This window comes from Centroberyx affinis, unplaced genomic scaffold, assembly GCF_046629955.1.
Source record: "Centroberyx affinis isolate AG114_WGS23_722 - 3 ecotype Tasmania unplaced genomic scaffold, CSIRO-AGI_Caff_v1 ptg004433l_1, whole genome shotgun sequence".
NCBI classification, from domain to species: domain Eukaryota; kingdom Metazoa; phylum Chordata; class Actinopteri; order Beryciformes; family Berycidae; genus Centroberyx; species Centroberyx affinis.
This window is the reverse complement of record NW_027282107.1, coordinates 187365-331543: the sequence shown is the minus strand read 5'-3', so window position 1 is coordinate 331543 and position 144179 is coordinate 187365. Positions and strand designations below refer to the sequence as shown.

The 144179-nt window shown below is 42.9% G+C and overlaps 8 protein-coding genes across 10 annotated transcripts in view; 4 read left to right on the top strand and 4 right to left on the bottom strand.

Moving 5' to 3' along the window:
- LOC139665046 (NLR family CARD domain-containing protein 3-like) overlaps positions 1–4906 on the bottom strand; it is a 7027-nt gene extending 2121 nt beyond the window's left edge. The window contains exons 1-5 of the mRNA XM_071543991.1: positions 4724–4906; positions 4495–4611; positions 1660–1738; positions 420–648; positions 1–180 (exon numbers count right to left, since the gene is read on the bottom strand). The exon at positions 1–180 is cut by the window's left edge and continues 1621 nt beyond it. Of these exons, the coding sequence (XP_071400092.1) occupies positions 1–180; positions 420–648; positions 1660–1738; positions 4495–4611; positions 4724–4812 (694 nt within the window). The 5' untranslated portion in view covers positions 4813–4906. The remainder of the gene's footprint in view (positions 181–419; positions 649–1659; positions 1739–4494; positions 4612–4723) is intronic.
- Positions 4907–32651: 27745 nt separating this feature from the next.
- Positions 32652–38921, top strand: LOC139665045 (EGF-like repeat and discoidin I-like domain-containing protein 3). The gene is made up of 11 exons (XM_071543990.1): positions 32652–32718; positions 33042–33116; positions 33212–33244; positions 34186–34314; positions 35232–35345; positions 35497–35678; positions 35770–35925; positions 36207–36351; positions 37319–37503; positions 37846–38001; positions 38354–38921. The coding sequence occupies exons 1-11, from the start codon at positions 32652–32654 to the stop codon at positions 38501–38503; spliced, it is 1392 nt and encodes a 463-aa protein (XP_071400091.1). The 3' UTR covers positions 38504–38921.
- Positions 38922–47344: 8423 nt separating this feature from the next.
- LOC139665053 (hyaluronan and proteoglycan link protein 1-like) lies at positions 47345–62864 on the top strand. Its single transcript, XM_071544006.1, has 6 exons — positions 47345–47520; positions 58701–58832; positions 60260–60423; positions 60519–60717; positions 61150–61452; positions 62295–62864. The coding sequence occupies exons 2-6, from the start codon at positions 58730–58732 to the stop codon at positions 62582–62584; spliced, it is 1059 nt and encodes a 352-aa protein (XP_071400107.1). The 5' UTR covers positions 47345–47520; positions 58701–58729; the 3' UTR covers positions 62585–62864.
- Positions 62865–65259: 2395 nt separating this feature from the next.
- vcanb (versican b) lies at positions 65260–87246 on the bottom strand. The gene is made up of 14 exons (XM_071543988.1): positions 86841–87246; positions 84154–84328; positions 83612–83739; positions 82526–82819; positions 78646–79623; positions 76425–76615; positions 74697–76305; positions 74297–74410; positions 74072–74185; positions 70847–71005; positions 69720–69802; positions 67748–67892; positions 67473–67655; positions 65260–67355 (listed from the first exon to the last, which is right to left on the bottom strand). The coding sequence occupies exons 1-14, from the start codon at positions 87244–87246 to the stop codon at positions 67099–67101; spliced, it is 4836 nt and encodes a 1611-aa protein (XP_071400089.1). The 3' UTR covers positions 65260–67098.
- Positions 87247–89296: 2050 nt separating this feature from the next.
- Positions 89297–108815, bottom strand: xrcc4 (X-ray repair complementing defective repair in Chinese hamster cells 4). Of its 2 annotated transcripts, none has more exons than XM_071544014.1 (8): positions 108693–108815; positions 104771–104930; positions 103909–104099; positions 99238–99404; positions 97913–98044; positions 97479–97639; positions 94317–94473; positions 89297–89781 (listed from the first exon to the last, which is right to left on the bottom strand). In XM_071544014.1, the coding sequence occupies exons 2-8, from the start codon at positions 104916–104918 to the stop codon at positions 89667–89669; spliced, it is 1071 nt and encodes a 356-aa protein (XP_071400115.1). In that variant the 5' UTR covers positions 104919–104930; positions 108693–108815; the 3' UTR covers positions 89297–89666. The 2 variants fall into 2 exon arrangements, with proteins under 2 accessions (XP_071400115.1, XP_071400116.1); XM_071544015.1 differs by lacking the exon at positions 89297–89781 and adding an exon at positions 91346–91537.
- A 17377-nt stretch (positions 108816–126192) lies between these two features.
- Positions 126193–129659, bottom strand: zcchc9 (zinc finger, CCHC domain containing 9). 2 transcript variants are annotated; one of them, XM_071544012.1, is made up of 6 exons: positions 129453–129555; positions 127671–128129; positions 127382–127532; positions 127192–127284; positions 127022–127090; positions 126193–126856 (listed from the first exon to the last, which is right to left on the bottom strand). In XM_071544012.1, exons 2-6 carry the CDS (start codon positions 128112–128114, stop codon positions 126744–126746), a joined length of 870 nt encoding a protein of 289 aa, XP_071400113.1. In that variant the 5' UTR covers positions 128115–128129; positions 129453–129555; the 3' UTR covers positions 126193–126743. The 2 variants fall into 2 exon arrangements, with proteins under 2 accessions (XP_071400113.1, XP_071400112.1); XM_071544011.1 differs by lacking the exon at positions 129453–129555 and adding an exon at positions 129630–129659 and having other exon boundaries at positions 126194–126856.
- Positions 129660–130529: 870 nt separating this feature from the next.
- Positions 130530–132750, top strand: LOC139665043 (hatching enzyme 1.2). The gene is made up of 8 exons (XM_071543987.1): positions 130530–130619; positions 130834–130866; positions 131329–131398; positions 131496–131610; positions 131703–131875; positions 131995–132076; positions 132200–132321; positions 132470–132750. The coding sequence occupies exons 1-8, from the start codon at positions 130530–130532 to the stop codon at positions 132748–132750; spliced, it is 966 nt and encodes a 321-aa protein (XP_071400088.1).
- Positions 132751–137293: 4543 nt separating this feature from the next.
- Positions 137294–138880, top strand: LOC139665058 (alpha-2B adrenergic receptor). Its single transcript, XM_071544010.1, has one exon. It carries the CDS (start codon positions 137294–137296, stop codon positions 138878–138880), a length of 1587 nt encoding a protein of 528 aa, XP_071400111.1.
- The last annotated feature ends 5299 nt before the right edge of the window (positions 138881–144179 follow it).

The following is a 144179-nucleotide window of genomic DNA, read 5'->3' as shown; positions in this document are numbered from 1 at the left end:
TCTGTCTGACCTCATGTTCATCATTGACCTCTCCACTCCCACCCTCTGTGATGTAAAGCTCTGTGTAGATCTGCTTCAGAAGTGTTGGGTTTCCTGCTTTAGCAATCCCTTCAAACACACACTGAAACTTCTCCTTCAGATCAGATTTGAGTTGATGTTGGCAGATGGGAGCAAAAGTTTCTGAATGAACAAACAACAAATGAAATCAATGAGTGGATTTCAGTGTGGATGTATACATTTTCCCATTCCATGATATCTATTCAGCTCATCAGTAGTGGACAAACATTTTGTGTGCAGAATTGTATAGATCTGATGCAGATGCGTACAGCATATTTACAGCAGAGTTTGGAAATGTACACATCTTTCATTTCCCACCATTTCCTCTTTCCATCATGTTAAACCTGTTAAAAGCCTCTTACTGATCTGCAGAAAGTCAGCCAGCTCCTCCTGCTTCATTCTCCTCAGGAAGAGTACAGTGATCTCCAGAAAAACCTCTCTGCTGCTCCTCTTCTGCTCTTCCTCCTCACTGTCCACCACCTCCTCATCCTCCCTCTGCCTCTCTAAGCATTCTGGGTAATCTGGACTCAGAATTCCCTGGATCCTTTTCAGCTCGTTCTTCACAAAAGTGACAATGTTCTCCTCAAGAAGCTGGAACAGAATACAAAATCGTGGAACATAACATCAAATCCAGCTTGCATGGTTTGAGAGATCCACTGTAGAGGTCTTCACGGGTCTACCCGGACCCTAGGACCCGAGACCCGACCCGGGACCCGTACGGGTTCGGGTCCACATTTTATTATGGTCAATCGGGTCCGGGTCGGGTCCCATTCTATTACCGCGGGTCCCGGGTCTGTTTATCATTGTGTAATACCCGAGTGGATCCAAGACCCGTGATCAGCGCTGATCACGTGACGAGACGAGAAACGCATGGAAGCGCTGTGTAACTTGTGTGATGATTAGGCTGACCTAGGATCAGATTACAAGAGCGAAACTAAGGTGAAAAAAACATTGAGCAGCGCCAGCGAGTTGGAGCAGAGGAAAGGCGCAAGATGGATACCTTCTTCACTGAGGTGAAAAATAAGCTAAAAACTAATGTTTTAATCATCCATTTAACATGCAATTTAATTTCCTTGTCACTTAGCCTATTGTAGCTACGTAGCCAAGTAGCTGCTAGATTCCATTATGGAGTCTCACTGTCATCTACTGGACAAACTGTAGAACGGCACAACTTGGCAAGTCGGAAACTTGGCTGTTATTTTGATCTCCTTTTATTAGGCTACCACATGTTGTATCCGACATTATAAACGTTTTTAGCAGTAGAACAGCATTTTTAGTAACAATTTTAATTACCGGGTTTGTCGGGTCCATAAAACGGACGGGTCTCGGGTCTCTCTCCTCTCGGACATGCACCAGGTCAGGTCTGTAATATCTCGGGCAAAAACGGGTCGGTATATATATATTTTTAAAAATGATCGGGTCCAATCGGATCTCAGAACGAATTTCCCGGGTCCATTAGGGGTCAGGTCCATCATTTTGGACCCGTGAAGACCTCTAATCCACTGGTCTAAAGAGTGCAGCATGGAGACTATAATGACAAGAATGGTTGATTTGCATTTTCTTTGTAGCTTAAGTAAAAGGTGTTGTTGTACATTTACACACCATAAATATGGAGTCCAGGTCTGTTTGATGCTCCTGAGCAGACTGACCACTGGGAACCTCTTTCCTTTGATGGTGAACTCTGTGGAGAAAACATTAAGTATTAGGTCTCCAGATATCAACACACACACACACACTGTTTAAAGTGTCGTGTTCTGTCATGATGAATCCTGGCAGAAACACAGTCATTCTTCAAGACATTTGTAAATTTCACAAGGCTTTCCTGAAAATATTCACATATTCTCAAGTAGTACAAGAAATGCGTTGTTCATTCACAACAACCAGGCACGAGTCGTGAGATTTCAAGTATCTCTTTGCAGGAGCAATGAAGGTGAGATCCTACAGCAGACAGGCCGCTGTTGTACGTAAACTCTGTGCTCCAGTGGCGTCACCAGCATCGGGCTTCCAGGGCTTTAGCCCCAAATCTTTTGACAGAGGAAAGCAAGGAGGTTCTAACTATATCCAGGGGTGTCATTGGGCCGTGCGTTCTGGGAGTGAATTTGACGACGGAATGCGCGTTCCGGTTCTAAAAAACAGTAAATGCAGAGCAATACTGGTGTTTTCACTGACGCTTAAACAACTGGTTTGGTTCGTTTTATCACCAAAGTTTGCAGTGTTTGGACCTTCGGGCCAATCACAGTGCATCAAAAACGGAAAACTCCACCCAACCGGGAAGCATGGTCACATTAAACAAACGCACAATCAAATGACAAGCACAGAGAGTTTAACCTGAGCAGCGGAGCTGACAGGTTGTGTTGTGAAAATGTTGAGAAACTAGACATCCTGTATTATTTTCAACCCAATGTGAGTGATAAAACAATGTGTTCAAGTGAATTTAACTTGTAAACAGACAGACATGTCATTCTCATTTTCACATGATCCATCTTTGTAACTGAAATTACTCATTTACAGTGTAGTTTGCTACCAGAGAATGAAGGGATATTTAGTTATCTATTTGCTAGCTATTGTTATTTGATTGACTGTAGCCTAACGTTAGATGCAGTGGTGTATCATATATTATCTTTGAGTTAATCTGAATATAGTAATTTAAAAAGTCTCCTATACACAGCCATCAGTAACTGAATATGTGCACTGCTCTATTTAACAGAGCCAAATGGAGGCAGAAGGATCAGTCTCAAATTAGAGGAGACAGACCAGCAGAGTTCAGGTGACTAGATGATAAAGCTAAAATAAGTGTATTCCTGGTTTTGCTAAAGCTGTTCATGCCATAAAAGTGATGCCCATCTCATAACTGGTACCCTTGTACACAATAATATTCAGTTCGTAAGCAAGTCTCAAAATTGTGCATTAATTTAGACCAGTGATAAGGAACTATGTCAGAGCAATGTGGTTATCTGAAATTAATCAACACCCCTCCAGCCAATCACAATCAATTCATCCAGCACATGTATAGATAATATTTTGAGAACTGATTTTTTTGTCATGTCATGTTTCCTCTAGCAGGAGGAAGTTGAGCCAGTTTTGAGGGAAGTGGCAGAAAATAGTAATACTCAGGTATGATCACCTTCACATGGGAAAATGCTAGTAAAATATAAAACAAGTCAGTTGTATTTTTTAAAGGTAGTGTTGTCCATTCTATCAATATCATAGGAAGGACAACAAGAGATTGAGGGAGTCAGGGTCAGGGAGACAGCAGAGAGCAGCTGACCAATCAAACCCCAGATCCAGTCAGGACTCTGCACCCATGACTTCACTACAGCCTTTTTCTGTTTATTTTGTTTTCAGCTGTTAGTGCTCAGTGTGATGGAAATCTTCCATAAAATTATAATAATTATGTAAAACAATTCCATTCCATTATAACAGAGGCATGTTATAAGATCTTTAATTTTATCAATTTTAGATCCAAGTTAACAACTGTACAGCGATGTGTAATTTGGCTTGTAACGCAGTAGAGCCCCAAATGCTACCCAGTTTGTTCTGTAGGGTAAAATACATCCAATGTTCCTCCCCGGTTCAGCCCCACATTACTTGGGCTCAGCCCCAAATGTATTCAAACCTTGGTGACGCCCCTGCTGTGCTCCACATCAAAACCATTTCCTTTTGCACCAACCCTTACTGTCTAAATAAATAAAGCTACATGTCTTTCATTAATGTATTTATTATTAGGCTACACCAAATTCAAATGTGCTTTAGTCTACATTAATACCCTATGCCTTATGCAGTCAGCTATTTTGCAATGTTCTAAGCAAATCCCAGGCAACTGGTCAACAACACAGTGTGGTTTATGAGCCTCTTCAAAATTCAGTAAATATTTTCCCTCAACAGGTGAAATTATAATGGTCAGCTGGGTCGATATCACACACCAGCCTACATCCACAAGGCAGCCGGTCAGTCACAGCTCTACTGAAATGGCAGCATTGCAAATAATATATAGAAGAAAATACATTCAGAATCTACAGGCGACAAGATGAAGTGAACTGTTGGAGGCTATAAACTATGTGTTTTAAAATTAAGGTTTCTTCAATCGACTTGTTCTGCTTTCAGCTCAGAAAATTGATGCTTCCTTGAATCGACCCGTGATGCCTTACGATTCTTGAAGGTGATCTTCAAGTACATCTTGAAAATTTGTTGTCATGAAATCCTTTGGGAAACACGTGAAGATTTCAAGAACTCTCTTGAAGTAGTGCAAAGTGTGTTGTGAGTTTTCAAGATACAGTGTTATCAGGAAAGCGAGCCCTGATTATTGAATGTGATGTTTTGAAAGAGGAAACTTAATCAACAGAGTATGAAGGGTCGGACCAATTCTATATCTCATGACTTCATACCTCTTCTCAGGAGAGCTGGATAATAACAAACTCATCTGTTTTAAATTCTTACCTTTGCTCGGCAGAGTGGTGTCCATCTTTGAAGTCAATAGGTGGATTCATAGACCAGTCACTCTTCATGGACACACAGCTGGGTTCAGGGGAGTCTGGTCTCTCCTGCTGGACTGGGCTTCAACACAACAGAGACAGAGCTTTTACTCTGAATAATGATGCTGTAATGATTTCACTGCTGAGCTCTGAGATGGAGAACAGTCATGGACAGTTAGAGATCCTCATCTTACCTCTTAGCTTTGGTCCGGCTGTCATGTTCCCCAGACACAGTGGTTTTAGAGGGAGGGAGCCCCTCCTCTCTCTCCTCAGACTGACTCATAGTAGAGCCAACACCTTTACACAAACACACCCAACATGCTGTTAGCTGGACTGATTCATTACAACAAGGTTTCCATCACAGGATATATCACTTCTGGTGTTGTGATCACTCCTGACTGTAAAATGACAAATATACACTGCACTGAACTTTCTGAACTAGCTTTAAAAGTCTTAAAATGTTTTGAATTTTACTCTTTAATTTTACAGACACCTGTAGTCATATGGTTTGCACTTTTGTTTTTGTTTTCCCACAGAAATGAAAAAAAAAAAGTTCTGTCATAATTGTCTTCATTCAGATTTTGCTCAAAATATTGGGACAATATCAAACCATGAACCCAATATCATGTATTGAACCATCAGCTGAATGTATGAACGAACAAAATACTAGAAGATCTTTCCAACAAATGAACTGAGCAGGTTTATACAGACAGAAGGATTTTTAAGCCTTGAGGACGACTGAGACTTTAAAGGTTCAAAAGGTTTCAGTGTGAAAGGGAGAGAACCTCAGTATGTATCTGAGCTTTCACACTAGTTCTGACACTTCCTGCATATTTCACCAATGTAATGAACTGAGATTACAATCTAACTAGAGTTTGTCAGGCTTCCACTAAAAGTCACAAATAAAACAATGTTCTTTATGGCCACAAGGAGAACAAATGCTGGATATTATGGCACTATCCAACATTAAATTAGAAAGTAAGCAGTCAAACATTAAGGAGAGTTTAAGGAGGTTTTGATGGGATCTCCTCCATTAACAACACTTTGTCATCCTTCAAAAAATAAGCCCTCAAAACCCACCTCTTCACTCTTGCTTTTGACCTCTAACCCTCTCCCCCTTTCCTCCCTCTCATTTCACAGCTCACATTTTTATATTTCCCTTCTTTTTTCTCATCTATTTTTACCTTTGCTATAGAAATGTAATGTATTATTATGAAAAACTCCCTTAACTCATTTTAAGGGTATTTTGCGCGGATTAAGGGGTGAATTAATGTAAATGTAAGGGTATTTTTAAGGAGATGAACGCAGTAGAGATGAACGCCATCTGCGAGCAGCAGGTTCATGATTTGACAGATTTTAGCAGCTTGTCTTCCAAAAGTCTATACAGTCATAACATACAATGCCAGCTAGTGTATTCATCACACAGTAATGTTACCTTGGAAGATGCTTGTCTGGTGAATTCACATCCAGATCAAGTCACACAGACTTTCTGTCTTCATCTATAAAATCGTGTTAGCCGCTAGTCAACCGCGGGAAGCTTCAGCAGACAGACAAACCTTTAACGGCTGATCTGGAGATTTCCTCTTTTTCTAGTCTAAATAAACTGACGGTAGGCGGTAACAGTCACATAAAAGATCTGCTGGATAGAGTCAGTAAAGTAAAATACACCAAACTGTCATGTAAACTGCTGCTTACAATACCTTTAGGTGCTGAAAACAATCTGCGACACACCGATAAATGAAAGGGAAACTAAATGAGAGAGAGAGAGAGAGAGAGAGAAGGCGTGCGGGACCGTTAGCTTGGTTTCAATCAGGAAGTATCAATCTCTATTAGTGGAAAAAGTAGCTCTGTTGTCACATTCATCACCATTTGATGATCTGAGTGATCACACTGTAGTCTGTGCTGTCAGTTTGACAATGTGACTGCTTTGTGTAAAGGCAGAGTTTTAAATAAGTGTTCAATTAAATCAAAATGCAGAAAACAATGTTCAAGATGTGGAAAGCCTTTGCTTGTTGCACAACACTGATAATATTTGGCTTGGCTGTTATCAGAGTCTCAGTCATCACCGATCATGTTTTTTTTTTCTCAGTTTATGCTTTTTAACCTTTTATATTGCTGTGTTCCATAAACCAATAGGCCTACGATTTTATAAGTTATTAATATGTGTGTCCAAGCATTAACATCAATAATAAAATTGTATTGGTTTATGGAACACAGCAATATAAAATATTAAAAAGCAGAAACAAAACACCACTGATGATGGATCATCTTTGTACAATGTAGAAAAAAATGTAATTACATGAAAAAATCAGCAGATGGTGATAAAAGCTCCTTTGAATAAAACAACGGGTCCTCTAGATCTACAGGTTCTGTAGCAAATTATTAGGCACATTTATTAGGCCTCTCTACCAACCAGTAATCCCTTAAAATAACCTTACATTTACATTTATTCACCCATGAATTTGTGCAAAATCCCCTTAATATTGATTAAGGGAGTTATTAATGGAGGAGACCTCATCAAAACCACCTTAAACACCCCTTGATGTTTGACTGCTTACTTTCTACTTTGAAGACCAAACAATGTTCATTTAGGCAAAACTTTAATTCTGACAAAGAATTACAGAAAACTAGATAAATGTTTAGCTTGGAACGATGAGATGAGAATAAAATACCAAATAAAACAAAGTTGCAAAAGAAAGATATTTTAACCTGTCAATCATCAACAACAGACTCTAAGATGAACAACCATAACTTGATTCTGTCTGGTTTCATTTCTCATTCATTTCATTTTCACAATAAAATGTTCATGTTCTTGTACGTGTGTGTTGTTAAAACCCTGTTCAGTTTCCCAACACACAGAATACACTCTGTTTACACTGACTGATGGATGTTTGTTTACAATAAAACGAGTAGGAAACACTGATGAAAATACAGACATTAAGATTCTCACGTTAAGATGCAGGTGTGTGTGTGTGTGTGTGTGTGATCCTGTCCAGAGTGAACTAGACACAATACAGCAGCAGTTATCATCTAATAGACCTGTCGTGTTTATTATTGGTTGATTTATTAATAGATTGACAATTCACAGTTTCATGATGACACATTTTGTCACCCATCTTTTTTCAGAATAGGATTTGAATAAATAGATGTCACATACATGAGCTTTCTATTTAAATAGGAATTGAATGTTTTCATGAATCAAACTAAATACACACTTACACTTCCTCAGACCTGGTTTCAACATCTGGACTCCACCATGGTCCACACTGTGGGGTTAAATAAAGTCAGATCAGCATAATCTCTTTGATAATGGAAACAAATAACCTTCATAACCTTCTGTACGAGTGGGAAGCAGTTTCCCCTTGATGAGGTTTGTCAGCAGCACCTCCACTGAGGTTGCCTCTGTAACATCAGTCAGGATCTCGTTGTTCTGGAAGTCTAGAGGAAGTCGACACTCATCCAGACCGTCAAAAATGAACACAACCTGGAACTTGTCAAAACTGCAGATTCCTGATTCTTTGGTGTCATTAAAGAAGTGATGAAGAAGTTTCACCAAGCTGTACTTTTTCCCTTTCAGCAGATTCAGCTCTCGGAAAGTCAACGGAAATATGAACTGTAGATCCTGGTTGGCTTTGTGTTCAGCCCAGTCCAGAGTGAATTTCTGTGTTAAGACTGTTTTCCCAATTCCAGCTGCTCCCTTTGTCATCACTGTTCTGATTGGTTTATCTCTTCCAGGTAAGGGTTTAAAGATGTCTTCACATTTGATTGGTGTTTCTGGTCTCGCTGGTTTCCTGGATGCTGCTTCAATCTGTCTGACCTCATGTTCATCACTGACCTCTCCACTCCCTCCCTCTGTGATGTAGAGCTCTGTGTAGATCTGCTTCAGCAGTGTTGGGTTTCCTGCTTTAGCAATCCCTTCAAACACACACTGAAACTTCTCCTTCAGATCAGATTTGAGTTGATGTTGGCAGATGGGAGCAAACATTTCTGAATGAACAAACAGCAAATGAAATCAATGAGTGGATTTCAGTGTGGATGTATACATTTTCCCACTCCATGATATCTATTCAGCTCATCAGTAGTGGACAAACATTTTCTGACTACGTGTGCAGCCCAGAAGAATTGTATAGATCTGATGCAGACAGCATATTTACAGCAGAGTTTGGAAATGTAATCATCTTTCATTTTCCATCATTTCCTCTTTCCATCATGTTAAACCTGTTAAAAGCCTCTTACTGATCTGCAGAAAGTCAACCAGATCCTCCTGCTTCATTCTCCTCAGGAAGTGCAGTGTGATCTCCAGAAAAGCCTCTCTGCTGCTCCTCCTCTGCTCTTCCTCCTCACCGTCCACCACCTCCTCATCCTCCATCTGCCTCTCTGAGCATTCTGGGTAATCTGGACTCAGAATCCCCTGGATCCGTTTCAGCTCGTTCTTCACAAAAGTGGCAATATTCTCCCCAAGAAGATGGATCAGAATATTATAGAAATTAAAGTTTCATATATTAAAATCGTGGAACACAACATCACATCCATCTTGCATGGTTTGAAAGCCCACTGGTCTAAAGAGTGCAGCATGGAGACTATAATGACCAGACTGGTTGTGTTGCATTTTCTTTGTAGCTGAAGTAAAATGTGTTGTTGTACATTCACACACACCATACTGGGACCACTGACCACTGGGAACCTCTTTCCTTTGATGGAGAACTCTGTGGAGAAAACATTAAAGGAGGGGTATCTCTTACTTTTTCAGTGATTTTATATAATTACCTGGTGTCTATAAAATACATCTGTGAAGTTTTTTTCAGTAAAAATCGTTTAGCTATATCTTTAGCTATTCACTTTGCAGTGCTTGTTTCCCACCTACAAGAGAATAGGTCGGTTTACATAAGCAGCTTCTTATGCTAATGAGCTACTGCTCTGATTGGCTGGCCATTCTGGAAGGCCCGCCCCCTCCTCCTTTGGAGAGAGCAAGCAAACAAGAAGACATTAGAATAATGGCTGCCACTCCAAGACCATACATGTTTGAGCCTGAATCCAGAGAATGAAGAGGAGGAACAAGTTCAAGATGTTTCAGAATAGTAAGTTGATGCCGTGTTGGTTAACTGTAAACTGTTGCGCCTTCATATGTTAGCTTAATGATGAGTCTAATGTTAATTAGCATACATAGGCCTAGTTATGTATACTAATTTTTTGCTAATATGAATTACCACATAGTTATGTTAGCTACATAGTTATGTATGCTAAGGAATAGGCAATCTAAACATAGCAGTTTATTTGAATAAATAATGCTGTATCTATATTTACTGACTACAGTGGCTGGCAGATCCATAAGCAGCTATTGCAACATACTGGACCCAGCTTTATAGTCTGTGCACTATTCTGACAGGTGTACTTGTGGCAACTGACAGAAGATGCCCACAGAAGCAGAGAACGTTTGCTGCAGAGAGATTCCAAAGGTTCAATTGCTGTGCAGGTTGACAAGTATCAGCTATAGATATGCAATGTTTAAACACTCTTTCAAGATAAAAATGTGTCCAGGTATCCACATTTAAAAACACAGTAGGTTATGGTCTTACCATAAAAAATAAACAGGAAGTACCTTGAATACAAAACCGTAAGTTTATTAATGCTTCATAAGCGCACAAGTGCTCACTTGTGCACTTTAGTTCATTTGTGTGCTTATATATAGCATTAATAAACTTTCACTCTTTGCATTCCAGGTACATCCTGCTTATTTTTGAGACAAAAATGTGATTGTTTTATCCTTTATGTAATCCTACCTTCTGCATCCAATAGGTCATGGTATGGTAGCCTTCATCCTGTCTGCCTTAATCCCTATTCTCTACAAAATGCCCTAAACATTTATAGAGCAGACTATGGTCCCATGCATCTCGGGAGAATGGAAAAGTCAATTTTTTTAACAGCCAACACAGTGACTTGTAATGTGTGAAATATGTGCAGTTGAATAAAGGAATCAGGCGGCCATAAATGCAGTGTTTTTTTATGATAAACAAAAACATACAGTATCAAAACTGGTAACTAAGGGCTTGAAACACTGCCAACCATACACATTCAATCATGAAATGTCTTATTTCTCTATGTACATGTTTCACTTGCTCCTGCAGCCAATTCTCATAGAGGGTAATGTTTGATTTCCTGTACATAAAACCATTTCTCTGCATGCCTCCCCCCATCTCATACTCCTCTGTACATATACCTCTCTAGCTAAACAGACAATTATGTACCTCTTGCAGTTTTACTGCAAACTAACCATTTCTTCAAAAATCTGGTGAAATTAATAGGAAAAAAAAAGTCTTGGACAATAGTACCATCAATCTAGGCTTGATTTTAGAATTGGAATAATGATGCTGTGGAAGGTGGATTATTTTATATTCATGTTATTTTTGGTGAAATAAATGCAGTAATGATTATGATAAATGATCAATGTTATCTACAAGTTGCTATGAAAATAGTGATAAGGTTCATTTTTAAATTGGGTAACTGGAATGATTGCATTTAGACTGCAATATGGAAGAGCCCAATGAAAAGAGATAGAGAACACAGTCAAGTAGAGTTGCTGCCAATATAAAGAAACAGCTACAGTGAAGTGCACAGCAGCTGAAATTTGGAGGTTTCCCGCAGGATTACTACCAATTATGGGCTGGCTCGTCCACTTCCTGCTGTACTGGCAGTGGGGGCACAGCTGGTCCACAGCCAGAAATGTCCCTCGCCTCCTTGTTCGCAAGTCACACACCCTTTGGCATACTGGACAGACCTCGGAACAGCTGAAGGAGACAGTCCTCGAACACAATATATTTTGGGACGTCATAAATCGACCTTGAATCTTGCCTTTACAAAGAAATACAAAGAACAGATTTTGTAGATGAGCGATTTTGTTGTTAGCCTCCAAGTACACAGAAGAATTAAGATTTAAGTAGCATGTGACAGCACCTCACTGTGAAAGCCAGTGTGTGTTTTTGGGTGTCGAGCTGACACTGATAATGGAGCAATACGAACTGAAAGCACTAAAGGAACAATTTCGGATGAGGTGTGGAGCATTTGAAAAGAGCTTAGGATGGGTTTGTTGACTGAGTAAAGATGGTGGCAGAGTCACCCGGATTGTATGTTGAGTCGTCAGGTTCAGTGGACCCAACATCATCCTCAAGATCTTCTAGGAGCAGAAAATAAGAGAGACAAGCAGAGTTGTAATGGTGGATGTAAACAAATTGATGAGACCAGTGGCATCCATATGGAAGGTTAACAATGGGAACTAATGACTACAGTTTAGAGATCAATAGGAAAGGTAGATGTTATTGAACTATTCCAACTTGCTGAAGAGTAGCAGACTAGTTACATTATGAGTCATTGGAGGTGTGGGTTTTTTGCAATTTGATGTCAGATTTTATGCATTAGAATCATTGACTAACATTTCAACCACAATTCTAGTCCCACCATGTAGAGAACACATCTCAGATCCAAGCAATAAGTTATAGGTACAAGGCAATTGTTGACCCTGCCTTGTTCATTTAATTACCTTCAAAATCAAAGTCCAGGCGCGGTCTTTTGGCAGGACGAATGGGCTTCAGAGGTGTGTGAACGGTGGTGATACAGACTCCAGGTGGCCAGGAGTGTTGATTAGAATGGGAAAGACCATTCTATCCATTAAAATTCTGTGGCACACGCCATCCGCGAAAGCAACCGGGCGAAAGTATGACCAATTGATATCGGGAAATTTAGCATAAATCAGTGACCTGGTCAAATTAAGTGATATGTCCAGCAACTCAATACCTAACTGGATAACCTAACAACTGTCAAAGACTGTAACTGATGGGCAACCTATCAAGCAAGTTGCATTTAATTCATAGAATTCTGTTATATCACCAAACGGCCATCTTGGTAGGAAAATAACAGGTGATTGCAATAAATTAACAGGTGATTATAATCAAATGACAGCCACAGCCGATGAGCTGTGTATATGGAAAAGCACCATATTGGCAGGAAACACATGTGACATGGGAATACTATGAATTGTCACCCCTAATTAGCAAGAGACAATTTAGCATCATGGTAAATACACCACACACATACGCAATGCACACACTTTTTCTGTACAAATTTGTGACATGTTAGAACACACACACACACACACACACACACACACACACACACACACTGTATATTCAGTGTATTGCATGTTTTGGCTAGGCTAATGGTAGCTAGTGCTGGCTAGGCAAGCTAATAACAGTACTACAGGTGAACTGTGGCTGTAAATAACAAAATAATCGACTAATAATAGATTTATTTCGCCACACAGGTTACTTAAAGAGTGAATACTTGCAGATGGAAACCCGGATGGTTGGTACTGATCCTGGTTTGACTAAAAGTCTCCCTGCAAGTGGTGGCTGACTTTTACGGAAGCCGAGAACAGCCGTGCTTGCAATTATTATTTTTAATGCCATTATCTTGAGATAAGTTAATTATTTTGTTATCTCGAGAAAAACAAGCTTTGTTATCTTGAGATAACGAGATAATCAACCCATTATCACAAGAAAACAAAATGTTGTTTCCTCTTATTACTTATAATGTTTATCAGGGATCAGGAGTGCTGTGCCAGCATGCATAGATGGTCTTGACAACTGTAGCAACTGATTTAAGATGAAAATCGTAACTGCAGCAAAGAAAAACTACACATTTATGCCTTGACTTACTCTTCAGTTATGAATCCTCCCCGACAGTCATGACAGTGATCTTGAAGGCTGAAATCAGGTGTGATCAAATGAACCAGACACTCATTTTCAAGTTCTCCATAATTATCCCGTGATCTCCAGAAAATGAAAGTCGTTTTCTTGTTATCTCGAGAAATCTGCTTTTTTTTGTTTTCTCGAGATAACAAGATAATTAACTCGTGATCTCGAGATAACGGCATTATAAAAACAATTGCAAGCCCGGCCATCCTCGGCTTCCGTAGACTTTCGAGGGAATGCAGTTACTAAAAATAAAGTTAAGCCACTGAGAACAAAGTCCCACATCTTTGGGAAGTCATCTTGCTCATAAGAGTGCAGTCACTCATAAGAGTGCAGAAATGAAATGGCGGATGTGGTCGGGGCTAAACTGGGCGAAGTTTGCAGGCGCTGGGGCGCGAATATGCTAATGAGTAGTTAGAGCTGATTGGTTGATTTTAGACAGTCCAGTGTCTACATAGAGACTGGAGCAAAATCTGTCTGGCTTGTAGAAGGGGGCGTGTGGGGAAACGGCATATGATTCCGTTTTTTTTACTGTGATTTCACACCTCCAAGTACCAAAATCACCAGAAATACTAGGAATTGCCACTTCCTAGGATACCCCCTGGTTATATTCAACCTGCATAAAAATGTAACATAAGACAGATATGCATGTGAGAAATAAAACGCTTGGAGAAAGGACAGTCACTTTGTACCGTCTCACTTCTTTTTCAACTGTATTACAGGATTATTATATTCAGTCAGGTAAAGAAATGGTGACTAGCTCGTGACTTTCTGCCCTGCTTGTTCTGACTGACACAAGCTAGTCCCTGTACCTTCTGTTCACTCTTGCATAGAAACGACGTCAGGCCAGGTCTACATGTTTAGAAGATACGTTAGCCACTAGTTAGCCATGCTAACTAACAAGCCAACTTGATTGTTTATTAACAATCTGTCATCAAGTAGCTACGCAACAATACATGAGTTCTCTACTCAATATGTAATTGTTACATTATCTGTGTAGAATTTTAAGCCCCTTAAATATCTCGCAAACGCTGGAGGTCATTCTGCAACAAACCTTGATTCTGAGAATATTGTCTACTTAAACTTCACGCTACGTCAGGAGCAGTAACTATTTTACAGGTAAGGAAAGTGGTTTACTTTAACAATATTTAATCCTGTTATTTATGTACCTTTGAAAGTGCCATTTGATTAGAGAGTGTATTTTCTTTACGTTACGATGGAAGCGAGGATTGTTTATCCTCTTTATTGTCAGTATCCAGTGAGGCCTCCAGACAGAAACAGACAGACGCCTAGGTCTCTTATGTATTGCAAATGTAATTACTGGTTGTTTTGAATTAAATACTTGAAATGCATAAATATGAGTTGATTATACAGGGCAGTGACAATGCCTTCCTCCACTGACCTGGACCTGGAATAATCAGTTTGGCCTGAACAGTTTTAAGCCATTGATGAGAGCATATTTTTGTCAGGTTCTGCCATTTGTCTCATTATGGTGTACATCTGTGTCATTTGTATTTGTGCACAAATGTCTGTCCTCTAACAACCCTTCTGGAGTGTTTTTGATTCATTTATATGTTCAAAACCAGCTTCTTGGGCATGTATGGGGATCCTTGGATATGGATGGCTTGTCCCCAAGCAAGTATATTGCCAGAAGAATTGTTCTTCCTCCACTTTGGTAATCAACAGCTGAAATCTCTAGAAGCCTGAATTTCCTACCCACATTTTTCTTCCGACTTCACCCAAATGCCACCAAGCCCAAGAAGAAGCTTAAGACTTTTCTCCACCCACCAGCCCTCATTCCCTTTTTAGCCACACCACTTCCAGTATTCACGGATCTCATTCAGAGAAGTTTTTTTCTTTCCTGGCTGTTTCTCTCCCCGATTTAAGAACGAATCTGTTTGTACGAGTGGTTCTTGCATGAGGCCCAGTGTTTCGCCCCTGCTGTGGTCTTTCTGTTTAATTCCTCGCCTTGAGGTAGGTAGGGAGCTAGTTGTTTTGTGTTCAATTCCTTTAACCTATTCTTATCTTTGTAGACTGGTAGCGTTCCTGATATCTGCTTTGGGTAGTAGCAGAAGGTAATCTGTTGGCTGAGTGAATGCTGGCTGGTGCGTCATTCAGCTGAGGTAACTGTCCTGGTTGTAATCAGCCCATGAAAGTCAGACTTGGTAAGTAGGGTGCTTTAAGTGCCTGAGGTAACATTTTGGTCTATTGTTGGCATGGAACCATGGTCTCTTTATAGGTCCCTGCCACCGCTGTTTTGCCTGAGGTGAATTGTTCTTAGCTTTAGAGTATGTTTACAGTGCTGCTTGCCTCTGTACAAATTGTAACTGTTGTCTGTAAACCAACTGGTATAATATTTCCCCCTGGGGCCTTGTGTTTTGGAGATTTAGTAGGATTCTACAGTGGAGCTGAGTGCCGCCCTGGTGGGGTTAGTCACCCTGGTGAGGTCCCTTCACTGCATGCTGAGTACGAGCACTGGGCACCTGGTAAGCTTGGTTTTGCTGTGGTTGCACGAGTGGTGAGTATTGCACTCCCTGGGCACCCACCCTCATAGTCTACCTCCCTTCAGCGGCCCTTGCCCCACTCTAGTGATTTTACTACCATGCTGTAGTTTTAATTGTAGTTCCTAGTAATTCTAGTTTTTACTACACTGGAAGCAGTTTTAAACTAAAAGAAGATACTGTATTTTGTTTTATTGTAATAAACTATTTATTTTTCTACTGCTTGCATAATAGTCTATGGCAGTCTTATTTCAGTATTTCTTAACACTTTTCTTCCCCAGCTCTTCCAGTCTCCTTTTGAATTTTAATAAATTAAATTTTCATTTGGGAACATGTCTGTCTTCCTTAGTGGATGAACCTATGCGTAACTACTTTGGGTCTATACTATTTAGTCTAGTGCTTAGTGTGTTATCTCCTTGGGTGAAATTCCCAAGGTGGCGTTGTCTGCTTCCTGCTTCCTTACCACCACGTCACATATGCAAAGCTTCCATTGAGCAAAAACCCAAACATAATCCAACCAGTTGTATGAATGGTGAACAGATGGAAGATCGTGTTGTGTTTTCTTTTGTAGGGTGAGGGCTTCCCATTTAGACACTGCGAGGCGGCTATGGGCCTCCTCTGGCAGGAGGGAGTCAAGCATGTTAGAGGAATGTCAACTGAAGATTTCCCAGAACTATCTCCTTCAGGCTTTGCTATGCTGTGTGTCTTAAATGGCCATTTACAGAAGGGTAGAAAAAAGCCTCCCTTAAAACCTGGGTCAGGAGCCTCACTCCTGCCTCTGAACCTGTTGGAAGAACACCAATTTACTGCATAATCTATAAAGTCAGACAGAACCTGTTAATTACCAGTGAACAGAATTCACAGAAGACTCAACTTGGTGCATCCTTGTATTCAAATTAACGTAAAGAAACATTTAGTTGTTTAACCTTTTTCAGGGTTCTTGCATAGGTCTGGAAAAGTATGAACAATTAGTTGGGAGGAACACTAAATTACAGGGATAGCTGGACATTTTCAGATTACTTTCCTCCAAAAAAATTTGTCATATGGAGAAGTTTCTCAAATTTCCTTCAGTTTTACTGTTTACTATTCTTTGAAAGTCGACTAATCTGCCAGAAGTTGGATCCAATCTCTAGGTAAATCCATGGGGAAATTTAGCTCTGTGACATTGTGGTCCATTCTGGCTTTAGACTTCTTTGTAAGTAGAGTTAAGTAATCAAGTTTTTGCAGGACATACTATGAATGTTGTTACATGCTGTGTACCTCATTCAGCCAAACAGGAGGAAGATCCCTTACTGGGAGAAGCAGCAGACCGACTGCCAGAGGCCTCACTGTGCCTTCGACCACCATAACTTGTTTCATTCATATAGCCCAACTGGAGAGGAAACAAGACTGAACAACATCAACAGAGGGTCTGGATTATCAGCATAATTGTAAACTTATTCTGAACACCGGCGGAGTATGCTTCACAAACGGAAGGCCCACCTCATCCAACTTGCCTTCGAGAAGGACCTTACCAGGAGATTCAGAAACGAATGGAAAGAGAAACTCATGAGGATATTCCACTCCCAAAAATGCCAACTTCAACTTTATTAAGAACTTGAGTAAAGTTGTTTTTTTATTACTCTACTTAAGTTGCACCCGCTGTGGTGTAAATGATGCATTTGATGTGACACTGGAATGTAATCTGGGTGTGGAAGTTAACTGTGTGGTTGATTTCATACTTAACTTGAGATTTGTGACTATTATAGTGGAAGTTGGCATGTAGCGCGATGTGTTCACAGAACAATGTAGCCCATGGCTGTAACATATCCTCAGTAAATATTATAGGGCAACATTGTTAGTCGTAGGTAGGCTAGAAATCACAGTGAAAACTGTTGTAGCAATAGTAGGTGTCCTATAGAAAATGTGATTTTTAAAAAAGCAGTGGAAATTTGATGTCATAATTGGGCCCCCCCCCACTTGTCTTTGGCTTAATGTCAGGTGTGTGTGTGTGTGTGTGTGTATTGCATGTGCACTTTTGAGAGAGACAAAGACAGACTGTATCTCTTTGTCTGCTGTTTGAATTAAACATCACACCTCTATAAGTAAAACTAGCAGTGTAGAAGTGAATATATTCTCCTTAACATATAATACTGACAACAGTACAACTCTGAATTTGTGAATGAGTGGGTTTATTTTTGAAGGGAGAACTCATTCATTCATTCATTTTCTTTTATATTTTTTCCTTTTCAGGATTAAAGGGCAATACTGACTCTTTAGGAGTTTGGCCCATTGGTCACCTGACCCAATATGTGACCAGAGGATTGGCTGTGAAATCAGCTCTGTGTCTTTAAAGGAATAGTTCACCCAAAAATTAAAATTCAGTCATTATCTAGTCACCCCCATACCAGTAGAAAATCTGGTGAAGTTTGTTAGTCCATACAACAGTCCCTGAGCTTCCCAGCTGAACTACGTAGCAGCCTTCTCCAAAACAACTGAAATTGCTAGGGACCTGTGTCTAGTGTTAAAAAAATAACGGAACATAACCATAAAATGGCTTAAAAATGGCTTAAAAACTTTGTCTTTAATCGTCAAGCACCTATATTCACGTTTGATGTCATAATAATAATAAAGAAATGCCATAATATGTGCCATTTTAACTATAAAAGCTGCATGTATTACACTGCAGAATACATACAGAGACTAAAGTGTACATCAAACATTAAGTGCTTGGTTTAAAGCAGTATTTCTACCCATTTAAAATCTTGCGCTTTTATTTTGAAGGCTAAGTGGCCAAACCAGTCTTGTTTTCAGTCTTCAAGAGACTTGGATTATGCTGGAAGTTGCTAGGGACATTTTATGGTTATTTTCAGTTATTTTTTGAAGACTGACAGCAAGTCCCTAGCAACTTCAGTTGTTTTGGAGAAGGCTGCTACGTAGTTCAGCTGGGAAGCTCAGGGACTGTTGTATGGACTAACAAACTTTACCCGATTTTCTACTGGCATGGGGGTGAGTAGATAATGACAGAATTTTCCTTTTTGGGTGAACTATTCCTTTAAGGGATGCTGGAGGCTACCCAGCATTTAGATCTATGGGCAATTTAGAGTCTCCAATCAACCTAACCAACATGTCTGGGACTGTGGGAGGAAACCGGAGTACCCGGAGGAAACCCACGCAAACACGGGGAGAACATGCAAACTCCACACAGAAAGGACCGGATGTGGGAATGGAACTTGTGTCCTTGCTGTGAGGCGACAGTGCTAACCACTGAGCCTCCATGCTGCCCATACAGAGAACTATGAAGGCTTTTCTTTGCAAAACTCCTGAGAACTTCCATGATGGATTTTGCACCCAAAATATTGGGCAAAATATTCACCCACCTGTGTTCTTAATCTTAAGTCACAGAAAAGCTCAAATTTTGTCCAATTTTGAATCAGACAAAATATGGCAGCCTTGCAAGTATAGGTCACATTTTGTACTCATGAATGCATTTTAAATTGTGAAATGAGCCAAGACACTATACCTATACCTGTGAAAATCAAATAAGTACTTATTTGACTAACCTGTGAAAAGCAAATGAGTGATATACTTACCAGATTTACCTGTGAAAAGAAAATGAGCAATGCACTTGACTGATTTGGCTGGCAGCCACAATTCATAAAGTAAAAGCAGTTAGACAAAATAATCCAAAACATAAAAGACATTGCTAAGGTAAGGCAGTAAGGTAATGTAGCAATGTCTTTTATGTTTTTGGCTGATTGTTTTTTCTAACTATAATTTTGCTTAGGTGCTCTCAAAAATAGAGCTACATGTTTAGCTTTGCAAAAGTCCTGCTATGCTTGCTAGTTTGACACTTGCTGAGCTTGGCTACGCTACAAGAGATGTTGCATTTTATGGTAATGTTAGCTAGCTGCCATGGACCACAACTTTATTTGGAAATGTGGAATGTGCTTAATGTACAAGTTAGGCTTGTTGCCCATTTTTCTCCTGTCTGTGTGACAACAGTGGTAAGTTCCCTCATTAGACTTAAGACATTGCTGCTTACATCTATATTTCAACCACTGATCTTTTCTGTCATTTTGTATGCCATAGATTAACATCTCCACCATTTGGTATGTAGTCCAAAAGGCATTTTTGCCTTCACTCGATAGTTTATAGACGCCCAGTGTGAATATTTTCAGTGTAAAATCTCTCAGGTTCTCAGGTGTGTAGCCAAAAAAAACCTTCATAGAACACTTCACTCCACATCTTTGTCCTTGGACACACAGCAGCAGCGAAGGGCCTTCATCACCCTTGAGAAGAAGCGTCGGATTCCCTTCATCATCCTCTTCTTCTTCGTCTTCTTCTCCTTGGGCTTGCTGACTTCTGAAAATCAAAAGAGCACAGTCAATGTCTCAACCTACCTTAATGCAATGAACTTCAGTGTGGATGGACAGGACAGTTCAGACACACGTTGAGGTGAATGTCTCCTACCAGATGTGGTGTGGCAGGACTCTGTGTTGTCCATGTGGTTCTCTGTCTGGTTCAGAGCAGCAGCTGCAGCAGCGCTGCTCAGGGGAACCGATGTGGTGTCCACAGCGGCAGAGTCCGCAGCTGCGATAGCTGGAGCTCCGACCTGAGAGGAAGTTGTTGTTATTAACAATAATCACATTCATGATTTGTTGAGTCCATTTTCCTACTGTATAATATTGCTAATATATAAAGTACCCTCAGCAAGCGGTCATTCCTACCTCTGTGGCGTTCAGTGATGGAGTCGCCTCAGTTATGGCAGCAGCCAAGTCAGTTTCACTGAGAGACTCCAATTTTAGAGACACGGCAGCAACCATGTCAGTTTCACTGAGAGACTTGGCAGCAGCCAAGTCAGTTTCAGTGAGAGACTCCAATTTTAGAGACACGGCAGCGGCCATGTCAGTTTCACTGAGAGACTTGGCAGCAGCCAAGTCAGTTTCAGTGGGAGACTCCAACTTGAGAGACATGGGAGTGGCCATGTCACTTTCACTGAGAGACTTGGCAGCAGCCAAGTCAGTTTCAGTGACAGACTCCAACTTCAGAACACTATCATCCACAGTCTCCGGACAGCTGTGGTTCTTGTTCAGAACAGGCTGGGGGCTAAACACACACACACGCACAGTCACTGTTGGTCAATACAAGTTTTGAAGAGCAGTACTTTACCAGGGTAGAGGGGAAATTATTTTATCTTGTTATGAGTAACTTGTTAGTGGACAAAACAGCTGCACTGTTAGCATACTATTCCTTCAAATGCTATGTGTCACAACCCCTTATACCAATCATGCAAATTTCCCACACAAGTACACATACTCCCTGATCTCCTCACATTATGGCCTAACTTGACTATTTCCCTCCTCTTCCACCCTTATCTGAGGGATGAGTGGAGTGAGCAGAGGAAATAATCTTACCTGATTAGGTGGTTGTCACTCTGTTGTTCAGTATCCTCATCCTCCTGCATGCTGTTCATGAATGACTGAACCAAGATGACCACACGTGGCTGTGGTGTTGTTGAAGTTTCCCCAGTGCTGATGAATGAAGACACATGCAGTTAACACATATTGCTCCCTCAAATTTGTTGTTCAGCAACAGATTCAGCAACATGAAAAGGCTTGAATCTGATAATAAAGCAACTGTGGCCTCTACCATACAAGCCTCTAGCACCAGCAGGCAAATAGAAAGATGGAGCAACACCTACCAATCATCAGCCTTGATCTTCTTCCCGGTGTCTTGGGATCTGGTCTGGGTCTGGCTCCTGGTGGGTTCCAGTGCTGCAGGCTGAGACTGTTCTTCATCCACAGTCTCACAGTCTCTCTGCATGGTGGTGGCAGGTGGCAGAGCTTCGCTGCTACAAAACAACAAACTCACACTGTTACACTCAGGAAACAGGACTTACCACTGAACAAAGTATGTCAATCAATGAACCAGTTGATCAATTTATAAATCACTTCAGACAGTCCCTGCTGTTGTCTGATAACCTATACGCAAAGCAGAAATATAAGGACTTTCATGCACAGCACACACATAAACACACACTTACTGAGAGCTGTGGCTGGAGCCATTGAGGTGGCTCATTGTAATAAATGGATGGGTGAGGACTTCACTGGTGGTAATCCTCTTGCTGGCATCCACTTCAAGCATTTCCTTCATCAAATCAAAGAACTCCCTGATATCATCGGCCTCAGCCCCGTTCTCTTCACCCATGCTCTCCTAAATTTGGAAACAATAAGCCAATTCCAACCGAAAATCAGACAAATCATCTTCCTGACTGATGAAAAGGCAGTCAGTGAAAGTCATTAATTCAGCCAATGCTACGTCTTCACTTTTCAGCAGTTACCACCAGCTTGACCACCTACCTCCTTCAGTGCATCCAGAGAGCAGAATTTGTAGAACCTGGTGTCTTTGGGCTGTCCGCCTGTTAGTAAGGCAAACTCCTGTGGAGTCTAAAAAGAACATCAAATCTATTTGAGGATACCTCTTAATCACTTTATGTATATTAACTGTTATACCTTCATACTGTGATGTATACTTAAAATAAATCATTTTCGCATTTTTCCCTTGAACAAAATGTTCAAAAAAATGATATTTGGCCAGCAAAGCCAAAGAAGGGGTGTTGTGGTACCCAGAGAGTCCAGCGTTTGGGCCAAAGTCTTCTGAAAAACGTCCTTGTTTTTAGCCCAGCGTCCAGAAGATGGTCTGCAGGCTGTCCCAGGAGCTGGACGATGAATCGCATCTGGAAGCAAAACATTGCATAATTTCTCTAGGCTATCAAGCCTGGCCTTTCAGAAAGATTATATGTGGAAGCAGCAGTACTAGACATATTAGGAACAGTGTCCAGCTATAGCAAGGTACTGACCACGTCATAGTTACACATCCCAGGGAAAGCTGAAAAGCCAGCATACAAGTCGAACATGATACAGCCCAGCGACCACATGTCGATGGCCTCAGAAAACGGCAGACCCAACAGGATTTCTGGAGACCTGAGTGTGGAAGAACAGCAACACACAACATGAGAAACACTGTCATCTTCTGAGGAAAAAGAATACAACATGGGACATGACAGAAGATCCTTCACAAACAAGACTGCACAGCATCACTACAAGGTTGTCACAGCTGCTGAGAATTATGGAGCCTTGAATTCATCATTTGTCCCAACAAGTATGGAGAGGAAACACACACTCTGCTACTTATTTACAGCAGAACTGAGAAACTGCAAGCACCCTCCAGTAGAGTAGTGATCCATGTTCCTATAGACCTCACCTATAGAAATTGGCCTGAAGTAAAGTGCCAGTCTTTGCTTCACTCGTCTCAATGGCCAAGCCGAAGTCGATCAGCTTCACCTTCAAGGGGTCTGTCCGTTGATCCACCAGCATGATGTTGTCCAGTTTCACATCTGTGTGGATCACTCCAACGCTCTTCAAGGCGTCGAACGCTGTGGCCAGCTGCAAATACAAAGTTGGTAATAAAATATTGAGCATGTGCCACAGCTGAAAATTTGAATTTGGCTTACTATCTGATTGTAGCTGTACCTGTTGGATGATGGGTCTGAGGTCATTCAGTTCCAGAGGGAGAAATCCTCTGAGCTTCATGTATTCATACAGGTTGATGTCCAACGCCTCGAACACCAGACTAGTGCTGCAACTCGTTTGGAAGGACTCATGAAATCTGACGATGTTACACTTGTCCGGGTCCAAACCTCTGAGCTTTTGCAGCATGTGCACCTGGGAACACATGACAAGTTTGCTTATGTTATCAAAAGTTAGTTCATGTGTTACGTAGCAAACCCTTTAAATGGCGAAGGCAAAATCTTACCAGCTAAGCAAATGCAACACAATCTTTCGCAAGTGTAAACATCAAAATCAATAAAGTAGCCCACCTCTGTTTTGCCGAGGATGCGGTGCTGTTTGTATTGTATGGTCTTTACAGCCACAGTCTCGCCGGTGTCCCGTTTCAAACATTGGTCCACTGTTCCGTAGGACCCCTTTCCCAGGTGGTTCAGTACCAAATAGTTCCTGTTCCAGTAGTCACTGGAGACTGGGCGGGGAGAAGGGGTCAGGGGGGGACCGGGAGATGCGCTGTCCTTCACCTCTGACATGGATTATTTATTTTTGCACAGAAAACTGAGAGGAAACTGAGGAGAAAAGAGAGAAAAGAGGTTGCTACTTTCAATCCCTGCTACTTTCAAACCCTTTAATTAGACTATCCATCCATTTATCATGTCATTTTACATTCAGATTGTATTTGCCTAGCACTCCTAAAACAGTCATTTAATATGACTGTAGGCATTGTCTTTAAATCCCAAATGAAACTAAACAAAATTAATGAAACACTGGTGTCAGTAGACTATGGAACACTCTAAATCAAGGTTGTATTTGTGTAAACATACGCACTAGATTACATTTTCACTATTAGGGTTAGGGTTATCTATCTATCCCTATACCTACCTACCTACCTAGTTACCTACGTAACAGTTAATACAACAGTTTTAAGAAGGCTAATACGTTTAACTGCATGTTGGGGGCTGATGTTAGCCAAGTAGAGCAACGTTTTGTTTTCTGTTCTGTGTTTTTTCTGGAGTAACGTATTTACCACAGCAGCCCTAATTGCATAGGAAGTAACAACGCTTGTGTTAAGGAGGACATTCGTTAAATTCTCAAATTAACTCTGGGCTTGGGCGTCCGAGTGTAGTTTTAAGTTTAGGAAGCACTCGTCTGAACAGCCTATTAGGCTACATTTTTATTGTTTAGTAATGTAGGCTACACCACTAAAGGCTATCTGTATTTTCTGTAGTTAATCCCCAAATTGACTTTGGTCACTCCTAAAACTCAATTCAATTCAGCATGCTTTATTGGCATGAAAGTTCACAGACAATATTGCCAAAGCGTTAAGATGAATATCAGCAGTGTTGGGGAAGCTACTTTGAAAGCATAGCTTTGCAAGCTACCAATTACTTCACACTGAAAGTAATTGAACTACAGCAAAGCTACCCTAGGGAGAAATCTAGTTTGGTTAACTAAAGCTACTTAGAAAAAGTAGTTCAAACTACTTTGTAAAAAAAAAAAAAGATCAAATTCACAATGTACATGTGATACAAAATTCTAACAAAATATAGCTAATACAAAAAGTCACATGCCAGCAAAAAATGCCACGCAATTGAGTTTATTGCAAAAAGTGCCCACTTGTTCACAGGTCATACATAAACCAAAAAATAAAATACCCCACTATTCATGGGAAAGTGCAAGGAATGTCAGCTTTGGTTTTGTATACAATGTCCATCAGTCAGACACCTGCCTTCCAGAAACTAGAGTCCAGGTGGGGGTATTACAGCAAGCAGGATTACTCAGTTAGCCAGGTAACCTCTAAAATAGCATGCAACGTTTGTAGTTTCAGTAGTTAACTACACAAAAAATGGCAAAAAAGTAATTTAACTACTGAATCACTATGCAAATATGAATGTAGTTGAACTACCAGCAAGCTACTGTAGTTAAACTACTAGTTTAATTACATGTAGTTCACTACTCCCCAACACTGAATATCAGTCTAGGCGTGTGTGTGTGTGTGTGTGTATGAGAGTCAGTGCTGGACAGAGGAGGATCAGGGTTGCTGCGTATTCAGTTCCTGTACCCAGAGCCTCCACTGCAGAGTGAGGATCAGTAAACTATGTGAAGGAATTAATGTTTGTTGGTAACAAGGGTTACACATCATCTCTGTCTCTCTCTATGTGAATACCTACCTACCCACCTATCTACCAAGTTCAGGTCGGTACAGTTTTAGTTTAACATTTCAAGATAGACAAGTAGCTGTATTCTCGCTCTGACCTCCGACTTGAGGAAAGTTTAGGAAAAAAATAACAGCAGGCAGCTCCTACTAACTGAGTCAATAATTCTTCCTTTCTTCAAGTCAGAGGTTGGACTTCAAATATACTTGTCTAGAAATTTGCTCAATTCAAATTAAAATCATACCTTACTGAAAATGTAAACATCATATATTTCATCCCTCTTTCCACCTGTGGTTCTGAGTTACAGCATCACTTAGATACTTTGCTACATTAAAGAAGAAAACCATTGACTTACCTTGATCAGTTGCAACAGTAAACTGAGAAAAATCCACATCTGACACTTGATGCATTAGTTCCACAACAGCTTTATGATGCAATAATCTAAAAATTCTGAGGTTTGATATGGCCGATAAAATTGGTTCCAACCAGTAGACTAAGACCAATAATCCGAAGTCCAATAATAATTTAGTATAATAATAATGTAGTAAATTATTTACTGTCAGATAAATTGAGCCGAAATAATTTTTCATTCTAATAGAATTGAGAAAGAATGCACAAAGTGGGTGAAGTGGGGCAGGGTGTGAATACTTTTTCTTGTCATTATACTTGATGGATGGGATGATGGCTGTGCTGCAAAACATCAAACTCCTTAAAGGTCCCATATTTTACACCAGTACTTCACAGTGTTTTGTTTGTCTTGAGGTCCTTTGAAAGCTGTTTGTGTGGTGTCATGTACCAAAAACCACTCTCAATCCAGTTTCACACGTTCATTTTCCTGCATCTCTCTGAGCCTTAGTCTCCGGTAAATAAACATTGACAACCGCTCAACGTCCTTTGATCCAACGTAGTTTGATCTGCAAATACTGGCTGATCAATGGGTCCTGTAAGGTATAAAATGCCATGTAATACAGTCAGCTACAGAACATACAGGGGGTGCACAGAATAATGTAAACACTTGGCTAAATTATATGGGTTGCCTTGTCCTTGTATTGCTGGGGTACTCTCATCCCCTAATAAGGCATGGGCAGTGCTGACCACTACATAATTATCTTTAATAACTTCTTTCCTGCTGTTCAAGACCCCCAATTCCCCATATTTACAATGCTACATAAACAGTATTGTCTAAAAGGCATTTTCAATGTATATTTGAGCATGAGTTGATTAACTCTCATGAGGTGGAACGGTGTTGCATGATCCCTCCTGCATAATTTCAGATTCTGTTAGTATTTATGCAACAGTACATATAAGCTGCTTTGATCATATATGGGGGTCCAACATCATTTTACTTAATTGGCTTTGCCACCTAACTTTCCTGATGTCAAAAAAGTGACAACACCAATATGAAGTTGTGTAATATGATGTTGGGCCAACGTGCGGCCAAACCAGCTTGTATGTACTGTTACATAGAAACTACCAGTATCTGAAATGATGTAGGAGGGATGAAACATTATTCCACCTCATGAACGTTAATCAACATATGAATGCTGGGTAATTGGCCTGGCTATATAGACATTCGTATCTAGCCTTGTGGGGGGACTAGGCAGTGCAGCCGTGTACACGTGCCTTATGTTGAGTTGCCTTTATTTGTGCCTCAGTTTTCTTTTGTTGCTGTAAGATTTTCTTTGCTATTTTTCATTTCTTTTTACCTATGTTACACGTGTAATTCGGACACTGTAAACAAAAAGCATCCCAAGCCTCCAAGACCTTATCCTGAGTCTGCCTCCCAACCACTTCCTGGACCCTTTGGCTGGGCTACTCTCTCACAGAGGCCGAAGGGATTACTTGTCGACGCAGGTTGAGAAAATGTTTGCTGGGCTGCAGCAGCAAACATTTCCTCAACCTGCGTCGAGGCCAACAAGTCTAATAGACAGTAGTAGTCGAGTCTTTACTTCGACCAATTGCCGACATGACAACATATAATCTTAGGTGAATGGTGATTTAGAGGAAAACTTGTTTTACAGTGGTGTAAACGAATAAACACTGAAAATTACAGCAATATAATGTTGTAACATGAGTGCGAACGGTAATATTAACGCATGAATTGCAATTGGTTATTATTCTAAAAGCAGTATCATGTGTTGTATGGCCAATATAGGGGCTAAAACAGGTTTATTTTTATCCCAGCATTTCCTCGAGTTGCCTTTATAGGAACTATTTTTCCTTGCGCATCAACACTACAAGAAATCCCTTCAGCCTCCAACGCATGCGCCATCGGTGAGGTCACTTTTGAGTTCGACAGGGGATGCGAGTTGGTCAGGTGAGTTAACAAGAGGCACTTCAATTTAAAATGCAAATTTATTTGCACAGAGGTGTTATGCTTTTACCCTTTGCTTTGAAACCTTTTGAGATTGAGGCTACATGCCGTATTTTTCTAGATAGCTGGTTTTCATATTTGGAAATAAGAATTGGGGGAAAAGACACAGCTATCATGTGGCAAAGCAGTGTTCTTGTGCACTAATCCTGTGAACTTTTGGTTATTTTTAGGACCCACTCTTCTCTATTTTTCCAGTCTTTATTCAGAGCAAGGGGGGTGGTAGCGTCTGATGTTGCTAGCTAGATAGCCCTTGAGGCTGGGGCGCTAGATGGCATTAATTTCCAACAGGATCTGGCTGCAGACAAAAAAAATTCCCCAACATCAGAAGAGGGGCTCTGTAAAGATTTTTTTTTTTTTTTTTTCCCAGCTGCTGTGAAGAAATAGAATGTGAAGGCCACAGAAAATGAAATGAAGCAGCCACGGGACTTGAAATATGCACCAGCAAGGACTGGGGGACTTTATGCAACTTTATTTTCAAATGTTTTTGTTCAGGTTAAAACATGTTGTAATTAGTCTACCATTAAATGGATAAAGCACTTTATACCCTGAATGCTGTCTTTTGTTGAAGAGTATTAGGTCATGTATGCTTTCTCTATACCCTAAATAGGTTAAATATTTAAAGTATTCCATAACTTAAAGAAATACCCCAATATTGGTATCCTTTGATATAAACCAAATAATCTCTAAATTTGGTGTGTAGTATTTGGGGATAACTACACACATTCTTTTTTTACAGTACAGGTGAAATTCAGTAGTAGACAAAACTGAAACACCCTGAGACTACAATATTCCCTTCTGTCAAAATGAGACAACTGTTTTAGGAGTTTGCTTAATCCAGGTCCATGAAACCGGATACTAACAGCAATACCAACAACTTCATAGGTGTCTGTGCATCTATGCTCACGTGTGTGTGTGTGTGTGTGTGTGTGTATCTATGCTCACGTGTGTGTGTGTGTGTGTGTGTGTGTGTGTGTGTATGTGTACCTCCAAGACAGACAGACTAGTGACCTACTCCTTTACCTTCACTTGACTGATTTATTGTGCACCTCCAGCACAAAATATACGGCCATTAACCTGAAGCTGCTGACGTTAACTAGTGATGTTGCAAGTTAAAAAAAATAGCACTGAAAGTTATGTTAACTGTTGTACTCACATTTATGAGCTGCTTATTCAACTATTCTTTATCCAAGTTTTGTCAATCATGTTATATTTTGGGCGTGTCACAGTGAGGTCAGACTTCCTGGGTAGGAAACACCTGAGCATCCTCCACCGAAGGAGACTTCAGGAGCGGCTTCTCTTGTCTCCTCCACTATTGGGACAGCTAGCAACATGGTGGAAAGGTGGAGGTAGAGGAGGAAAGGAGGAGGTAGAGGAGGAAAGGAGGCTTTGGGATGCACCATATAAGTAACTTACATCCCCTGCATAGCTTTTTGTCTTTTTAATTATATTTATACTTTTACAAGTATGGAATCCTGTTGTCTTTCTATATGTCACACATATGTACTTATATGTACGCTTTGTGTTTTACTTTGTAAGGACTCGACTCAGACGTGAGTCACAATTTGAATTGCTTGAGACTTGACTTGAGGCATGAAGAGAAGACTTGAGACTTGACTTGGGTTCTGCTGACTTGGGACTTGACTTTGACTTGTACTTTGATGATTTGAAAAGGTTTCTAAAGTCTTGACAAAAGATCTTGTTTTTGTGTTGACTTAGATTGAAAGTGATGAGATTTGTTCCACCAGACGACTGAATTTAAATTCTGTTTTCTGGGACCTGTTACATTCACCCCATAATTCAGCAAAACCCTTCTAATAGAGTGGACACTGTATTGTAAGTACGCATATTCTATGTGGAAAGGTTGATTTGTTGCACAAAACAATAAGTTTGAAAAGAATAATTCATCCTAAAGTTAAAATTCTGTCACTATCTACACACCCCTATGTTTGAAACTCCATTGAAGTTTGTACAACCACCAAATACACAATGAGCTAACAACCTCTGTTCTCAGCTTTCTATCAAACAATTGAAGTGAACGGGGTCTGGTTCAGGGATCCAAAAAGGGCATAAATTGTTCATCAAAGGCTGACCATCAATGAGGCAAGGAGGCAGCGGGGCCGGGATGGCAGGAGTCAAAGGTCGGTAGAGAAAGACTTGAGGAGAAACACATGGAAGACCGGGTGGACACACATAGGCAGGCAATTGCAACCAGTAGAAGGCTGGACTGACATGTTCCACCATGTCAAATGGACCCACGAAGCGCGGCGCCAGGTTCCTATTCTGCACCTGAAGCAGGAGATCCTTGGCTGCCAACCACACCTTGTCCCTGGGCTGGAGGGAAACTGCTGGTCTCCGCCACCGTTTGGCCTGTCAGGAGTGCCTGGACCTGCAGGTCTTCGCACACCTCTTGACGAAGTCGACTGTTGCTGGCACCCCCACTTCTGGTTCCTGGTCAGGGAATAATGGCAGCAGGAAACCCATCTGGCACTCGAAAGGTGTCATCCGGTGGATGAGGACTGCAGAGAATGGTGAGCGTATTCTGCCAACATCAGCTGAGACCTCCAGGTGGATGTGTTGGAGGCAGCTAGACAACGTAGTATGGTCTCCAACTCCTGGTTCATCTTCTCTTTCTGTCCATTAGATTGAGGGTGGAAGCCTGAGGAGAGACTGGCGGTGGCACCAAGAAGGGAGCAGAAGGCTTTCCAGAAACAACAGCTGAAATGATGAACAACATCCCATGGAATGCCATGCAGGCGGAACACATGTTCCAACATCAAGATGGTGGACCCATGGGCAGACGGAAGCTTCACCAGGGTGACAATGTCAGCAGCTTTGGAGAGCCTATCCATGATGACTAGGATGACAGAGGGAGACCAGTGATGAAGTCCACCAAAATGTAGAATGGGCGATGTGGAATAGGCAGTGGACAGAGCACACCAGGAGGGCCCCGGCGAGGCGACTTTTGCTAAACACAGGTGACACAGGCTGCCACAAAGGAGGATCCTTCGGTCTTTCCCCAGAGTCTGTCTTTCCCCAGGATGACCCACCGGGCAAGACGAATGCCCCCATTTCAAGACTCGGACAGCAGGAGAGACGTCTCCTGGTCCTGGGTCTGAATGCTTTGGGTCAGGACGGGGGCAGAACTGAAGAGCCGCTTGAACGGCGTGAAGGCCTGGTCTGCTTCAGGAGTCCAAGCAAAGCTTGAAGATGTCTTCTTTGTGAGCACATTTATGGGGGCAGCAGTGGTACTCAAGTTCTGAATGAACCTCTGGTAAAAGTTGGCAGGCCTCATAAAGAACTTCACATGCTTCACAGAGTCGGACTGGGGCCAGTCCAGGACAGCTCACACCTTTTCTGGGTCCATCTGGATGCCGGAAGCCAAAAGGACATATCCCAGGAAGGAGACAATGCTGGCATGAAACTCGCATTTCTCTGGCTTGATAAACAGATTATTCTGCAGTAGTCTCTTCAGAACCCGGCAGACATGCTGAACATGTTCCTGCTGGCCCTGAGAGTACACCAGGATACCATCCAGACAAAGACAAACCTGTTCAACATGTGTTGATGATGGCCTGGAAAACTGCTGGGGCATTTGCTAAGCCAAATGGCATCATCAGGTATTCATAATGGTCAGTGAGACTAATGAAAGCGGTTTTCCATTCATCCCCCCTCCCAAATGTGAATGAGGTTGTAGGTGTTGCAGGTTTATCTTGTGGAATATTGTGGAATATTGTGTGAACTTTCCTGGCTACTGACGGGCCTCCTCTTTTACTGGACACTTGGGGCAGTGAGCTAAGAAGTGGTCAGCAGCACCCCAGTAGAGACATCAGCCCTCTTTCATCCAGCGGATGTGCTCTTTTTTTGGTAACCTTGTCCCGCCAATCTGCATGGGATCTTCTCTTTCTGATGGTGGGGAAGCAACCGCTGGGGAAGGCAAATGATGATGTAATATTTGGGTATATGTATACATTGATTAATACTTTGTACTTCCTTTGTGTATTTTCTTTTTCCTTTTTTTTATTTATCTGTCTGTTTGGACTGTCTGTGCTCTAAAAATGAATAAATAAATGTTCACAAAAAATAATTTAAGTTCAGTCATGTTCTTTGGTTTGGTGAGGTGAAATGGATAACATGTCACATTGTATCATATGCTGTAGCTATAATTGATCATGTGAGTATTTTTCTAAAAATAAATGTTAGTCCAACAGAAATTCTGAAAAACAAAGTTGCACAGCATTTGTAAGAATCATAAGGGTTTGGGTCTATTTCTGCAAATCCTTTTTAGGCTACATTGACAAATGTTGAGGTATAAGCACAATATGAAACTGTTCATGCTGTTACTGCTTAAAATAATAATAATAATAATAATAATAATAATAATGGCAGCTCTTTAAGTTCATAACTTGGCATCATTCATTTAGTATTGTCTTTTGTATCGATTACAATCAAGTTCTCCTGGTATTCCTAGCTGCCTTGCCTACTTCTTTATTCCTTTATTCCCTATACAAGGTCAATGTCGGTTCCTCTGCCCCTCCTCTGCAGGAGCGACACGTGGCTGACAACACAGATCGAAATATATGTTATATTTACAGTTGTGGTAGACGGGCTTAAGTTGCCATCATCAGCATCAACAACACAAACGTCATCAACATCATCATCATCATCATCACCATCACCACCGAGGTTGTTGCGCAGTGACAGACAAGAGGAGTGGAGAGGAGTGTGGGAAAAGCTTGGGTGTCTTTTGTCATTTGTTTGTTTATGTTGCCAGAGGACACGAGGAGCAGAGGCAACTTCACGATGATGCTGCCGTTATTTTTTCTATTTGTCTGCATCGGTGCGGCCAGCGCTCATCGGGAGTTGAACGGTGAGTGCGTCATCTTTTAAACACTGTAGGTTTGATGTTCTTGGGAACGATCAGGTGCGGGAAGGGGCTACGATGAGGGAGTATTTCGTTAGGGAAAGATAACATCCCCGTTCGTAGCTATATTCCTCCTCGCTTGTGTGATGTTTGCGGACTTGTAATGCGCGAATCACAGTCAAGCATACACTGTACTGGAGTTCATTTGCTATGATGCTGTCTTTTTTTTCTGCTACATTATTCCCTACTGTAGATGATGTCATTCAATAAGGTTTCTTTTTTTTTTTTTTTTTTTTGCCTCTCCCTTAACTCTCCCTCTTCCCTCTCAGAAGATGCATGTGAACCTGTGTTGTGTGACAGTGGAGAAGATTGTTATACTACACAATCAGATAATTCGGTCCCAAGTGAGTTAATTTGCCCAACTTTTGAATTTTATTTGACCAATGCTTTGAAAATTGCTAGGAAGGCATGTTCAATTAATATCCCTCTCTCCCTTCAGCAGCATCATCAGATTGGAATGAGCCTCCATCAGGTGAGAAAACAAACTCAGAGTTGTTTGAAAATGCTTCATTGTAACCTCTCATGATAGGCACAAAAGCATAAGTCAAAAGTGCATGTGTGTGTGCCTGTGTATGTGTGTCAGGCCGTTTAAAGTAATCCATGTAGCATATTTTATGTTGAATTATTAATGAGAGAAAAGTCTTTGTTCTTAAGTGTGTCAGTTTGAAAAAAATGTCACAATGACCCACTTTGTAATTTCTGTGATGACCACTCAAGCATAAGAGTGTCATTGTTAGGCTTCTTCTGTATGTGCATGCAGATACACTATCTCCCCTCCAAATACTGCTGAGCCAACATTTATCCTTTCAGCATTGAAAAGATTATATGACATCAGTCCTGCTCTATATTGTGTTCTTGCATTATGCTCTGCTGTGTATTTTTTATTAAGTCACCACACATGCAGTTGCACACAAACACGCACACACACAGACACACACACACATAATCAGTGAGGGGTGCTAAGCTGATGGACAGACTCCCACAATGCTAGAGAGGATTGTATTAGCGGAGCGTAATAATTATACACTGGCCTATATTTCTCTGCAGAGGATGGACCACATACTGTACACTCATTATACTGCTCTGACAGTGAAAAATGTAGTTAACTGACTAGTTCATTGTTCTCTTTGTACAGCCATCAGTCAGTAAACACACACAATAACAACATGAAAAAAAGCATTTTTAATTATTTGAGTTGAGCAGGTAGATATTGCAAATCTTACTCTTATTGTGTTCTTTTAATTCACAAATAATGAACTAAACTGCCACATTACCATCTCATATGTGGATGAAATACTGTCAACAGACCCACTGCTTTTTTTGGGTCACTTTTATGTTTTTGAGGAGAGGAAATGAGCTTTCAGCGGGCATTGTGTTGTTGAATTGTGTTGCTGTTGCCCTGGTGCTCTGCAGGGCCTTGCCAGCCGAACCCATGCCACAACGGAGGAGTGTGCGAGACCACCGATGCCTACAGGGGAGAAGTCTTCCTGGGCTACCTGTGCCACTGCTCACCCGGATACACCGGAGTCCACTGTCAACACAGTCGGTGTCATTGTGTAGCAGCAGAAGCAATTTACGTTAATGCCCAGCTGCTCCTGTCACTGTTGTTCTTTCACCATCAGTTTCCCATATGCCTTTCTTTGTCTCCAGCATGATCCTACCCCCTCCCCTTTGTATTCACATATACAGTATAGTGCATACTAAATAGCCTTAATTTATTGCATAATCCAAAAAGGGAGACCACATTGTTTAGGATTGCTCATACATATGCATACCTCAGATAAGTGATGGTAATTTGTGTTGGGGTGTAGGTTTAATACTTACCTCTAACCTAGGACAGACTTGCCTAACAGCTTTAACAGCTCCTATGGCCTCATGTAAACGGGGGTCTGATGGGATCTATACACTCTTAATGAGGTCAGACAGTGCAGATTAGGCTACTCTCACAATATCACTGTTGATATAATACAATCCTGTGGGCCTGAAGAGTTAGGACAGCACAGAAAAGTGTGGACTGACAAGAAAAGGCCCACAGACTTGAGTTAGTTATTGATGCTTTAACTAGTACTAATTAGTTGCCGAATAGGGCCAAACCAATTTTCCCCCTCTTTAAAGATCTATTTAGAAAGATGCAATTCATCAAAGTACACAAGCTAAATAAAATCAGTGCAAAGATGTCTGCTGTGAAGCATTTCCACCATTTTTTTGATTGATGGCTGTCACTCCCCTTGCAATATTTGTACAGTATGTACTAGATTATATTCCCATTGTAGACAGTACCAGTTTGCCAGGATGTCTTTATGTGAAAGAGAATTTGCACTGTAGGTTGGAACACTCATTCAAAATTTAGCTGTTGTTATTTTACAGTACAGCACTGAGAGATCTTCAACCAAAGAGCATTTGGTGATAACCTGCAGTAGAGTGTTGTCTATGGATGATGTTCTTTCGCTCTGCTTCAGACGTGAATGAGTGTGAGAGTGGTCCTTGCCAGAATGGAGGAGTGTGTGCAGACCTGGAGGCCAACTACACATGTGTGTGTCCAGGAGAATACACAGGTCGCAACTGCCAGCACAGTGAGTGCTTTATCACTGTTTCATTCTCTTTATAGCAATGGATGATTGAAATATGCTTGCAGACATCTTCTGAAATGTGTCTAGGGCTAGGAACCTTCTTCTGTTACTTCTGTCATTTTTACTGTGTGTGTGTGTGTGTGTCCATCACTAGAGTGTTCTGGGCCTCTGGGCATGGAGGGAGGCATCATCTCCAATGGGCAGCTGTCCTCTTCCTCCACAGACAGCACCATGTTTGGTCTTCACCTTTGGTATCCGCATCTGGCTCGCCTGAACAAGAAGGGCATGGTAAATGCCTGGAGCCCGGCAGAGACCGACCGCTGGCCGTGGATACAGGTGCCTACCTACCCACACTCTGATGACGCATACTAATTTTAGCATTGGATAACACAGTGTTTTTATTGTTTCACCCCCTGTGTGTGTCCAGGTGAACCTGCACCAGCGTATGCGCGTAACCGGCGTGATTACCCAGGGTGCTCGGCGGATGGGCCGCTCAGAGTTCGTGAAGTCGTTTAAGGTAGCCCACGGGAACGATGGAAGGACCTGGAGAGTGGTGAAACTCGAAGGCAGCAGTCAGGACATGGTGAGGCTATTTTTACATTCACCTCTGGATACATTTTGCAGGTTATATTTTCTCCTACTTTGAAAAATATAAGGGTCATATGGCCCTGATATTTGCAGCCTTTTAAATGTCCTTTAAACATACCCTGATTTAGTTGAGTGATTTCAGCAGAATTAATTTGACCTCTTCATATAATTTCCAGCCTATTATTTTCAAGCATTGTTGTGTATTATAACATAATTGGATTGAAGGAAATGAGTGTGTTTTGGTTTTGGTGTGCGCGTTTCCCTGTTTCTGTGCAGATTTTCCATGGAAACACAGACAATAGTGCTCCCATGGCTAATGCTTTCTCTCCACCAATTGAAGCCCAGTATATCAGACTTTACCCACAAATCTGCAGGGGCCACTGCACGCTACGCATGGAGTTGCTGGGATGTGAGCTCACTGGTTAGTCACGTGCATAAACACACTATGGCTAACGTGTATTAACAGTTTGAATGACCCCAAATGCCTTTACAAATTTCTTTCTTCTTTCAAATTGGTGTAACACAAACAAAAGTCTGTTAGCCCATTCTGTAACCAATTAGCTATGGTGGTAAATGGGCAGCAAGGTGTTTATCTTCAATTCCACACTAAGCTCTAATGATGAAGGCACTGATGAGCATTGGTGTTGTAGATCAGTAGTGCCCAACCATATGTAATGGAGGAGTCTGCAAATTTTCCAGCCAAACACTACAGCAGGTAATTTCACTTGTTAGCACACCTTCAACCAGAGAAGGTTGAGCTAGTTAATGAAATCAGCTGGTGTTTGGTTGAAATGAAAACCTGCATATTCTTGGCCCTCCATGGACCATGATTGGAGACCACTGTGGTATCTAAATGTTTTCCTGATTTCCTTCATACTTGAAAACATGTGTCCCAATTTTTTTTGCCTTTTTCACAAACATGGCTGCCGTACCTCCGCAGGGTATAGCTTGGTTCTCACCATTGCCAGCGATGTTAAAAAGCCAACTTTCTGTCACCCATAACTCTGTCTGTGATCACTTATTTTGTGTTTCAACACAATGTATAACACAATACAGGTGTTGTCACTGACATATCTTTCTGTTTCTGTTGTCAGACGACTGCACCACTATAAAAAAAGGTGATTTGATCAAGGGTCTCAAAATGCTAACAGTACAGAAATGAAGGTTAGCCTTGGTTAGCTAGTTAGTATTTTGTGACCCTTGATCACACTTACTTGTGCAGTCGTCTGACAACAGAAACAGAAAGATATGTCAGTGACAACACCTGTATTGTGTTATACATTGTGTTGAAACACAAAATAAGTGAAACACTCATAATGGCTCCAACAGTGTCTTTATGTAGCTGCCCTCTACTCCTAAGCTTGTCTGTGGTTGCGTCCTCTCCTCAGGCTGCTCGGAGCCGTTGGGGCTGAAGTCAGGCCAGGTTCTGGACTCCCAGCTCTCTGCCTCCTCTGTGTATCGCACCCTGGGAATGGGTCTGCTGTCCTGGGGGCCTGAACAGGCCAGATTGGATCGTAAAGGCAAGGTCAATGCATGGACGGCTGCCTGGAATGACCAGAAACAGTGGATACAGGTAAAACGAGAGAAAGCAATAGCAGGTTAGCGATAGAGAGTATCTTTGTTCATTTTCTCATGCTTGACTATTCAGTGCATGATCTAATCTAATATTTGAACTTTAATAAGGCTGTGTCAAAAAACACTCTGGAGGCTGGTCTACAGCGATGGCTTCTACTCAACCGTTTGGGCACTACATAGTTCCACTGAGTTAAAATGATTTTAATGATGTATTTAAATATATATATGAAAATGTTAACAGCCAAATTACAACAGTTGACGCAGATCCCTGCAAACAAATATTCAGTTTTTATGAGCCATCACTAGTTGTTACATCTTCCTAACCCCCCTTTCCCTTTAGGTGGACCTGCTGAATCCCACCAAGATCACTGGAGTAATAACTCAAGGAGCCAGGGACTTTGGTCTGGTTCAGTTCGTAGGCTCCTATAAGCTGGCTTACAGTGATGATGGAATCAGCTGGACAGTCTACCAGGATGAGTCACAACACACTGACAAGGTAAACATAATGGACACTAAGCGGCTTCACTCAAAGAAAAGAAGGTACAGTTGTATCTTTTGACAGTGTTTTTTAAAACTGGAATGAATTGAGCTATAAAAACACTATGACAGGACCCCCAGAATTCATAACCAATTGGTCTGTCAAACATGGGTAGTGAGGAAACATGTCAGTGACATAATATATTCTATTGAATATGCATAATGGTTGAAATGTCAATGACGAAAAATAATTAAATCTGCTAGTTTTGTAATCACAGTTGTCATATTTGATTGATAGACCTCTGAAACTAGGCATAAGCCGCTATGAGTTATGACTGGTTGTGTGACCTCACCTGTCGTCTTGGCGATAGGTTTTCCAGGGGAACTCTGATAGAGACACACACAGGAAGAATTACATCGAGCCACCGATACAAGGCCGTTTCCTCCGCCTCCTCCCCTGGTCCTGGTACGGGCGCATCACACTCCGGATGGAGCTCCTGGGCTGCTCAGAGAAGGAATGAACCCTAGCATCTCTCTCTCTCTCTCTTTCTTATTCCTCTGCATTTATACCCCCCTATTCTGTGTTATCATTTCTTCTCTCTCTTTGCTAGAATGAAGTGGGGGACATTTTGAGCAATCACTGTTCAGACATGGCATCGAAAAACACCAAATAGGTTTCTATTTTGGTTGCTATTTGTTATTTATTGATCAGTTTGTTTTTTTGTGTGGTTTAATGCCTTTTTAATGTAGTAAAAGACTGCTCTGGGTGTAGTCTAAGCACAGTGCCACATGACTTCGCAGTCAACATTAAATGGCCTTTCACTAGCCATGACCATTGACTGTTTTCTGCTAACTACTACTGTAATAGTTGACCTATTGTATTGTATGTTGACGATAACCACTGGTACTGTATATGGTACTCACAGATATTGCACTGAATGGATTTTGATTGTAATACTTCATGCTGTATTTGATATGAGGCCAAACTGGTAGGTGCATTTCAATGGCTACGCTTTCATTTGTTTTATTGTTGTATTTAAATATGGACAGTGCAGATAAAAAGTTGGAATAAAGGTTTTTAGATGGAAAGGAAGAAGCCTTTGTTTATCTTTGATTCATGAAGGTGGAATGTGTGGAATGAGAGCAGCAACTGAACAGTCACCATAATCAAGAGAACAAACTGACCATATCCAAGGCCAAATTTGGGAAGACAAGGACAGATACAAATGTATGAAACATATTTTCTCAAAAATCTGTTAACCTTTGATGTTTTTGCTTGTATGAAAGCTTCTATTTTGGTTTCCATTCTCCAATCCAATCCTCCACCAAGCAAGGAGAGTGGTAAAGGCAAAAACATATTTTCTTATACAGTGTCAATGTGATGCTTTATCTAAGCATCACACATTACTGTTGCATAACTTGCATAACGTTAAGAAAAAAAAAAAGAAAAAAAAAAAAGTCAATTTCAATCAATGACAGACACAAGACAAATACTTTCTCATGGCATTGTATTTAGGATGATGCTTTGTAACTCATCTATTTAGTTCATATTGCTTTTGGCTTCAAGGTGTCACAGCACACAAGAAAATACCAAAATCAAGACCGTAGTGTCACTGACATCTGCTGGCTGCTGTGTAACATTTCCATAACCATGACAAAACTAAATAATTAACTGCAGCCTGAGGGATCTGAAAGGGGCAAAGCTCATTGTTACCCAGGCAGAGTCCCAGGTATGCAGAGAGATAAGGCCACCAGACACACTCTGACACCTCATGGATTATTAAGTTAGAACTGAGTCAAAGGCAGAACCTGTAGTTTTCAGTCAATTTATCCCTTACATTTCTTAGTGCAAGCCTGCAAGTTTTGTAAAATATATGTAACTGCAGTGGTACAGTATTCCACTAAAATTTATAGGATATGTATGAGGGAGCTGATAATTCACAATGAGTTTTTGGTTTGCCACTTGAACATTGTATAATAAGGTAGTGGCCATCGGGAGAAAAATAATTTATGTCATGGCCACGATTTACTATAACGTGCGCACAATATCTAATTCAAGCCCTATTTTTATTTTATTCATGGACACGAGATACATTTCATTGCCTTGATTTGGTTAACATGAGCCCTCGGGTTTGGTTTATTCGTGCGCACGAGATACAATTCGTTCCCTCGATTTGTGCTCTTTACCTAAAACGTGCGCACGAGTTGCCAAAACGCTGAAGAATCCTACTCCCATCAGACAGCAGATGTTCTAGATCCTAGTGAGAATGGTGCCGTGCTGATGGAAGAGATCTGAGTTCCATGCTTACCCAATATAGGCTGGATGACCTGAAAGAGTGAGCCAGGCCAGTTTCATCAGCATGGTTGACTTGTGCAGAGGCTTCTGGCAACTCCCACTCACAGATGCAGTGAAGCCTCTGACCGCCTTCAGAAACCCTCAAGGTCTCTGGCAGTTTACCATGATGCCCTTCGGTCTGCTGGAGGTGCCAGAAACCTTCCAAAGGCTGATGGTCAAAGTCTTTTCAGGTACAGGTTAATTTGCAGCTACATATGTTGACGATATAGGAATCTACATTAACTTGTGATCTCAGCATCTGACTCACCTGAAGGAAGTCTTGCGGAGGATCAAGCAGGCAGGTCTAACCATCAACCCCAAGAAATGTGCCCTGGCTAAGGGAGAAACCAGATACCTGGGCTATGTCCTGGGAGGAGGTGTGCTCAAGCCACAGCAAGGCAAGGTAGAAGACATTCGAGCAAGGGAGAGACCACCCACCACAATCCGGGTCAAATCTTTTCTGGGCTTGGTTGGCTGGTATTGGCATTTCATCTTGATTGATTGATCCTCACTGCCAAGTCCAAGATGGTCTGGGGACAGGAGCCGGAGAGGGCTTTGCAGGATCTGAAGAATCTGCAATGAGCCGGTTCTCCAGAGCTCAGATTTCAGTCTAGGGCTTTTTCAGGCAGGCAATGGGTTTTTGTATTTTGTGTATTTGATTTCTTTCCTTTTCCTGCCAGCCCTGTAATGTTAGTTCTATGGTATTACGGCAGTTGAACATTGTATAAGAGTAAAGCATACAGTAACTCTATTTGCTTGTATGTTCAAGATGGTTTATAGCTATTTGTACTTTTGGTAACACCTAATATAAATGGTTTTGACCAGTTGCATTTAAAGCTAGCTTGATTTACTCAGTGTGTGACAGGCTGTGGGCTTTAAATCTTTCTTTTTGTCTGCAACTCTGGCCTTATAGTTTAAATGGCAAGTAAACAGGAAAATCAGAGCTCTGAACCAAACTGGACTCTTTCTCTGCTTCACACTTCCCAGAACTGCTGGCCTACATCCTCTTGAGTAGGGGTTTTACATCTTAACCTTACAGTATGATGTAAACATATAATTTAATTCACTGTTAAGTAAAAACACACAGACACACATACATGGGCTGGCTTGCACATGCGTGTGAACCCCCCCTCCCAAACACACACACACACACACACACACACACGCAGCAGAAACATGTTCATGTTGAGGGACATTATAAGAGAACTTAAATGGTCGCAGAAGTGATCGGCCAACTTTGTTTTTCCCCTCTGAGGAAATGTCACTTGGCTCTAAGTGCCAGCCACTTCCAGTTTGCTCTGACATAGCTGAATAGACCCAGACACACACATTCATAAATTTACCAAATTAAGCAAATGCACACACACGCACACACATGCACACACCGAGTCACTAAAGGCTAACCAGCTGCACACAGAGACTCACAGAACAAACATTGTTTCTGGTAGGACTGAGTACACCTCCACCACCAACAGCCTCCTCTGGAACAACTCACAGAGGCTTCTTGTGCTCCCTGTCTGGGCTGGGTTTGGCCGGGCTTAGGCTGGGGAATGCAGAGGCAGGAGATAGGGCTGGTAGAGAGGCCCTGGGGGAGCGGGGTTGGGATAGGGTGCAGGATCCTGTTGGGGGTTTCATTTCAAAGATATATAAACATCACCAACCCCCCTGAAGCCACAGTACTCCTGCTGATACTGGCATGAGTTTGTGATTTTGTTTGAATTTTGGCGATCTACTTTTGCAGCCTATAGAAAGCCATTTCTCTTAGTTTTGTCCTGTGCTGTAACACTTTCCCAGACCTCTTCTCTACTCCACCATATCTACTTAAATTCAAGTCTGTTAAATTCACTCTAGAACAGCCTTCTTCTCTTGCTTGAGCCATGACATCCGTTTTGCCCCTATCATGCATTTCCCACAGAGAGTTCTCACTGGCCGTGACGGTCCTGTATACAGAAGGTGCCGCTGGGTCTCTGCTTATCTGAGAGCGCGTCTCCTGTCTCACATGTGTGTATTGAGATAGAGGCTGGGAGAGAAGGTCTATCTCAAACCCAGGAAAGACTCTTGAGAGACCTTGATACACTCTACTCTGTCATCCGCGAACTCCTCTTCTTCACCATGACGCCATTTCTCCATCCCCTCCCTCTCTTTAACTCAGGGGTTAGGACACAAGATCGATATATTTAAGAATTTGCCAAATAGCTTTCCAAAGGGGACGCACACGCCAAATGAATTTCAAAATTTATCGGCAACCCCACCTCTGCAATTACACAACCCCACCCAATGATAGAAGTTGATCTTCCTCAAGGGCAAAGCATACCCTTGAAAAAGTGCTGGGTGTGGTTGTTTTCTGTGTTTTAATAAATTGCTCTCAGTTTTTTTTTTTTTTTTTTGATTAATAGGGCAGAAAATCAGCTCTTTTCTCATTGTAAAAACAATTATTGGGATTAACTTATTATGCTTCTACCCAGAACAGCATTGTTAAACAAGAGCAGCAAGTCTTAGTGACCTAAACCGAACTGTTAGTGCTCTGTTAGTGCTGTCTGAGTGGTTCAACAGCACACACACAGAACAGCTTGAATGACAGGGTTCCTCTGGGATATTTAGAAGATACGGGATGGCAATGAAATAGTAAGCGGAGACCCGTTGCTGCCGTCCTGCGTCTGAACTCTCGGCCGGCTCCCCCGGTCCGTCAGATCTCAGACCCCCCTCAGACAGAAGTGGCGTTTCATGGCCCCCGCTCACCCTCGCTAGACCGGACTTGAACTCAACCTCATGTTGTGAGGCTGAAGGTGAGGAGGGGGCATCCTGATTGGAGCGCCTGTTTACCTTGTCCAGAATCAGCAGGCTACATAGAGGCAGCATTTTGAAGAAGCCACATTTGAGCACGCCGCCCAGGGTACATGCGGTGTAAACAGAGTTGCGGACATTCAGTCTATGTGTGTGTGTGTGTGTGTGTGTGTGTGTGTGTGTGTGTGTACTCACTGCTCTGTTTGGGGCAGGGGGGGGATACAGGGCAGGGGGCAGGGTGGAGCAGAGAGCAGACTTGGCCTCAGAAAGCAGCTCCTGTCTTTGCTCTCACAAAGTATGATTCAGTCTATTAAGAAGTGAAACACCACTTAAAGGGATTTTATTGAATTTCTAGGCTGCACAGATGAAAGTAGCAGAAATGCAAAGGTCTAAAATAGCCTTTTTGCTCATGGATGCTGAATATTGTTTGTTTGTATTGTTTGCAAACTTTGTTTAAAGGAAAAAAGTAAATTAAATACATATGGAAGCATTTTAAGATACAAGATACATGGTGCAAGGTACAAAAATAATACGTTTTTCTCCATTCACTTAAGTTCCCATTATACACCATGAATCATGAATGCATGGTACTAAATGCAAGTCATTAAGATTGCTGGGGTGGGGCTGTCACTGCTGCAGCATGTTAAAGTCCCAGTGTTGGACATGCCTGTGTTCATGTCATTAAACCAAATCCCCTGAACCCCACCCTGAACGAGCACAAAGACCCCCTGTCCACACTCACTGCACGTGTGTGTGTGTGTGTGTGTGTGTGTGTGTGTGTGTGTGTGTGTGTGTACTTAACGTTGGGACACTTGGTGCTAAGCAGATTTTACCACTAGTACAAAAAGGTTGACCTTCACAGGATTTGAAAAAGATACGTTTAGGCAAAAAAAACAACAACTGAAGTATCGAGTATTGAAGAATTGTATGGAAATAGAAATTCCAGGTTTATTGTCCCACCTATAAAAGTAAAATATTTTCATGAGGTTATCCCACTATCAGATCCAAACAGTTTATTTTGGCTCAAGCTCATTATGTCCACTACAAGATTTACAAACCTCTCATACATCACCTCTTCAGGGTTTATAGCTGACGACCCCATTGCTGACCTTTTCAACTCTTTACAATTACTTTAACCTTCTGCTGGGAAAGCTCGCTGACCGCGACAACAGCACAGTTAATGGTGCAGTGTTAACGGCGTGGGGGGGGGGGAGTAATGCGAGTGGTGGACTGGGTGGTTCTGCTTTTACACACCAGTTATGTTGACTGTTGAAGAGAGGGCTGAATCCTGGTTAATAGCTTGGCATTGCAATGTCATACAATGTTATGGTGTAGCAGTACAACTGGCATATGTTGAGTTAGACCAAAGCAGCCATATACTGTAGAGCAATGATTCTCAACCTTTTTCATATCAAGGACCCCTAATTTAGTCCACAGAGCCACGGACCCCCATTTGATGAGATTTTGTCTCTTGGACCCAAATCTGAGAATATTTTTATTGTTAGATATGATTTTGTCCAGAGTTCTATGACTATCTGTATTGTAGGTAGAGAGATAACAGTGAAACTATGATCAAAATAGTCATTCTTCTACATTCTCTAATTGTGTTCACGTCTTGTAAATGAAATAATGCTGAAGTTTAACAATTCATCAATTTGCTGGGGACCCCCTGGAACCTCCTCAGGGACCCCTGGTGGTCCCCGGACCCCACGTTGAGAACCACTGCTGTAGAGGTAGGAACAGCCTGGAAGTCTAAACTGAGCTGTATGTAAACAAGTGTACCGAAATACATATACCCCAAAACAAATATAATGTTTTGCTGACTACCAGAATACAGCATACAAGGTGTCAAACCACTGCCTTTCTTATCCAAAGTATCTTTCAGAGTTTTGTTTTAGACTTTTGTCAGTTTTACTCATTGACAGTCATCACTCTGTGCTTGTCTATTCGCTCTCATTAAACAATTTAAAGCATTTTGATTTGAGATATTTGTGGCTTGCTAAACTGACAGTTTGTTTTGAGTGGGGTATTACTCAATCCTGAGAGAGTCGCGCAGTCTGGGCTTCCACCAGTCCCACGAGAAAGACAAAAAGATCCTCACTCAGTTTACAACTAACACATTAATCTGGTCAATTGTTTTTTTTATTGGTGAATGTCTTCTCAGTCGCTCTCATCATGTCCTCAATATCCTTGAAGAGCTGTTAAGTTGCTGTTTCTTGTTAGGCTGAATTGAGATTTATACCCCCTGAAACAGTAGATGTGCTGACTTAACAGATAGTAGAAAACAAACAAATAGGGATAGTGTGAATGTTGTGCCCCGGATCAGACGAATAACAGAGAAATAGTAACAGAGCAAGAGAGAGGGACAGAGAATGCGATCATGAGAATGTAATCAATTCTCGGGTGTATACTGTATGTGTTGTGAAACATTCCCAGCAGCGTGTGGTTGGTCTGAAAAGCCAAATCATGGCGAGAAAATCAACACCCAGGAACTGTTCCTAATTAAAGGAATAGTTCACCCAAAAATGAAAATTCTGTCATCATCTCCTCCCCCTCATGCCAGTTGAAACACAGGTGAAGTTTGTCCATATAACACACAGGGAGGCTGCCAGCACAACTCCATAGCAGCCTTCTCCAAAACAACTGAAGTCAGTGGGGACCAGTTCTTCAGAGTTCCAAAAAGACCTACAGTATATTTACACCATCATTTAGTGCAAATCTGAACTACAGCTGATTGATTTGCAACAAATAATGGTGTATAGGTCTTTCTATTCACAGTGTGATTGTTTGGCTGTTTTTGTTTTGGAGCTCTAAAGAACAGGTCCCCATTGACTTCAGTTGTTTTGGAGAAGGCTGCTACCAAGTTGTGCGAGTAGATGATGACAGAATTTTCATTTTTGGCTGAAGTATTCCTTTAAGCCATGACTGGATTCGCTAATGTCAACATGTGGAGGTCTTCCCCTGGAGGACGTCCCAGTCAGCCCAGTCTCAAACAGGCATAAGCCAATGGGATAGATCCTTCCTTGATCCCTTCACTGATATTTGTTCAGTTGCTGTAAGAAGGGAAGCACTTTGTATTCTAATATTGTTTTGAAATACAAACTGTGTGAGAGAAGGAGTCTATTTCTCCTTCAAGTAACCTCTTCTTCCCTACCGCCCCTACCGCCCCTACCGCCCCCCGTCAAGATTTTCCAAAAGTTTTCCAAAGACACCAAACATGTCAGGCTAAATGTGTATATAATGAACAAACATCTAGATTTTTTCCATTTGATGTAATGGCGCAGCCATAAAAACATGGTGTCATCTAATCTGATATTGATTCATCAGATTGTATCATTCTTAAAATAAAAGAAAAATGGAGCCTACCTCTGAACTGAGATAATTTCACTTGTTTCCAGTGCACTTTCACTTGTTTCAGGAATTTCCTCAAAACAAGCTTGAAAAAAGGCAGAATAAGGTAGATGACTATTCATTTTTTTTTAATATTATTTATTTTCATTTCAAGTATTGTTTTTCTGCTTTTAATCTGTCAGTGTCTTATGTCTAGCTGTAACATTTATATCTCTTCACCTGTTTAAAAGCCTTGTTGCAGCATTATGGACTAACTGCAGACAGTAAAGTGCCTTTTGGGTTAGATAGAGTTATAATACTAAATGTTCTAGAAAAGATATGGAAGCACTTAACATTACATTTCATATGGCTGAATATCGTGAGGAAGGAGAGACGGGGGGGGCGGGGGGGGGGGGGGGGAGTGTTGGGGTTATGGGAACAACTCAAGTGAAGCTTGTCATTCCACATTGAGCAACAGGGGCTGGGTACCTCCTTGGACCGAGACTTTGTTTGAGATGGGTGTGGATGTGGTAAAAAAGTTCATCTGGTGAGATGTATCGCAGAACAACAACCCTAAAAATCCATCAGTTCCTAGAATAACAAAACCAACACAATCAGCTGCACTGATGTAAGGCAAACTGTGATGACACTGTCTTGGTTTTACTATTGGGTGCGCGTTCGGTCAGGACCTGAAGAGCTGTGCGTCATCTAACAACGAGTATCCAATTTCCATCGTGAAGGACTGGGCAAGGCTTCCAGAGCTCACTGGAGTAGTCCGCAGTTTTGTATAAATTTCACCTGTGTCCTATAGTGGGGCAGAGCGCAGACTCGCACCCTGTCATCCCTGCATGTAAAGCGGAGCGCCGAGCTGCTCCACAAACATAAATAGCCTCTGCCGCTGTACAATACTACTTTGAGCGGACCTGTGGGCTGGCTGGACCTGAGAGAAGAGGAAAACCATCTCTCTGGACCTCACCGACCTCCTTCGTCGACCGTGACGCGCGTCACCCTCATCTCGCGCTTCACTCCTCATCTTGGCCGCTGTCAGAGGGGTTTGTCACCGCACCGCACCGCACCGCGCTGAGCAAGGTAAGATGCTTTTGTCCTTGTTGCTTGTACTGAAAAAAACAAAAACAAAAACAAAACAAAAACATCTGACATGACATCAAATGACATTTCAGACTCATTTCCCATCGTTCTTGGTCTATAATAATCTAATCAAATGTCTGTGTTCATTTAATTATGCAATTATTTAAATTAATTTGAGAAGTGGAATTGAGTCGAAATTAACTTCAGATACAGTTTTTCTTCTTCTATTCATATTGTGGAATAACTGCGATGTGACAGCAATGTTGTTATTTTTTTTAATTTTATTTTTTTTCTTTATTGATGTCTCATTTTCTGGACATAGCTACAGTTTTATTAGCCTTACATCTAAAAAAAACCACTTGACTGTGTAGCTTAAACCTCATCCCAGACATAGTTTATAGACTTAGACAGAAAAATACTTGATTTATCGACCTGTTGCAAGCAATTCAACAACTTCAACTGTAATTCAGCACAAGTAGTCAGTAGCTTGAGTTAAATGAACATGGACAACTGCACTGGATAAATCTCTGGTAATGACTTCAGTGCTCCATCAACTGTGGTCCTGTGGTTTCATTTTGTTTACTCAGGCTCTCATATTCAGTTATTGTCTGTCTGTATAGTTGATCATATTTGCAAAGCTTATCATTCTTGTGGTTGACCATAGTTCGGCGGAGGCCAAGACTACCAAGGCTGTGTGCTGCTTTCTGTCCAACAGCCCACTCTCTGTGCGCTGCTGTAGAGTTAGACTAGGCGGCTCCACCCTGACCCCCACCCAACACACACACACACACACACAGAGGATATGGCCCCCAGTGTGGCCCCTGTCAACCCCCAATGAAAAGGCAGCCAGTGTTGATTCTCTGCAGTGACAGAACGTTCTTCTTACACACACACACACACACACACACACACACACACATACACACACATGTGCACAGTCGACTTCAATGTACGTAAATTGCTGGGGAGCAGGGAACAAGCAGGTTAAGTGAATTCATGGCTCTCTGTGTGTGTGTGTGTGTGTGTGTGTGTCTACATCAACACGCCTACATGTGTTTATGTTGGTGTGCACTGTACAGGAATATGTGGGTTTAGATCTTAATTAATAAGGAGTCTCATTATTTGCTTTATGAATAGAGGTTTCTGTTGTAGTGAATGGAGATGAATGATTTTGCCATCTACTGGCTAGAGCTTGGAAGGGAGTTTTCCTCTAAATATGTGTGTGTGTTTTCACTAGTATTGATGTAAAAGTGGAAAAAAAAAGTCTATGTTCACTCACTACTATTATAGCAGATGTAATTCAGATTAGGCCACAAATGAATGTTCCATTGACTTCATGGTCCTCCCATGACATGACATTGAAATGCATTAGCTATATTTATGAATCCATCATTTTTGCCCATTAGTTTACATTTGATGATTGCTGACTGTTTATTTGAGTGTATTTGGATGCATCTTGAATGAGTTTCTATCCATGTTTCACACTCATTGTAAAGCATGGAAGTAATGAAGGAGAGGAAATTGAAATGTAACCCCAAAGCTCAAGGTATTGACCCCTTTCATATCACAGGCAACACTAAGCAGTGACCAGTGGTGAACTCTGCACTTTGCCATTCACCTCTGACACACTGAGAGGGCCTAGAAAGAGAGGATTAAACCCGACATACCCGACCATCCCCTTCTTCTTTAGAAGAGAGTGCCATGCTGACACGCAGAACCGTATAAACTTTTAACTGTATGGGTTTCCTCTGGCTCTCGGGGGACATGGGAGAGCGGTTTGGGGAGAGAAAGCATTGTAAATCCTCTCACAATGGGGTATTTTTTGGGGGGAAGGATGGGTTATGGAGAGAGGTGAAAGTTAGGAGGAGGGTCAAGGGTGAGAGTTGATTCATAGACTGTCAGCTCTGGACGTCTCATATGTCCCAGCCTCTGCCTGTTGGCTGGCATCTTCACTATCATGTTCGGGCACTGGTGAGAATTGGGGGATGAGCAGGGATGAATTTGCTTCTATGAACTAAACCAAGACATTTATTATGAATTATGGGTAAAGTCAGGATGAAGGAAAGCACTGGTGGTTTCACAGCAATTAGATCTTACATAGTGACAATTCCATGAGTAAGCTTTATATAATCAGCCGTTTTTTTACTTTGGGCTTTTATTGTCATGTCCAATATATTCTGTTTAAAGAGAATGACATTATCGTTACGATGTTTAGAGGACTATAGTTTATGTTTAGTGTTTTGCTGCAGCAGACATCTTCTGTCAGAGTGATAAGATCTGAAACCTGAGGATAAGCAGCGGTGCCAAAGCATGGCGGTGTGGTAGCATGGTTTATGTTTTAGGCTTTGAAGTATTGCCAGGTTGGAATTCACAGAGGACAGAGGTCCGGTTTTCCAGAAAGCCTTACCTATATTGATCTCTGATGCTAAATGATGAATGATGCTGGATCCTAGATCAGGACGCATAAGCATTCAGCTTCTTAGAATAAGATGATTAAGCTGCATAGAATCGCTAGTCAGGTCACATTGCCACAATGTCTAAAAAGTGGGACTGTCCAAAAGTGTCAGATCTGCCTAAAGATTCCCACTTGGTAGTAAGACAGCAACCATAATCTTATTTTTTTAATGCATGATGCTCATTTTATTAAAAGACAAATATGTTTTGACACTGTGTCTTTGTCAAAGCATGCATGGCTTTGAGTCGGCACCCACTTTTATATTCTACTGTTGCTGACCTTGATTACCTGCCTATGGGACAGTATAAAAAAACAGGGGCCTAGTCAAAACTATGCCAGCAGTGACAAAGACACAATGTCGAAACAGGTCAGTGGTTTTTTTTTGGACAGGAGAGATTGGGCGAGAGAGAGGGGGACGAAACATGACAAAGGTCCCATTCTGGATCTGAACCCAAAATGCGTCCATTTTCTTTTTTTTTATAAAGTGAGCATCTGTTAAAATTAAGACTGTGATTTCTATTTATTCTTTGGAGTTGGTGTCTTATTGCCAAATAGGAATCTTTATGCAAATTTGACTTAGGATCTGAGATCAGCACTACTTCTGTGGCTAGGACTCTTATTCTTTGTGATCACAGAATCGTGAATTTCTAAACCATAAGGACTCCTCCAATCGAAAACGATGAAGGATGCTGCTGCATATTTTTAGCTCGAGACTAGGCTTACAGCAAGGGGCGATGTAATCAGTACGCAATGGAAAACTGCATCCTGTCTGTCACTTTCATACGGAGATTGGATCGGAGATTGATTGGATCCCGCACCCCTTGAACCTGAGCTGCCTTATCCCTACTCATCCGGCCCCACTGGCCACCAAACCTGCCATCACAGACCTACTGTGCTCCATACTGAGGACTCTTTGTAGCAGCCGCAGTGGTGTGACAGTGACGTCAAAAAAATCTACACAGCAACCAGTGAGTGTGTGTGTGTGTGTGTGTGTGTGTGTGTGTGTGTGTGTATGTGTGTGTGTGTGTGTGTGTGTGTGTGTGTGTGTTGGTGGGTAGTGGACCGGTTTGAACCCACCACTTCCACCACTGAGGAAAATATATCTGCTGTGCAACAAGGCACTGACTGCACTATTTGTGAATTCAAATAAATATCCCGCCCAACACTAACTACCCCACCCACCTACCAGGAATGGGTGTCTGTGTTGCATTTGAGTACACACACACACACACACACGTACGTTTTTCCAGGTTTTACCCCTAATTACCGAGGCAGGTTGCCTCACAGCTGTTGAAACCTGTTGCATCGCACAGAGATGCTGAATATAGGAACTTTTCCTGCGTCATTTCCCGACAACGTGAGAGCAGCTCACCGCGGAAAAGCTCTTTGAAAGGGGGGGGGGGGAAATACCTGTTCTGCACATTAGACTTCAGTATAGGAATTCCCCACAACTCCAGAAATGAAGTCTGTCTTTTTGGTTGGAGGGATGCAGGTTTTCCCCTGCTTGAGTGAGTAGGGAGGCCTTATATAAAGAGAGATACAGCATTTCTATTTGCTATTTTTTTTAAATTTCATTTCGATGTTACTCTTGTGTTTCTGTTTTCTAAGACACTGTGATTTATGATGATGATTTGAATCTCTGTAGTGGACGTTCAGACGCTCTTACCTCTTATCTGTGCAGTAGGAGCATCAGTGTCAACTAGGTGACCTGAGATACTCTCCAGAGACGATGCTCTGTGCAGCTCTGTGCTAAAGCAAAGACATCATATAGATAGCAGCACATTAAAAGGCCCGCCCCCTTGTCTCTCTTGCTATCTACACCATGAGACTGTATCTACCCCAATGGGACCAGCCTGATCTGGATTGTTGTGTTTTAGCATTTCTGCGTGTTTATCTATGGCTGATTCATGTGCTGTGTCAGCAACATTGTATTTGGCTGAACTGTACAGTATGGACTGACAAGCTTGCTCCACTTGCTGTATGTAACAATGAAAATACGAGTTATGAGAGGTTACTTTCTATATATCCCAGACATTTCTTTTATCAAACACAGCATTCATGTCTATCCCAATGACATGATGTGTGTGAATGGCTGTAATACATATTTGCATGCCTGGACACATTCTTGTATATTTCTCCCATAAGGGGAATGCACACTTGCACACCCATTTCAGACAGTAAATCTGTCAGTTAAGACCCTGCATCTAATTTATTTATTTGCTGTGTTATTTTCAGTTGTTTGGTGGGTGTGATGACTTGCATTCTCTTCAGTAGTCTATTGTTTCATTCTCTCTATTGTTTTATTCTTATCTATATTCCATTCTCTACTGCTGCAACAGCCCAATTTACTTATTTATTTATTTAGAGTATTATTTTCAATTGTTTGGTGAGTGTGATTACTTGTATTCTCTTCAGTAGTCTATTGTTTTATTCTCTCTATTTTCTTATTGTATCTATTCTCTACTGCTGCGACAACTTAATTTCCTCATGGGGATCATTAAAATGTAATCTTATCTAATTTTGAATTATTGAATCATAGGCGTATATCAGTGTAGTCTCACTTGTAGCCTACTCTTCACACTTGGATTCATTGGCAGATACTCTCACACATACATTAGGTTTCTTTTCATCCACTTACCTTCTTTCAAAAGCCCCTGTCTGACATGACGGAGGCAGAAACTTAATACAAAGCTTGTCATCGTATGTTTTTTCACCATAAATCAGCGTTCATGTCAGTAAGACACGCATGTAATGGAATCCATACGTTTACCTCATTGCGTGCTTGGCCCCAAGAGCTCCTCTGGCTCCTTGCGTCACACATACACAGCCACACACACACACACACGCCCTGAAGAGGTCTTCTGGGCTTTATAGTAAGCAACAGTGAAAGCATTTGCACCAGTGTATGACGTTAAACATATTTAACAGCTGATTTGTTGTGACAATTGCCTTGTTTGTAAGGGAGTGGTGCAGCACAACAGCCACAGCAGCTCTGCAGCATGGGACTTGGTCAGTGGAGTTGCGCAATACATCAGAGCAAAATGAGATTCTGATACAGCACCTCTTGTCTTAGAATAGTCTTATAGGCTCTGTCAGAATGAATGTATCCAATCTCCCCACAGGGATCATTACATTTTATCTTATGAAGAAAAGAATGCCTATTTTCCCATTAACGTACACACACTTATTGAATGATAGGATGGGATTTGCAGGTTAAATGCATTAGCTTTTTCCACAACAGCAGCGTATGCCATGTGAGTGAGTGGGTGGTCAGGCAAAAGGACAATTTTTATACCTCTGCCTGGAAAAAAATGTCAATGTTTTGTCCCACCTGGGCTTGTTATAGACCCAGATAAAGTTTCACCCAGTCAAAGGTCTCATGGGCAGCTTTATGGAGTTGCTGAGTTCACACACAGGTAACACACAGTTCTGGCACACGCACACAACAATAGAGTATACAGGCTTTATGTTATTATGTCTTGTCTTTGCACATCTGTGTTGATGTTGGTTTTTGTTATCTGATGACGTCTGGAGCCCGAGCAATCATTCACTCAGCTCTCCTCCTCCACCTAACAACATCATAGCGAAATCAGAAATGTGCTCTGTGACTAAGCATGACGATACACACACACACACACACACACACACACACACACACACACACACACTTTACCTCTCTCAAACTTTCTGGACTTTGAAGGCTTTTGGTATTTTACAGCTCATTTAGTTCTCCCACTGAAGAGGGTTTTGTTAGGGTCAAGTAACCACTCACCCCTATAGCTTCACCATAAATATCTGTCAACATGAGCTTCAAACCTATGGAATGTGTCCAGTGTTACTGGGAACTGGATAACCACCTTTATCAACCTATGAATGAGTTTGATACTCATAAAGTAACAAACAGTTAACTTGAAATAACTAGAAGGGCACTCGGAGAGCGCAGACCTCCGCCAAGGTTCGTGCTATTATTGCTTGTTCGTGAGTCGGATCCGGATCAACTCCAAAATGTAATGGGTTCTTTCTTGGCCCATGCTACACCCTTCCACCAAGTTTCATGAAAATCAGGCCAGTAGTTTTTCCATAATCCTGCTAACAGACAAACAAACAGCACCGAAAACATAACTTCCTTGGCGGAGGTAATGATGCTGCTCTATTCAGAAATACTCAGTTACAAACAATGGCTGTTCCATCCACAGCAGGCACACTGTGTGACAGGCTGCAGGACTCGGGGGGGGGGCAGAGTGGATTTTATGAGAAGTGACAAATAAGATCGTCCCGCTGCAGATTAGGATTTGACACTCGCAACCCAGAGGCCAAAAGGTGACGGAGTCAAAGAGTGAGCGGCTCTTTTGAAAGACTGAGAATGAGAGAGAAAGAGAGAGGAGGAGAGAAAGGCAGAAGGTTTATGTGTGTGTGTGTGTGTGTGTGTGGTTGGGTGGTACACAGCAGTGTAGATGTTTATGTCTTGTTTGAACAAAAGAATGAGAGTCAAGTAGAGAAAAGCCCACACCCTAACTTTGGATTGTATTGGCAAATGTTTCTGCAATCGAATGATGTTTCCTCTGTGCTTGTGTTGGAGTGCTTATGTTAGTGTTCCTTTGAAAGCTACAAACTTCAGCTGTGTATTAGTGTGGTTTTGAAGTAGTATTTGGGCCTTTAGAGGTCTGAACTTGGTAATAGTGTTTATTATATGAAGAGGTCAAGGGTAATGGAAACATGGTTCTAATGGAATACATTACACTGTGTGCGATTGCTGTTCTGATGTTAACACAGGTATTTTAGAGACTAAGTAAAAGAGCATATCCATATTAGGAATGGAAACATTAAGTGACTGTGTGCCCAATGCATTTTCTTTGTGATAATTCAACTTGAGCGTAATGAGGGCTGCTCTCCTTGTGATTGTGTCTGTGTGTGTAAGATTCACTTTCTGCCAAAATACTATAATAATAATAATGATAATGGTACGCACTCTACCAGTTGAGCCACCAAGGCCCCCCAAGCATTTACATGTTAGAGGATATCACCACTTTGTAGTAACATCTACACATCTGCTTTGCTAAAATAACTCCAGGCTCAATATGCAAATAATCAAATACACTTAAGAGTAGTTGGCCAAGCTTGCCAAGATCCTCAGGACATTTTGCGATGTTCTAATTTGATCTCATTATTACCTAAGCAATTGTAAATGTAGGATATTTTAACCCAGCCAAAGGCAACTGCATTGAGAAATTTTATTATGATTCTCAGATGCTAAAAATCATTTGTAGTGCAATTAATTGCCTATCTTTCGATTGATTTAGCTCATCTTTTGGTCCACTTTGTAATTGTTGCTCTTGTCCACTTGAGGGATCTGTTCACCTCCATGTTCCATAGCATTAGAATTGGCTGATACCTTTTTATTTTTTTTTTTTTCGAAATAAGGATAAATTATAAATTAAGACGTGGAAACTTTCCATAAGGTCTTGGCAAGCTACATGAACCATTCTTGACTGTATTGACAGTTAGGCTTAGGCTTTTCCACGTGCAGACATAAGGTTTCTAAGGAAATAACTATCAAAGTGGCGTTATCATAATATGTAAACACATGAATGTAAATCTAGTGTGGCGTCGCTGTAGTACGCCTGTGTCTCCATTTTAAATGTATGTGAATTCTTGGTCAAATCTTAGAGGTTTGGTCAGATATGTGTCAGAGCGTTATAGTGTGTGTGTGTGTGTGTGTGTGTGTGTGTGTGTGTGTGTTCATTCTCTCCAAGTTGCATACATATGGTAGGATGATACGAGTTTTTGAAATGGAAGCCAACCAAAACTTATAGTTTAGATCAGTGATTCTCAACCTTTTTCATATCAAGGACCCCGAATTTAGTCCACATTTGAGCCACGGACCCCCATTTGATGAGATTTTGTCTCTCTGACAATATTTTTATTGTTAGATATGATTTTGTCCAGAACTCCATGACTATTTGTATTGAAGGTAGAGAGATAACAGAGAAACTATGATCAAAACAGTCATTCTTCTACATTCTCTAATTGTGTTCACTTTTTGTAAATTAAATAATGCTGAAGTTTAACAATTCATCAATTTGCTGGGGACCCACTGGAACCCTCTCAAGGACCCCTGGTGGTCCCCGGACCCCACGTTGAGAACCACTGATTTAGATGACTGATATAATTTGTGAGCTTCACAACTGAGTGTGAAAATATTAGAAAATATTGGCGTTTTCCACATTGTGACATACTGGAACAATTTCTGCCCTTTCATTACTATCTGCACTACCAGATGCCAAAATCTGAACCAATATCTGCTATTACACACACACACACACACACACACACACTGCTGTCCTTTCAAAATGAATCTCTTTCACAACAGTATTGATGTATGTGTATGAGTGTGTGTGTTTACGTTGGACTGTGTTGCGTTCGCAGTCCCAATCACTTACTTGGCGTTCGTAGTGAGTCCTAACAATCAGGGACTGGGAGGGGTCCTGGATCCCAGTTCAGTTCAGCAGGGGGAACGCCAGGCACTGGGATAACAGATTGCTTCAACTCCAACACTAAAATCTTATTTTTCTTAAAACAAAATGAAAAAAATCTGACAGCGATGTGAGATAATTTTGCTCGTTTCCAATGCGAATTGAATTTGTCTTGAATCAAGTGATATCGATATTAGTGGAGTGATTTAACAAAACTACCGGTGAGATAAAGGGGACTTCAACACAAGAGCAGGCAGGTGACACACACACACACACACACACACACACACACCTGGCCTATAAAAGACTTAGCCTTGTTTACCCTCCACACAGATGGATGCTGAGGAATGCTTTTGCTGCTCATGATAGCCATTGTCTCTCTCCAAGTCACTCTGGAGAGCATGTTCACACACTGCTTTGGGTATATGTGTGTGTGTGTGTGTGTGTGTGTGTGTGGGGCCTTTTTCAATAGAGGTGGAGGTCATTCGGTCGGAACACACACAGTGACGCTCTCTAGTCCAGCTGTGAGTTCTCCGTCATAAAGAGCCGAGTGTGTGTGTGTGTGTGTGTGTAGCTGGCAGCTCTAAGGTTAACACTGGCTAATGGAGCTAGAGAGACTGAGTACTAATCCTCTGCATCAGTTTTGCTGCTGCAGAGTCCTGAGCGTCTTTCCTCCCACACCTCCCTCCCCGTCTTGCATTTCTCCTCCTGCGTCCCCACTGTCTGTATCTTCCTCCTCCTCTCCTCTCCTCTCCTCTCCTCTCCTCTCCTCTCCTCTCCTCTCCTCTCCTCTCCTCTCCTCTCCTCTCCTCTCCTCTCCTCTCCTCTCCTCTCCTCTCCTCTCCTCTCCTCTCCTCTCTCCTCTCCTCTCCTCTCTCCTCTCCCTCTCTCATTTCACACCTCACCTCTCCTTGCGTCCTGCAGAACAGTTTGACTTGAAGTTTTTCCCCATTTCCCAAAGGACGAATCTCATTGCACCCCCCCCCACCCCCCCACCCCGCCACACACACACACACACACACACTCCCATGCTCCACCTACTTATCACTGCCTGCCCCCCCCCCCCCATCCTGGTATGCGTAATTACTATTTTCAGGCAGGGAGGGGAAATAGGTGATGTGTGTGTTCAACTGGCACAGTTTGGGTGTGTGTGTGTGTGCGTGCGCTGCAGAGCTTATTGTGCTGACTGCAGGAGCTCCACCTGGCAAAGGGGGCCGGTGCGTCAGCAATACGGGAAGGAGTGAATGAAGAGAGAGAGAGAGAGAGAGAGAGAGGATCAATCCCAGTGACTGCAGAGAAAAGCCCTCACACACACACATTACCCCCCCCCCCCCCCCCCACAGACACACACACACACACACACACATGCACTCCCATGAACTCACACACAAGCCTCCTCCACTGCTTGTGTGTGTGTGTGTGTGTGTGTGTGTGCCGAGCCGAAATGGTGAATCCCCTCCGTTTAGTCGGGTGAGTGTGTGGCAGAGCGGAGGACGGGGCTGCGGGGCTGGGGATGTGTGCGTCTGAATGAAGCCTGGGGGTGCTGGGGTGTGCTCAGTGGCGGGACGGGGCTGAAGCGGGGGCGCTGTGGAGAAAGTCTCTCTCGGAAAAAAGTTGAGGACACACCGGGACACGGTACGGTACTGCAGCAGTGTTAGACGGGTACTCACTGCAGTGTATGTATGTGTGTAAGGTTGTGCTGTGTATCGAGCGTGCATGTATGTGTGTGGGTGTCAGAGAGGGAGAAGGTGTTATGCATATGTATGTTGTCCACCTGTATTTGTGTGCAGCTTCTCATGGGATGTCCGGTTTGATGCTAATATAAGCTGATGATAGTAGTGATGATACTGTCCTACAACTTTGTGCATATAAGTGCATGTGTGTGTATGTGAGTGTGTGTGAGTGTGTATGGGTTTGCTCGGCGACAAGGATAGAGACTGTGCCGCAATCACACAGCTCTCGGGAGAAAGGCACAGCACTGCAGATAGGAACACTGTATGGGATAGTGTCCTGAACCGGGGCGATACACACATATGCGTGCATGCATATGTACGTGCACGCACACACACACACATGCACACACACTTTACTGTCTGCCTTACATGTATGTGAAATAACTCCAGGAAAGACACTCTCCCCCAGCCTCGTCTCACACGCTCTAATGTTTGTTTCACAACTCCCTCTCCCTCTCTCTCTCTCTCTCTCTCTCTCTCTCTCTCTGTCACTCTCTCTCTCTCTCTCTCTCTCTGCAGTGAGCAGACCCCCGGTGTGGTGAGCGAAGATGATTCCCGTGCTGATCTGTGCTTTGATCTCGCTGAGCGTGGCAGACAACTTAGACACCCTGTACCCCGAGCTGGAGCATTCGAGAACCATCTATGTCACAGGTGAGCTTCTATATGTGTGTGTGTGTGTGTGTGTGTGTGTTTGGGGGACTGACAATTTGAGCAATGTCATACACATTGTTATGTGCATTGCAGAGGAATCAAGGGAGACCATTTCCATCAGAGCGCTCACACCTTTCCCTGTGCTTCGTTCACAACACCCACTTTGAGGTGTCATTTGTTTCCTCAACTTATCAGTGTGTTCTGCCACTGTAGCCTAGAGATAAGGCTGCTATGTGGGGGATTACTGTCACTGGTCTGTGAGATAAGGCTATCTCTACTCACAGATGAAAACTTTGTTTAGGTCAAGATTTCAAAAATTGAGAAAAAAAAAACGCCCACGCAGCTTTGAAATCCTACAAAGGGTTTTAAACAGTATTAATGGCTTTATGAGATACAGCCAGTGCATAAAGGACTATGTAAACTTTCAATTCAAGTAGGAAACAATACAAAAAAAACTAATAAAAACACCAAAATCGGAGTTAGAACTTTTTAATGTGACACTAGCACAATGCTTTGATTGTTGGACAGAGGATACAGATCGTCTGGTCTGATGATATAGATTCTGTAGCCCAGCTGAAGAAGCAGTTCAAAGGAAATGCAAACTCTCCCAACTACTCAACTGTATACAGGATCAATGTGCCATTAGCCAGTTGGTCAATTGCATTGACAAAATCACACATGCTTATGCAGCAGACAAGGTGAAACGCTGCGATGGTCAGACAGCCTGTGTGAGGAGGCAGGGACACTGAAAACCCTGTTAGTGATGGAGGTTATCTGAGGATCTCTCTCTCTCTCTCGCTCTCTCTCTCTCCCTCTCTCTCTCTGCGCCCACACACCCACAAAACACACACACACACACACACAACTGCTTTGCAGCTGTTCCCTTGGCGGTTTGACAAACAATGGGACATTATTTAATGGTTCCACTGGAGATTATACAGTTATTGATTCATTTCACCTTGGTGCGCAGAAATTGCACAGATAATGGTGCTGATATTGATGTTAACAGGTTGCATAGTGGAACAAAATCCTTACTTTATCAACTAATAAGCTGGAGAAAAATATACAGAAAATACTTTGACTGGATTGCTGCGGAGAAAAACAATATTTACAGCTGTTGTAAGTGTGTGAGTGTTTGTTTATAAGAGAGATTCATGAGAGAGACAGAGAGAAAACAAGTTCTTTTTTTTTTGAACAATGTATTTATTGATTTTCAGCAATAGTAAGACAAATAGACAAACATCAAGACAATATTGAAAAGCATAATTGACAAAACATTACTGTGGCCAAATAACTAAATAAAATGTACAAATCAAAAAGGAAAAAAGAAAAAAATGATACCGAAAAAAGAAAAAATTATACAGAAAACGAGAGGTTAAATCAATTATGCATCTTTTTGTGGGTGTGTTTCTGTTACCGTGTCGCAGAGAACGGCCCTCGGCTTTCGGTGGTGACAGAACAGTCCAAGGTGGTGTCGCGGCGAGGGGGGAACGCCACCTTACCATGCAAGATCCAACGGGACCAATCACTGGCGCCCAATCGCAAGATGAGGATCAAATGGACCAAGCTGACCTCAGACTACCTTAAAGAGGTCGCCACTTCCATCATAAATTACACATTCTTGGCTGTTTCTTAGATATTTTGTTTCATCACTCCACAGACTCATTTCTCTCCATCTTGTTTCAGGTGGATGTTTTCGTTGCCATGGATTACCACAAAAGAAGCTACGGCCGTTTCCATGGACGCGTCCACCTGCAAGGCTCCTCTCCCATGGACGCCTCCCTGGTCATCACCGAAATCACCCTGGAGGATTACGGGAAATACAAGTGCGAAGTCATCGACGGGCTGGAAGACGGGACGGCGGTCGTGTCCCTCGACCTGCAAGGTAGAACATCTGAGTGAACTGGCCCTTTAAAATGGGAATTAAAAGTGTCTATTTACCTTGTAAACCCTGTAGCGGCCTGTCATTGGTGCTCTAATAGACTCTCAGCTGCGGTCAGACTAAATTTAGCGCCGTGAGCAGAGACTACCTGGGGGAGTGTCATATACGTACGAGCACACACACACACTTCGAATGGACACACACCTCTATCAGACCCATGAGATAGAGAGAGACAGAAGTAAAAGAGTTCAACATTTAGGTTTCTACTCATTCAGCAAAGGACCATACATCAGTGTCAAAGCAGTTTCATTATGTATTAAAGTGAGCCAGAAAGAAAGTCTCTCTGTTTAATAGGACTGAACACAGAAAGCCAGAGGATGGATGTTTGTCTCTCTCCTTCTCTCACCCTCTCCCACCTCTCCCCCCCGCCCCCAGGCATCGTCTTCCCCTACTTCCCCCGGCTGGGCCGCTACAACCTCAACTTCTACGACGGCGAGCGGGCGTGCCGCGAGCAGGACGCCATCGTGGCGTCCTTCGAGCAGCTGTACGACGCGTGGCGGGGGGGGCTGGACTGGTGCAACGCCGGCTGGCTGAGCGACGGCTCGGTCCAGTACCCCATCACCAACCCCCGGGAGCCCTGCGGGGGCAAGAACACGGTGCCGGGGGTCCGCAACTACGGCCTGAGGGACAAGGAGAAGAACCACTACGACGTGTTCTGCTTCACCTCCAACTACAAAGGTGAGGGACCAGGGATTATGCCTGTGTGTGTGTGCAGTGGTGGAAGAAGTTTTCAGATCTTTGACTGAAGTAAAAGTAGAAATACCACAGTGTAAAAATACTCTCTTACAAGTAAAAGTCCTGCATTCAAAATCTTACTTAAGTAAAAGCACAAAAGTATTAGCATCAAAATATACTTAAAGTAGCAAAAGTAAAAGTAGTCATCATGCAGAATGACCCATTTCAGAATCATATACAGTACTGTGCAAAAGTCTTAGGCACATGTAAAAGAAAAAAAGTAAAGCGAAGATGCTTTCAAAAATAATTAAATGAAAAGTTTCTAAATAGTAGAAAATGTACTATAAAGAGCAGTCTACTGACACACTAATGCAGAAAAAAAATGAATAAACATCTAAGACACAATTTATATAAAAACTCTTGGGTGCCTAAGACTTTTGCACAGTACTGTATATCATGTTATTGGTCTATAATTATTGATGCCTTAATGTGTTCATCACTTTAATGTTGCAGCTGGTAAAGGTGGAGCTAATTTTAATTACTTTATATACTGCTGGGTAGCTTAACTTATACAAATATATCATAATTTATTAGTTGATTTATAATTTGTATTAATAATCTGAATCTGCAAAGTAACTAGTAGCTAAAGCTGTCAAATAAATGTAGTGGAGTAAAAAGTACAATATTTCCCTCTGAAATGAAGTAAAAAGTAGCATAAAATGGAAATACCCAAGTAAAGTACAAGTACCTCTAAAGTACAGTACTTGAGTAAATGCACTTTAGAGGTAAAAATGCACATTCCACCACTGTGTGTGTGTATCTGACTGGTCTCTTTCCCCTCCCAGGTCGCTTCTACTACCTGATCCACCCGTCCAAGCTGACCTACGACGAGGCGGTGCGGGCGTGCCAGAAGGACGGCGCCCAGATCGCCAAGGTGGGCCAGATGTACGCCGCCTGGAAGCTGCTGGGCTACGACCGCTGCGACGCCGGCTGGCTGGCCGACGGCAGCGTGCGCTACCCCATCGCCCGCCCCCGCCGCCGCTGCAGCCCCACGGAGGCCGCCGTGCGCTTCAGCGGCTTCCCCGACAAAAAGCACAAGCTGTACGGAGTCTACTGCTTCAAGGGCCACAACTGAGCCATACAAAGCACACACACATAGGTGCACACACTAATACACACACACACACACACACAAATACACGTAAACACACACGTGCACACTCGTGGAATGAAGAGGAGACACAAGAGAAACACATTTCAAAACTGTGATGCTTTTATTTTCTGAAAAACCCTTAAGACAAACCAGAGTCATGTCGAACCATGTTTGCTTTGTAATCCGGGACCTGATATTCTATGATGGATAGTTTACACATATTTAAGGTTCGTATTATTTAATCGATTCCTATGCAGGGGGGTAGGGGGTACAGTAGGGGAGTAGGGGAAGTGGGGGGGGGGGTATGGAGGACATCACATAGCCAACAGTGAAACCGCCATTCAAGAGTGGGACCAGGCATGTCCTTATAGCTGGAACGACATGTCTGGACGGAGAAGAATTTAGTAAACACGTCTCACGATTGGACTGATACGTCGGGCACTTACGAACAATAACGAAGCCACGATATACGTAATGTCAAAACAGACAAAAAAAAAAAAAAAAAAAAAAAGAAAGATAGCAAGATAGCTTAGATCCCGTGATGCTCGTCCGACTTGAACGCAAGCCTAGCACAAAACTAGAACGAATCTCTTGCTGTCCCATCTTTTACAAGGTGCTATTACTTTGTACGTCATCATACCAGTCCAGTATTTTATGTTTTTATACTAATGTGTTGTGTATGGACCAAACATCAGTCTCATCACAGAAACGGATAAAAAAAACAAAACAAAACAAAAAAAAACCGAAGAAACATCCAGCCATTAGCATCGCTTATGTTTTCTAAGTATGACTATGTAGAATGTGATTATCTAGAAAAGTGTTTCTGTTAACGGATATTTTTTGATATAGAAATATTTACATTATTATTTTTGTTTCTTGGGCAAACTATCTATCCCAGACTCCTTGGTTTAGACATTTAAAAAAAAAAAAAAAAAAAAATGATACTCCACAATCCTTAAAAAAAAAAAAACAGGAAATTTTTTTGCACTGAACATACAGAAGATGCCTAAAGGCCTATAGGGGGGGCCCGAGAGGAGACGAGGCAAACAGCAGAATGCCCTTTGCAGCAATAGAAAATGCCTGGCGCAAGGTAAACACGGTACTGTGCTGAGAAGTATTGTCACTATACGTGCCGTTCAGTAGACCTCTATGGCTGCATCTGTGCTTGGCTTGAACCTAGACTGCAGAGCATGACCTCGCTTCTACAAGCACACAGCGAAGCACACAGCAGAGCGGCTCTCAGCGTAGATCCACTTCATAAACGGCTATTTTTTTGATACAAATAGTTTCTTAGGGTGAACGAGCAGAGCCGGGGGGCGATGGGGGTTTCTTGGCTCTACTCTGGCCCAACCTGTCTCTGAATGCACAGTCTGGACACACTGAACGAGAAATACAATACATCAGAAATACCGGTAAATTCCTGCATGGAGGTCGTAAGGGATTCTTCCATGTAAGGATATCCACAGAGTAAATTGGTGCACATTGATCCAGTGTGAGCTCACTGGCCCAGAGAGGGTTAGGTCATCCACTTCGGCTTTACTTGGCAACCCCCCCCCCCCCCTTGACAAGCCACTGAGTGATCAGGGCAGGAACGGTATTGCTACACTAAACAGTTATCACAAAAGAACTGCTGGGCAGACTCACGAAAATAGCTTTATATTATGATTAGCCTTAGATATTGTGTTAGAAATATTGATGTTTTCCTTATCAACAAAAGCTGGAGGATTTTGAAAGCGTTGCCAGGGGACAGAACAACAGCTGTGAAATAAATACAGTACTGAGTCTATCAGAGTGTTGCAAAACCGAAAAGTTTCTTTGAACCTGTATTCTTTTGATTTTCCTGTCAAACTATTATTTCTGATTGTTGTAACTGATTTATGGACAATTTCAAGTTGCTCAAAGTTTGAAGAAACCCCCAAGCGATCATTTCTTGCCTATTACTTTGTGTATTGTATGCCTAACGTTACTCACCGGGAGCCTTGTTTATAACTACAGTATACAAGGAAACCTTATGGACCCAAAGACAAAAAGGAAAATAAAACAGTAGATAAGTCATGGCTTTGCGTCTTTATCTTTTCAGAGGGAGATATCAACCTGACTGGGTTGTGAAAGTCAGCTAAATCATCATTTAAGCTCAGTTTGTTTCATGTGTGCTGGAGTCAGAGCCAGGTGTATAGACTTAGTTCCTCAGTCATGGGGTAATACGTGTTTTCCGAAGGGAGGGGCGCATGTTTTCCTGTCAGTTTTAGAGAACACAGAAGCACACAGGGCCATTCATGGTGCTGCTTGTCCTCTCCATTGATCTGGGCGCTGAAAAATGTGAGTCAAAGCACCGGACTGTTTTAGGAAACGGGATGACGGCATTTTCGGCTTTTCGTGTTGATTCATATTTCCATGCTGGTTTCTAGGGGGCTATTTTAGGCTCCGCACCAGCCGTGTTGCTTTAATGTAGCAGGGTAGGATGACATATTGGACCTAGAGGTAATTGAATGCTAGAGGTAAATACATTTTTTTTTTTTTACCATATGAAGTACAATATTGCCACTCTGCTCTGTTTAAATGGATTTTTGGTTCTTTATTTCTAATGATGGCTGCATTAAATTAGTGGTATAATATAAAATGACATAAGCAGGAAAGGTTGTGTTATAATAGTTTCTTTTATTGCACACACAGTAGACATGGACAGTGAACTCAGGATGACAGGAACAGGAACAGGACACATACAGTAACTTGAAAGGGGAATTAAACAAAGATTACATATAAATAAGCTCCTCTACTGTAACAGATTCAGCATCCCCATCAACCGCATGGAGTCGAAACACAAAGACTTGCATATACATTTTAAATCCACAAACACTGGGTATATAAAAAAAAAAGGAAGATGTATGAAGAACAACGAAGGAAAAAAAAGATAAAATGCGTAAGAATCAGATGGAAAAAAAAAAAAATCTTATCCATGTTGTCCCTTCAGAGCATGTAGAAGTGTCTAACCACTCCTTCGGGGGTCAGATAGTTTTCACATTCCCTTACTGGTTAAGTTTGGGTTAAGGAAACAGATTCCAGATCTGTAGTAAAAAAAAGCGACATCTACCTCTAGTACACTTCCATAACCCAATCTCGTAGAAAAAAGTCGTTTAAAAAGAGTCTTTGAGGGTTTCTCAAAGTGCATTTTGGTCAAGGTAAGTCGGGGTGATTTTGAGGCACAGCACATCAACAGGCATCAACACCAGGGTTACACTGCTAAACAAAGGTTATGTGCAACATACAATACACAAGGGCAGCATGTACTACATACGATGTTCACTCTGCAAGGCACAACATGACAGATATCTGTAAACAGCAAGGAAGTCGTCATTAACAGAATCGCTTCAGCTCCGATGACCTCTATTTAATATCACAGTCCATTCATAGTTTAATGTATACAATAAGTTAAATTCATATGGCTTCATATAATATCTATCCTATATCCTATGATTAATACCGTGCCTACAGCCTCAGCACACACCGAACATTCAATAATAGGCGAATCTCGCTTTCCCTCTTCAGCTCTGTGTGGCAAATGTCAGAACACACATCATCGTATTGATTCATCTTGAAAACCTTCCCGCTCCCTTTTAAAAAAAACATTTTTCCAAAAATCGACATGGGAAAACGATAAACCGATAAAAGATGGATCGGAACAAGCAGCACAAATCGAAACCGGACAAATTGGAAAATATGCTATGACAATAATTTAAGATGATGAATTCATGCTCTTTATATTCTACTCCATAACAATATCTCTTATCTAAATTCTCAAAAAAAAAAACAGTTATGAACTATTGGACTACCCCCCATATAAAAATAAATCCACAAACATTTCAGTAAATATCGTGTTTTGGTAGTGAGACGACTGGTTCGGTATCTTATGTGCCTTATTTTTTGTTTCCCCAAAATTAAATAAAACATTTCACAGAAGGCACTGGGTGGACGGACCGTGTTCAGATTCTCTAGTCAGCAGGTTGTCAGTGTAGAGAAAGGGAACACGGCGCAAAAATCCAAGCTGGTGGAAAACCGATGAGTCACTGAAGTTTCACAGACCACCCTTGTGGTGTAGAGACTAACTAAAACCACTTACTGAAGCCATGAAGGCACTAGTCTTCCTGTTTAGAGGATTGTGATGTAGGGAGACTTGATATGGGAGATTGTTTCACTAAGTATAATCATTGAGCTAACTGAACTGTACAAATAAGTCATGATGAAACTACATTCTCATTGGCCTTACGGTATATATGAGCTTGCTTAACCTGAACGTGAAGCTGATCCTGGAGTGTTTGTGGAGGGTTGCCCAACCTATTAACTCATTGCCTTGTGAAACAACTCCCTTGTCCTATTGAGAGCCATTGACAGACAGTTCAGTGCAGCAACTCTGTCTATCTATGCCTCTGGACTGACTCGGCCAGCCTGCCGTGGGTGGGCTACCATGTCGAGGCTGGGTTATAAGGCCTAAATACAGATCAGTGTCTCATCTGATCCCCATGCTGTGGCTGGGCCTGGCGTTGCCTCTTTTCCCTCTGCAGCTGCTGGTAGCGGCTCTGGAAAGGATCCCAGCTGCTCTGCAGGACGTCCTGGCTGGGATATTGCTCTTGGTGCTGGCTATGCTTTTGTTGACTCTTGCCGCCGTGATGGACGTGATGGTTATAGTACCGGATTTGCTGATTGTTATTTTGGTTGCTGCGGTGCCGGTGAGCGAAGGACTTGTGGTAGGTTGCGGCTGCGAAGGAAAAACGGAGAGTGTGAGAAAAAGTGAAAATGTGCAGCCTTACAGTTCTGAATCTGGTACAATCTGGACCCTATGCTACAATCTGGACCCTATGCGGTCGGTACTCACGGCTCATGCAGGTGACCTTGGGCGCGTCCCATTGGCCGTTGGCCCGGCAACGTATAGTGGGGGTGTGCCTCTGGATGTAGCCCTGCTTACAGTGGTAGCGGACCAAGGCGTTGATCTCGTAGCGCGGCTTCATGGACCCGAACACCCGAGCCTCCTTCACCACCGGGGGCTGGCCGCACGAGACTGGACAACGGATGATAGAACGTGTCACGGATGTGTGATGCTGAAAATGTCTTCATGTATGTGTTCGCATGTACGAGTTGTGCGGTGCATACCTGTTCCCTTTTTGCAGGTGAAGGTGAGGTGGTAGTTGCAGGGGACGTCGTTCCACTGGCCTCCCTCGTGCCAGATCATCACCACACAGTCTTCTCCGGACTGGAAAAAGCTGTCCGGCTGGTTGGGCCTCCAGTGCTCATATTGCTGTCAGAATACAAACATTTTTATAATCTTTCCATATTCTGAAGTTCAGTACCTTTAGTTTGTGCAACAAACATGGAGTTTAGTTATTACTAAAAGATGCAATACAGAAGTCCCTCCAGTACTGATGCTTGTAGTATATTCTGCAGCAACAGTGACAAGCTATTAGATGTTTAGATACCTCACTGACATACTACAGTTTAATACAGATAGACTGGGATGGGATACTAATTCATTATACTGAGACACTGAGAACAGCACCCACAATTACCCTGCCCCCATCAATACTGTTTAGCCATATGCGCATGTATGGACCAGTGATTCTCAACTTTTTTTCATATCCTGGACCCCTAATTCAGTCCACATTAGAGCCATGGACCCCCATTTGATGAGATTTTGCCTTTCTGACCCAAATCTGAGAATATTTTTATTGTTAGATATGATTTTGTCCAGAATTCCACGACTATCTGTATTGTAGGTAGAGAGATAACAGTGAAACTTCGACGGAAATAGTCATTCTTCTACATACTCTAACTTCTTGTAAATGAAATAATGCTGAAGTTTAACCCCCTCAAGGACCCCTGGTGGTCCCCTGGACCCCACGTTGAGAACCACTGGTATAGAGGATAGGAAACCACCACCTATCCCCAGTAGACATGTGACGAGAATGGTGCTGAGATAGTGACGATTCAATGCACATGACCGGATGTAATTCACCTAGTAACCAGACAGTGGTGCTATTGGGACAACACAAGACCCCTGACTCAATCAAACCGCCTTCTGTAGCCAATTTGGGGAAAATTAGTCGCTTTGATTTGCATTTCATGAGCTCCATAATAACGTCTTGACTCACAAAGCGGACACACACGGACATAGACACATGGACTCAATCATACATGCATGCTATCATGCAGTCGCTCACAACTGTGCTGTACCAAACATGCGCTGTATGTACAAACTTTGGCTCGGCACACATTTCACTCCAACAAGGGTGTGCCTCTGTTCTGAATGATAACACATTATTACAACAGCGTCCGCCAGTATCGGCTTTCTTGCTCTCTCCTCTCATCTAGCCCCGTCTCCGCTGCATAACTCATAGCTCACATGCTGAAACAGCTGAGCGTTCCTCGGGGACGCACAATGTGTGTGAGTATGTGTCATCGTTACTGAGAACACATGTGAGTGCAGCGCTTGTTAGGGATGTGTATGCAGAGCAGGACCTCCATCACGATGAACAATAGTTACATTGCGTATTATTCAGTTTAAAGTAATAATACGCATTTTCACATAAGTAGATGTCCATTTTCCTACGTCCTATCACTGACTGATTTTTGGCATTTTCTGCTTTACTGCAGAGTCACAGTATAGAGAGACGGGAAAGATTAGGGAGAGGGGGGTGACGCGCGACAAAGGTTTCAGATTGGAACCCAGGACATCATGTTTACATGGTACGCGCCTTGGCCCGCTGAGTCACCAGGATGCCCCTCATTTGCTGTTCTAAACATCCGGTGTTGGGCCTTTACCGGGAAAAATCCCCTTGATCACAGAAAGTGATGTATTTTCAATTTCTGGCAGCAGCAACAGTGGTTTGTTTGGAATAAACAGACGAAGAACTGGGTAGTTAGCATGAGCAGCGATAGCCAGCGTGGCTGAACAGACAAGGAGAAGAGAAACTCAAACTGCAGCAACAGAAAATCCAAGGAGAAAGACGTCACAGTACTGGACACACTGTTTGATTGACAGGTGATCTCTGGGAAGAGCTGTGCAGAAACACCACAGCAACAAAGATGGAGACAAATTTAAAAAAAAAACACTGTCTGCCTGCCTTACCATGGGCTTGCCATCAGTCCATCTGAAGTCTCTCTCAAACATCTTGTCGTTTAGGCCAATCCACTGGTAGTCATGGCCCAGACCTGCAGAGACAAAACACACAGGGATCTGAGCTGTTGCATTAATGTAGCCTCCATTACACTATACAGCAGGGGACCTCGAGGTCCGGCGGCCTGCAGACTTTTGGTCTGGTACTTAATGAGCCACACCTGGTTTGTGTCTAGGTGTTGACTGGAAGCGAGGACCCCTGCCCTACTACACACTACAGCATGGCTCCGAGTTACTCACACTGTAAATCCAATCAGGAAAACACAGCCACTTGAAAGTCTCATTCCATCTTCAGGAGGAAGGATGAAGCCTACTCACCTATCTTGTTCTTAGGACTATTACTGTGCAAAGTCTTTAAATGAGGGTGAGCATCAAAGTAAGAGTAGGAGTAGGAGGGCAGAGAAAGAGAGAGATGGTGTGTGTTTACAGGCTACATTGCGTAAGTGTCGTTGTGTGAGTGTAAGCTTGCGGTTTGAGCATGTGTGGGGCGGCAGGGGGTGTCGAACAATCAAGAGCGTGAACAAACAACAAAGCAGGAAGCAGAGGCAATGTTAAGAGTAAGCAGCTTCAGGGAATGAGTTCATTTCATCTCAGTCAGCGCCATCCACAATAAACTGAGAAACGGGGTCATTTTACAGCCCTCCAGCCTTAATGTTCCACAAACACCAAGTGCTGCGCTTCGCTATGGAAACTCTCTGTGTCCTTTCTGTTTTAACTAAACCAGGGTTTATTTTATCTTCCCAGCATTAATCACCAGATTAGACCGCATATGTGATTGGCCTCCTCCCAACATGCTGTTTTGTCAATCTGCACTCATCTACAAACCAGCAGATCAGAGTTTTAGCTAAACAAACATTTCTCGGAAGCAGAGCTGGAATGAGTTAACTGGCAAACTTGAAAGGCGAAGAAAACTCCGGTCAAAATCGGAAAAACTCCAATCTGCTACAAACCGATGATGAGTGAGAGTGATATAGAGAATAGAAGACTGACTGGAACTCCTCAGACCAATCACATCAGTGTAAATAAGGACAGGAGATGTGGTTTAAATGCACCATGCGAATGCCACAACACGGACTTACGATTGACATATAGTTGTTCCTCCTGGGACAGGATGCTGACAAGGTGGGCACCGTGGAGGCGACACTCCCTCTCAGCGGCGTCCCAGGTCCGACGGTGTGTGATGTACTTATAGCAGTGAGACTGAAATTTCTGCCAGCCGAATCCACACACCTCGGTGTCTGGAGAGAGACAGACGGAGAGAGAAAGAGGAAGAGAATGAGTACAGAAAGTATCCAATAAAGAAAAAAATGCCATGAAAATAAATATTATTTTAAAAAAAAGATATAGTGGTCGATAGTCTGTAGTACAATATTCTATAGACTGTACTTACAGGCTACTGTACTACAGACAGACTATCTACTGTAGTAGTCTATAGTCTGTAGTACAGTCTGTAGTATATTAGGTTATAGTTTACAGAACAATCTATAGAATGGTGGTGGTGGTCTATAGTACAGAAGTGTATACAGCACAGTTTATAGTATAGTGATCAATAATCTATTGTACAGTTGATAGTATAGTATTTGACAGCTTACAGTACAGTATAGTTGTCTGTAGTTTATAGTGCAATCTACAATATGGTCTAAAGGTGCAGTCTATAGTATTGTTCTCAATACTCTATAGTACAATCTACAGATAAACTATAATACAATCTATAGTAAAGTAGTTCATAGTTTATAGTACAGTCTATAGCTTATACTACAGTGTACAGTATTGTCTAATGGTGCAGTCTATAGTATAGTTATCAATAGTTATCAATAGTCTATAGTACAATCTATTCTTATAGTATATATGTATATGTATAGATAGATAGATAGATAGATAGATAGATAGATAGATAGATAGATAGATAGATATAGCATAATCTACAGTACAGCAGTCCATAGTTTATAGTACAGTCTACAGTATAGTCTATGTTGCAGTCTATAGCATAGCAGTCTATTGTTTATAGTACAGTGTAAAGTATAGTGTACCGTCCAGTCTATACTAGTATAGTAGTGTATAGTACAGTCTATAGTATAGTAGTCCAAAGTATATACTACAGTCTACAGTATAATCTACATACATTCTATACTAAAGTAGACTGTAGTTTATAGTACAGTCTGTAGTATAGTCTAAAGCACAATCTATGTGTGGTGGTTTATAGTCTGGAAGAAGAATATGCTGTATGTATGTTTTCAACCAGGTTATGTACGTTGCCACTGAATTTATAAAATGAATCTTATAATGAACCTACTGCAGCTAGACAACAGCATTGTGTTGTTTGTTATTTCTCATCCAGACTCAGTTTTTCAGGCCAGAGAGGGAGGGGGAGAGAGAGAGAGAGAGAGAGAGAGAGAGAGAGAGAGAGACAGAGAGAGAGAGCTGGGGTCCAGATTAAGACAGAGGCACAGCTGGGGAAGAAAGGCCCCTCACTGAATGAGCTCAGTAACCCACAGTTGGACTTCATTAACCCTCACAACTCTCTCGTTGTCTCCAGGTCAAACATAGACACACACACCCACACACACACACACACACACACACACACAACTAGTTTGATATACAACGACTTTAAGCCACATAATCAGCTCTATGCTTTGTCAGGCTCAGTAAACAAAGAATGTTTTGTATCAGTGGGTTCAGAATAATGCGTATGCCAATAAAGCCATGATGGAAAGTTTCTGTCCAGGCTTCAGGGTATTAGCTATCATCAGCCCGCTACTGATCATCTTAATAACTCCAGTGTGCAGCCACCTGGAAGGTCAGGTGAGGACTCCGGACCCCGCTGATAAATGCATATCTTTTATCCACGACTGTCCCTCTGGCATCCACATTTGGAAAAAGCGTAATACTATTCTAATCTATCTAGGGAATAGCTATCAGTCGAATACAGAAGACCGGCCTTAGCCCAACATGGCTTCATCTACATGATGAAGGAGAGCTTGACTTATTCCAAGGCATTTATTTAGAATGTAGTTAGCTAGGCTTGCATTGATCCAATAACACACAGCTGCAAAAGCTTTCTATCGTAATAATGGACCAATTATCTCTTTCTCTCCCTTTCCACTGGCAAGCGACTATGACAGAACAGCTGTGTCTTTGGATAAGTGTATGCATGGTTCTCTATCTATTACTGTATGCATTCAAATGGGTGAGCTGTGCTCTCTATACTGTATGTTTCGGTGGTGTGTGCATACTGCAAATATCCTGTAGGGTGTATCCATATGCAAATTGGGAACTGGGATCCTGGGATTCCCTGTCTTTATTCACAGCCGGGTGACAGCCGGGAAAGTAAATACTACTAAATCATCAGCCTATTCTCATTTAAAATAAACAAACAAAAAAAACAATGAAAATAACAAAAAAAATATATACGTTTTATAAGCTTGCAAATATAAATGTTTCATATTGTGCTCACTCAAAATCATCGATCCCCAAATTTTCCCTATGTTTCTAATGCAGCCTGCAACATTTTCACTGTAGGCTATGTCAACTAGCTTTTGGTAATTCATTGTATGTACTTATATACTTATCACTGCACATTTTACCATCTGCCCACAATCAGAGCTGGCCCTAGGCTTGTGGTTGTGGTCCTAAATGACAGCATAGAAAGTTTATTCCATGGGCCGGCTTAATATTTTACTTCTGAATGAACAACTTCATTTAGCATTCTGACAAATGATACCCTGCTCATTAAAAGTGTGTTTGATGAGCTTGTGAAAGTAGCTGAAGTGATGGAGCGCAATGCATTCTCTGCTGTAATGCATTCTCAGCCATTAGTTCAGGGTTAAGACCTTCAAAACTGAATGAACTCAATGAAAAATGGATGGTGGCCTTTGCATTTCATTTAGTAAAATCTGAATAGCTCAATTTTTGCTTCTTGGGAGAGAGAGACGTTTTTGAGAATTTTTGAAAAAATATGAATCCCTAGAGTCTGCCTGTACATTTGAACCATAGACTAGTTGCTGAGTAATAGCAGAAATATTGAATATGGGGCTGGAACTAATCTGATGTAGAGCCAACGCCCAGTCATAGGGGAAAGCCAAGGAGCAGAGACATGACTCATTCATACATATGTACTTGTGTGCGTGCATGTGTACGTGTGTGTGAATGCATGTGTATCTACTACATGTGCAAAGATATCTCCTACGCAAATAGTTAACTATTTGACTGCCAAAGAAGTCTCCAAACTAAATGCTCACATTACACTCATTATTACTCATTATTAGTAAGTTCCATGCAGATGATACTGAGATGCAGCTGACCTTGCTCGCAGAGCTCTCCTGCATAGCTGGGGAGACAGAGGCAGGTGAAGGAGTTGACTCCATCCAGACAGGTGGCTCCGTTATAGCAAGGGTTAGACTGGCATTCATCAACATCTGCACACACACAACAGAAGCTTATATTACTCCCCATCATACATCTTTCACTATGGGGTCAATATCCATGAAAGAGGATATGGCTGTGTGTGTGTGTGTGTGTGTGTGTACCTGTTTCACAGTACTGTCCAGTATATCCAGGTGCACACACACAGATGCTTGCTCCTCCTTTCTTGTAACACGAGGCTCCGTTCTGACACACACTGACTGAGCATGGCAAGAGATCTAGACAGATGATACAATATAAATACAAAAAAAACATTAAAATCACACCGATGTGATGACTGTATCATCACCATTGCTGTTAGCCCAAGAATCTGCAGGTTTTCATTCTAACCAAACACTACAGTAGCTCATTTCACTGATTACTACATCTACAACCAGGGGGGAATACACCAGTCAAATGGAATAGTTGGAATGAAAGCCTTCTGACCCTTGGGCCTCAGTGGCACATAACTGAAAACCACTGGTGTAGCTAAACAGGAAAACACTGACTCTGGAGTACATGTACCTCTGACATTTACGGTGCTGGCCTCCACGGAATAAGCCGAGTCGGTGCCGGTCTCTGGTTGTTCCGTGGCCCGGGTTTCTTCGGCAGGCACCCGAGGGCCCGACTCCACGAGAGAAGGGGCGATCTCTCGGTCATAGTCCACATCCTCCTCCTCCGGTAGAGGGACGGAATCGGGGTCGGGGATCAGCGCCCACTCCGGGACGGAATGGGTGCTGTGGCCGGCGGGATACGTGGGCGTCGGAGTGGAAAGCGTCGGGTGGCCTACGTAATCCGTGGAGCTTCCGTTGGACTGCGTGGTCCAGTTCCTGTAGTCCTCAGTGGGGTGTGTGGTGTGGTCACTGCGGTAAGTAGCGAAGAGGGTTGTAGATACAGGCGGTTTGTGATGATCTGTGGTAACGGTGGTGTGGTCCTTATCGTATGTGACGGCAAGAGCGGGATGTGCGGGGTGTTTCTGTGTGGTACGGTCCTCGGTGTGATCGCTGGGTGCTGAGGTCTGGTCCTCGGTGTGATTGCTAGGTGCTGAGGTCTGGTCCTCGGTGTGATTGCTAGATGCTGAGGTCTGGTCCTCGGTGTGATTGCTAGATGCTGAGGTCTGGTCCTCGGTGTGTGTGCTTGTGCGTGCGGTGTGTGTGGTGTGGTCTCCGACAGTCACAGCTGCTGCCATGGCCGGTAAAACAGTAGCAGCGAGTTGGACACCCGATCCGTCCGGTTCCCCAGAAGTCTCGCCCTCTCCGGACGGCTGATCTGTACCCGAGTCAACATCCGGTACGACTAGGGGGACTTCGGTGACTCCTGGGCCCAGGGGAGGGTGAGGCTGCGGTGGGTGGGTGGTAGAGTAAGAAGGGGGTCGGGCGCTGGTGAGTCTGGGCGTCTCTGGTGGGTAACTATCTTGTCCCGAGGCCTCGTCCTCTGCCGATGTCGACCCCTCATAGTCTCCCGTTTCTGCCTCGGTCTTCGTAGCGGACGGTGCGTCCCGGGAGTCTTCCGCGATGGACGGGATGAGAGTCGGGAGCTCCGTCCCGCCGAGTTCCGTCTCGTCGGTCACCACGCCGGACGTGCGTACGGCCTGGGTGGGCGGGGCGTCGTCGGCGGAGCCCTCCTGCGCCGTACCCCCCTCGTCGTCGGTGGCGTGGCCCGCAGAGCCCTCCAGGTCCTCGTAGGGGGAGAGGCGATCTGTGCCCGAGGGCGTCGCCGGGGTCGGGGATGAGACGGGGAGCGGGTACGCCGTTGCGGGGGTTTTCTCTGTGGAGCTCCTCGCAACCGTCTGGTCTTCTGGCTCTTGCGGTTTCACGCCGTCTCTCTCAAAGTGAGTGTCGGTATCTGGAACTGTGTCGATATGTGCGCCTGAATCTGTAGCTGTATCTGTATCTGTATCTGTATCTGTATCTGTATCTGTATCTGTATCTGTATCTGTATCTGTGTATGTGTCGGCGGGACTGGTGACTTCGATCTGCGTTTCTTCTGTGTGGATTTCTATGGCTCCATAGTCAAAGGGAGTCACGCTCTCCTCCTCTTCCTCGTCCTCTTCCTCTTCCTCAACCCGGACAGGAGTCGCCGTCTCAAACTGATCTCCTCTGGCTTCTTCCGGTTGCTCTACCTCCAGTGTCACCTGGAGCGGTCAGAAAAGCGGGTACATGAATATACAGATGGATAAAAAGCTTCTGATTAGGTAGGACAGAGGTAGGATGAGAGGCAGAGAGCATCCCTACTCCACTGCATGAACGGTACCTCGTGTTTCCCATTGATGAAGCTCAGAGTTGGGGGCATGGTGATGGGAGAAGGCAGGACAGAGTCGGCGTCCCCGCTGCCCTGAATGGCTCCGCTGGCCACCGCAGAGAGGTCCGTGATCTGGGGGAACTGGGACTGGGAGCCCTCCATGCCTCTCACGGGCTGCTTCAAGAGCTCCAGGATATTGTCGACTAGAGACACAAAATAAAAACAGAAATTCAAAGTGCTATACAGACAATAAAGCGATACTGATGAAAAGCCAGTAAGAAAAATGCCAGACTCGCAAAGCATATTTTGAGTAATGATTTAAAGATGACACTCATTTTGCAGGTCAGATAGAAATCGATATGTACCAAGTAAAATCACTGTTAGTCACCATCTTTAATTGGTTCAATAAGTGGCATCATGCTGGTTTCCATCCAACAGACTGAAGCAATAACTTGTTTTGTTTGTTTGGTTCCTCCATGCATGCACCTCGATAGTGCTGTGATGTGCCAATCATATATATTCCCCTTCTCTATGATGAAAAACAACTTCTCTTCCAGCCATAAGATAAGAGTCTCACATCCAATTAACAGGATCCTAAAGCAGTCCATTTCTGATGCTGATTAAAACGAGCCAGAAATGATCATCCGCGGCCCGGGACACTGTGCATATCTGGATGCTTAACAGTCAGGGGGTCTATGTTGCTTATGATTAGGGTCAGCCACTGCCAGGAGCGGCGCTGACACAATGCACGCTTGTGTCTCTTTATTAAGACTTTATGGTACACATGGAAGCTATATCGTGGGAAACAGGGTAAAATGTGTAACACTTGACGCAAATGCTAAAGCTGAGGTTAGTTATCTCTCTGAGGACAAATAAAGAGGCACACCGTGACCGAGTTGGCGGCCGCTCTGTGAAATAGAAATGGTGTGTTAGACATAATAGCTCTCGCAAAGTCTAAACCGAGCCGCTGCATGACCCTAAACATGACAAGATGCACTAATACGAACCCGGAAGACTATCTGACATCGTAACGCTCAGTACTTCAGTTTTCCAGTTTCCAGTTTGTGGAAACAGTGAGTCTGTGGGCCTTATGTAATACGCAATCCAATACACCTTTGCCTTTTCAATAATAAACACAGCCCCTCCGAGATGGCATGACTTGGGAGGGAGAGGAGAAGGAGTGTAGAGGGGCGTGTGAGGGGAGGAGTGTTGAAACTGGGTGGGGGGAATATAACTAACGAATGTAAAGGGGAATGTAGGGAAGGAAAGAGAGTTTAGAGATTAATCTATAAGGTGTTGCAATTGAGACAGCTCCCAAGAGAAAGGGCAAAGGTCATCAGAGTCTGTGGCTTGTTGCCCTCTCTATTTACAGATATGCCTGCTAAGACAGAAAAGACACTGATCAGATCACCAATATGTGTGTGTGAGTGTGTGTGTGTGAGAGACAGGAACAGGCAAAGCGGCTTGCCTTTCGCTCGGTCAGATTTGACTACGCATGAAGCTTTGCTGCTTTCCCATCTGAGACAGCGTGATCTTTTTTTTGAGATACTGACTGACCTCATAACTTTCCACATCTGGCTCTACATGTGTGTTATGTGAGTGTGTATCTGTCAACGCGCGGGCGAATACAAAGGGCGATGATAACAATCCATTGCCCATTTCCTAGAAAGACAACAATCGATGCTAAATCATCCAGAGCGGATCACTGCAAATGTCTTGGGGGTATTGTTCACAACACAAGACAGCACAGCATAACAAACACAGTGTCATTCGGAAAGATAAATAGTTCTCGCTGAAAGACCTTAAAAACTCACATTTCATCTCATGTCCCAAAGCACAGAGGGGTTACAAAGAGTCAAGGCGGGGAAAAAAAAAAAAGGGAATCTGTATTAGCAGATTCATAACTGGGAAGATAAACATGGGAATATAAATATGGCTTTGAGTTGCATGGGGTTCAGCCTAGGACACAGCTGTACAGCAGAAGGCTGGTCTGAAACGATAGGATTTTTTTGGTCCACTACTAGTTACTAATTTGAGTACTCTAACATGGGCATTGTACATACAGACAGACAGACACACAAATGCACACACAAACACGCTTAAGTGGTTTAAGCGATTATCCAATAGCCAATATCGTCTCCATAAATCGGCTGATCAATACCTCAGTCTAACCCATGTATGTCAGTGCAGACATACATGGGTTAGCGACACTGTATTTAAAAGCTTTACTTACCTGAGTGATTTTGGTTGTACACATCGACGATGATAACATGGACAGGTGCTTTGGAAGATAATGCCTCCTCTCCGGGAATGGCCAGTGATTGGTCGAGGTCGAAAGACGCTCCGGGCTGGCTGTCCGTCGGCTTCGTGACGCCGGCTGCAGATCCGGTCTCGTCCTCTTTATACACCACGGCAGGCTGTTGCCCCGGCTCCCTGCCCCCGTCTGGGACGCCCGGCTCTGGGGTGACCCGCTCCGGGTGTTCCCCTACTACCGGCGGTTGGTCCATCCCCGGCCCGGGCGCCGGGGTGAAACCCACCAACCACGGCGGCGTAGGGGCCACCGCTCCTCCCTCCCCGGCCCCGCCGGAGCCGTCCCCGCTCGTGCTTCCCTCCCCGCTGCCGCCGCCGCTGCTCTCCCCTCTGCCCGACCCCGCCTGGCCTCCCTCCTCTTCTCCCCCGTGGGCGATGTCTAAGTGCGGGGGCTGCGGGCGGGTGGTGGGCAAAGGAGGGAGCTGCATGGGGAACAGGGTGTCCCCTCTGACGGGCACCGACTCTAGCCTGGTCGGGTCGAATTGATCGACATCGTAATCGGGCGGAGGAGTGGCGGCCACAGAGGCCGTGGGGTGAGGGGCGCTGCGGTCTGGCGCTGGGTGGGGGGCGGGGGTTTGTGTGTAAACAGGCCTCTCTGTGGCTGTGTGTGGTCTCTGTGTTGTGTGCTCTAGCCTACCTGCCTGCTGTGTCGCCGGGTGTTGCGTGGTGTTTTTCCTAGTTGCGTCTGTGGCTGTATGGGCAAGTCTGTCCATAGCTGTGTGTGGTCTCTGTGTCTCATGTGAATGTCCTACTTGGTGTGGTCTTCCTGTTTCGGCGCGCACTCTATCAGTGTGTGAGAGCGGTGTGATCGTTGCGGTGCGGGGTCTGTTTGTGATGCTGTCAGGTGTGTATGCAACTGCACCCACTGGTGGCCCGGTAGTAGTCGGCTCTGGTAGCTTGGCTGTAGGAGGAGAAGAGAGAAGAAGGGAGGGTTTTAGCTGTGTTAAAACCAAACATTGTATTTTAGACATCCCCCATTATCACCCATCAAGATATAATTAAGGCACAGATGAGTTGTAAAACAAGGTTAAGTGAAATATATGAGGAAAACAGACCAGTCATGCAGATATCAGTTATATAACCGGAAAAATGTCTACAGACTGTATCAGTATTGTGACACACAGTGACTGATGAGAAAACAGTGACTCTATTCTTAAGAAAACAGGGCTGTCGGCACACAGCAGGCTATAAAAGGAAATCCAGCAACTTTGATTTTTGAAACATGAAGTCACCTGTCAAGAATAAACCAATTTCAGCCCTGGAAACTGCAGTTCCAGTGGTGTCAGAATAATAATAGTCAGAGTTCAGGCCTGATCTCTGCCAGCACGCCTTATTTATAGATAAATGATGTCTGAACAACATTAAAACTGGCAGTTTTAGGCCGGTTCCAAAAGCAACCATTTTCTCAGGCGAGACTCTCTAGCTGGTAAACACCAGATACAAGCACACACAGATACAAATATACTGTAAATACATACATATACATACATACAGAAAGACACACACATACATTTGTCTCTCTCACTGAAGCATGAAGCCTTTTTAATTGTCTTTTTACAATGTAGACTCTATACATGCACCATTTACACGCATGTATATAATGAATAGACCTCAACGATTTGTTGTGCAACCTTTCCAAAATGGTCTGTGATGTTAGCGAAGATTTATAGCCCATTATGATGGAATGTACACCATATGAGAAAAGACGGGGAATTGGACAAAACACGCAATACAATGCTCCTTTGTGTAGTTGGAGCTGCTGAATTCATATAGTTTGTCTCCTGGGAAAAAGCAGTCGACTTTGAACGTCACTGACATAATGCTTTAATAAACGGTATGTAATTGACTCCCCTCCTTCCCTCCTTCCCTCCTCGCCGGCTGTCCGGGGCACGTATGAATGGGCGGGGTGGGCTTTTAACTCTCTCTCTCTCTCTCTGTCAATCTCTTTCCTCCGCTTTCTTCTCATTCGTCTCTCCGCTCTTTCTCAGCGTCCGTACCGTAGGTGTTTATTGTTGATTTGGCCTCCAGACTCGCAGGGAGACTCTGGAGGGGTTTTTAGCTGCAGTCATTCCCCACTGTGAGCTGCGAGGAGACCCTGTGCATGCGTAGCGGGAGCCGGGCCCCCGGTCCAGCCCCGCGCAGTGCGACCCTGCCCAGATATGATGTCATGTGTTTGGCGAGTCGCGGCCATCTGGCGGGGCTGGGGTCTGTCCTCATACTGTCACTTACTGTACATTAAGGCTCTCTTGCAGCGTTGCCACCTCACTTAGCGCTTGGCAAAACACATTACACAGCTCGCAGGTTCGAAAAAGTACCTATACAGTGCCAGACATGTGACTGTTTGCAGTCACATCATCTGTTAAGCATCATGCCCATATAGTCTGCTCCTTAGCTGCATTCTTACTTCATACTTACATACTGCACAGGCTGAGTTTACCTCTTTTGAGTGTAAAATGTTACTGAGCGCTTTCTAATGATAATAGCGCTTAGGGGAGAAGTAAATCTGCGATTCCCCTCTTTTCCTCTCCCTCTTCCCCTCCCTCTGTCTGTCTCTGGGCAGGGTCCAGCTGTGATGCATTAGGGACCTGTCCTGTTTCTCCAGTATCTGTGTTAGAGAGCATGACTTGGGTTTTCCCCTCATAAAAACATGCCCCACCATAAACAGGGCAATGGGAGTTTATTCTTCTCCTGTTTGGGTTTGAGTTCTATTTGTTTTCAGTGGAACCCACACTCATCCCCCTCTGTTGCCATTGCTGTCTGCTCCACTGGTTTTGGATCACGACAGATGGTAGTTTTTTCTGCGATGTTTGTGCTACAGCACACCTCAGCATTTATGGGGGGGTGAACTGCAGTTTCCTTGTGACCTCACTAGTGAAATGTGTCAGCGATGTTGACCCTTGGAGAGTCAGCCTGGAGCCTGAATAAAGGCGAGATGGTGACCTAAATCAGCGGCGATACTGAGTGCAGAGAGGAAAGGGAGGAGACCATTGTGTCTGTAGATACCAGATAGAAAGCTCACTGCGCAGAGAACTATCTGACACAGTCCAGCCATAGCAACTCTCTTGCTCCCAAAGATGTGAGCTGTCCCTCCAGGCTGGAGCATTTTGACAACCCACAGCGGGAAGTAAAAATAGGGTCATAGGTCACACAAGCTTGGGTCATAACTCAAATAGCTGGAGAGAAACTGTATTAAAACTCCCAGCCACGTCTCCCTGTCCACACTGCAGTGAAGTGTAATGATGGGCGGGGAGGGAGAGGAGAGAAGAGGAGAGGAGAGGAGGAAGGTAAGAGTGAAGAATGGTGGAAAATGGCGTCCTACTCTCCAATCAGAACTGAGGGAGTGCTCACCCTGGAGAACATACAGCGGCCATTTTGAACCCTCGAGGTGGGAAACTCTACCTGGTAGACTGCATTAGCGTTACTTCAACACATGATTGAGGACAGAAGATAGACCTAACAGTTATCAAATTAGCTAGCAATCTCGGGAACAACAACGACTGCTTGAAGTTAGCAGGGAAGTTAGTTGGCTAGCTTACTACGTAGTAAGCTACTAGCTTCATTTGTTTCAGTGTGGAATGTTCTTCGGTGGAGAATATGCAAAATGATAAATGTTTGTATGATGTGTATCTTAGGAACAGTAGGACAGAGCTGGGCTGCACTTGTGCTTCCAGGTAGAGTTTCCCACCCCAAGGGTTCAAAATGGCCGCCATGTGAATAAAGTCAATAGCCCTGGTAGAAGAAAAAGAAGCCTAATACAGTGGTGGTGGAGTGGCATCAGTATATAAATGGAGTTTCAGTCTCACCCTTGAAGCAGAAAGCTCCGTGCCGGTCGGTGGGGGCGGGGTAGCCGGTTTGGTTCTCGTAGCGGTAGAGCGTGCGGACCCCCAGCTGGCCTCCTCCGCACTGGGGCCGGGGGACGGCGATGGGGTAGCGGACGCTGCCGTCGGACAGCCAGCCGTAGTCGCAGCGGTTCAGGCCCGCCCGCCAGGCCGCGAACAGCTGACCCGGCGACGCCAGCTCGGCGCCGTGCTTCTCGCACTCCCGTCTCGCCTGCCTCAGGGTGAGCTTGTAGCGGAGCGGAGGGTAGAAGACCTCACCTTCAGGGAGGAGGCAGACATGCATGAGACATCGATATCATACCTTTTTTTTCTGTCTGTAACTAACTGTGTTGCTTTTTCCTTGGATTTTCTGTTGATGAAGTTGGAGTTTCTGTAGGTGGCGCTCTTTTCTTTGTCTGTTCAGCCATAGTGGCTATAACTGCTCATGCTAACTACCCAGTTCTTCTATTTATTCCAAACAAACTGCTGTTCAGCTGCTGGAAATGTAAAATACATCTATTCCTGTGTGAGGATTTTTCCCAGGAAAGACCTACCAGATACCAGGTGTTTAGAAGAGCAAATGTAAAAGCTTTCATGAACTGGATATAGGTTGAATCACTACTGTGTTATATCAATTGGCAATATAGAGTAGCAAAGTGGACATTTATTTTTATAAAAAAAGTTTAGGATTATTAGTTTAAAATCTTCTTTTCCTTAAAAAAAAAATAGAATCTCTGGATGATTGCAATCCACACAGGACCAAAGAGAGACTGCTAGCAGCACCCTGGAAATACCCACATGGCCACAAGGAAACATTATATATCTATTATGGACAATGGATTTAAAAGATAGTGTGAATGGATCCCTGAACACATTCCACTGTAACAAGAGATTCACAGCAGTGTAGCCTTGCGGTTAGAGAGACTCAACAAACTGAAACACTGTTAATAAGATGAAGTAACATGAAAGCTGACATATGGATTAAATCATTATTCATAAATGTGTCATGTAGCTGTTATGAAGCAGTTGTTCATGCACAATAAATGTGTTACAATGTAGATGTTCATTTACCGTGCAGTTTGTCCACATAGCAGTACACGTCATATTTCTCTGTGAGGTTGCGGAGGCCGTATGTTCTCACTCCTGGTCTGCCCTTCTTATCGCCTGCGCAACCAGGACGGGGATCTGTGATTGGGTATCTACAAACAAATAAGGGTATTATATACTGAATTGCAACATCTACCAATGCATAGCATAAGCATACATACTCAACCTTTTTCATATCAAGGACTCCAAATTTAGTCCACATTAGAGCCACGGACCCCCATTTGATGAGATCTAACCAAATCTGAGAATAATTTTATTGCTAGATATGATTTTGTCCAGAATTCCATGACTATCTGTATTGTAGGTAGAGAGATAACAGTGAAACTATGATCAAAACAGTCATTCTTCTACATTCTCTAATTGTGTTCACTTCTTGTAAATTAAATAATGGGGAACCCCACGTTGAGAATCGCTGCTCTAGGCCATATAGTACACAGACAACTGCATATATGCACGTGCACAAACATCCATATGCATAAACACACATACACACACAAAACACCCACCTGACTGACTGGTCAGCGAGCCATCCTGCATCACACTGGTCAAACCCGTCCTCAAAGGCGGCGGTCAGTTGTTCAGGTGTAGCGATTGTGGCGTCGACAGCATGGCACGCATCCATAGCCGCAGGGAAGTCCAGACTGTAGCGGCTGCTGCTGGACCGGTAGTGGAACACCACACCTGGGGAAGGACCGCAAACAAGCAGTGAAGGTAAAGTACATCAGATACGGTATCTCACCTGCACCCATAAGAACTTCTTCACTCAGCTAGTCACACTGGAGATCCCCAACTGACTCGGGTTACAATTTGAATTGTTTGAGACTTGACTTGCTGCATGAAGAGAAGACTTGAGACTTGAGTTGACTTGGGTTCTGGTGACTTGAGACTTGAGTTGACTTTGATGACTTGACTTGAAAAGGTTTCTAAAGTCTTGACTTGAGATCTTGTGTTTGTGTAAATGACTCAGATTGAAAGTGATGAGATTTGTTCCAGCAGACGACTGAATTTAAATTCTGTTTTCTGAATTTGTATGGAATGATTGAATTTATTGAAGTTGAAACTGATTCTAGAAATCAAACTCATGATGTTCTTACCAAGTTTTTATCCTATAAAACCATATTGCATTGAAAAGTCCTAGATATTTAGTTTTTTTAAGATATTAAATTGATACTGGACTCTTGATTTGTTCTGACTTGACTTGCTGTTCTACATTTAGACTCGAGACTTGACATTAATGACTTGGACTTGATTTGGACTAGACTTAGTAATCTACTTTTAGACTTGAGACTTGACTTGAGACTTGTGCCTCCAGACTTGAGACTGACTTGGGACTCGAGCAAAGCTGATTTGGTCTCTGCAAAACAGTCACATAAGGATGACTTTGACATTAAATGAAAGAGAAGGATATGGGGAAGGCAAACTGTTTCTGAGTATTTACAGTAGAAATGAAGAACTCAGCATCATCAACCTGTTCCCAATGTGCCACCGCATGGGTTAGGAGGAGGCCATCCTCATTACACATTACATTTCAAAGAGACAAGAGACTCTCTCTCATCCGTAATCATTCATAATTACGTGAGATTACGCTAAAAGTTCATTCCAGGCAGAAACTGAATAACACCAAGTAACACAAGTCCAGATCCTCACAGAGAAGCGACAGTATAGGGAAAGACAAGACAGGCAGCTATTTTAGCTGTCATCCTGAAACTATATGTAGTTGTTGTCTTGTGCAATTAGGTCCTTTATTTTCCACTGGGTGGGAGGATTATTTCTCATCTGCGAGGATATCCTGGCAGAGTTGCAGGAGGATGTGAATAGACGACTGAGCGGCTAAATGGAGAGTTGTATGTCACTCATAGGGAGCGTCTTTGTCTGGATCCGCTGGACAAAGCCCGCTGTTCAGCATTAATGTGGAATCTGTGTAAATGTCTGGGACCGAGGGTTGGCTCAGTTGTCTGATAATCTGCCTGAAGGACACACAGCGCTGTGGGGGCGATTCTGCTTCATGAAATCTTGTGGAAGCACCTCAAGAGTATTCGCTAAAGTCAAAAATTTCCACATAAAAATGATTCTTTCATTGAATTATTACTGTTTAAAAATTAGCAGAGAGTGACTGGAAAGAGTCTCTGTGATTCAATTCTCACTGCTGGCCTCTTATAAAAGTCTTTTTCTCTGCTGGGCACCTGTTTTTTTTAGCGAGCAGCAATAAACAGATGCTTGGACGAGCTGCCGGTCATGGCTCTTGTTATTAAGTGACGATTGGAAACATGCTGCCATTTAGAAATAACAAGAAAAAGAAGCCATCGCTGTCTAGAGACGGTGGAAATGCAACCTCACATGGGTCTCTGATCCCTTCCACTGAGCTATGGAAGCATATTCTGTCCTTAGATGACCCTTCGAATAGGTCAACCATTATGTTAATAATCATATAACATCTGGGGGAAAAGGAGTTCAAATGACAGGAATAGACATTGAAAAAAGGGAAGAAGACATTCTCATTCTCAAAGCAGTGGTTCTCAAAGTGGGGCCCAGGGCACCCCCAGGGGTCCTTGAGGGGGTTCCAGGGGGTCCCCAGCAAAAAGGGGAGTAATTTATTTTCACTACAATTCTATCCATAAGTAACACAATGACAGAATGTATGACTATTTTGGTCATTCATACACTTTCTGTAATAAAACATCTAAAAGCAAAAATCTTATCAGATGGGGGACCCTGGGACAAAATGGGGGTCCATGGTCTAATTTGTGTCAGTTTAGGGGTCCTTGACGTGAAAACGTTTGAGAACCACTGCTTTAAAGCACCTGAACATAAAGATGATGGAAATGCATTGTGTGCTTTTATTCTACCTGAGCCAAAAAAGGCAGCTTTGCTCTCCCTTCATGTATCAGATGTATTGATCTTTGTTGTCTCACTTAATGCATTTGCAAAAAATACAGAAACCTCTACTGCCAGAGATTTTTACAGAGTGTGGTCAGAGGGGCGGGTGTTGCATTTGGATACAGTCACCAGCAAAATCAAGGTAAAAACAAGAGGCTTCTGATTACTTATAATGTATTAAAAGGAAAGTCTGCACAGCCTTCAGTTAATACACAACATAAGCATCTTTTGCTTCCATAACAGCAGTAAGTCTGTTCGGATAAGTATAGAAAGCCATATATTGTGGATGAAAGACCTCAGTTGTGTTTTCACTCACCGCTGACATTGAGACTGACAGTGTCCTGGGTGTCCTCCATCCCGTGCATCACCTCACAGCGGTACAGCCCCGCATCGCTGGCCCGCAGGCGGACTATTATCAGCGAGGCGTCTCCGACCGACCGGGGGTGGCTGGGCACCGACACCCGGCCCTTGTGCTCCTTCCCCACCTTGACCACTCCTCCCTGGGCGACCAGCACCACCTGCTCCCCTGCGCCTTCCAGCCGCGTCCACTTGATCCTCAGCTGCTCCTCGGGACTCTGGGTGTTGGGGCTAGTCGCGAGGACCGTCGTGGTTTGCGGGGGGGTCTGCGTCGTGCCGCTGGAAGCAACGGGCGTGATGGAGAAGTGGCAGGGCAGCACCACCTTGCCAGCCAGCGAGCCGCTCGCAGGCGAGCTCTTGTGCATTGTCATTTTCTGCGGTGGCGCTGAAAAACACATCAGAGTGTGTGTGAGCAGTTTCCATAAAAAAAAAAAAAACTAATAATAATTCATTCGTTGGATTTCGAAATCAAGATGTATGTGTGTGTGTTGAGCTGAGGATTTCTAGAGCTGGCAGGAGAGGCAGCATGAATTGATTTGGTGTGTGAGTGGCTTCCAGAGTCTGATTGCTGCTACAAGATGATGCAGGCAATTGGACGTGTGTGTGTGTGTGTGTGTGTGTGTGTGTGTGTGTCTAACCAGGGATTAGTGGAAGCATGTGTTTGGAGTTGATGTATGGTGCTAGAGGAGAGTATCTCCTGTCTCTCTCCCTCCTGCGTGGAACTAATGACCAGTTTCCACTTCCTCAGACTTGGATGCACGATGTGCATGTGTGTCATTAGTTTATGTAAGAGGAAGACCACGGGGAAGGAGAAGGAGAGGTGACAGAGTTTGGATTTACACGACTAGACTGAACGCGACTCACCTTGTTGAGGGAGGCCAGAACACAGACACACCAGCCACAGCAGGTGTCTGATGTGCGGAATCATCTCAACTCAACCTATATGAAACATAAGTGAGGTGATTGGCATGCTGGCAAACTCATAAACCAACAACAACAACAACAACAAAATCAACTTCTAGTCAGTCTAGTAGCTTAGAAGTAACAGGCTCATTTAAGAATAAAAAAAACATGAATATTGCATAGGATTCATTTATTGCTATTATATATATTCACTTTTATTAAGATGCTTTGGCAATACTTGTCACCTGACATCCATTCCAATGAAGCAAATTGAATTGAATAAAAAAAAAAAAAATGAAGTGAGTAGGGAGCGCAGCTGTAGCAGTAGGCGCACCGGACGACTTGGGAACGCAGCTGCGCGATGATAAACCTTATCAAGTGATCGAGTGTTCGGGCTCGCTGCTGCTGGATGTAAATGGACATACAACTGGTCCCGAGTGTCAGCCCTTATCAATGCGGCCCTTATCTGTCTCGCTTATCGGCGTGGGAAGATTCCCAGTGCCCACCCAAAAAGTCAAGCTCGCCCCACCACGGAGCCCCATCCAGCATACTTCTCTAAAAAAAAAAAAAATCATCTTAAAGCTATCAGAGATATCGAATTTGCTTTAAATCTCCTTAGATGAAAAATCAAGCTGTAGATACTGACAGTGCAATAATAATACAATTTCAACCATACCTTGCAAGTCCTAAGAACTCCAAAAAAAAAATCCAGTTATATCAGGTTTATAGCACGCCGCGTCTTAGGAGCGTCGATTTGAAAGTCCTGGAGGTCCCGCTGCCCAGGGTGTGATGGCACTTCTTTCTTCTCTCTCTCTCTCGTTCTTCTCTCTCTCATCAGCTCCCCGCGCACACAGCAGTTCTGGTGTCGGACCTCTCTTCCACCTCTCAGCCGCGGCTGCAAGTTCAAATCCACTTTACACCCGCTATTATCCAGCCATTAGGAAGAGGAGGGGCGCACCAATACCGCCCAGCAGTGTGTGTGTGTGTGTGTGAGAGCGAGAGAGAGAGAGAGAGAGAGAGTGGGTGTGTGAGAGAGAGACAGAGGCAGAGGGTGTGAAATACAGGAGAGGCAGGGTGTGTGTATGTGAGAGAGAGAGAGATGGAGAGAAAGTGAGAGAGAGAGAGAGAGAGAGAGAGAGAGAGAGAGATAGAGGAAGGAAATGTGATGAGTAGGATCTTGTGTTTGTGAGGGAAAGAGGCAGAGAGACCGAGCGGCAGAAAGAGGGGGTGGGAGAGAGAGAGAGAGAGAGAGAGAGAGAGAGAGAAGAGAGAGAGAGAGAGAGAGAGAGAGAGAGAGAGAGATTGTGTGGGAGAGCAAGAGACCAGAATACAAACACACACACACACACACACACACACACACACACAATTATACCTTCAACAGAAGGAGCAGCAGCATCAAAGACACCAGAAAAAATAACATAAATACAAAATAACCAACAAAAACCAACACAAATTTAGACTTTGTTTAATTAATAATCGCATCCAAGGAGGATTATTAAAATGGCAAGACCGTTATTTTGCAAATACACATAAATCACACTTACATACAACACCACAAATTCATAAAAGCACATTACAAAATATATCAATAAACAAGAGCATGAGAATATTTCCTATATTTAAAAAAGCATTATGATTCTGGAGAACTATGAGTTTGCAGATGGAATTCCTCATAAATAAGTTATTAAAAACCATGACCCATAGCTAACCAGAAGTCACACTTACGTTATTTACCTTTATGATAATTCATTATAAAAATATCACTTTTACATTATAAACTGATGTCCTGATCGTTTCTAGCCCTGTGTACAGGACAGCGTCACAAAGAGATGAAAGACAGGATGATAAAAAGAGAGAGAGACGGCTGGGAAGCGAAGGGTCAGAAGTCCTCAAACAGGTCCTCTGCGGTCGGGCTTGTTGCCGCAGCGTCTGTCGAGCGCTGGGGCGTCTGCCGCTTATTGGCTGCTGAAGCGGCCGCCACGGGGGAGTCACTCCTGTGCAACACACACACACAGAAGAGAGAGAGAGAGAGAGAGAGAAAGAGAGAGAGCAGGTCAGCGGGCTAATGAGGCTGGTTTACAGCAGAGTTTTCCTGTTGAGACAGGAAGTGTATCATGTGGCCCATAAGGACCCAGACTAGAAACACATGGGCAAGGTTTATACCTGTGTGTACATAGGTAGGTGTGTGTCTATGTGTGTGTGTGTGTGTGTGTACTCGTGGCTCAGCAGCTCCCCCACCTTAAGTGGTCTACATCAAACGCTGGATTTGACTACCTGTGTGTTTCTTAACATTACGTAAACCCTTAAATTCTCATATACAAGCATGTTTCTAACAGGTATATTTTGCCTTACCTGCCACATGACAGCATCCTATCATGTCTGCGTATGAATCAGGACACTCGTAATTTCAAAGATACAGAAGAGGAGGAGAGGAAATCAAGGGAGAAGGAAAACATGAACGGAGGCCAGCAGGTGAACGCCCGGCGAATCTGAGTCTAGCATACTCCAAAGACCACACGCAAGCCATATCGGCATCTTTAAGCTTTATTTCCCCCAAAATCAGTTTTCAAAGACATGAAAGCTCAGACCGCATGGAAATAACGATTGCGATTGCCAACCTCTCCCGCCAATCCGAGCCCCCGCTGTAATGGCGATTAGCTCAATTGGGAACGAGAAGAAAGACCCCCCCCCCCCTCCTCCTCAGAACAAGGCCACGGGAGTGGGAACGGTGTGAGAAGGAGAAGGGTGGGTGGTGGGGTGGGGGGTCGGGGGGGGTATAGGCCCTGAGCTTGTTTAAATCATTACCAACTGTATGACAAAACACCGCCTCCCCTGCTGGAACCGGTTAAGAGGAAACAAGAGATGTGTTCACTGGGGAAGGGAAAGGGAAAGGGGGGGGGGGTTAGATGTTGAAACACAGTGCCATAGAAGACCACCAGAGACTCACACACACACACACACATGGCGGAGGGGACGTGAGGTGAGCATTTCGAGCCCCCCGAGAGGTGGGGTTAAGCTCAGGCGTGGTGGGGGTGGGGGGGCGCACAGGCAGGAGCCCCCACACATAGCCGGGTCTGGGGACATACCAGAGCGGCTGGTACGTGCCTGGTTTGTAGTTTAGGCGTGATTATACCTGGCCCTCAATCGCCCCGATCCACCAATCCATAGGCCCCCGAAAAGAACGTCTCATCTCACACAAATGTTAACGGGAGGATTTTGTTTTCTGTTTTTTTTACAGCTCACGTGGAGCATGTTAAGAGAGGGGGACACACAGCCTATACACCAACTGTGCCCAAGTCTCGTTTATAAAACCGACGTGAACCCGGTATAATGCGTCGGTCCCAGGTCTTGTAGTGATTATCTGTCGTGGCTAGGAGCTATGTTTGATAGTTTACAGAACCTGTGTGTGTGAGTAGAGAGAGAGAGAGAGAGAGAGAGAGACACAGATGCAAGCTCCTTTTAATTCCTTCTATCATGGGAAAATCATCTTCTGAGCATACGCTGATCTCAATGATGCGTTGATAGGCACTGCATCCAGTCAGAAACGAGAATCTGGGCATTAGGCTAACCGGCCCGTCTCCTCCTTTTACGAGCGAGCGACCCGGAGGTAAATAAACACACTCTTTCTGTTAAGTCTGTCCACATCCCCGACTCCTCGTCTTCCCCTTTTGCCTGGCCTTCATCTAAGCCTCGGCACTCTCTTTTCCCTTCTTTCTGCTTCTCCTCCTCCCTGTCCTCTTTGCCGAGGACCTGCACACAGAGAGAGAGAGAGAGAGAGATGAGAGAGATGAGAGAAAGGTGAATGGGGCGAGTGATACGGTGATACGGCGTACGGACTGCCAACCCGCAGCAGCCTTTCTCTTCCCTCCCCCTGGGACAGACAAAGGCTTCTCTTCTATCGGCGGGGTCTCCGGGGGGGTGTTTTGCCAGCTCCGAGGGGGGGGGGAGGGCAGGTCCCGCACCGAGCCACCGGGGCGATCAAAAAAAAAAAAAAAACACCCGGGCCGCAGCTGCCGACCGGGCTCACTGCTGGTTCTTGTTGTGGAGCGGGGGCAGAGCTGCTAATAGGGCTGGTAATGGGCACCGAGAGCAGCTGGGGATGGATGGCACCACTTATGGCCATCTGCATGTGGCACAGTTTACAGTCGTTGGCACTCTGGGGAAACTCGGGGGTAAAGTATATTCACGCTCTCTTGGAAGGAAAGGGCTGGGGGGGGGGGGGGGGGGGCTACAAAAACAGTGTCAGATTGAGACATGTCTTTGGAATTATTTTCTAAATGGCCACGTCCAGAAAGAAAAACTGGCAAATGAGAGATACGGGCAACAAGGACACCAGTATTGTGAGGGTTTTTTTTTTTGGATGTGTGGCAACGGGGGGGGGGGATTCAGAGCTGTCCGGGCGCCCGACTTTGAGACGGAGATACAGGGACTATGGACACTATGGAGACGAGTGTGTGAGAAAAAAAAAAGAAATAAAAAGAAAGAAGAAAAAAAAAAAGTTGCATAAGTGTTTCTTTGAGGCTGGTGGCCGACTTTGGCTCGCGTGGTCCTTCTCTTTAGAAATCCCCCTGCTGCTGGTTGTTTAGCCCTTAGAAATAATGACATTCAGCAATATCCAAAAAAGATTAATATTCTCCTCAATAGTAGAATTTATTCGGTGCTAATGAGAACACAACATTGATATAGCCCTTTCAGTCTGATGTTTTTTTCCCCCACTCTCATTCACATGAAGTCTTGAGTGGAGAAGGTATTTCTCCTTAGGCTAACTGTACCGGCCTCCTCATCACCAGCTGGCCTGCCTAAAGCCAAGGCAGTACATGTGTGTTTGTGTGTGTGTGTGTGTGGTTAGATAGAACGAAAGTGAAACGGAGAAAGAGAGAGTAAGAGCAGTCAAACAGAAAGAGAGAATCTTGAAGCGGTTGAGTTCACGAGCCCAGCAGCGGGAATCATAAACCCAGAGATCCTGCAGGACAACGGTGCTCTTTTACTACCAATAAACTGAGAGAGGTGAATATGATATTCCCCTCTCTCAGTGGAATGCTGTAAATGCGATGGGCCCTGGAGGTGGACAGCTGGGCTTTTTCTTTAGATCTGATAGAAGAGGTACAGGAGTGGAAACTTGTGTGAGAGTGCGAGAGCGGGTAACTGGAACAAGGTGACACCGCTGTTCGGGCCGAATACTTTGCCTGTCCGCTCTTGTTCTTCAAGCACCTCTGTCCTCCTTACATGTCCCACTCTCCTCTCCTCTCCTCTCCTCTCCTCTCCTCTGAGGACAGTGATGTAGTAGCTTTTCCTGTTCTAGTGCCAGAGTGGTGACATGGCCTCAGCTCCCGGGCCAACTGTGGCACGTACTGTATATGTCATACGGCTAAGTGTGTGGTGACAAGTTTATGAAAATATGAACATGAGAGCTTCTTCGGGGGCCAGAGAGAGTCTGCCTCCTCCCTGCAAAACCCTACAGTTGGACGTTTGTATTTGACCAAGTGATTGCCATTAGAGCTCCAAGACTGTGATACGACCTGTTCAAGGAACTCATTTTAATGTGTCCTTTATCTTTGTATTTCTTGTATATTTCCTTTTTTTATCCTTTTCTAATTCATTTTCTAATTCTTTTTTAAGCATAAAATGTATTATTATTCCAAACACTGTGTTGGTAGTCTTTGGTAGCGACACATCTTCTCACACACACCCCACACACATCCATTCACTCACATTCCATCACATATTTACACGTTACACGTTCTCACTGATTGTGTTGTGGTCGAACCCGGTCAATCAGTGGTTTTACGACAGACTGCCACCACGCATACGAGTTCTTTCTTCACATACAGTGACGGCAATTTGGGGGGGGGGGGGGGGCTTGTCAAGCTCCAATCTCATTTGAGCAGTGATTTTCCAGGCCCAGGGGGTTTAACATCTTTGAGAGGGACCGCAGATTGGGTGTAATTACCCGACACAAAGGAGATCCCCGACAGGAAACTTTTATGACGTTTGATTTTCCCATTCGGAGGGGACACCACGGGGGGAGAAGTGGGAGGCGAGGGAGGAGAGGGAGGCGGGGTGAGAAACCAACTGAGATAAACGGACAGACAAGCTGGCAGTTATTTACGCAGATAAGACCAACGCCAGGTGCGCAAGCTCATCGAGATCTTTAGAATTCTACAGCAAAAAAAGGAGAGGCACACTTAAGTTACAGTGGCAACAGTAATGTACATGTACAGTCTATGTTTGTGTGCTATTTGGGGTTAGAGATGTTACACCCTTGCTAAAATGAACAGATTTGAGGACAGCTAAATGAGCCGTTTACTGGCTACAAAGCCAGTAAACTGATCTAAGAAAGACATTAACTGAGTTTATACCATTAGGGAGGTGGCTAATGTCTAGGAGGAACTTCTTTCCATGCATTGTTAAAACAAACCCAGACAATAAATATGTACAAACAGATGCAATTAGCATTAGCGCAGTGTTCCATACAGTGCACTGGCTGTATTGCAGTGCAGACACGTCATGCAGATTGGGTGTCTCCTACCTCTGTCTCTGGGACGTCTGTGGGCTCGGTCGCTTCGCCACGAGGTCCGGGGCCCTGAGGTCCGGGGCCCGGAGGTGACGGAAGCGCCGCTTGCGACAGGGCGCCACATCCGTGATGTCATTCAGACTGTCGTCCAATGGGCTCGGGTTACAGGGTTCTGAGGAGTAGACCGGAGTCAGTCAGGTTTCCAGCCTAGATACTGTACATCTGAATTACACTTTCAAGCATTTCTAATGAATAGTCTATTGTAGAAGAGGAATAGGTGTCTGATTGTAGCTTAAACCAAGTAAATGACTAAGCAAAATGGAACAAATTGCCCCATTTCATTCCTAATATCGGGATGCACAGTAGGTTATATAATGCACACGTTCAGAAAGTGCTTGTCTGGTATGAACTTTTTTTTTACACGCCATTCTTCCAGTTTGAATGGCAGACGGCACGCCACCGACATCTGGTCATGCCTCCTCTCCTCTCTCCTCAGCTCCGTCTTGTCTCGCTTTTCGTCGCCTCTCTAATTCCTCCCCTTCTCCCTCTGTCCTTAAAAAGCAGGGGATGCCGGGGACGAGCGCGCGCGGGACAACAGAAGAGCGGCAGATGGCTCGCAAACGCCCCCAGGATCAAAGGCCAAGGGGGAACGCGGAGTGGGGAAAATGTGGACTCATCCCCTAGAATTACGTGTTTTTCCTTTTGCTTATATTTATCTCCGCTGATGCATTTCCTTCATTTCAATACCACACGGTCTCGCATATTTACTACAGATATTATGACTTTTACCGCAGTCTGTAAAAGCAGTCTTTTAAACTGAATGGCCCCATTCAACACATTGTCAAAATGGCAGGAGTGAGTAAAACTGCAACAAAGGGCGGACAGGTGTCAGCGAGACAGAAAAATAATCACGTGACTTCTCAGTTATGGGAATGCCTCTCCTACCAGACGCCACTACACAATACACACACACACACACACACACCGACACCACAAATTCCCTATAAGAGAAAGTCACTTCACCTCTTCCCCTCTCCCTCTGTCGGCCCCCGACTGGCAACACACAGCACATCTGAGTCATTGTCGTGGCAACGGAAAGAACACAGAAACCTATGAGCTTTTCCTCATCAATCTCAGGGCACAGACGGAGGGGGAAAAGGCCCGGGGAGTGAGGACACCTACGTAGCCCAGGAGCACTTGACGTATCACACACCGACCCAAAACCATGGCCACGGAGGGTTTTTTAGCTTGTGTGAGAGACTGGAAAAAATGTTCGCGAATCGGGAAAGTCAACTGCTGAGAGGAGGGTAAAAAAAACTCCCCTGGAAACGTCACACTCCACTTTCGTCTCTGCCCATTAACCTCTTTTTTTGAATAACTTATGTCCTACCCAAACTTATTTTAGGGTAAGGCGCAACTGCATTACAGACATTTAGCCTACTCCTGGCACATTAATCACATCCAATCCTCTCAGGGCCTCAATCTAGAGGCTGACACAGTGCAAAGCCAAGGTCAGAGCTGCTTGTCTTCCTTAGCGGTACCTAGAGCTGTCAGTTCACAGAGGCCCGCTGCTCTCGATGACATCATTTCTCAGTGGCGTCATGGTTGGGTCCTGGGCAGGAATAACACAGAAGTCTGACTGATGCACGTACAACACTGCGCTCCTATGACAACAGCTCCGAAAAAAATCAGTCATATTTTACAAAACATGAGAAACCTCCGGGTGGCAGGTACACAGCGGGTTTTAAATCACAACGTAAAGCCATGCAGGCACTATAAACATCCTCAAGCAGCCGATAAGATACAGTTTCAAACAAAAATGACAAATTTATACTTCTAATTATGAAGGTGGTGTGATGTAATTTCAGATGCTAGACCTACATACAGTCAGGTACTGTATGTTTTTTTTTTTGCACTTTACTTTGGGGCCCAACTACATAGAAAAAGAGATGGCCATGAGGTTTTGGGTTTCCACTTTGCCCCCAATGGATTTATGGATTTCCCAGAAAGAAGTGGTACATGAGAGCTGAAACTTAAGAGCATCAACCAGGACTGTTAGTTCACAGATTCTGCCTCCAATTATTTAGCTTGTGTGACACTTCCTTCCTATATGGCTGCCCCACTGGGAAAGCATTCTGGGTCTAAACTGTGATGCTTGGAGAATGGGGCCTCCTGTTCAGCAACCCTTTGGCTTTTATAGATTACATGCATTTCTTTTAAAAAGGTGTAGTTATGTACTTTATGTAGATGATCCTTGAAGCTTCTTGTCTGAAAACTCTTCCCTCCGTAACGGCGTCATTCCATTCATTTATTTATGGAGTAAATACGTAGACAGTATCACAACCCATTTTCTTTCCCTTTTTCATAAGTTCCCGTTTCACAAGTTTATTTGTTCCTATTTTTGTTACCCACACAATGAAAATGAATTAAATGAAAGCTTCATTCTAGTGTTGTAATTGTCAGTTGTCGGCTGTGTGTTATATGGACAAACTTCACCTGTGTTTCAACTGGCATGAGGGGGAGGAGATGATGACAGAATTTTCATTTTTGGGTGAACTATTCCTTTAACTTTTCGCCTCACCTGCCAAGGGATGGTAAACAAAAAAAGAAAATTACCAGCTGAGAATAATTTTGACCAGCCAAATTAATGAATATAGATTTCCTGTATAGAAATATATCACCCTACCTGTTTTCAATGCTACTTTGTGTACAGAATCAGCTACTGTGTGTTGCTCACTTACATATAGAATGGATGGTTGTTGTTTTAATCCTCATTTTTCTTGACCTCACACCTGCTATCTGTCTCCACAGGGGATTAATGTTAAGTTTCGCTACTTAGGTTTGTTTTGTGTAGAGCCAGAGTAACAGGCAGCCAATCAGGAGCCTGTTTGATACAGAACATCCTCTTCTTTGTCTCTATACATAGAAATCTTCATCAGGACCCCCACATAGTTTTCATGAGATGAGATGAGATGAGATGAGATGGGCCGGTGTCCTGTCCCTGCTCTCTAAATTAACACACGCACTCAAGTAAACACACACTCCAGGAGGGCGATCACACACATGCTACATTGTCATTACTCTTAAGCCCACTCTGCACACGACCAGTTTGGGAGACTGGAAGCAAGAGTCCAGGGGGAGGGGGGGGGGGGGGGGCTTCATCTACAATGTCCTCACCCTGGGACGGTAGCGTGGAGGTGGAGGCGGGGGGGGCAGGCTGCGCTCCCTCTGGCTCCTCGTCGGTGCTGCCTCCATACTCGTCCTCCTCATCCGCCTCCTCCTGGCCTGGGGTTCGGCTCGATCTCACTGAACCCCTCTTTTTCTGCCCGTCCGAACTCCTGCAGCAGAGCGCCACAAAAAGAGAAAAACACACTTGAACACATATGCTGATGTCGGTGACCCTTTGCTGAAAGTTACATAATCGTGAAACTTATCTGAAATCACATGACTGTCACAACAAAGCGGATGAATCAGAGGCATGCCGGATAGAATTGACGTCAAAGGCTCTTGGGGGATTTATTGGGCAAGGATTTCACATCTTTGAATATTTGAATCTAAAAACCAAGGGGGACTAAAAGACTGTAACATCCACTAAATATAAACCAACGTACCTGGCCTCCTGTAGGTGTGTTACAGTATCCTGCAGACTGCGGATCTTGGCTTTCTTCTCGTTGAGGACCAGGACGAACCGAGAGTACAGGTCTGCCTCCAGCGCCTCCTTCCCACCGGCGTAGCGCTTCATCCTTCAATACACGGCATCGAAATATTAAAATCGGCAAATCCCGCTTCCTTCCTTCACTCGACCCCGCCTTCCCCCCCGCTTCATCAGCCGCAAAGGCCACCGGCACAGTTCACTCTGGTCACCGTGAAAGACCTGGGTGTTTTCCCCACTAGAAACATAATACCCATATTTCTAAATCGGTGATGGATGCTGCAGTCGGGAGGCTGATTACAAACCCAAATAATCAGTCAAGGTGAGCTCCCCCTCGACACCGACTTTTGTGTGAGTGTGTGTGTGTGTGTGTGTGTGTGTGTGAGCCATTGTTTACCATCAAAGCAAAGCAAGAGATCTTTTTTGAAATCTGAGGAGAGTTTATACAGCTCATGGAAAATAACTCATTAAGAACAGATGGTGATGTTATACATGTACTGTAACACAGTTCTGTAACAACCTATTATCTACAGTATGTATTGTCTCTCTAGTTTTGTTCCTTTCTTTACTTGTTTATTGTATTATGTTGCTTAGCTGTCAACTTAAACTGAAGTACCAATTCATATATCCTTGAAAGAAATGTGCAGTCAGTTAGTTTGGGGCCCCTCTCAGTTTTGCTGGGTGTGCTGGAGCCTCCCACACACGTGCACACCGGTATGACATCACTTCATAGCTCAATGTGACATACAGTCGGAGGCAGACGGCCCCTCCCTGCCGACCGTTATGAGGATTGGGTAATAACTCAGAAGGGAAGGCGTACTGGATTTTGGGGAAATCAAAACTTAAGCTGTTAAAAGTTGTGTTGTGCCGAGTTCCCACCGTCGCCTTCGTGTAAAAATCCCATATTTTTTTTTCCCACGACTCTCCATAACTAAGTGGGAGCGCTTCAATGCCCCGAAAATGTCATTCCTTCCTGGGTTTGTTAGTGTTGTTTTTCAGTCTAGATTCCACACAATGTAGAAAACCGACTGAAAAACCACCATCTGATGCCATAAATGTGTGAAACATGTTGTAAAATACATGCTGGCATATTCCTGTAGATGTAACCAATTTGCAAAATCCCCTGATATTCCCTAACTACCGGAGAATTCACCAAATTCCCCGACTCTCCGCATCTGGAAAACGCTTCTCATGATATTGCAGAAATTCCATTACCAGTGGGAACCCTGGTTGTCCTGTGTTTTGCGAATGTGTGTGTGTGTGTGTGTGTGCATGCATGGTTACTCTGCGGTGATGTGCTGCTGCTCTCTTCTGAGTCTCTGGTTCTCCTCCTGGAGTTTCTGGTTGTGGCGCTCCAGTGTCTTTCCCCTCTCCAGACCGTGAATCAGTAACTCTCTCACGGTCTCCGCCGGCTCCGGGACGGCATCCAGCAGGACGGAACCCAGCCTGAACTGGAGGAGGGAATGGATGAGGGAGAGAAGTGAGAAAATTGCAAAAGAGCTCTGACATTCTCTAATAAGAGAATATAATAATAATGTGATTTGGCACTTTCCACTCCTCTTCTTAACTGTTTGACCTCTTCACTGACGCTCACACACTTCAGCCCCGCTGTCACCTGGGAGCCAAAGTTTTTCGTCACACATGGCCTCACCATGTTTACACACAGATAAGAGCCGCTGACCTCTCAGACCATCGGCTCCCCAAATAACTGACCTCTGGGGATGGGAGATGGCAGCTGTGTGTTTGCATGCGTACGCTTGTGTGTGTGTGTGTGTGTGTGTGTGGCTGCTCAGACTGGATAAGGGAGATAAACAGTAAAAAAGCTGGTGACAGACGCGGCTGGGTTTGGTATTTAGTTAACCTCTAACACAGCAGTCCATCCACACAGCAAATCAAGGCATGTAAACATTTACACCTGATTCTTCATTTTATTTGCCCGTGATTTATACGAGGAAAGGCTTTCTCCCGCACTCTGCTACTTAGCAATGCGACACCTTTTTTTTTTTTTTATTTCAGAGTAATGTTTTGGTCCAGCTAGACCCTCGTCAGACGTTTGCAGTTTTTTTTTCCATTGTTGAGTCTACTGCTTTTCTCTCGACGCACCTGCACACACATTTCTGAATGTGTGAGTTTTCCATTTGCTGAACCCCGTCTTTATAAAAACAAAAAGGTTGTAGATGCTAAAATAAAAAAAAAAAAAGAAAACACAGAAACAGGCAATGGCATTACAATAAGCTAGAACATTCATTGTACATTATTGATCAAATTGTAGACTTTACTCGGGTTATAGGAATAACATTTACACTACCTGTCAAAAGTTTGGACACACCACATTTTTCTTTATTTTTACTATTTTCCACATTTTAGAATAACAGTAAAGACATCAAAACTATGAAATAACACAAATGGAATGATGCAGTGACCAAAAAACTATCTTATATTGTAGATTCTTTAAAGCAGCCGCCTTGATGGAAAGGCAAAGGCTTTGGAAAGAAATTCACACATAGGATCAACTTCACTATTTATATTTGTCTAAGAAACACATTTCAAGCATTTAAGCAGAAGCCTTCAGATCAAAATGGCTTTAAGAGAATGAAAAACATGCAAGCATTCAGTGAGGTGTCTCGAAACTTTTGACTGGAAGTGTAAAATCACTTATGTTGTGCTTAAGTCTTCAACAGATAATTACATTTTTAAGTGTAAGAACTAAGAAATCTGATGTAAGCGCTCTGCTGAAAGGGAAGCAAGAACAATGTCAGCGTGGGACAGGAACCAAACTTTTTCTCTCACATATTCTCTTCCCTTTTCACCCGTCCTCATCTTTTCCGCTGCTCGCTCTCTCTCTCTCGTGTCTTCCTGCCCTGCGCTTCTCTCCGTCAAGCTGGGCAATTTGCAAGCGCATAATATCTGCCAGCTATTACTTCATCGCCTCTCGGCAATATTAAGTAAATAACCTCAGACTAAACAGCGGACTAAAATACTGCTCGAATGGAAATACTTCTCCCAAGCCCTTCTGGCAAGCAGTTCTAGCTGTCACCTCATCATATGCTCTTAGTTGGTATTAAGCTATTAACTGTTTCCAATTTGACCAGAAACATATTAACCAGTGAGGACTTTGGCTGTCACCTGACTGGCCACATTAGGGATCTGGGTTGTAAAACGATTGGTGAGTAACATTCAGAGCCTAATGCTATTGACTGGTGCAGTGATGAGACCCCAGCAGGTTGGCTGGACAATGTTGGCAGAGGAAATGTTGATGTGGGCAAAGGTTCCTCAAGTCGTCATAGAGACGCTACTGTTTCAAATGCTGTTTCTGACTCAGTGCTGCACTGATTAACTACAGGACACTTTTATTTGGGGGAGAAACTCCTGTGTGCAACCCCACCTATTGTAAATTTACTACTGCTGTGGGTGACTGCTGGTGGACGCCGACTTTAAATATCCCGGCATATTGATAAATAAAAAAGATGAAAGTTTCCTCACACCGCAGTTATTGCATGATAAATGAACAACAGATGAAGTAAAAAGTCACAGTGCCAAAAACTTAGCTGGACAGAGCCAAACCTAATAACACTTCTTTACAAAAAGGCATAGAGACAAACTGAAAGGTAGAAAAAAACAACAACTAGAGGACCAAACATTTCAGCTACACTCTATCATCAAAGTACGGCAGAGGATTAGGGCCACATGTGAAAAATGTATTTGAATTCCGAGAATCAAGTCAGAATTCTTAGTTTAAAGTCAGAATTCTGAGAACAAAATCAGAATTCTGAGAACAAAATCAAATTCTGAGAACAAAATCAAAATTCTGACTAAAGTGTGAATATTTTCATACCAGGCCCCATGAGAAAAGAAGTCACATGGCAAATGATTGCTTAGCTATGTAACACTACCAGCACAAGCACGCCTTCTCCTTCTCCAACTCCCACTTCATATGTACACTAATCCAACATGACAGCCTATAGGAAGATTTCTGGCTATAGTCTTTATGTTGTTTATCATAATACAAGGATTTGTTGAAAAATACATTGTATTGTGTATAGAAATCACCATGACCATCTGATTATGTCGACAATAGGCAAAATCATAACACTATGTGGGGATGAGCTTTAGTGTTTAAATCAATTCAATTCACTGGAATTACTATAAAAGACATTTTTGAAACAAATTTCAACCATGAACTTTATAATAGGCCAACATTAATACCACATGCCACAGTCATAACAATATGAAACATCTTACACATCTCTATTTGAGTTCTAACAGCTTACAGCAGTGTTAAAGAGACTGTCCTGGCAAAAATGCATAATCACAAACACACACACACGCTTGGTATGCGAACCACCTCAGGTAACACCTGCACATGTGTGAGAGTCTCACTTCTGGGGTCTTTTTTTATTTCCACATGGTGTTTTTCGGCCCCGGACGTGAGCTGCTATTAGGGGTGAATGACCAGGCATTAGACTGGAAGCCTTTCATTATGACTCATAACTTTATGACAGATGAATTACTGTTTTTTTTTGTTTTTTTTTGTTATGTTGAGCAACAGAAAACCCTGGACACCTCGGCTGACACGTCCCAGTGCACTTCTGCAAAATCTGTTTCAAACTCTCATTTTTAAAAACAGAAACATCGATTCATTTCCCCTTTGCTGCAACAGATGCAGTAGGATTTCCATGCTGTCATCGCTACCATGGCAACAAGGTTTCTGTGTACGCGTAATGCCGCGCGCGAATGAGCGAGTGTGTGCGTGTCTAAGCTGTGAGCAGGGGTCTTTTGCTTTTTTGCTAAAGAAGTCGAATGTTGTTCAACCCCATAGTAACTGTGTCGTCACTCGGCAAAATGACGCAAGCACAGATCCATCAAAGCCATATTTTTCACATAGCAGCTATGAGTATCCTAAGGTCACATACCAACATTCAGCTGGGTAACTCAACAGCAGAAAAGTCTCTAATAAGTCTGTATTTGTTGAGAAAACCATGCAGCATTCCCTTCCTCCCTCACTGCTGCCTTCCTTTTAGAAGAATGTTCAAAAATTCATCATTTGGCCTTATTGCTCATGGAAAACAAACAGGATAACTGCAGTGAAATCGCCCATAACATGCTTGGTTTTCCAAAACCGCATCATTGAAATTGCTAAACTGCAAACAAGAGCGCAGCTGGGTTCAAAAACACAAAATGACCCCCCCCCCCCCCCCCCCCCAGGCCCATCACTACAAAAACGTTAGGGGGAAACTCTAAATCACGACTAGACACCTGGAAATTGGGGGAGAGACACTGAAGAGCCAGTGATTCATGATAGCGGGAAGATTTATCGCACGACAGCTCCATTAGCAGCAGGGGTGCTGATCTGAGAACAGTTCCCCCGTAGTCGCAGTGAGCGTTACTTGACGATCCCAGGAAAAATATTCAGATTCCTCGAAGCTCATGAATATCACACCCGGGCCCGAGCGACAGCCTAGTGGATCAACTACCTACAGATGGTTCCACACATCTGAAATAGACAGGAGGCCGTTGTTACATGCTGGGTGCTGGATCAGATTACAGGACGTGTCCCATCACCATCCTCTTGCATGATTATTTGTCTAGTTATTATTCTATTAAGTCAGTTAACATTTACTCCGATTCCGCGGTGCGATATCACTCCGCATGGCTCGAGTTACAGTTATAACATCAGCAACCCCTTCACCATGTCAACCAGGTGGCAACGCATACACACTTCACACTCTATTAATCACTCCCTGGGTTCGATTACGCAATCAAAACAGCTCTGTGTAGTTTTCTGGGTCTTTTAAGCACCCTTAGATTAGGAAAATGGGGTTATCGACATTTAGGGGGGCTGACGTCATGGGAAATGGGTGCAGAAATATGCAGTTTGATGATAATGTTGTCAGTCAAACCTAACGATGTGTCAGTGTGTGTGTGTGTGTGTGTGTGTGTGTGCGGGCCGCTCACCGAGATGTCCCTCTGCACCTTCTCGTAGGCCAGGGTGAAGCTGGAGCCCAGGCCCCGCGGGGAGGGCGTCAGGGTGAAGCTGTACGTGTCGGGGCTCTCTGTCCCGGTCAGAGCCTGGTGGAGGTCCCGGATGTACCTCTCCTTCTGCATCTCCAGGTCGTCCGCCTCGCCGCGCAGGGCAGCCTCACTCACTGCACAGAGAGGGGGGGGGGGGGGGGGGGGGGATCATATAAACATATGCAACCAGCAGTTTCAAATCAGAACCTCTCAAAAGAAATGTTAGAAATGTAAGAATGAATGTATGACAAGGTGGATATTGCAACATTAAGAGTGTTTGGCAATTTAGCAGTAGAACTAGTTGAGATATAAGTAATATATAAAAAGATCTATATGCAATCTGACAAATTAAAGGAAAAGTGAGAATACAAAGAAAAACGGTATGTGAAAATACAGCTTATAATAGGATGTACAAAAGTGTGTGTAGTTGTACTCACATTATCAATACATCTTATCAAATATATTCAAATTACAGACATGGATAACATGCACAAAGTGTTATGATTGACATTTGATTGACTCATTGATTGTGATTGACTCATTGACATTTATGTGCATTCACAGCTGTGAGGGACAGTAATGCACATAAATACATAAATGTCAATGAGGGCGCCCTCTCACATGTGCGCAGGTTAAGTGAGAATGGTGTGTGTGTGTGTGTGTGTGTGTGTGTGTGTGTGGTCAAACAGGTGAGCTTGTCCTGAGGTGGGCGAGTGTCGTCGGGTGAGGGGAGATATGCGAGGTCAGACAGGTGAACGGCGAGAACTCAGACAGGTGTGAGGTCGGACCGGGTGAGAGACGTTACCCTCTCCTCTCCAAGCGTCCTGCCCATCAGTCAGCAGCAACTGGAACCCGGAGCCTAAGTCCCGCCCCTCCCAATCCACACGCATGAAGTAGGCAGACTGACGCTCGGGCCCTGAGGAGACGTGGATCTCCCGCACCGTCACGTGCATCGCGGCAAAGACCTGTGGAAAAATTTAGCATTATCCTAAAAGTGAGAAAATGAGAACTTGTAGCAGTTCTAAGGCTGGATAGTTAGTTAGTTAATAGTAATTTGTCCAAAAATTCAACAAAAACTTTCAATGGCAGATTTCTTCTCAAGAGACATCAAGCACATCTTGTTTTGTTTACATGGGAAGAGAGCAAAGCTAGACAGCTGAAGTTCTTAAGCTGTGGATTCCTAATGGATTATGACTTCTACAAGGCTAATCTTCAAGTTAAGTCAAGTTTATTTATACAGTACAGCCCGTCATCACAAAAGCATATCTCAGAGGACTTGTTGTATCTCTTCATACTTTGCGTAATAACTGCCTACTTAACATACTGTACGCTAGGGCTGAACGATTTTGAAAAAAATATCTTATTGCGATTATTTTGTCTGATATTGCAATTGCGATATGACTTGCGATATTAGAGGGAATGATCATTTTTACATCATTATTCTCATTTTCATTGAAAAACGTATTAAAATGATTATGGTGTGATTTTTTGCGGGGATCTGTACCAAACAAAGATGTTTTCTTAAGTCTGCGAAATATGATGTGTAGGCCAGGACATCTCTGCGATCCTCTTGCGATTTGAAAATTGCAGTAGGCCATATTGCGATTTCGATAAAATTTCAATTAATTGTTCAGCCCTACTGTATGCTAAAGTGTTAGCATGCGCACCAGACGCGATCTACAGAGATGATATTGGTGCCAGTCTTCTCGCTACATACTGGGTCAGGTGACCAATGAGCCAAACTCCCAGAGAGGCTACTGACTTGTTGGGTGTTTGTCATTAACCAAGACAACCAAGTTTTTATACTGTATATGCACCGAGAAAAGATTGGGTCAAGGCCTTTAACAGACACTGGCCAATCAATACTCATGCTGTGTCGCTTCCTTGTATGATGCATATTCGACTGTCTGAGTCCTACAATATGATTGGTTGTCTGCTTTATGATCCCACCCGATTTGGCATGACACCAGCAAATCAGTGCTTTGTGTCTCCGCCGTTGTCTTTGGCATGCAGGCTAAATATTACTGCATTTTCTTGTTGATTGTTGTCTCATGAAGCCTTGGCCAAAATCCCCATGTTTTCAATATCCTGTAGATAAATCAACTTTTAATGGAGACGGTGTGGCACCAATCCATTCTGTACATGTCTCCGTAAGTCAAACCTTCTATCTAAAACACATAGGCTGACGGGCCTAATTTCTGGAGCGGTGTCCAACTCAGTGCGGACCGGTCATAATTCCCACTGCTGTTCTTACATCATTTTCCTGGCATCTACAGCCGCCTGCTGCTTCACGTGACAGCCAAACTGTTAAAATACTCTACCTCCACTCGCCTTGGCTCGGAAATATCTAGCAATCCGGCCTCAAACAAAAAGAAATTAGCATAGGGTGCTCCTGCATGTGGTTCTGGTTTTACAGGAGTTACCTCGATAGGCTGTACATTTATCAGCGCGAACCCTTCAGCGGCATTAGCATCAACGCGCTGGGGGCAGGAGCTATGGTCACAGGGAGTGAATGGGAGGCTTTTCTTAAGGTCCGCAGGGAAAGTGGATCTGTAAACCATCAGAAACCTCACAAGGCTTGGCTGTGAGAAGATGAAAACACAAAAGGCCTGTCTGTACTCTGCTATGCTGTAGCTACATATTGGCCTAGTAGGTGGTAGCTAAACATACAGTAGATCTCCAGTGGGCCAGCCACTATGCTGAATTATTAAACCTCTGTAAAAATAACGGATTAGCTATTCCCTTTGCTGAAATATACCGATTACAATTTAGGCGTAATACCAGAATGAGGATTATATAATTGCTAAACATCCGTTTTCCTCTTAGTCCCATTTGTTCACACCGGGCCTGACTGTTGTAAATGATCAGGCCAGCACCACGCAACCGTGTCATCACAGCCCAAGCACTGTAATGCAGCAGTACACAACCTCTTATTAAGTCTAAGTACAGGCTTAGCAGTGTAAGGCAGAGAAACTTACTCATCAGTTACCTGTATACTAATGACCGGCCACAGCAGCATGCTTCGTAACGCAGCCAGGCCTGTGTTTTAGCACACCAGAATAGCAACCTGATCTTTAACAACATCCTTTTAACACCTGCTTTGGGACAAAATAGATGCACACAGTTGAAGGAACTTTTCAATGATAAAAAAAAAAACAAGTGATCCTAAAAAAAGTGCCATTTACCAATTTCATTTTCATTTGGTATCTTTTTCTTTCACAGTCATTGTTCATTGAAACAGTGCCTCTGGTCTGGAGGAACAATCAGAGATGATCTCATGGAAATTTGATTTGGCTACATTCAATCCCTCATCTCTCCTTTATCTCACAAGTGAAAAAAAAGCCACAGTAGGTAGTTTGAGAAAAACCAGGAAGACAACAGCACTTAGCCCCCCCTCCCCTCCCCTCCCCTCCTCTCCCTCTCCCCTCCCTCTCCCCTCCCTCCCCTGCATACTGAGCCAGTAGTAATTGACATGCAGCTGATTGACACTTTGGAGCAAAATTCTCCTGCTCTTAAGTTTACCTCAGCTGGTGAGATGCCTGAGCCACAAAATCTACTTAGAAAGAAAAATAGAAGAGCAATGGGGCTATCAACATTGACAAGATTCAGATATATTATACTCATGTATGTTCACCCAAGATGGAGATTACTTTTTATATGTAGGGATATTCCCATAGATTGATATACTGAAACAAATTCTGGATTGGGACTTTAAAATGCAAACTATGGTGGGATTAACAGCAGGTGGATTTAATATATTTTCAAAATGATTTGTTTGTATTTTCATTTGAGTATAGAATATACAGACTTCATTATTGGTATCTGAAAAATAGACCCAAACAGCCCTATGACATTTTTTGAGCATGAGCAAAATACCATTCATAACCCTTAAGCAAAGTAGAGATCACTGAGCACTGATACTTATGACTTGCTGAATAGCAAATTAAACGAGGCCCCTTTTGAAAGAAGAAAGCTCATTCCTCAGCTCTATTAGCTCTCCAGTACTGTCCTAGTGTCCTTCATTAGTCTCAGTAACGCCTGCACCTGGAAAGGCACAAGTGATACCAGGCTACGCTCTGTCTCGTGTGGAGAAACGGTCACGCCGAAGCTCCATTCAGAAATCTGGCAGTCTAATGTTGCCTTGCAAACATAGCAAACATACAGACCTTGTACAACACGACGTAAGGCCTTTTACGAATCGGCAGAAGCCACTTTTCAATTCGGCATACATCAAAGAGACCAAGCACCGCTTATTTCAGGTAAAACCAACTTTTAGAATTGATTCGTACGCTTGTTATTCCCACAAGCCTCTTCCAGAGTCTACCGTGGTGAGTGGTAGCAACCACTCCTGGAAGATTTTTATTGAAATTAAGTGCTGTTTGGTGCGTCCCGTGCATGCCGATTTTGCCAGAAGACCCTCGCGATTCAGAAAATGTCCAAAGTTTTGTTCTGAGAGGAATGTAACTCTGCCGAACAGCAAGGCACGATTAAAATGCTAGCAACCACTCAACATAAACGACAGTAACAGAAACTGAGGGAAATTTCGCTCTCGTGCAATAAAGAACGGGTTGCATTACGCATTATACGGCTTATATCGCCAAACACATAATGGTTTTCGTCGTGGAACACTGTTTGTAAACAGAGGAGCTCGAGCAAAGTGACAGTAACACGTGTTAACCAATGCAAAGCTATACTTCCAAAACAACTACCTTATTCTTTGATCTTACCTATACTGTACCGCGTATGCCGTAGGCTCTGGTTTGATGTATAAATGATTTATCGCTGATAGTTAGTGAAAACTCAGAGCTAAGCCGGTGATTTTCGGCGTAAAGGGAATCTTCACTTTTGCCCAACTACGTCATCATTAAGCGACACCGGCTAGGGAACAGCTGATGAATGAATCTAATATAGAACCTCCTTGGTTCTTTCTCTCTTTATTTAGTTCTTTCTTTACTTATTTAAAATGTCAACACTTTAATTCAATACAAACAGTGTCATCTATAAAGGTAACAAAGTAAAAGATGAATTAAACAATTACCATTTTAATTAGATTACTTTAAAAGTCACCAAAATTGCCAATCTGACAGCCACTAGTCATGCCCAATTGAGTTAAGGTGGGATGTGTCTCCTCAGATATTTGACATCTAACATCTCTCAGATGTAAAGACAATGTTTTGTTTTTATTATTTCTTGAAATATTTAGTGAAGTTTTAGCTTGTGTAACCGATCACATCTTGATAATCTATCCTCCCCTTTCTAATTTTTTCCTAAGTTCCCTCCACAGAATTGGCCTCACCACAGAAAGCTCTGTGGAAATGCAGCTGTTGCCACGCTGGTGAGAACGATGTCAATATCTAAATTCTCTATTGATTTGCATTGTGGAAAGTGTTTGTGCCCGCTCAAAAAGTTTGGCGTGCACTACTCCCACTGCTGACAGCTATTTAACAACAAAACACAAACAAAAAACCCCTCCACCATAGATACAGTAATACTTCATCATGCCGGTTACACCACAGTAAGGAAAAGTGAGGAAACACTGGTGCCTATTATAAGCCTGAGGTTTGTCCATCCAATAACATGCTGGCTGTGCCAACCTTTAGTTAACCAGAAACTGGAAAGAAATGCTCACCAGCAACACTCTGACAAAGGCAGCTATGCTGTTGAAGCTTTGCTCATTTGAACTTTATCATTGAAATTCCTATTTGTTTGGATGTACAAGCTTTACACAGCACCAGGCCTTCAAGTCACAGTACTGATGTGTGAAACAGCAACGACTGGTAAACAAAGTTGTGTTTTGCTAACTTAAAGCCTCTTCTCATTTATATTACAATATCAGTAGCTTAAAAAGAAGAAGGTATTTTTGCATTAGAACAATGATATCAAATCAAAAAGAAAACTATTGGACACTCCACCATGGACACCTCAAGTCTTCTGGTTTGCGACATAAATAATCGTACAATTTCTTTTCTGCTTCATGTTTGGTATTTCCTTTATAAATGATGAGTTAGACAATCCATTACAGACTTCTAAATCCCTATTTTATCCATTTCATCAAGTCGTCTAACTATTATTCATAACACTAATAAATGACCATTTACGTTCTAGCTACTGGAAGTTAGCTTCTAATTTCTTCACCTCCCTCTTGCTCCTGCACTCTTCTTCACAACCTCCCATAATTCACTTCCTGAGTTTGCTAGTGAAAGACTGGCTAAAACAATTCATTTAACATCACAAGGATATGCCTTTATTGTTTGATTGTCTGAAATTCACATGGTCTTAGATGCAATGTCCTTTTAATGACATATCTCAACTTTGTGAGGTGTAACTTTCCCAAGAATATATATACATATATGTGGGACAAAAGCAAATATTAAACCATCGACAAATGACTTGATGAGAGGAAGTGAGGTAAAAAAAAAACAACAAACAATAAATTTGCCTCTCTCCTTGTCCCACAGTGTTTTTTTTTTTCTCTTCTCAGAGAGGCTAAGGCAACAAGCTGTGTGCCACATGTTGTTGAGAGGGAAATGAAGGGATTACTGCAAGACCATGATTTGAGTTCTGCAAACAGACACTCTTTCCAAGATAAATTGCTCTAAGAGGCTGCCTGGGCATTAAAGCACTTTTTGTTAAAGACATGCACTTACATACACACACACACACACACACACATCAGCTCTTTTGCCATAGGAATGTATGTCTGTGTGCAGTTGTTCAGTGTTGTACGTATGCAGCTGTAAACCAGAATACTCGTGTGTGTGTATGTGCACATGATCATGTATGTGCATGTGTGCATACATCTGTGTGCTTGTGTGTGGGACTGAGGGGAGTATCAAGTTTCAATGGGTGAAACAGTCTTTTCTCTCACCAATTGGTGACATGTTTACAAAAAGCATGGGCAAAATAGATGGTCTAACACAGTGGTTCTCAACGTGGGGTCCGGGGACCACCAGGGGTCCTTGAGCGGGTTCCAGGGGGTCCCCAGCAAATTAATGAATTGTTAAACTTCAGCATTATTTAATTTACAAGAAGTTAGGGGATGTAGAAGAATGACTATTTTGATCATAATTTCACTGTTATCTCTGTACAATAGAGATACTTTTGGGATTCTGGACAAAATCATATCTAACAATAAAAAATATTCTCAGATTTGGGTCCAAGAGACAAAATCTCATCAAATGGGGGTCCGTGGCTCTAATGTGGACTAAATTAGGGGTCCTTGATATGAAAAAGGTTGAGAATCACTGGTCTAACAAACTAAAATATTCACTATATCGACCTATATGTTCACACTGGAGACACTGCACATTGGTGCATTAAATAGAGCTCATATAGAGCATTAAGATATCTCCTTTGTGGAGCATTAAGCCTAAGACAGACTACAAGACTGGTCAGAACAGTTCACTGTAAATACAATTACATATTAGCCTTTCTATTGTTCCTTGCTTCATGGTACAGTAGCTACAGATTACATTTAGGTCTACATTACAAATGTATTTTGAAGCGACATTATTACAAGGATAATACTGCTGAAGAATTTTGTATTATACTTCTTTCACTTAATTTGTAATTGTGTGGATTGATTCAGACACTCTCCCTGTATCTAAACTCCCATTGGCTGTTGCCAGAGTCACTCTTAGATTTCAGTCTTGGTGACAAAATCGAACATGTTTGAAAAAATTGCGTCATCAGTCGTCAGCCCGTTCACACTACAGGATAATCTGCGCCTATACAGACTAGCCCAGATTCAAATCGGCGTTAAAATTGTGTAGTTTGACAAAGGCTTTAGTTTGTTTTAGTCAGTCAGTATTATTCCAGTCAAAGCTTTATTTCCTCTCTGTTAACCTAGACAAAATGAAAGACTGACCTCAAGACTAACATTGTACACACAATGTACACACAATTCAATGAAAGAGCTGTCAAAGAAAAACAGCAAAGAGGACAGAAGACATTTAAGGAATGTAATGTGCTTGAGAGCGGAAAATTGCATAGGTTGATAGATAGATACTTTATTGTTCTCCAAGAGGAACGTTGTTTTCAAAGCCTGTACATGCTTACACTGAAGACTAAAGAGTAATACCAGACATTGACACATTGGTACTAGAGACGTAATTACACCAAAAGTAGTCTAAGATGTTTGTTGGCAGTTTGTTGAGAGCCATGATGGCAGAAGGCACAAAGCTCCTGCTGAAGAAATCTTTTTTACACAAATCTATGATCCGTTCAGTTCAGTGCTTTCCTTCTCACTTGGCTGCATTGGTGTCTTCTCTCTATTCATATACAGTGAGGTGGATCACAGGAGAAGCTTCAGATCAACTCGTATTTGAAGATGCATCCCCTTTTTTTTTATCTGACCTTGGAAACAGTGGGCACTCGTACTTGAATAGCCATTTTTTTTGCAACACCAGCAGGCATGGCCACTCGAGGCCACATCGCTGTCAGACTGTCTTCACTGTCTCATTCCCACAGTTGTGTCTCATTAGCTTACCCTGGAGCACTGCAGTAAATGGACTCTGCAAAGGTTGAAAGCACTGAGTTCCGCTGAACGTTTACGTACAGCTTCATTGGCTGTTTAAATTCTGCCCCTCTTATCTCAATTATTTTGCAACTTTATTGAATTATTTTATTTTGTCCTACACCCCTAATTGTCTCCATTGTTCAGACACACACAGACAAAGATAAACACTGGTGCTGTTTTCATTTGCTAGATCAGATGGAGGCTACTGGGATAATTGGTTGCCTCCAGCATCATCTCAGAAAAAAACAGATTGAGTGATTAACTTCTGTTTTGTTTTGTTGTTGTTTGTGTGTGCTTGTGTTGACCCCGACGGTAATTTGCTTGTGTATCTATTTGTGTTTTTTCATCAAGAAATTGTTTATTTCTTCTCTGGTTCCTGGGTATCCATCTGTGGCTGTGTGCTGTTCCACCAAGGCAGTCATCAACCTGTTCTCTTAACTACATACAAGCATCAAATAACAAAAGGATAAGGTTGGAGCATGTGGCAAGGTAGGAGGCAACTTCTGGACTGGGATAAAAAAAAAAAAAAATGAAAACAAAACAGCCCTGGACTGATATCCCACACCTCACCACTCACAATATGGACACATAGAGCAAAGTGTTATTAAAGATATTGTCTGTAACTTTATTGAATCTTTCAAATGAATTTGGCATTTTAGATATGGGTGTTACATTTTATTTTGAAATCAAACATTTGGATGAATTATTCTGTATCCCATAATCTTAAGAGCCTGTAGTAAAACTCCTACTAAGCTGCTACCTAAGCTCCTACTTCCGAGTTTGGACGTAAGAAGTGCCAGAATGAAAAGGAGAAAATACACATCAGGCATGTAATTGATGTGATTATAGACAAAAGCTGCTGTATGTGCATGACAGCTAAAAGGTAGGGGGAAAATATACAACACAGAAACATAAAACAATAACATATAATAATAAAATATATCAGTTTTACAGTTAGTTGTCGACACGATTTCATTTCCGTAAAATGGCAAAATCTTAATGTCAAATCTTGTCACATCATGCAAACCCTTTTCAAGTCATCAAAGTACAAGTCAAGTCAAGTCTCAAGACTTCATGCATCAAGTCAAGTCTCAATAACTGTGACTCAAGTCTGACTCGAGTCCAAGTCATGTGACTCGAGTCACCACCTCTGGTGATAGGTAGTCTTGCCTTGTTGGCTGGAAAGTATTGGATAACTGTGCCATTTCATGATCAAAAAAATGCCATTTCGTTTGTTGCTTAGAGTCAGTCATTCAGTCCCTTTAGATGTTATTAAATCTTATAAAACATTAGGTCAAAAGTCTTATAAAACATTAGGTCAAAGATTTGGCTTGAATGGGAATGATCTGCACTGTGTTTGATCTGGGAGACTTGGGAGTTTGTCTCTCACTGCTTGAAGCAAGATATTATGGGACTAGACGTTGGTTTCAAAACTCAATGTGTTTTAGGAACCAATCAAAACGATCAATACTACCATGTACCAAAAATATAGATATTCCCAGCTAACTTGAAACAGAATAAATAAATAAGCAGAGAATTCCATGCTTTTGCTGCTCTTCTTATAGTATTCATTTATTGCTGTTCTTTTCACATGTATTCATTTGTAGAAGCAAATAAACAGCTTTTTTTAAAATAGGTTAAAAAGCTTACATTCACACAAAATATCAAAAAAAGTTTTGAATTCCGACGTACATTTTGGAGATGGTGGTGGTCACGATGGACACAACTTCACCCATCCTGCCCACAGGCCTTCATAATCCAGACTCAGTCAGTTAACCATATTGGCTCCCAGACATCTATGTAAACACATCTGTGTTATTGTTGTTAATAGCTTGAGCTGTTGCTGTTATTATTGTCCAACATACTTGCAGGCACAGTCCGATGTGTCTCTATGCAATGAGATCAACCTATGTTCATCTGGAGAATGCTGGACCATGGAAGACAGAAGAGCTTCAGTGTGTTTAAATTTGTCTAGGCAGCCTATTGTGGTATAGTTATACAACATTTCTGTAAGACAATGTTCTTTTCTTCTGCTTTGCATTACCTAGGTTTTGTCATCCCACTAATGTAGATGGAATTGTGGTCAAACACACTCGTCCAACTTTATTCCTAGAAGCGCTCTTTATTTTGGCTGGATGAAACCTGGTTGCCCAAGATCTAAGTTCATGAATTGAATATTAGTGGTCATGAATTTCTCTCAGGAGCTTCGAGTGTCTGTGGTTTCCTGTCATTAAAACTGTGCTGAATGATAACCGGCTCGTGTCTAGCATAATGTATGTGTGTTGGACAGCCTGCTTCTGAATACAGTGGAGAGGATCCCTACACAGTTTTAAGAGCCTTGACAGCGTGCCAAATTACCACTTGTTAATGACCATGCACACATAGATAGCTCCAGCCTCTTAGCCAAACCAGTAGTTCGGAATAAAGAGTTCATTCAGTTGCTTAGAGGCCAGTTGATCCTTATAGACCTCTGAGGGACTGGCGATAGAAAAGGTCAACAAACCAGAACTCTCCGGGGCTTGGGTCATTTATTTAGATTGGCAGAAAGGAGATGAGACTCTGGTCCAAACGGGTATACTGGGAGTGTAAAAGAGGCAGAGAAGGTTGTATCTGTAGCTTCTACTATAGTTAGGTAAATAAAATGTTTGAAAAATGGATAATGTACTCTGTTAAAGGCTTTTTCTTTCACTTTATCCTTCTTCTAGTTCACAGAATTACCCCATTAAGCAAACCGGAAGACTTTGGGGCAGTAAGTAATAAAGTGTTCCACTGTGTTGTGTATGATTGAGAGAGTGACTCTGAGTCAGTGCTGCCCACAGCAGTGGTCCCTAACCCTCTCTGTGTTATGACCCACCCAGAGCCTTTAGAACTTGCTGGGGACCCATCAGATAAATAGAACCATGTTTCCCCCATGGCTCCCAGCGTTACCAGAAGGCCCGGCCAGACAGCGCAGCCTTATTAGCTCCAATAGACTCCTCACAGATCCGAACGGGGCCTTCAGTGTCTGATCCTCCTCTCCTCCGTCATTAACGGAAACTCTTCACTTTCATCTCTCCCTCCTCTGTGCTACTCAGGGATCCTTCCTTCCGCCTGTCTTTAGCATTGCGCCACTCACAGGCCCTAAACTGCGACCTAATAGCCTCGAGTACGCGTATGTGCATGCGTGTGTACACGACACACGCACACGCACACACAAACACGCTCACACTCACACACAGTAATGACTTCCAGCTCAGTCTTTAGGTAACAAGCATTTCCTAGATGTGTCTGCCTCAGGACAGATCCTTTACTGCGTCCTCTCTAAGGCTAAACCCTGTCTCTGTCCAATTGTGTAAATGGGTTTTGTAACACCTATGATCATCAGCAATTTACTGGATATGACAGCTGATTTGACTCCCAGCATGTGAGAAGTACAGTGTCTCCAATTAAAATGAAAGATTGTATTTTCCAGCATTGGCTACAAGTCAATTTTAAGATGCCGTCAGGCCATTTCAGCGTATGAGAAACCCAATCTGCTGCACTGACATCCAGAACAACAGTTGGCCTGGAGATTGCCGGGACACTTACCACATGCTGGCTACAATTCTGCCTCTGAGAGTAAATTCTGGTGGCATTAATGAGCCTGTTTGGCCTGTATGTTCAGCCACAACTCCTGGCTTTGGAGTAATTACCACTGACAACTCTTGTATCTGTGTGTAAGCAGGCTAGAAAAGTCTATTTAGGCCTACTACACAAGTTAAGAGTGAGAGACCAGTGCTGGAGTCAGAGTTTGGCCCATCACATTGGTAACTCTTTTGCCACACACACACACGTGTATCTGTGATGCACAAAGAAATGTCATAGAGACAGAATTTTGTGGAAAGAAGAATGTTCATGGATGGATGGATGGATGGATGGATGATAGATAGATAGATAGATAGATAGATAGATAGATAGATAGATAGATAGATAGATAGATAGATAGATAGATAGATAGATAGATAGATAGATAGATAGATAGATGATGAAATACTACAGTGAACCCTAGTCTAGAATATTGCTCAATTTCCAAATTTGTTTAGTGAGGAAATTCTATGAAAGTTGACATAGTCGTAAATAGAAATAAGAGAACCCAGTGTGCTCTGTCTATTCAAATGAATTTCAGTTGGCAGTTTTCACCATCTTTGTGTCCCCTGTGAAACCCAGTTTTTCCTACGCTGGGGGGTCTTAGTGCCTCGATCCCTCTCTATCCCGGTGTCATAATAGGAGGGGGAGTGAAGGAAGTCTTGATATTTAACAAGACTTCCATTGCACTGCCATACAGTCGGTCCCAATGATGTTCAGAGGGGAGAGTCTGGGTCAAGACGATTAACCTGCGATGGCGCTGTGAAGTCGTGCTAGCATCAGCAGAAAGCAGAGCGCTCCCTCTTGCTCTTCCTCGTCCCTCTCTTCTCGCCATCGACCCCCGTCTCTCACAAGAGGGGGGGGGGGGGGGGGCACTTAAAACAGAGTCCATAAATGTAAGCAGTGAAGTTCATTAGGGCTGGCCTAGTTTCGGAGGGCTGGGACGACTCTGCGTTCGGTCCAGCTAAAGCAACAAGATTATGAAGTCTCCCCGCAGAGACGGCTTCCTGTGTCTATATAGTGTGAGATGAACCAACACCAAACATGGTAAACGATCTCTACGTTGCTGGGAAGTTAAAGTCAGAAGGTTCCTCAGTTGGATATCAGTTAGTTTTTCCAATTTAGATGAGATAGCAGTTATTATTCCAAAAGATGATCAAATTGATTAGCTCTGAGGATGTATCCATGGAAGTGCTGTGATGGGTGGAATAGGGTAAGGGTGGATATTGGGCAATTCAGTGACAGAGAGTTAGAGACAATAGTTGGAGGAAAGACCCCCTCTCAGCTAAGCTTAAATTGGAACCAGGAGACATGAGTGAATGAACCCTCTGTGCTTTTGTTATGAACCCCATACACACACACACATGCATGGATGCATGCGCACACATACACATCCACAATCATTGCCTGTGGATGAAACATTTGGGTAAATTGCGTAATCAACCTCAGTGAGATGTGAGCTGGCAGTGTGCAGCTGTCTGGCTCGAGTCCTGATCACCATGGGCCACAATTTCACTTCTCCTCCTTGAGAATCCATCAGCCTCTGTGGAAAGCAGGCACAGGGGGTCTTTTGAGGGCAACCTCCAGGAGGCAGTCCCCCTTTTTATTTATTTTACTTTTCTTTTTTTTTTTAAACCAGGGAGTCTTGTGAGAAAAGATCATGACATGAGATCCTTGTGAGCATAAGAAAAAGGAAGGATAAGAACAAAGAAATGAAACATACAAAATTATTAGTTTGTTTTAAGTGTGAAGAAATCCTGCATGTTTTCACCCAAAACACTGAGAATATGAGGCTGCAAATCTCACCTGCCTCCAGGGACCAACCCACTCATCCTGCAAATTCAGCCACTTTGGCCCACTGTTCCATAGATATTCTTCCCACAATATTTTACAAAGAGGTTTTGTATTCTGTCTATCCTCAATAGCTTACTGTCCACTGGCACCTTTGAATCTCGTTTTAAACACACAGAAGTGCAACCTCTGAGGAAACCCAGCTTAGATCATATGATACTTAATACCGGCATAATACCTGCATGAACAAATGATCTTCCCTTTGCAGTAGATAGCAGGTTATTGTGCAATTGTAATTCTTTTAAACCTAAGCGTGGCCTTTGATACATCTGAAGCACTGAACTGGTTCAGTGCTGTATGTGTAGTGTCTACCTCTGTGTAGTGTCCTACCTCTCCAAGAGGACTTGCTCTCTCACCATATGTAATTCATCATCATTCGCAGTGTTATTATATTAGTATTAGTATATTACCTGTGGGTCTCCCAAAATTTTTGTGAAATTAGCAGCGTTAAAATGCAAACATGTGCTCTGTGCACAAAGTGTGAGAAAAATATGTTTCCCCATCATGAAAGGATTATTTGAAGGAGACACAACTATAAAATGGGCAGTGGATAGAATGATGAATGGGAAGTACTGGCATTAAACTCTGGCAATCCAGGGTTCAATTCCCAACTCATGTGAAGAAGTTTTCTAGACCTTACCCGTACCTTAAAGGAATAGTTCACCCAAAAATGAAAATTATGTCATCATCTACTCCCCTTCATGCCAAATGAAACACAGGTGAAATTTGTTAGTCCATATAACACACAGGGAGGTTGCCAGCACAACTCCACAGCAGCCTTCTCCAAAACAACTGAAGTCAGTGGGGACCAGTTCTTTAGAGTTCCAAAAAGAACAAAAACATAACCATAAAGTTACTCCATACAGCTCATGCAGCATAATCCACGTCTTCTGAAGCCAAACGATCGCACAATGAGTGGAAAAGATTTACACCATTATTTAGCGCAAATCTTCACTACAGCCATTGTTTTCAAAAACAGTCACATGCACACACCCAGACCTTTTCATGTGAATCTCCCCGACCTCCGTGTTTACACTGCTATGCATGGTATAGCTCTGCTCAAAGTGCCTCATTCAGATCAAATGTTAACTTTTTGGTCTTTGGTCTGCTTCCTAGCTGTTGTAGCTTCTCTCCCTAGCGCCGATATTTACAAAATGGTCAGAATGAGAGCTCTTCCTGGATGGTTCAACAGAGAGAAGCTCCATGACTGGGCTTCATTGCAGAATTCAACTGTGACTTTTCACAAACTGCAGGACCCAGAGAGACTCCAGCTAATCGCTGGATGTCAACTTCTCCGTTAAATCCCTTTGTGTAGTGAACTTTCTCCTCAGAGGATTACTGTCTGGGGAAGAAAAACGGAATTACTACTTCTGAAGCTGACCACTGTGCTGGCTGCATCTCTACAAAGAAAATAATGAAATAATTTACATGTTTAGAGTGATTTGATGCTCTGTCCTCGGCAGGCACTACTGTCTTCCTCGGTTTTCCACTCTCCTGACGTTGTACATGTATTAGACTTTATTACTCCTGTAAATTACTGAGGGAGCGTATCATTCCCGTCAAATTTCAAAATGCCTCAATTGCAAAGTAGGCAGTTAGAAATGTATAAATCACATACATCCGGGCCAACATGATCTCACACAAACACGTGAAATGAACATGACCTCTGAAATGCCGATTTACAAAGACAGTGACAAAGATCCATCATGGATGGAAACGTTGATGAAATAAAGAGTTAAACAATGCCTTGGTGTGCGGGTTCTACTTCTCAACTGATGATCGGCACTTAACCCAGCACCCACTGTCGATGTGCGTATAGTTAGTTGTTGGCTGAAAAATAATGTTTCTTCACCACAAATTGAATTATACTCCCCACAACGAATTGAAATACGTTCCTCTACCACAAATTGAATTACAGTCCAAACGTTGGCTAACGGTTAAGTTTAGGCAAGTAAAACAACTTCAGTTTGGGTTAAGGTTATGGTTAGGCAACTAAAACAACTTGGTTAAGGTTAGGGAAAAACGTTTGGTCATGGTTAAATAAGAAAAATGTTCACTAAAAATGAAAATGTGACTCACGCTAGAAATGTCCTCTGCAACTGCTGGGATTTGAACCCTGGTCGCCGGCATCGAAGGCAAACGCATACGCATTCTTACACTTCATTTTTAATATTTACATCCCGACAGCTGTCAACCAAATGTTCTAAGAAAAAAATCTGGTCTCTGTGACTGTCCCAGGCCCTGTTATCAGCCAAAATCTCAGCGCGCCTGAATCTTAACAACCAATCAGAACAGCTCTCTGCAAGGGCATCCCGTCAATCATGCACGCACATAGCTCAATCTACTCCTGACCACCTTGCAAACTGCAGAGAGAAAACAAATATATCCATAGAAGAGTTGACGTGAAACAGCCATATATAACTGAATACTGGGACTAGAATAAACTAGTTTAAGGGAGCAAGTTATTTTCCCACGGCACATGACGTCTTCATCAGGAAGGAGCCAAATTCAGGTCAGTCAGTCAACCGGTAGCTAATCTATGTGAGACAAAAATGTTTAGTCTTTTTTTTTTTTGCTGGGGAATATTTCAGTAACAACTTGACTGAGGTAGCAGAATTGGGTTTTAGCAAGTTTTCCCAAGATGGCGCTCTCTTTCCAGTGTAGAGTGAACTTCGTTTGACCAAAGTTTGAATCACAATGGGTGTTTGGAACCACAATGGCTAATCTATTCTGGAAAAGATTATTTTTGCTGTTGAATGTTTTATTTACAACTAGATTGAGCTAGCAGAGTTGTGTGTTGTCTAAAAGATTTGTAATTTATTAAGTTTGTTTGCCCCTCTCAATTGACAGGCATGCACATGCACACGCTTGAGCCTCGACCAATTGGAGGGAGGAGTTACTGGAGGGAGGGAGGGAGGGAGCAGGGAGTGGGGGGTTTTTGTGTGTATTGTTTCCCACAGAAAATCTAACCCAGACTGAAGGTTGAAGATTCTAGTGATCACTCTTGTCTGCAGAAAGGCTCTGTCCCAAATCAGGTCAACTCAGCTTTATACACAGAAAGAGTTAAGGAAAGAGCCCAAGCAAGCTTTTGCATCATCAGTGATGTAAGACTCTTTTCATGCTCTCCAGGGGGAATACACACATACACACACACACACACACACACACACACACACACGCACACGCACACTCACACGCACACACCTACACATCTTACAACAGATCTTAAACTCTGCTCGGTGTTCTGGCAAACAAACAGCTGTCTTATCATACCAGATTTCCCACAGTTAAGAGGCTGGATGAACACCAGAAAACAGTCCAGTCAAGTTCTCTGCTGTTTCTAGGGCTTCCACTGATAGTCTATGAGAACTGCAACTCTTATCTCAATCAGACCTCACTACCACCCCCACTCCTTAGCTGCCTGTGGCACTGGCACATGTTTAAGGGTCAGTTTAACATCAAGGCAGAGCAGAGCCAACCTCAGATTAGCCTCATAAGGCCCTCTCCTCCCACAGGCTGGATTGATGAGGCCCTCTATGCTGAATTGTTGCCACTTCTGCTTCAATTCACACATCAAATCTCCCTGTTCTGACAACTGTAAAAACAGCCTGCCAAATCATCACATTATTCCTTTATGTCTGTGAGAAAGACATTTATTTGTTGGGTTCTGAAATTAATTTAAACTAAGCCTGCAGTGTTATGCATGGATGCAGTAATCGTGTTAAAAAAAAATGATGGAAGGAAGGAGAAGGATTTTTTTTTCAATGTAATCACTTTTTAATGCAAAACACAACATGAAAACAGGAGGCAGTCTCTGTCTATCAGTGTGAGGATCAGGAGGAAAGCACAGATCAAATGCCAAATGCCAAAATGAGCAATTTTACCGCTGCACTCCCATGGGAAGTCTGCTTCTCTTGTCAACTCTGCATTCCACTCTCACCCATGACATCCAAACATGAAACCTAAACAAAACAATCTTTATATATTTCGAAATACAATAGTCAAAGACCATATTGCAAATATGACATATCCCTTTAAAGACTTAGGAAAAATAGATAGATAGATATACATAGATACTTTATTAATACCCTGAGTGACACTGGGGTTTCATCAGTAGGATTAAAAATAAGGCTAGAGGGGAGAGGAGAGCGGTAGACAGTTCTCAGCTTATATTCAATTAAGTTCAGTATCTTTATTTTCCCAAAAGGAAATTGGTTATGCAGTCAGGTAAACACAAGGGTAAAAATAACATGGAACAAACACTGTCGATAAAAACTGAACACTCACCTACTCGACTCATCTGCTATTGGCTGGTCTTTGTTCCAGGTGATGTCCAAAGACCAGCCAATAGCAGATGGCCAGGTCAGTACCCTACTTCTCACCATTAGGTGTCACCAAAGATTTGGGTGGGGTTTAGTTGCTGTTTAAACAGCGAGGAAGGTGCCAAGTTAGTTTAAAAATAAATGAGAGCTATTGAATGGAGCGGGAGGAGCTTCGTTCCGGTGCGGAATTTGACAACAAGGTTTAGAAAAGCGGTGAAAACAGCAACACAGCTGTGGGGGGGGCACACACAGGTGATTCCAACAAACTGGATCTCTGGCGGCCCCCTGCAGCCCTTGCCAGTCAATGGTCGTTGTGAGTTTCTCAATCCAGCTGGCAGAGCCCAGAAGCCAACTGCGCACCTAGACTCTTCCTCCTTTGCCCATGCTTTGTGGGCTCTGACCATCACATTTGGAAATAGGTCATTGGCAAAAAAGTGGGGAAAACGAACAGCAATGGGCTCCAGCTCTTCTCCCTCTGCTCAGAACACCACGTCATCGTGACCAACACCAGCTTCCAAATGAAAAATAAGTTCAAGGCCTCCTGGCATCACCCCTACTCAAACACTGGCTCCTGCTGGATTACATCATTGTCCGACAACGGGACCAAAGGGAGGTGCTTATCACTTGAGCCATGCTTGGAGCTGAGTGTCGGACTGATCATCGCACGATCAGATCCAAACTCAGTCCCTCTACCGCAACCAATCTCAGAAGCCTCCTCGCAGCCAGCTTCTCTCTCACACCTAAATCTGATTGGTCAGTTTTACGCACAGCCATTTACAGCGCAGGAACTGAAGCCGCTGGATTCACCACAAACTGTTACCAGGACTAGATCGATGATAACACACCTGGCATTCACCAACGTCTACAAGCCAAACACGCAGAACCGGACTCCATATTACAACATACTAACTAACACCAACTCCACTTGCATGGAGGCTGAGTTGTCCAAATTACATCTACGCTGGCTGGGTTATGTGATTTGCATGCCAGAAGATCACCTGCCCTGTTCTGCATGCTGCTGGAGCACAAAAGAAAAGATACAAAGACCACAACAAAGACATCCTGAAGCACTGCAACATAAATCCTCAACAGTTCGAGCCTCTGGCCCTCAACAGGCCTGCCTGGCGGACCACCTGTGCCAGATGAGTTCAACATCTCCATAACACCATTCTGCAACGAATGAAAGTGAGTATGCATCCCAGGAAGATTAGTTGTGGCTGACGTGTCAGCTAATAGGGATCCTAATGAATAAACTAGAACAGTGACTCTCAACCTTTTTCATATCAAGGACCCTAATTTAGTCCACATTAGAGCCACAGACCCCCATGTGATGAGATTTTGTCTCTCGGACCCAAATCTGAGAATATTTTTATTGTCAGATATGATTTTGTCCCGAACTCCATGACTATCTGTATTGTAGGTAGAGAGATAACAGAGAAACTATGATCAGATCAGTCATTCTTCTACATTCTCTAACCATGTGTAACCATGTCTAACCAACTTCTTGTAAATGAAATAACGCTGAAGTTTAACAACTGATCAGTTTGCTGTGGACCCTCCACCAATGCAGAGCAACTTGTTACACTCAAAGGCATCATTCCTATCGTTTAAATTTTAAGTTAAATTTATATCTTGACTCTGCAAACCCTTAGTATTTGGAATGAAATCTTTATGACAGTTGATTTCATAGTTTTGAATAAAAATTGATAATTGTCTAATGGTCGAAATCCCAGATTCAAGTCACCACCAAACTCTAAGCAACTGTACTTGACCCAAGGCCTGTCGGTCGACCAAATTTAATAGAAATCTGTTCATACGTTTTTTGAGATATCCTGCTGACAGACAGACAGACAAACTAACAGTTGAAAACATGGTGGAAGTAATAAAAGTGCTACATGGAGTCAGGGTTAGCACATCTTCATGCTGACACAATCCAGAAAGGGAAACCAAATGTTGTTTAAACTGTCACACTGTTCTACTGCCCACTACATTGTTCCAGGAAGGACAACATACCTGTGGTGAAATATACATGTGGAGAGCATTGAGTTGACTCTGCCTCAACTTGCTAATAACAACAAAACATGAAAAGGACAGATCGTGGCCTGGATGGAGGACACTGCAGCAGTGAAAGCCAAGTAACATCCATGCACACATATCTTTCTTTCACATCACACATACACTCATATACTTACGGTTACCTCCCTCCCCCCCAACACAAACACACACACACACACACACACACATACACACACACACATATACATAATACAGATGTACTAATTACAGGGTATTTTAAGCTGGATGCTCATGGATTTCCAAATGTCCCTCTCTCTTTTGTAGTCTGTGCAGCTGCTATTAATTCTTACCAACTCCAACTCACAGTCCTTCTTCTGTGGGAAAAAGTTGCTATAGTAAACAATGCATTCCCGAACAGATAATTGCTGGATATATCCGAGTCTTCATGTCTGTGTGAATGCACCAGTATTTGTGTTTTGTATCTCTGTGTCTGTCTTTTTCTAGTATTGAGGCCTACAATTGTGGGGAATAGACTGAGAATTAGGCTGTGACGCATCAGTAGTGTTTTTCTCGTCTATCAACTGGCCAACACACCTGCAAACTGCCCTGCCTAACCCTGACAGCATATACAGCACACAGGTAACTCATGCCTGCAGACAGACACCGTGTTCAGCCATGGCTAGAGTGTAAACACAGTGCTGTTGTTTGTGTAGGATGGAGAGAGGAGATGCATTGCTGCTATTATAAGGAAAGGGATATAAATGGCAAGATGTTGCTTGTGTAAAGATTGTTTTATTGGCATTCTTGCCATTGTTCTGTTGCACGCTTGGACCAAATGAGGGAGTTCCAGGTATGCAAACACTTAACATAAAGTGTATTCCTCCTGGGTCCTCTCTGCAAGTCACGAACATGACGGCATATCAATACTATGCATAGCTGTACATTGCAAGCTGATATGGCCAATATTACTGAGTCCTATGGTTTGATAGTTCACAGTGGAGAGAGACAGGAAGGATTGGGACAAAGACAGGGGGATGATGTGTGAAGGTCTCAGGTCAGAACCCAGGATGCTGCAAATACATGGTATGCACCTTAGCCAACTGAGCCACCTATTTTTTTTTTTAATAATAATATCCAAAGCCAATATCCAAAGTATTGACTGTAAGTGAAGTAGTTCTGCAGTTATGTCCTGTATATGTTCCCTTTCACAGAAAACAAAGATCAAAGATGATAACTCACTCTCTGTTGCATGGGACAAAAGCAAACAGGTAGTGTGCATATACTCATCTTTGTTGAAGAACTGGAATGTTATTAGTGGCAAAGAGACAAATTTTCTATTTTCAGGCTGTTTGTGTCAGACTGCCCCCTGCAGGTGTACCTGAGCCATAACAACACTTCAGTCTTGATTGTACTTGTTTGATTGATTGTACCCCCCCCCCCCCCCCCCCCCATTATTCAACAACTGACAAATGCCTGGTAAATTGACATGAGACCATAATTTAAGAGAGAAGTACACCATTTAGTTTACGTGATTGCAATCAAAGGCCATATTACTGATCACCAGGGTCTCTCACACCAGATAAGCTGCTAAACCGTGAGAATTGCACTCAAAATGGCACAAATACTGACTTCTGATGAACACAGACACACCTCCAGATTTTGCTGTTGCTTCTACCAGCACTTTGATTCAGCTCAGTGTTATCAGGATTTGCAGCAGTGGCAGCATTTGAAATAATGCTGCTTTCATGTCAACCTTGCACCTTGAAGAAGAGTAATTTGCTGGGGATCAAAACAGCATTGTGCTCTTTTAAACCAGTATGGTGGGTTTTTAATGGGTTTGATGGAGCCTTAAGTAAAGAATTCACCAGATGTTCACATGACACCAGCAACAAGAAGACGGAAATTGGGAATTATACTATAGCTCATGGATTATTTAATGTGTCATTTATGAATAATTTTGAGTGGTTAAATAATCTGTTTAAAGAATGTATAAAGTTTGTAGTGCTTTACACTGAATTACTGACAGCCAAACAAACATAAAACCAAATGTGTTGCTGCAGAATGACATAAATCAATAGAATAAGGTAAAGTTGTTAATATATAGAAACAATCCTTTATTAAAGGAAGGAAATCTAATATACACAAAACAATGACATTATCAAATCCATTATCACACTTTGGGTATTTTATCACAAATCCAGAGCACCAGAGTGTAATCTCAGTTACCGCTCCAATACATGTCAATGCCAATTAGTCCACCTATTAAGAGTCCAGGGGGTGAGGTCAGATCAGAAACATATTCGGAAATCTGTGGATAAGGCTGCCAGAAGAAAGTCATCTCCACTGTAGGCAGTGATTCCTGAACTGGGTCAGCGTAATGACAGGCACTGCTGATTAGGTCCCTTATGGGATGTGGAACAGCCTGGCATGATGTCCTGTTGGATAAAGCTGTCAAAGTGTTTAGCAGATCAGAAAACCACCACCTTAGCTTGCTTGGGCTTGGCTTTCTTCACAGGAACATGCACCTCCTCGTGGTCGGCACTCATATTGTTGGACAGCCAGCCCACTGTCACAGAGTTAGCTAGAAGGACACAAGGCAAACATTAAAGCCGAATCAATCATGAACAAACAAAAGACAACTACTCAATTACAGCAAATTGTATCCGAACAAACAAAGAACCAAACCAGACACAGTACAACAGACAGGGAGTGATTTGAGGATGGACCAGAGAGGAAGGAGACTCACTTGAAGCCTGGTGCTCTGGACAATCCTTCTGGAAATGTTCGACTGATCCGCACACACGACAGGAACCGCCTGCAGACAGAGAAATTGTAAAAGTGAAACTAAAGCTAAAGATGGGAACACTAAAAACAGCGTAGATCTCGGTTTGTGTTTGATTGTGACAGTTACTGTACCTTGTGCATATAGTCCTTTAGGATTATCTGGGCAGGACCGTGACAAGTGGCCAGTCTGACTGCAGATGAAGCACTTTGCGTAAGGGTAATCACCTGAGAGAGACCACACATTACATTACAAGCAGGTATTACAATCTGTCACTGAAATAGATCCGTTACAAATGTCGAGTCCTCAACCTCATGTTCTTACCGAGAGCGGGATCCACTTTAGCTCTGCATTTTTGGATTTCATGTTCAGTGGAGCCACAGCGGTAGCAGATGCCTCGGCCCATCTCCTCATCTCTCTCTGCCTCCGGACAGTCCGCCAAACCATGACCCGGCTTTCTACAGTTAAAACAAAGCTGAAGAGAGGGACGGATGGCGGAGAGTAGGAAACAAGGAGAAATATGAGAGGAAGAAGAGAGAGAGGAAGAATAAAGTTATCTCTGCGTACAACATCCTCTGAGAGCATCTGGGAAATTTGGTTTGAAATGACTCACCATGTTGCTCTTCTTGTTATTCTGCCTCTTCACCCTCCGGTCCTCTCTTCGCTGGTCTTTTCTCAGGGCGGTGTGTACCTCCTCCCTGAACTCCCGTTCTCCCTCCTCTCCTCCTCTGTTCCCTCTGGGCACAGGTCGTCCGGACTGCTGGAGGTACTCCATGAACCCGTTTACATCTACATTGTCATAGTCCTTCTTCTTGCGGTTGGCTTTTTTCACAGCTGAGCCACCGGGCTGAGTCCTTCTCAAATAGTCCCCACCTCCAGCCCCTCTTCCCCTGCCCTGCGGTCCTTGTCTAGCACCCACAGGGTCCCGAGAGGACCCTGGGCCACCTCCTCCTGCTCCACCTCCCCCTCTTCCTCTTCCTCCGCTGAGTTGATTCCATGGAGTGGCGTCTGCTGGTTTGTGTTTATGGACATTATTGGCTCTGGCCCACCTCGTCATGACTGGACCTTCTGGCTGAGGTTACAGGAAGTGGAAGCATGTTAGATGATTTCAATACTGCACAAACTCATACTAGACAGCTACCTAACTACATGGGAATAATGAATGTTACATGTCTTCAAAGGCTTTTGACAAGCAGCAGAGTGGATAAGGAAGGTTTACTTTTTTTCTACAACCAGTGACCACCCTGAAAATCCGGACTTAACTATAAACTATTAATTTCAATCTAAATCTATAAAGCAATTTTCTCTTTCGTTTTTGTCCCCCACCAAAGGGGGGACTATGGATCGGTCTCCGTCCGTTAGTTAGTTTGTTCGTTCATTAGTTAGTCACACTGTAACATTGACTTTGTGCCGCTAGGGGGCAGCATTGACAATGAATAGGGACTCAGTGGTAAAGCAATACAGTTAAAGTTATCATAGGTAACATAATAGTCTACACACGCTACACACTTGGAGACATCAGACTGGGTTGATGTGTTGAAGTGAGAGTCAATGGAGAATTTTTGGGCAAACCTCTAACCACAAGACACTGTAGTTATTGTCCAGTTGTTGGACTGTTGTGCTGTTATTGCATCATCACTGCACTACCACTGTGCCTCAGTGTTGACTACTTATATCATATTACCACTTACCTACTGTGCAATACCATATATCACTTATCATTTAGCATTTATATTATTCATAACAGATTGTATTTATTGCATATTGCAGTTCTTATATTTTAGACTGTATTGAGTAAAAACAGGACAATTACAGTTACTACATTTCAAAATATAACTTGTAAGCCTAATTCTGAGGAGAGTAGGCAACAGAAATATATGGTCAATCTGTCCTTTCATTGTCCCAAACGAAAATGCTTATACAATTTCACTCATATATTATAAGTACACTCAGCAATCACTGACTGACCCAAGGGTGGAACTACATCACTGGTGGGGGACAACATGTTTACTATTTGCTTGTTTATTACTGGGTCAAGAATCCCACAAGTAGGCTATACAGGACAACAAATACACAAAAACAGAAAGAAACAGGGGGTAGATGGTAAGGGTTTCATTTACATCTCTACATCTGTTTACATCTGTTAGAGACAGACAGAAATAGTTAAGTTCCCAGTACATGCTATTGAAATACTTCGTGAAGATTACAAATGTTTACTACAAAATAGTTTGAGGTAACGTTACAAATAGTAACAATGTAGCCTACTGCTCACATTCTTTGACAAAAACAACGAAAAGAGGTTTACAATTGGAGTACATACATTTGTGTATGTTAAATTTGGTGAAAAGAACCATCATATTTATTAACCAAAACTGCCTCTTCTGGAATTGTGTACCTTTTCCCACCGTACTGGTTACGAAGTCTCTCTAACCTTATTCGTAATTAAAAGAAATATGGCGTAACAACCGACACTGCTTGCAGCAAATACAGACTACTTTACAAAAAATATTCCAATGAGTGCTGACACACAGAGCTGAAAAACATTACGTTGAAATATTTTCTAAATACTTACTCTAGCAGCGTTGGTGCATGTGTCTGTATTCCCCCCGGAAGAGTTTCTCTCTTCATCTTCGTGCTCACAAACTGTCACTGAGCAGCACACCGCCCCTAGTGTTCATACTGGAGAGCGCATCCAAGCGTTGATATTACTGTAAGTAGTTTTATGTGCTATATTGATGGATCATCGGGCTGTTTTTTGAGTGACAAATACATTCTTTATAGAAGTGCAGTTCTGAAATACATTTTAGAGGGTTACTGCACATGTTATTATTTTACTACTTACTTTAGAGGGATAGGCTACTACACAAATATCACAGCAAAACTAACCCCTACAGGAATATAGTGACACCATAGAGATACCATTTTTTATTATTATTATTTATTTATGACATTTTAATTAATCTCATAAAGCACTTCGTAACTGTTTTGATGAGTGCTCTGTAAATAAAGATAATAATAATAGGCCTAATTATTTATTAAGTTAAGTATTATTAAGTTAAGTAAAGTAAGTAAGTTGTTGTTGTTGTTGTTGTAGGAGATGAAAAAATACCATAAAACACGATGAAGTCACTATTAACTTTCCTATAGGAATGTTAGGACTATTATGGTGATTTTTTCATTGGGGTAACCAAAAGAAAAGCCACTATACTATTCCTATAACATTTGATTTGTAGTGTCTGCGGGAGTCGATGGTGAGTTTATAGTGACTTTAATGGTGGGCTATTTTCTCCTATGATATCACTATAATATTCAGCAGGAACTTTCGCTTTCCTGTGATTTTTGTATAGGACATATACAGTATATGTTTCTTATATCAAAAGATGACTGCTGTATTTGAAGTCGTATGTGAGTTATAAGGGAAAATGTAAAAAATGTTACAATTGCCACCCTGTCTCCCCTAATTCACAGAAAAATGGGAGGGAATTCCACCTTCACCCTGCAGTGGCCTCCCATCTCGCTCTCTGCCCTCACCTGCAGGAACAAAGGAGCCAGGAGGACTCAGGTGATTTGACTTAGCGTGACTAATGAGGCAGTGGAGTCTCACTTTCTGACCGGACTTCTGTGGCCATGCTTCAGCTGCTGCTCAGTGTGCTTGTTTTTGTTGAACATCTCAACGATGGTACGGAAGTATAACAGCTTGACCAGCATTTGGTTTTTACTTTTGGGAGTATAGGCCTAGCTGTGATTTAACATATCTCCCATCTATTTTGTTACAGTTAACTGCAGTCCCATACGGGGAGCTGATGCAGGTACAGTTTAGCTTCACCCAGGATTGTACACTATACTGAAATGTGATCTTCTTCATGCGTCCCTGTTGTTCTCTAACCTACAAACCTGCAATTACAATTACAGCACTTAATGGAAATTGGCTCATCAGGACCTTGCATTACATGGAGTCTAACCCTGAGACTGTGGAAGGTAAATTTAGATCTGTATGTTAGAATTTGTAATTGGGAAGAGGAGAGAGAGCTATTTTAATGTTTCCATCACTCTCTCTACAGAACTGAGGGATGACTATGCAGTCTTGGAGGGGGACATTGTGTTGCCAGTGAGTGAAAATGCTTTTATTCATGAATTTTCTTCATTCATGAATTGGGAATTCTGAACAACAACACATGTTGCATTGGACTTGAACTCTGACTGCTCAATACCTGAATGCTCTACAAGTGTTTGTATGCGTGAGTATACTTTTTCTTTCTTTTTTCTTCTAGTCTGACAGGAATGCGGTGAATCGCAAATGGCCAGAAGAGAAGGTGCCATATGCCATCAGTCCAGAATTAGGTCAGCAGTCTCCCACCATTTACTGTTTGTGTATGCAGTAAAATATGTGATCACTGGTCCATTTGACGACCCACACGTCTTTCTGTACGTTTCCCAGTCAGTAGGACAAATGACATCCTGGCGGCAATGACGATGGTGTCAGAGCACACCTGTATAACCTTCCACAGTCGAACCACTGAAGCAAACTACCTGTTCTTCAAAACCAGCCAGGGGTGAGGGCTCAATAACATTGAATCAGATTTTGAATGTTGCGTCAGTAATCATCTTATTGCAACCGACCGTTCAACTCTCTCATGTTTCCTAGCTGTGCTTCCTATGTGGGCTTCATGGGTGGAGAGCAGCCTGTGTTTGTTGGGTCCGTCTGCATCGCGGGCAACATCTGCCATGAGATTCTTCATGCGCTGGGCTTCCACCACGAACACACACGGACAGACCGTGAAAAATACATCACCATTCTTCCCCATAATATTATGGAAGGTAGTGTCTTCACGCACATGTGTATGATTTATGATGATTTGTAGGTTGCTGGTTTTGTGATGAGCCTTGTTGCTGGTTACTGTCCATGTGGCCCGGTCATTTCGGGGTATTTGTTGCAGGAATGGAGAGGAACTTCAATGAGCAAAATGGCAAAACCTTCAGTCTTCCTTATGACATTACTTCCATCATGCACTATGGAAGGTAAAGCACGACTCCGGATAAAACATCAGGGCGTGTAAAGAGGTTGTGAGTACAAAAGACTTGTTTTCTGTGCTGTGCAGTGTGTATAGGATGAATAGTGTGTCCATTCCTGTGTTTTGGCAGTGGCTTTTTCTCAGCAAATGGCTTGCCCACCATCATATCAAAGAAAGAAGAGAAGAATATGGGACAGAGGACTCACATGACAGAGGTGGATATGCAGAGGGTCCGCCAACTCTACAACTGTGGTGTGTACGCAGTCTATATACCTAATGTTCTTGTTTGGGTACTGTTGGATGTTATATAGACTAACACTCTTTACAGTGCTACACCCAATTCTAATACATGCGTGCAATGTTTAATTCACCTCTCTCTTTCCTCTTCACTCCCTGCCAGATGCTAAGGAAAATCAAACCGCAGCTGATTGGAGACAACCTGGTAAAAATAGACATGCCAGTCTTTGGAGGCAGGAAGATCCAACTAGTAGTCAGAGTCTTTTCAGTGATCTGTCTGCCACCAAGACCACCGATGGATTCAACCAGTCCTCTGCCAGTCCTCAACTGGAGGATGTTATCCCTGCCTCTGCATCTCCATCTCCCATGATGCAGCAGTCAAACATTACCACTAGAGGGCACAATGACACCAGCAGCGCAGTGAATGCTACAGCCGGGAGCTGAACAACCCTTCACACTGGTGTTACTGTGGGACTCTGGGACATGGACTCCAGGAGGCTAAAAGTGATTTCAGCTCCTAGTATACCTAACTTTGTTTGCCAACTAGTGCTTACTTAGCTTAATGCATTTTTTATAACATTGAGGCAGGTTTGAGATTTACCTCTCAGTCGTGACTGCAAGATCTGTGCTACTAGAAAGAGAAGAAGCCTGTTCTGTTTACCCAGTAATAAAGTTTATACTGTTGATACAACTTGGTTTTGTTTTTTCTCCTCCGTGGTCATGTTTTCACATTTCAGACACTATAGCAAGCTGAAATTTGAGTTTATGAATGACTTCCATTAATAAACTAAACATTACTTTCCAAAATGAGACCTCTGAAATTGTTAGCCAGTTTGCACAGATTGGAGGAAAGGTTTTAGACGCCTATTGCGGTTTAGACTACTATTAAAAATGCCATTGAGTACAATACTCTGATTTTTTTTCCCATGTGGATCCTGGTGTTCTTTCGATGAAAGCTTTTGATTAGCACATTACTGAGGTGTATTGTGTCAAGAAAGGAAACATGGAAATCTGCTATTAAGATGATTGAGACACAATGGGGTGCTGACAACAATTGAGACCTATTTAAAGTTGCAAACACTAACATATGGTCATATATACTGTTCATTCAAAACGTTCACGTACAATTTCTCAGACAGATCACACCTTGTAGTCTACATAAGATGCCAATGTAAAATGCCTCTTAACATCTCCCCCCATTTAAAGGGGCATCAAGTCATCTACAACCTTTATCGACCTCTATCTGTGACCAGTAGGCAATGCAACACCATCAATAGAACTTATCAACTCTTACACAAGTCTGACACAGCGGCTTGAGACTGAGGCTTTTTAGTTTTGGTAGCCGAGCCATCCTGTGATGCCAGGTGCTCGCTTGCAGCACCGTCCTCCATAGTTACGCAGTTGAAAATGCCAGTAGGAGGAGGGAGGAGGGGGGTTAGGAGTCTTGAAATTGCAATGGGTGCTTTTTGAAGTGCACTCTCCAAAACAGAGTACGGGCTGCAGAGTGAGTTCTGAAAGCCAGAAATCTCAGCACCTGGCAAGGTAATTGTTGAGTTACTGCTATTGATCAGCAACTCTATCAACCACCTTTATTGCCCCTCTAAACTACAGTATGTCGTTCCAAGGTTATGTCCTGCAGATTGAATGTAGGCTATACATATGATTCTGTGAACTACTTTTTTTAATTTAATTTAATTTTTTTATTTAACAAAAACATGACATAAATCACCAGAAGACAAACAAACAATAAACACAAATAAAACTTAACACACCAAGTAACACTAAAACAAACCAAAATAATAAATGCAAACACATACCATATATCATCACAACATATATCAGTAGGCCTAACAACCTAAATAAGTAACAAAACATTAGAGGAGAAAGGGGAAAGAAAAAATAAATAAATAAATAAATAAATAAAAAATAAAAGAAAAAAGAAAAAATTCAAATTCTACACTTTATGCTTTTTTTTTTTTCCTTTACCAGCCTTCCACTTCAATAAACCTTTAATATAACCTTTAAAATAATATATAATAATAATACTTTATTTATACTTTTCAAAACAAACGTTACAAAGTGCTCCACACAAATCAAAACAAAGGCGATACAAGCAAAAGTTCATCAGATAAAATGTCAAATAAAGCATGTTTACATTAAAATAAAATACAAATAAATAAAATAAAGAGAGTAGAGTGATTATAGAAAGGCCTTCCGATAAAAATATGAAATATAGGCTATGTATGGCATGGTTGCACTTTGCATTTCTTACAGTCAGTGTCTCAGTGAATGTAAGAATGTTTGTTATGTGTCAGAGCAATTTTGTCACCAGCCTACCAGCATGACAGTACAAGGAGCTTAACATTTGCCAGTTAGCTAACACTACGACAAATGTTAGCTTAAGCATTTAAAGAAAAAAGTATTGTTCTCCCTACTCTGTAAAAGTAGCGCTTCACTTTTCACTTCACAGAAAAGAACATGGTCTCTTTCAAGGGAAATTTATAGTTTGAAAAATGGACTCATTGCACAGTGGAGTGCTTTGGGCATTAGGTATCTGAACAGTTACCTGAGCAGCGTACAGAGTTTAGCTTTAGTTGACCCATTTGTAATTGAATTTATAGCTGGTCTCAGAGGAGGCCTGGAAAAGATGACTTTACCTTGCTGCTTTGTCTCTTTGACATCTTCTGAAATTGGGATTTAGCTCAAACGCATCACTACAGGGGAAGAATGGAGACATAACATTCACATTCAAATCCCCTGGTTGTCCATGTAAATATCTCAGCTCTAAAATTCAATTAGGCTTTCTGCTGCACACCTCGAATATCAGCTCTCTGTTAACTTCCAGGAAGTACAAACACAAACTGAAGCCATACACCCAGCTCCTTATTGTTCTGTATGAGAAGGTCCCATTCCCTCCATTTCCTATTCCAACTTTCAATGAGCTGGTGCCATAAAACCTGATATTCTTTAGACATCTACATACATCTATATGACCCTTAAAACCTCTGACAGTTAAGCATGTTTCCATCCAAAATATATTTTATATTTATCTATATCACTGAGATGATCAAGATGCAGTGGCATAAGACCTGCATGTAAATATGGCTGTAATTGTCCTTATGGTGACAGAGTAGCCTATTACAGAAAACCAGCTCTGGCCAAATATGCACAGCGTACAGAATGGAAATGATGAAGAGGTGTCTGGGGTATTTATTACAGTATTTGGCAGGGAATTTTGACATGGTCTGGGGCACACAGGGAGTCTGCAGCTTAGACAGTAGCTGATGGATAATTCACCTTTCATCTTTCCTATAGCCTTTCAACTGAGATGAATGAGGGGCAGAGGTGAGAGGTTTCCTCCAACGCCCTCTGTCATCACAATTTCACACTTTACCAAACAGGTCGATGTTAGCTGATAACTCTTCTGGACCCCATTTCCCAGGGATAAAACCTATATATACCGTATATATATATTACTATGTTGCAGTGACTGATTTTTGAAGTTAAACACAAAAAACACTGGATATTTAAGATTTGCATCGCAACTTTAATTAGGTGAAGCTGGAATCACCCCCCCGCCCCGTTCTACCTATTGTAGTCATAATCATAAATTATTGATGATGGTTTGACGTTGCCAGCATTTGGCACGGTATCCAGTCAGCATAAAGTGCAAAGGTAGCTGACATGAAAAAAAAAAACAGAAGAGATAGGCTATTGATAGGGTGGCATGGCATCTGGATTCCCTCTTTCTGTCCGTATTGAGAGAAGCGCATCACAATATATGGAAAATTCAACGGTGTAGTAGCGCTATATAAAAGTTAACCAAATAAAAAAATGCAATGGAAGTGAGTCATAAGTGTGGGGAAAAAAATGAAAGGAAAGATAAAGACGTCACATTCTTCTTCTTGTATGGATCTTGACCCACACACAGACGGGATTTGTGCGTGACGCAGAGAGGCGCACACTTCGCTCCGACCCCGATACCCAAGCGCTCAGCCAGTGTGGAGAGTTGCGCGTCCGGTGCAAGTGGCGCGTCAGTGTATAAAGGAGCGCGTCCTCGTTATCCAGCGGCTCTGAATATCAGCATCGGCTCCACATCCTCATCTGCCAGTAGAGTCTGTCTCCAGCGCCCGGAGTGACATGATAAACCAGGACAAAGACCATACACGGATATATCATGAGATATTTTTTTTTTTTTTTTTTTTCATTTCTGGCTTTGGGATATGAGACAGCCAACCTACTTATTTTGAAAACTTTGCAGTAGTATGTGCCGGTCTGTGTTGTTGGTTTCTTCATCAAGACCAATAGTTTAATTATCGCGTAACTAGATTTGTGTGGGTTGTGATCCGTTTATTCTTCACTGCCGATCCATTGCTTTTTATACCCAGTCTGTGGAAATCAAAGCCTTAAGAGTGGACTTTCTGCCTGAAACTGTTGGACAGCCGATGTTATATTACCTGTTATTAGGTTCCTGGATATGTTGCATAGACTCCCTGTGAGAAGAACAACTTTTAAAGTTCTTAATTGAAACAGTTTTTATTGACTGCGCTGATGCGTGTTGCTGTGAAGCTCTTACCACGTATATTCCAGTGAGTACCACCAGATAGATTTCTGCTAGTTAATTTTATATATATATTTTTAAGGATCTAGCACAAGACTGATTTTATTTGCAATTTACTGAGTAAATGCAAAATAACAGTTACTGCAAGCATTCTGCAATATTGGGTGTAACTTATTATATCTTGACCAATGGCTATTGAAGTTTGTCTCTTTCTTTTAGATCTCTCTCATCACCAGTGTAAAGATCACAACACTTAGACTGACAATGGCACTGCTTCTCCATCCCAGCCCCTCTTCTTCACTGGGCAAATACTGTTCCTTAATGGCTTATGGTAGCAGCGTCCTCCTTTTCTGTCTCTCATTCCGTACAGACTCCTTACTTTAATGAGAGACCATTAATAAAGTTGTCCTCGTTATCGCCGCCACCATGGCAGCTGCCCCAGACGCAGCGTGCCTGTCTGAGCTGGGCGGACCCGTCAACAGGAACGTCAGCCTCATCTCTGGCACCAGACCCTGCAACCAGAGCACCATCAGGACCCCGCCCTACTCCCCGCAAGCCACCGCAGCCTTCGCTACTGCCATCACTTTCATGATGATCCTGACTATTGTGGGAAACATCCTAGTCATCATCGCCGTCCTGACTTCCCGATCCCTCAAAGGGCCTCAAAATCTCTTCCTGGTGTCTCTGGCTGCGGCGGATATTTTAGTGGCCACACTCATCATCCCCTTCTCCTTGGCTAATGAGCTGCAGGGCTACTGGGCCTTTAGTTCCCTTTGGTGTGAAATTTACCTGGCACTGGATGTTCTGTTCTGTACCTCCTCCATTGTCCACCTGTGTGCAATAGCGCTGGACCGCTACCTGTCAATCTCACGGCCTGTCTCCTACGGCGCCAAGCGTACTCCCTTACGCATTAAGGCGGCCATTATCGTAGTGTGGCTGATTTCCGCAGTCATTTCTTTCCCTCCTCTTCTCTCCCTGGACAAGAGCGACGGAGGTGAGGAGGTGTGTGAACTGAACAATGAGCGCTGGTACATTCTGTACTCAACCATTGGCTCCTTTTTTGCCCCTTGTGTGATAATGATACTGGTGTACGTGAGGATCTATCAGATTGCGAAGCAGCACACGCGCTGCCCGCCGGGAGAGAAACATAAAGAGGTGGCAGGGAATGCCAATGCCGTGACCCCGAAACCTGCGGTGAGGTCAGCGGACCAGTCGCAACAGAACGGAGAGCAAGGAGGAAAGACTGCTAACGAACAAAATCCCTCAAATCCCTCCCCATCGTCCCTTCATGTCCCACCTGAGGACACTACCAGCCAGGATAATCAGCACCATCCTCCCCTCGCAGGTATCGCTCCAGTCCGTACATCCACCTCCTCCCCTTTAATCCCCCATCAGGACAGCCATCTCCACTCGGTTGCCGACCGTAAAGAGTCCCAGAAACATCCCGACAAAGGGGGGAAGACACATACGGACGCGCTTCACCATGACACCTCAAGTTCCGGCTCTGAGGCTGAATTGGAGACGGGGGGTAAAGGTGCCGTAGGCGAGAATGGCAAAGGACCAGCAGAGGTGAACAAGACCGATCAGCACACAAAGGGATCGTCCAAAGGCAAAGGGTTCAAAGTTCAGGTTCTAAATTTGGCCCATAGGTACAAAAACACTGTGGCTACGTCATCTGGCACCAAAGTGGTACTTGAGGGAACACCTAAGATCCAGGGCACGCCCATGTCCCGCCGCAAGGCAATGGTGAACAGGGAAAAGCGCTTTACCTTCGTCTTGGCTGTAGTGATGGGAGTGTTCGTAGTCTGTTGGTTTCCCTTCTTTTTCTCTTATTCTCTGCAGGCGGTGTGCCCCGAGACTTGTAGCCTCCCCGATCCCTTGTTCAAATTCTTCTTTTGGATTGGCTACTGCAATTCCTGCCTCAACCCAGTGATATACACCATCTTCAACAAGGACTTCAGGAAGGCCTTCAAGAAGATACTGTGTAGGGACACTAAGGGTACGTTCTTCTAGACCGGATCCTCTAAAAACGAGGGTGGAACGTATATTTTTATGTTTTGAACAGCCATGGGACTGAAGGACCTTTATGCTAAGATGACAACTAAAACGTCATTGCTTTGCTTCTTTCTATATTTGATGGGGACAGAACTGTATTTCTGGAGCATCACCATAAGACTGACATATTAAGGAGAACACTGTATTCATTTCCCAAGCTGCCTGTGCTCCTGTTTGGAGGTTGTTAGGTGAGTCATCTCGGGGCACTGGCGAAGAGTGGATTTCAAAAAGCCACAGTCGAATCACTCCTGGTGTGTAACATGGACTTCTGGGATTACTGCATTTTTCAAGCGGCTGAATTAATTATCTTTCATGTTAATTATAAATATAATGTAATTGTATCGCTAATGACTATGAAGAAGAATGATTTGATTATATTCTGGAATGGAAGTCAATAGGATGCAGTGTGTGTATGTGCTTGGTAATTTGAAGAGTACAAACAAAACTCTGTGTGTGTGTGAGTGTATGTGAGTATGTGCATGGATGCGTGAGCAGGTGGGAATTGCCTAAGGGTCTTACTGGAAGAGGACAAATATCACTAAGTGTCCTTTATCAGAGATAAAATAGACACACAAGGAACACAGGATCCGAGCAATTGCAAGCCTTCCTCTCTGTGCCTCTGCCTCTCTCTGTCCTTCTCTCTGTCTCTCTCTTTCTTTCTCTTTATCCAAAGCTGTGACTTGTGGGACGTGCGCGCGACGATGACGGATGGAGGCTTTTTCTCTGCTTATTCGTAGTCGAACATCACACAGAGGGATGAGGACGAGATTGTCTCTGTGTGATCCCTGGGATGTTACACCTCTCCCTGGGAACTGCTCATTAAGGCAATAGCCAGAGGCGTCAGTGAGAAAACTAGAGCAGGAAAACTGAGACAACCAGAGAAGGTCGGATGAAAGATGGGAACGACATGTAAATCTGATATAGTAAAAATGCTGGGAGGGATTGACAGCTGAGCTGGCTTGCTTCCCCCACACTTTCTATCTTTTTGCCCCTTTAACATTGTTCTGTTCTAACGTGACATTTCGAGAGGTGCCTGTGCATGTTATGGGTTAGCTGCTGTTGCACAGGCATAGACAGAGGTGTGTTGTCATGGAGGCTTGATGGATACACGACACCTAATGAATACGATGGCCAGTCAGTCGCGTACCCTTTCAGTTCGCTCTCTGCCAAAGCAATAGAGACTCTATCCAAACCCAGCGTTGACCCCGGCAACGAGCAAGATCACCGACAAAGATACTTTTCACTCTGGACTGATCTGATTTTGCTGTGTGTGTGTGTGTGTGTGTGTGTGTGTGTGTGAGAGTGCATGTGTTTGAGTGTGTTTGCAGTTGCATGTTTAGAAATGCACTTATCATTTCAAAGCCAACGGAAACTTACTTGACTGAAGCAACTCGTACTGCATAAACATGAAAAGTAACATTGATGTTGTCCCTGACTAAACACATACGACTGTGTTGTGCTTTTGACACATTAAATTGTATTTAATTCGGGACATGTCCTCTGTTATTTCTACACATTTTGCTTTTAGGACATTTTGTAGTTCTTAAATAGATTCTCCATCTGTATTTAGAGTGCATATGTATTAAACATGATAAAACTTTGGTTTATGTGTTACGCAGCGTTAAATGAGGAATCAATTTTCTGAATTTGCATTTGCACAGTATATGCTTACCGTTAAAACGAGATTCTCGCTTTGTTGCTTTGAGTTTGGAATTACAAGGACCACTGAGTAGCCTATTGCTTTGTATTCACTGCAGTTATCGACGCTGCTGTCTCGTCGTGTCCCAGTGCTGTGTTTTTGAAAATGATTAATATAAGGGTTCAATAAAGGATGTGGTACAACTGCATCAAGCGCTGGTACTGGTTGTTTGTTATTTCAGGGGAGAGTGGGTGGGATTGACTGAGAGCACTTACAGAACACAGAATAATGGAATCATACAATTTACCATCACTGCTTTTTATCAGAATGTTTTTTGAGAATCGGCTTTGGCCTATTCCAAGGGCCTTTGGACAGAATATGTAAACGATACTGAGATGGATTTTGGAAAAACATCTCAGCTAAAGTAGACCGTCATGTGTTTTGCAATAGTGAGGCAATACAAGAGATTATCAAGGCTGACCACCCTATTACACACAAACAAAAGAAATACCTCATGTCTTAAAAATAACCGGCTTCACAGATGGGTAAACCTGTAATATTAATGTACACTTGATAATTAATTGAATACTAAGACTTCAACTCAGCCTGTTTAAACACCTGTGAGCTACTGACCGGTGAAAAGCAAAACCGATGAAGCCTGGAGGCAAAATGCGTTTGCTCCCACAAAGACGCATTAAAGATATGAAATTGATAGAAATAGCTGAAGCCTCTCAGTGTTTGGTGTAATTATCCTCATGCTCTCAGCAGTACCTGATAAGAGCACAACATATTGTCTCCGGATACTCGGGAGTGTCATATTATTTGCATTATTTGCACGGAGGCGTTTTACATATCTCTTTTGATAGGGCATGTTATCTCTCCACCACTGCATATGACAACATTCTTATCTGTCAGTGGAGATGTGCAGCACGGGGTCACGAATCGGCGAGGGAGCCGTACATGCTCCATATACTGCCAGCTATCACAAACAGCTTAGTCCAACCAAAAGTGACATAGTACACAGAATATGGATTTAGACACTAGTGCCAATGAGATGTTGTGAAATATTGATTTTATTTCCATCCTAATGTCAAAACTATTGATACTGAGATTAATCACAAACATACAAAATACAAAAATAGAAACTTCACTGTCTCTTTCTCCCTTGTTCACTCACTCAGTACTGTACAGTATGTGTGCGTGTGTGCCCACTTACATGTTTCTGTTGCTTTTGTGTATTTCTGCTGGTGCATTCTGGGATCTGGAGCTTTAGGGCACTTGGCTCCATTTTGGAAGCAGTATGTCTCAGACTAATTTAGCCATAACATCGCTTTGCTCAAGCACTAATCTGTGCGTGCACACACATATGCGGCCATTGTTTGTGTGTTTGTGTTGGTCTGCCATACAGTTGGCCACTGGGCGTGCAGGCGAACACAATCCCACGATCGCTCGGCAGGCGAAGTGATGTGAATAATTCAGATAGATTACATATTGATGCTGCTCAGTCATAAAGATTGCAATGCTTGTATGGACGTATTTAAAGTTGTATAATGTCAACCATTTGAAACAATCCGTCACGTAAACCATCCAATTAATTCAGACATGTGAGTCACAGCTATGGAGCACATATTTCATTTGCAGACTTGTAATTGCTGAATGGAATGTATAGGTATGAAAGATTGTGTGTGTGTGTGTGTGTGTGTGTGTGTGTGTGTGTGTGTGTGTGTGTAACCGCCTGCGTTTAAGATGCACTGGACCTGACAGGAGCACAACTCTTACAAAAAGACAAGTAGACAGTCATGTCACACTCTAGATATCTAGAAAGGCATGTCAAATAGAAGAAGACAAACATTATAAACCTTTAGCCACATGCACAAACATATACACATGTGACCCCCCCCCCCACACACACACACACACACATTCACTCACTCATTCACTTTCTCTTCCTCTCTCTCACTCACTCACCCACCCATTTGTTCACTTGCTCAGTCACCTCACACCCTTTCTCTCTTTGTCTCTCTCTCTCTCTCTCTCTCTCACACACACACACACACACACACACACACACACACACACACACACCTCAGACTGACACTGATAGCAAATGACAACAGCAAAATTAACCTCTGTCATCAGGACTGAAGCTGTGACAAGATATTCAAAAGGCACACACCCACACACAGAGACACGTGCACACATACGCGCGCGCGCACACACACACACACACACACACACACCCACACACAGACAATGTACAGAATGATTTAATAGGATGTCCACTGTTGATGCAGAGCAAGGTTCATAGCGTAGCACATGGCATAGCTCTATAGAAAAGTATTCACTGTCACTGACAAACTTGCAAGAAATAATTCATGGCATTTTCATATAAATAATTGTTTTTATATGAATTTTGTTACTCTCTAATATTGATTGTTATAACACAATAGTGATTCAACCTATATCCATTTTGAAAGCTTTTACATTAGCTGAACACCCAGTGCCAGTAATCCCTTAAAGGTAACCTTCCATTCACATGAATTCACCCCTTAATTCATGCAAAATCCCCTTAAAATTAATTAAGGGAGTTATTAATGGAGGAGACCCCATCAAAACCACCTTGAACACCCCTTCATTTTTGACTCCTTGCTCTCTAATTTTATGTAAAATTCAGGGAGACAGGAACTTTCCATTAATAACTTATTAATAACCCTTGAAACCATGCATGAGAGGCATGAAAAATCCCTCAATTACTAGTGTCTCCACGAATCAAGCCATGAATAAATCCCTTAAAACCCCATGATAACCTTACTTTTTCAAAGCTCTGGTATTTTTAATGGATAAAGGGGTTTAGGTTTGTAGTGCTGTGTGTTTATGCCTCAATCCCCTGTGTGCCTGGATGCCTTTTTGCAGTAATTATGTTTGGGAGGTTTTGGGGCGCATACCATTTGCTGTGTGTGCAGCCAGCAGTGAGCTGAGTTGTGGCTATCAAGGCGAGGCTAGTGACCACAGCACAGGGAAGACATGGCAACAACAATAATGGCAGAAAACAACAAGAAATGAAAGAACAGTGAAGCTAAAATTATATTAGAATTATATATAGGTCCCAACTTGCTGAACTTATCCTTTAACAGAGTATTTAGTGTGTTTTGAGGGTGTAAAAAGCTTGCTTACATTTGTACTGTTGTTTTGCAAACTTTGAAGATCTGTAATTTAATTTATGATGGGATGAGAATTTAAAAAAATCTTATTTTCTGTCTGTAAGACAATATCTCTTCATGACATTATGTGACTATGCCGAAATTTAGGTGGTCAAATAAATTGCTGACTGTGTCTTTAATGTGGTTAACAGAGATTGAGTGCGTGTGTGTGTGTGGGTGTGTGGGTGTGGTGGGTTCAGGGTGTGTGTGTGTAAGAGAGAGAGAGAGAGAGAGAGAGAGAAACTGAGAGATGGAAAAGCACCAACCTGATGGTGATGATGTGTGTGTGTCTGTGTTTGTGTGTGTGTGTGTGTGTGTGTGTGTGTGTGTGTGTGTGTGTGTGTGTGTGTTTGTTATAATCCAATTCGGTTTGGTTAAAACAAATAAGGGTGTTATCCTGTTAGAAAGTGGAGGTTCT

Excerpts from the sequence above, each read along its gene's own strand:
- LOC139665045 (XM_071543990.1), top strand. The coding sequence starts at position 32,652 with ATGATGCTGCCGTTATTTTTTCTATTTGTCTGCATCGGTGCGGCCAGC. Across the intron at positions 34,315-35,231 it reads CGGAGTCCACTGTCAACACA|ACGTGAATGAGTGTGAGAGT; the intron begins GTCGGTGTCATT and ends GCTCTGCTTCAG. Across the intron at positions 37,504-37,845 it reads ACCAGAAACAGTGGATACAG|GTGGACCTGCTGAATCCCAC; the intron begins GTAAAACGAGAG and ends CTTTCCCTTTAG.
- LOC139665053 (XM_071544006.1), top strand. The coding sequence starts at position 58,730 with ATGATTCCCGTGCTGATCTGTGCTTTGATCTCGCTGAGCGTGGCAGAC. Across the intron at positions 58,833-60,259 it reads GAGAACCATCTATGTCACAG|AGAACGGCCCTCGGCTTTCG; the intron begins GTGAGCTTCTAT and ends ACCGTGTCGCAG. Across the intron at positions 61,453-62,294 it reads CTTCACCTCCAACTACAAAG|GTCGCTTCTACTACCTGATC; the intron begins GTGAGGGACCAG and ends TTCCCCTCCCAG.
- vcanb (XM_071543988.1), bottom strand. The coding sequence starts at position 87,246 with ATGCACAAGAGCTCGCCTGCGAGCGGCTCGCTGGCTGGCAAGGTGGTG. Across the intron at positions 84,329-86,840 it reads TGTCAGTCTCAATGTCAGCG|GTGTGGTGTTCCACTACCGG; the intron begins GTGAGTGAAAAC and ends GTCCTTCCCCAG. Across the intron at positions 67,656-67,747 it reads CACCTGCAAAAAGGGAACAG|TCTCGTGCGGCCAGCCCCCG; the intron begins GTATGCACCGCA and ends TCCGTTGTCCAG.
- xrcc4 (XM_071544014.1), bottom strand. The coding sequence starts at position 104,918 with ATGCACGTGACGGTGCGGGAGATCCACGTCTCCTCAGGGCCCGAGCGT. Across the intron at positions 104,100-104,770 it reads GGACGCTTGGAGAGGAGAGG|TGAGTGAGGCTGCCCTGCGC; the intron begins GTAACGTCTCTC and ends CTCTCTGTGCAG. Across the intron at positions 94,474-97,478 it reads CTCCACGCTACCGTCCCAGG|AACCCTGTAACCCGAGCCCA; the intron begins GTGAGGACATTG and ends TCTACTCCTCAG.
- zcchc9 (XM_071544011.1), bottom strand. The coding sequence starts at position 128,114 with ATGACGAGGTGGGCCAGAGCCAATAATGTCCATAAACACAAACCAGCA. Across the intron at positions 127,533-127,670 it reads ATAACAAGAAGAGCAACATG|CTTTGTTTTAACTGTAGAAA; the intron begins GTGAGTCATTTC and ends CCCTCTCTTCAG. Across the intron at positions 126,857-127,021 it reads TCCAGAGCACCAGGCTTCAA|CTAACTCTGTGACAGTGGGC; the intron begins GTGAGTCTCCTT and ends GTGTCCTTCTAG.
- LOC139665043 (XM_071543987.1), top strand. The coding sequence starts at position 130,530 with ATGGGAGGGAATTCCACCTTCACCCTGCAGTGGCCTCCCATCTCGCTC. Across the intron at positions 130,867-131,328 it reads CATACGGGGAGCTGATGCAG|TCTGACAGGAATGCGGTGAA; the intron begins GTACAGTTTAGC and ends TTTTTCTTCTAG. Across the intron at positions 132,077-132,199 it reads TCCATCATGCACTATGGAAG|TGGCTTTTTCTCAGCAAATG; the intron begins GTAAAGCACGAC and ends GTGTTTTGGCAG.
- LOC139665058 (XM_071544010.1), top strand. The coding sequence starts at position 137,294 with ATGGCAGCTGCCCCAGACGCAGCGTGCCTGTCTGAGCTGGGCGGACCC.